This window comes from Artemia franciscana, chromosome 8, assembly GCF_032884065.1.
Source record: "Artemia franciscana chromosome 8, ASM3288406v1, whole genome shotgun sequence".
Taxonomy (NCBI): Eukaryota; Metazoa; Arthropoda; class Branchiopoda; order Anostraca; family Artemiidae; genus Artemia; species Artemia franciscana.
In genome coordinates, this window is record NC_088870.1 from 33,292,896 (window position 1) to 33,437,074 (window position 144,179).

Below are 144,179 nucleotides of genomic sequence, written 5' to 3' on the forward strand. Positions count from 1 at the left end.
TTTTTAACCGCCAGTGGTCTTCCTTCTGAAAGGGGTTGACGCAAAAAAAAGTACACACGTTCGTTCCTCTTTTTTCTACTACTTTCATTGTACAGTTAATTATCGATATATTGTTTTCAACTGGGACATGCAACATAATTTTAAATTCATATACCGTAAAATATTGAATGGGAACAAACAATAATATGTGATTTGAATTAAAAAACAAACAAAACAACCATGCAGCAGTATTAATAGCAGTAGTAGCTTGTACATATTGCTTTTTGGTCAGTCCAACGTCCCCTTCATGATGACCAGGAAATATATTTCGAATTAGTTCAACTTTCCCCTCAACATTTCCTCGGATGTTCATTTCAATATCCTCAGCCTTGGTAGTACTCGCTATAGGAGCATTGGTTTTACTGGTAGTAGTGGTGGTGGTAGTAGTAGTAGCACTGCTATTAGTAGTTGCAGCAGTAGAAGTTAGAAGTCTTTTCAGGGCTCATCATCAATTACAGGCACATCTTGTCCTCCAATTTAGTCTCACATTGAACCGACCCCTTCCATTTCCTATGTTCATCAGCAAGAGTTCATGGGTTTACTCACTTCAAAACACAGTTAGAGTCTAAGAGATAAGACTGTATTGAATCGACTAGAGCTGCAACGTATTCAAATAAGTATTCAAATGATTTGTACCGTACCGATTTGTGTTACCGTATGCAGACTGGAGAATTGAGAATCCGTGCCAGCAAAAAAAAACACAAAAGAATAAAGTCTTGGGTATAACCTGTATTGACTTCCCCCTGCAATCTTTGATTTGATTGAATTTTTCTGGTTTTTTTCCTGGAAGCTCAGGGCGAGGCTCCGATTCCATCAGGTTAACCATAATTTTTCGATGGCTGAACAGTTTCTCAAGTTTGTAGTTCAAATATTCTAACCTTTTCATTCTCCCAGCTTCAGTTTTACAGTTTATCATACCAACGTGTTTAAATATATGCAGAAGGGGGGGGGGGAAGTCACACTTTCACTGCTTTGGCAAATTACCTTGCATGTGACCAACAGCTCTAAGGATGTAAAGGTATGATCGACCCGTCATATTCTAGTATGGATTAATCAATAAAACATGAAAGAGGCTCATTTGCAAATTTAATGTGACAGGAAAGACAGGCTAGGGCTTGGACCTAATGTCGCCTGTCTTCTCCTGACAGTGTTTCCGAGTATAGCAAAGTTTTTCTCCATAGTCTCGCGTTTTACAGCAAGACAAAATTTGTCTGGAATGATTACATTCAGAGTAATAAATTTGATTTTCATCTTTTTCGGACGAACGTAGGATTAAAGAATAGAACAATAAAGTTCCTGCGCTCTTTTTACTGGGTGATCAATCCTTGTCCCGCCTGATTAAAACTCTAAGTTGAACTTCTCGACCTTTACTAGTACATATCAAAGAAAAGATAAATTTGCCTTATTAACGCTCTTATACATGGCACTTAGAATTTTGTTTTCCTTCTCCCTAGTTGGATTGTCAGAAAATCCCACAGACATGTCAGTTAAACATAAGCAGACAGCCCTTTTCAAGTAGACGGCTAATGCCACCTCAAAGTGACGAGCAGCGATTGCAACTAATCTTGAGGAATTCCGAGTTACCAATTTCACAGATTTCTTATAAAGTTAGTATTAAAAACTTGATTACTATTTACCCTTGTGTCTTGTTTTTCATTCTCCACATACCGACTCGAATCCAAAAGCTTAAGAGCCGTATCTTTTATGTTTTCAAATCTCTCTTCTATAATTTCAGTTTCTGCGGAGTGAATAGGCACAGAACACAGTGTCGCTCATAGTAGGATAGCGTGAACAGAGAACAGCGTTGAAGTAAGGATTGACTTGGCTAGTAGTGTTCAAACTGTGGTACGCGTACGGGTACGCCAAAATTTGTAGGGGGTCCACATAGGCACGTAAGCAGGAATTTTTTCGGGGGGGGGGGGCCAAAACCTTCGAAACAGCAGATATAAAGTAGCACTCTTTCTATTCAGTAATACAAAAAGCACGTACATCGGAAAATACAGATTAACTTTAATCTCTAGTATTGTAGCGGATGGGGGAAAGAAGACTGAAGCCTCAAAAGTACGTTTTAGGTTCAGGTTATGTTCATAGAGATTTAGGACCAGTGATTAATTTATTATATCCCACTGAAAGGGAAATTTTAGGGTTAACAGTGCAATATGGGTGCTGTGGGGGATAGTTCTTCTATTGCAAAAACATAGATTTTAATGAAAAATTATAGTTTCCTAATATCAAGGATAATTCTATTTTGCTGTGGAAAACAAACTCTCTTTACAAAAAAAAAAAAAAAAAAAAAAACAACAGTACCATCGCTAATTACTTCAAAGAGGGTAAAAATTTAGACAGAAAATGGGTTAATAATTGGGCAGTGACTTGACCGAATAATTGCATGCTGTAAAATCCCACTACAAATATTTCACACAAGTATCTAGATTCTTAATAAATGTCCTACTTTTGCCAGAAATCCCAAGAAACCATGGGGAAATTAAACATTTCACAAATTTCGGGGAGGGGGCGGGCCCGAAGCCTCCCCCCCACCCCCACCCCCCGAGTACGTGCCAGGGTACATGGCTGTCCAGCAAAAATAAAACAACCCTTTAACTCTAGACCTGGCAAATTTATTTATATTTTGGCCATAGTTTACTTAGTACCAGTAACTGAGAAGGAGTACCTAATTTTTTTGGGGGGGGTGGTAAAAAGGGTTACAGTTTCTAAATAAGTTTGAGAACCACTGGACTAGGCTATCAAATTAACCTTCACAGATTAAAAAAAATCAAAAGAAAATCGACGTCTTCTTTGAAAGATGTTACTAGTTTTCACAGAGGTTTGTAAGGTTTAATCGGTTTTACTAGAATTCACACCTATTTTGATAGATTTACTAAGGGGACTTGCTTTTCACTGGAGCTAGTAAAATTTTACAGGAGGTGGTAACCGTCCAAAAGTTAATGCAGTCCCTTATTGTGCCACCATATCCCACAAAGGCCTGAAAAGACTAGCGTAAATTGTTGCTTATTGAGTAAAAACGAGTAAAAATAGTGAATACACGAAAAAACTTCGGTGTACACAATCTTCTAGCAATCAATTTGGTGTTACTATTTAATAAGGCAATATATTTCATCAGTATGCAAATTTAAATCCATTCATTTCAGACGATTAACCGTTTCTACAGTTACAAAAAATAAGAAAAGAAAAGTCAAGCTTAAAAGGAACCGGAGTTAAAACAAACAAGAGTTGGGTTACTGCCCCCTTAAACTTTTCTTAAGGGTAAAGTGTGGCTTCTACTTACACATAAAAAAGAAGAAGAAAAGAACAAGTTTTATGAAAAACGTATTTACCGACACACAATATTTATGACAATGAATTTAGTTCGACTTCTTAAAAAAATACCCTTATTTTGGTTACTGTTTTCTTTCTTTTAAACCCATTCCTTTGAAATGTAAAGAATAATCAATTTTACGAACAATACTTTTAATTTAAGATATCCATCTAGTTTTCAGTAAAGTAAAAATGACCCCTTAAATTTTCAGGTTATTTGAGAGGGGAGGGGCGTACAATTATTTAGTCATTTCTCTTCATCTAAGGTTCAAATTGGTTGTTCATTTTAATTGGCTTCATTACTTCATTCACAGCAATTTCTGTTTTTCGAAGTCTGACATTTTACGTTCCCTTAATTTATATTGTCAAATGTCTTTAGGTTACTTTTCACTTTTAGTGGAAAAATTGCGTATTATTAGTTTAATCCTTAGTTCCCACATTCTTTGATTTTCTAAATAGCGGAATTCCAGATATGCATTTATTTTCCAGAAAAATGCATGAAATACTTAGAAAATCGCAAATATGAAACGGATACAGCAAAAAAGATACAGCAAAGGCAGAGCATTCTACCCCATTTAGGTTTGATATGGTTTTTGAGGGAAGATTGAGAGGATGGAGGATGATGTATATTTGATTGAGGACAAGGTTTCAAGAAAAATATATGTCTACGTATTATTAAAGTATTTCCGTGGTCAAAGGGGTGCCCTATGGCGGAAGGGCGCCATGCAAAACCGGAAATGGTATTTTTGTGGTTTGATGATTTATAGTAGCATACCTTGTTTTCATCAATTATCTTTATCTACCCCAAAAAAAAATAAAAAAAGAGAAAAAATATTGATTGAAGTTTTGAAATTAGTGTATGAGACATTAAACGTTGAAATTTTAAGTGAAAAAGATTATTATGTCACCGAGAGTAGAGGAGGTGTTTCGGGTATTCTAAATATGTTTGTATTGGTTTCTCTTAGAGGAACCCATCGATCTTAGTATACTGTCATTTCTCCGGCCAGGGCAGATTGATAAACCGATTAGGAGGGGAAACCGATTACTGACCAGTATGGCGCTGACAAGTCACGGATAGTAGCTTAGAATTGTTGTTTGTTCGTTTTAAGACGATTTACTGGCAAGAAAATACTGAGCTTAAAAGTGTCCAGCGTTTCTATGGGAAACAGCTTCCTGAATCCGAAATAATTGAGTCCAACAGGGGAATAAAACTGACCGCCTATGGCATTCCTCGAGTGAATTGAATTGCACATTAATCTGATTCATTTGCTTTTTTGCTATCCTTTGGACTACTCGATTGCTACTTTAGTTACCTTGTCAAATTCTTTGTGAACTCGCTTTCACTCTCCTGACGCTTCACTTCCAGCTGCGTAAGAAAGTCCTTAACAGGGCTTACTGCAGACACGGAGTCCAAGTTCTTCTTCTGAAAAGACAACTGAGTGGGTAAAATCAGTCCAGATGTATTACTAAGAGCGTAAATTATCACAAGAGCTTTCACGATTTCAGGGAGCTCTACCAAGAACTCGTACTAAAGAATCATGCCTTTCAATTCAGCGCTTTACACATATGCCATATAGATGTGTTTTCATTACTCTGGTTAAAACACAATTGGGCTTTGCAAAAGTACCGAAAACAGCAGCTGTTTATTTTATTACTCCGATGAACTTTATCGTACTCTAGACAGAAGGAGCTTTTGACATAAAAAGATTTGGAGCATGGTTGAAACATGGGCAAAGCAGAAACAAAGGGCATTCTTTGCTATCTTTTGAACTTCTTTTACAGCACCACGTTTTTCTGAAATCATCATAGCACATCCATCAGTGCGTTTTGCCCACAAAATATTCCAAGCCTAGACCAAGACATTGAAGAAAATCCAACATAACATTTCTAAGCGTTTCTCCTTTAATATCAAACAGTTCGTGGTAACGAACTGTAGTAAGGAGCGACCCGGCTCAATAGTAACCGAAACTCTAAAAATGGAATTTTGATACCAATCAAAAATTTGCCTCATTTTAAAAAATAGGGGAAAACACCCCCTAAAAGTCATACAATCTTAACGAAAATCACACCATCAGATTCAGCGTATCAGAAAACCTTATTGTAGAAGTTTCAAGCACCTATCTACAAAAATGTTGAATTTCGCAATTTTTTGCCAGATACGCTGCGAAATTCCAGCGTATCTGGAATTTCGTGTTTATTTTTTAAACACGTGATGCGTGTTTAACAAATAAACACGCATCACGGATGCGTGTTTATTTGTTGTTTTTTTCCAGGGGTGATCGTATCGACTGAGTGGTCCTAGAATATTGCGAGAGGGCTCATTCTAACGGAAATTAAAAGTTCTAGTGCCCTTTTTAAGTGACGAAAAAATTAGAGGGCACCCAGGCCCCCTCCCACGCTCATCTTTTCCCAAAACTCACCGGATCAAAATTCTAAGATAGCCATTTTATTCACCATAGTCGAAAAACCTAATAACTATGTCTTTAGGGAAGACTTTACTTACTCCCCCACAGTTCCCGTGGGAGGGGCTGCAAGTTACAAACTTTGACCTGTGTTTACATATAGTAATGGTTACTGGGGAGTGTACAGACGTTTTCAGGGGGATTTTTCTGCTTTACGGGGGAGAGTTGAAGAGGGGGGGCTACGTGGGAGTATATTTCCATGGATGAACTTCTTATGAGGGAAGAGAATTTCAGTTGAGGGGGCGCAGGATTTTCTAGCATTATTTGAAAAAACAATGAAAAACTAAATATGAAAAGTTTTTTCTACTGAAAGTAAGGAGCAGCATTGAATCTTAAAACGAACAAAAACTACTACGTATATTAGGGGTTTACCTCCTCGTTATACTTCACTCTGTACGCTAAAGTATTTTTAGTAATTTCAAATAATTATTCTACAGCCTTTGTGATTCAGAGGTCATTCTTAAGGAATTGTGACATTTAAGCTTTAGTGTAAAGAGCGAGGTATCGGCGAGTGTTGAACCCCCTCATATACGCAACAAAAACATACGAATATAGAAGTTCGTTACGTAAGTTAATTCGTAAGTTACGGATAATTTTTACCAATGAAAAAAGTTTGTAAAAAATTATAAGTTCTAGTTGCCTTTTTAAGTAATCAAAAAATTGGAAGGGAACTAGGCCTCCTCCCTCAATCCTTTTTTCTAAAAACTTTCCGATTAATTGCAATTAATTAATATGCAAGTTTTGTTTTAATTATTTATATGCGGAGAGTCAAGATCAAAACTTGCATTAATTCAAAAATGTCCAGAAATTAAATAAAAAAACGAGTTTTTTAATTGAAAGTAAGGAGCAACATTAAAGCTTAAAACGAACAGAAATTACTCCGTAATCTTTACGGAGTAATTCGTAAAGGCCCCGCTTCAACGCCCCGCTCTTTACGCCAATGTTTTTTACTGTTTTAAGAAGTAGAGTCAAGAGAAAGAGTCAAACTTTAGCGTAAAGAGCGGGGCGTTGAGGAGGGAAAGCCCCTTTCACATACGGAGTAATCAAACAGTTCGTGGTAACGAACTGTAGTAAGGAGCGACCCGGCTCAATAGCAACCGAAACTCTAAAAAATGGAATTTTGATACCAATAGTTACATCAAAAGAATTGAATTTTAATGCTAATTTTAAATATATAAGTTTTATCAAGATTAGTCTTACCCATCAAAAGTTACGAGCCTGAGAATATTTGCCTCATTTTAGAAAATAGGGGGAAACACCCCCTAAAAGTCATACGATCTTAACGAAAATCACACTATCAGATTCAGCGTATCAGAGAACCTTATTGTAGAAGTTTCAGGCAACTATCTACAAAAATGTGGAATTTCGCATTTTTTTGCCTGAAGACAAAGCACGGATGCGTGTTCATTTGTTTTTTTTTTTGTTTTTTTTATTATTTTCTTTCCCAGGGATGATCGTATCGACTCAGTGGTCCTAGAATGTCACGAAAGGGCTCATTCTAACGGAAATTAGAAGTTGTTGTGCCCTTTTTAAGTGACCAAAAAATTTGGAGGGCACCTAGGCCCCCTCCCACGCTAATTTCTCCCCAAAGTCAATGGATCAAAATTCTGAGATAGTGATTTTATTCACCATAGTAGAAAAACCTAATAACTATGTCTTTGGGGACGACTTACTCCCCCGCAGTCCCCGTGGGAGGGGCTGCAAGTTACAAACTTTGACCCGTGTTTACATATAGTAATGGTTACTGGTAACTGTACAGACGTTTTCAGGTTTTTTTTGGTTTGGGAGGGGGGGGGTTACGTGGGAGGATCTTTCCATGGAGGAACTTCTCATGGGGGAAGAGACTTTCAATAGAAGGGGGCGCAGGATTTTCTAGCATTATTTAAAAAAACAATGAAAAAACAAATATGAAAAGTTTTTTCCACAGAAAGTGAGAAGCGACATTAAAACTTAAAACGAACAGAAATTATTACGCATATGAGGGGTTTACCTCCTCGTAGTACCTCGCTCTTTACGCTAAAGTATTTTTAGTAATTTCAACTATTTATTCTACGGCCTTTGTGATTCAGGGGTCATTCTTAAGGAATTGGGACAAAATTTAAGCTTTAGTGTAAAGAGCGAAGTATCGACGAGGGGTGAGCCCCCTCATATACGCAATAAAAACATACGAATATAGAAGTTCGCTACGTAATTTAATTCGTAAGTTACGTATATTTTTTACTAATGAAAATTTTCGTAAAAAATTGTAAGTTATAATTACCTTTTTAAGTAATCAAAAAATTGGAGGGCAACTAGGCCTCCTTCCTCGCTCCTTTTTTCTCAAAATCTGCCGATTAAAACTATGAAAAAGCCATTTAGCCCCAAAAAATTAAAGCAATTTTCGTTTTAATTATTTATGTGCTGAGAGTTTTTTTAAATGAAAGTAAGGAGCGACATTAAAACTTAAAACGAATAGAAGTTACTCCGTATATGAAAGGGGCTTTTCCTCCTCAACGCCCCGCTCTTTACGCTAAAGTTTTTTTTACTGTTTTAAAATGTAGAGTTAAGAGAAAAAGTCAAACTTTAGCGTAAAGAGCGCGGCGTTGAGGAGGAAAAGTCCCTTTCATATACGGAGTTTCTTTCTGTTCATTTTAAGTTTTAATGTCGCTCCTTACTTTCATTTAAAAAAAATCGTTTTTTGTTTAATCTGAATCTGACTCGAAGTTTCCAATAGAGTCCAAGTAACATGTTTCATGTAAATCTAAAAAAAAAAAAAAAAACAACAACAAAATACTTACGTCTTGTGCAATTGTAATCATGACTGCAGCAGTAGCTGCAACCTAGTAGAGAGTGAATCACAACCCATAGTAACCAAAAGTTAAAAAACACGTGTTAAAAAAAAAATCACCTAGTGAAAAAAATTTCCATCAGACACTGATTCAGGAATGGTAACTAATATTTCGGCCTATTTTAAAATTAAAAGTCTAATGCGAAAAGAAATTTATGGTAATTTCAAAGAAAACTCATGGAAACCCTTGAAAACGGCGTCAAATCAAATTAAAAAGTAAACGATTGGAATCACCATGGTTGAAAACCTTGAGTTAGGGAACTACAGTTCCCTAACTGATAACTTGATAACTAACTGATAACTAACAGCGCTGATGTGTCTTCTTTTTTTCCAGGGTTAGCGGGTTGCCGGAACATCATAGAGAGGTGATCAATGGCTCAATTGAAAGCTATTTCCCATATATACGTGCTTTTCTTTTATAAATTCTACCATCTGCAAGGTGCCATATGGCACTAAAAATATAACTTTTTGTGCCATTTCTCAAGGGGTAGGGCAAAACTCATATAAAAGCCATTGCTCATATCTACGTTCTTCCTATAAATTCTGTCATCTGAAAGTGCCAAATGACACTAAAAATAGAAGTTTTGGTGGCATGTCTCAAGTGGAAAAGCTGGGGCTAGTGGCCTCTGGGAACTTATTAGAGAGATGTTTAATGGCTCAACTGAAAGATATTGCTCATATCTACGTGCTTTTTATCTATTCTACCATCCGTAAGAGCCATGTAGCACTAAAAACGGCACTTTTGGTGCTGCTTCTTAAATGGAAAAGCTCTCAAGTAAAAAACGGTACCATTGCAATAATATGATCCAAAATCCTTAGCTAAAGGTTTACAAGAATCCCTCCCATATACTTCCCCCTCCCAGGGCCTTTAGTAAGTTTCACAAATCGCCTGCTTACCAGCAGGCTACTGCAGCATCAGCAGGGCTAGCGGGTAGCCAGAACATCATAGAGATGTTTAACAGCTCATTAGAACGGAAATTAAAATTACGAGCGTCCTTTTTAAGTAGCCCAAAAGACTGAAGGGCAGCTTGACCTCCTCTCTCCCCATAAAGTCGTCAGACCAAAAATTGTAGATAGCCAATTTCTTCAACATAAATTCAAAGGCCCATAATGTGCTTTTGGTGATGATATGACCCTCCTTAGTCCCTGGGGAAAGGGCTGTTTACGGTGTCAGGCGTATCGGTATCGGGCGTATTTGTATCGCGCGTATCGGCAACGGGCGTATTGGTCTCAGTTTTTTTTTTTTTTTTCAGTTATAGTTCTGTGCCTTCTATATAATCTTTTATTAAAAGCGGGCAAAGATTAATTAAAAAAAACTAAGTTTTTCTGGGGGAAGTAAAAAGCGAAGTTGAAACTTAAAACGAACAGAAATTATTACTTCACAGCCTATCGAATATACATCGATAAAACTAGTAGAAATAAAACAGCTGGTGATATTTCCTTATGTTTTTAGGACTATAGAAAACTAGCGCTTTACTGAAAACACAGAGGCCTAGTACAAAAATAAAAATATTGATTTAAGAGTCAAAAGTCAGTATGTAGTTTCATAACAACAAATTAATCTATAACATTTTTCATAGTCTTACATGACCTGTGATATCAGTAACTTTTAGTATACAGTTAAAATTATCTTGAAGACTTACGCATTAAAATAAATATTATGTTAATTACTCTGCAAAGTCATTAAACAGCATACATTAATAATGGATTGATTTATCAGGTAACATCTTGGTCTCACTCGAAATGAAGAACAAATAAACCACATTTAATACGAACCCTTGCAGAAATCCAGTTATTTCCGTCTATATAAGGGAGAAGTTTAAGCTCGCTTCAAACTTGTCTACAAAACAATCCTAGTGTCATTTTCAGATCCAAAACGGCAGTTAATCGTTGGACTGAGCTCATTATGCATAATTGATGCCAAACTAAAAAAAAAGAAGCAACAATCCTAAAATGCTTTATTTTATACTCCTAAAGAGGTCCTTAATTGGATTGCTTTGCTGTACCGAAACTCCTGTATCGTTTTGTGTTTTAAGTAAAGCGCTAGTTTCTTATAGTCCTACAAACACAGGGAAATACCACCAGCTGGTTTACATATACTATTTTTATCGATATATGTTAGATAGGCTGTGAAGTTATAATTTTGTTCGTTTTAAGTTTCAACTTCGCTCTTTACCTCCCTCAGGATATTTTTTTTTAATTAACTGTAGCAAAGGGCAATTACTAGTTGCGACTTGTGCGACACGTGCATTATTTCATCAATAACCATGCTGTAGAACTGAGCAGAATTAGCCCGTGCAAGAATTTCCTTAGGAATTTCTTTGCCATGACATTCATTTAATTTTCTGCGTTGATTTGCTTGTGTACGTAACATTTGCACCTGAGCTTTCCTAAAGTTGTTTAAATTCATGTCACCACTATTTCCACGGTACCTTAAAAGTTACCGGTACCTTAAAAGTTTTCAAAGAGAGGGTTCTTTGTCAATGGGTCCTTCTCTGCAAATAATGCTCTCCATCTCTGTGGCCTCCAAGAGCAATGTTCTTTCGACCCAAGAAATTAATTAGATAAAAAAACAAGTGTATTCAACTGAAAGTAAGGAGCAACATTAAAACTTAAAACGAAAACGAAATAATTACGTATATGAGGGGGTTCACCCCTCGTCAATACCTCGCTCTTTACGCTAAAGTTCGAATTTCGTTCCAATTCTTTAAGAATGATCCCTAAATCACAAAGGCCATTTAATTAGAATAAATAGTTCTTTCGAAAGTATTAAAAATACTTTAGCGTAAAGAGCGAGGTATTGACGAGGGGTCGAATTCCTTCATATACGTAATAATTTCTGTTTTAAGTTTTAATGTTTCTCCTTACTTTCAGTTGAAAAAACTGAAAGTGCCCGAAGGCAAAGTTAATCGGGCTTTCAACTATGCTAAACAAAATGGCCATCTCAAAATTTTGATCGGACGATTCTAAGGAAAAAAGGGGCGTGTGAGGGGTATAGTTGCCCTCCAGTTTTTTCATCACTTAAAAAAGGGCACTAGAACTTTTAATTCCCGTTCAAATGAGCCCTCTCGTGACATTTTAGGACCACTAGGTCAATACGATCACCCCTGGAAAAATAATAATACACACGCATCTGTGATCTTTCTTCTGGCAAAATATACAAAATTCTACATTTGCAGATAGGAGCTTGAAACCTCTACAGTAGGGTTCTATGATCCGCTAAATCTGATGGTGTAATTTCCGTAAATATTCTATACTTTTAGGAGGTATTCCCCCTTTTTCGAAAGTACGGCATATTTTCTCTGGCTCGTTACTTTTGATAGGTAAGACTAAACTTGATGAAACTTAAATATTGAAAACCAGCATAAAAACCTGATTCTTTTGATGTACCTATTGATATCAAAATTCTGTTTTTTAGAGTTTCAGTCACTATTGAGCCAGGTCGCTCCTTATTTACAGTTATAACTGTTTGATTCAACCATTGGCTTGAATCAAGCTCTGTTTTCCTGCACTTATTGGCTTCGCAGTTCGTTTACTGCGTGCGGTTTGCTAGGGGATTTGGCACTGAGTACACAAATAACCCTAAACGAGACCAGGAACACTGTTAGATTGGCTAGGTTTACCCACTCTATTTCATCACTATTATCGGCAATTTCAAAAGAGTACACAAGATGATAAGGTTTAGGCCGCTTTCACACTGCCTAGTTAATTTTCTCTGTTATATGGTTATGTTACGTACGTTAGGTGTAACCTCTCACACTTAAAAAAATCATTTAAGACTAGACTAAGGTAACTTCACAAAACTATCATAATCGTCGTCAAAAATCCTCCAAACCATCATAAGCAAACTATTTCAAAAATTTTTAATGTGATATGAAAAATTTTAAATCAAAGTAATGATCAAGCATGAAAGGCATTCTAGTAAAGGTTTGCTAGTTTGTTTTCAAAACTTATTAATTACTCATACAGAAATCGCGTTTTGTTACTGCTATTGACTTTTTCGTAACGTAAACTACCGAAACCCAAAATTCTAATTAGACCTATTCTTTTCAGCACTGCCTAGGTTACAGACAAAATTTTCTCCGCGAGACAACCTAACATGTTGCAAAATCCTAAGTTATGCTAGTGTGAACCTGAAAAGTTCTACGACATAGTGTGAAAGAATCAGTACATAACTGGTGATGATATTAGGGAAGAGTAGGGGCTATTCACAGCTTAGATACCAATATACAGTTGTGAAAACTAGATTTATTTTTGGAACACAGTGCGCGGTAGCGATGCTAGTGGCGGGAGACAGAAAACTGGTATTAGTAGCAAAGCTGTGTATGCAACAAAACAAAATTGCGTTCCCGCCTATGGTGTTGTAGTGCGATCTACGCGTCGGAGCGCGGGCTTGGAGGAGGCGCCAAATACAGAGCTCTGTACCAAAAGCTTCTCATGGGCAAGATAGGAGTTTTCATAACTGTATATTGGTATCCAAGCTGCGGGGCTAATAGTAGTCCGCACAAAGACAAAGGATTGGGGTACCGTTAATAACATATTGGAGTTCTAGATGGCAGAATATATTTTAAAATCTTAAAAAAGTTGTTACAAATAGAGAAGGCTGCGTGCATAGAGCACATAAACCAACTACGTAAAACCACCAAACCGTACTGTCAAATGGGAAATATGGGAAATCCTATTTTGTGCTGCTTCAAAAATTACGAAATAGCTATAAATAGAAACTTGTATTTTATTTGATTTTCTTTATCACTAAGCTTATACGAAAAATTCTCGCATCCTACTTTGTCAAATTTATTAGCCTGTGAATGGGTCTTAAAAGCACTTCCTGTATCTTAGCAAGATAATAATAGCGCTAAAAGTACTTTCAGTTACCTTTCACTTACCAGAAACACTTATCCATATGCACTTGAAAGCATAGTTGAAAATGTATCCCTTTACCTTTGAGGTATTTTCTTGAAAGAAAGGAAACGCGGCAGGAATACAAATGGAAAAGGACAGCTTAATTTTTTAACTAACGCAGACATCAAAAATAGACAGATTATAAAGTTAAAACCCCATTTTTTCTTGTTATAAAATTCATCGCAGTGCCAACATGAATTTGAAGAACTATATTAAAGGTCTAATGTTGAAGATATGCTAGAATCATATGGCGTAGATCTAGAGGTCCCAACAAGGGGAACATGTCCACGATTAACGGTGGAATTTATTTTGCAAGGGAACATGTTCAAAAACATCGATTCATACCTTTAGTAGTTTTCTTAGCAAAAAAATTAAAGCTTTTGAATGGCAAGAATAATATAGCATGAGGAGGGGGAGTGGTGGGGTAGGATTTCAGAAACGCTTAGATGGGCCTGACCATAAAAAGTCTGGGTATAACTCTACTAGACCTTTTATCAGCATTTACAAAGGTTTTAAATAATTTGATGTGTATATTTACGATATGATGCATTAAAAAAAAAAAAAAAAAAAAAGTTGTTAAAACATGCACTGATTTGATCTCTAAAGCCGTTTTTGATTGTACAAAATACAAATTTACAACGCCACAGTCTCAAGCATCAGTCTCTACTCATCTGAAGCATGGCCGATAACCCAGACACAGCTAAGAAAAGTCGATGCCGTTCAGACTAGACACCTGCGTCGAGTCGAAAGCTTCAAATGGTATGACAAGATCTGCAATACTGAGACCTTGAAGACCTTCAAGCTGGTGAATCTCTCTACCCAAGTAGAAGCCCGCTCTCTAAGGGGGTACGTCTCCCGCTAAGTACCCCCGCAAGGATCATCTCGGACTTCAATCCTTCGGAAAATGGCTGGAAACGCCCTCAAGGAAGGCCATGCATCAGATGTGATTATGTAATAAACCAACGCCTTCTCAGCCGTAACATCAACCCAAATGACGCCCCATCCTTAGCCCTGGACAGGGCTACTTGGAGAAGACTGAAGGTGCTGTTGACCAGTTCCCTCTACGCTGGCGACCCTGCTGAGCAAAAACGTTATGTCAAGTAAGTCAAGCGTTCCCTGCCTATGAATCTTCTGTCGGCTTCCTTTCTGCCGCTAAAATCTATGGACCTTATTCTTGTTCGATGTTGCCTAGGGAATTAATTTTTCTCTTTTATTCTTTTCTTTAGCATCATCACTAATATAATAGCTTCATTGTTAAATTACTGAGGAGGGACAAATTTATGTATATGTTCTTAATCAGAGGTTTTCTTTACATAAAAACGAGCTTTCTTGTTATTAAACAGTATAAGAAAATGTCATTATACAGTGTTATTAAACTTAATATAATAACAGTAAAGAGCGAAACAATGTCTTGAGCAGAGCAAAAAAAAAACGAAATTTCCAAAAGCTACTAAAAGAAAGTAAAAGTTAAAGGAAACATATACTACGCTTACCTATACCACTATACCAATACTATACCTATATTTAACTATATACTATACTATACCAATAATGGAGTTATAAAGTGTTCCATTTTGCACACAAGTTTGAAACAAGGTTTCAGTTACTTTGTGCAGTCTCTGTTCGATTATAATGACGCAAACCACCAAAAAATATTTAACAAATTTAGATTTATCAAGGGAAATTGTCTGTATTACCACAAAACCCTACTGGGAGACGAAAATCTTCATTTTGTAATAAAAAGGAGGGGAAATTTAAAATACTAACTTCTTTAGGTTGTCGAAATGATATTTCAGGATTGTGCTGTCACAACGGGGTTGAAAAGCACAATATTCAATTCTTTTTGGTGTCAAAAATTTGTTTTCGAGTCTTGCTATGGCACTGAGGCGAATAACTTGATATCATTACTTTTTTTGGCTGTCTCTTGTTTTTTTCGGGTTACTTCTTTTTTTTACAACAGTGTTGTAAAGAACAACACTGTTTTTTTTTTTAGGGGATTTGTATCACCTAAGAAAGTAAATGTATGAGAAGTGCAAACACTATTAATTTTAATTTTGCACTTTGGCGAGCAAACGGGTGCCACTTTACTGCCTATTTTCATCTATTAAAACTCTGCATTATATTACATATCACCTGTTCTGTTCATCCTAGAACATCAAAATAAAGGCGAGACTCTTTAGAACTTTAATAAAGGTTAAAATAAGCATATACTGTAAACTAATTATATGAGTCGAAATACTCCTTCAAAGGTCACAGTATTCATTTACGAAGAATAGATCTTCAAAAAATTGTTTATAAAAGAAGGCAAATAATTTTGTGCTTATTTTTTTTATCAAGCTGTATAGATGGTCTCTGAATTCTCATTTCCTATCAGTGGAATAATAACGATTTTATTTTTCAAACATTTATTAATAAAGTGTTGATAAAAAGTGGAAGTTAAAGCAACCAGATTTAACCACAGAAACGGAATGTAACTTCAATATTAGAGAGCTGTTTAAAGGCTCACTTGAACTGAGCCCTATATCTAGTACGGTTGCAGCTATGTCTAGTAAGTTTTGTGATTGACTAAACATAATGTTCGAAATAAAAAACAAGTCTTATAAAAAAACACACGTTCATATACAATATGATAACGTCAGCTGAAACTGCGTTAGTACCAATATAAAAGGCTGAAATGTCAAGTCATCTTAATCTTTAAAGGTAGTAATTCTTAAAAACATTTATAAACATTAATGGCAAGAAAACAGCTTTACAGCAAAATGAAACATAGAATGCTAGAGAATATAAAAAAAAGGCCGCTGAAAGGAACAAAAAGGCCGCTGAAAGGAACAGTACTCGAGCAACCATAAGGATGGTTACTAAATTGTCCCTGACACATAAGAAAGTAAAAATAATAGAAAAAAAATATACTCAACAGATCATGACTATCAAGAAGCAAAAATTGACAGAGTTAAACAGTGGTTCAAGGACCACTATTATAATGATGACGGTTACTGAAACAAATATAGACAAAATAGCCTGATTTGCTTTGGTTTGTTCTCTACTGCATTCTAATGCAAAAAAGTCAAAAAATTCTTTTTCCTGTGAGTGATATACAATTGAAAAATTTCTGTTCAAACATGCATTTATGCAAGACACTATCAAATCAAGAGCTTAAAATTTAAAATGTGTCTAGAGGGTGACCCCCCCCCCAAAAAAAAAAATATACACATTAATAATTGACATGGGATTGAAAGAACAACAACTGTGACAATCAAATGTCCAGACAGAATCCCAGGACAATCAAAATCGAATTCAATATAAGTAAATTAAATCCAATCAAAAAAAGATTGTTCATTAACCTGGACCTTCTAACGCGAGAAAAACATCCAAACAGCTAAAGCGAAATCCATAAGAAAAATGACTGAGGTAAAGATGATGGTTAATAAATCTCAATCCCAGTAACACTTCGTAGACTTGCAACAACGAGCATCACAATTAATCGCAAATGAAAGTGACGCACAACGACATATCCAGTTAGAAGACAAGCAATAGCAAGAATCATAGCAAATCACAAATAAGAATGAAGCACAGCAAAATCTGCGGTTAGAAGACAAGCTACAGCAAGAATAATAAAGAAGTTGCAATTTTCAAAGGCAAGGAGCTTTGGCACAGAAACAAGCACTAATCTACAAAGATACTGTAAACTACTTAAATGGTAATTACAAATTTGGACCCTTCAACGCTACCACCTGAAAATGAACGTCAAATGTATAATATTGTGTTGAAGGAAGCATTGAACACTTTCTGAAAACTTCCATTATCACGCATCAACACTACTATTTTTATAAGTAAAATTACGTGTTAATAGCCAATTCACAATTTGAAATAAGTTATTGGATCTAAAACTAATAGGGGCGGAAATGCGAGCAGCAGTAGCAGCAATGGGAAGAATTGTGTAATTCACGCCAACTATTACTTTCATCGTTACTATATAAAACAACTCCAATGTGTTCCTGTAAACACTTCATATTTAGAACTCTATCAGTTAACACCAAGAATTAAGTTGAGTGAATTTTTAGCAATAATAAAAGATTTTACTGTAATTACGTGCCATTTTTGATCTGTTCAAGATGGCTAGTAAAAAATTACAGTCGTTTGTCCTGATGTTGATTTCTATGTTTCTGGTCTTTGACAAGCTTAGAAAGTAAACTGTATTAGTTGCTAAGGATTTTGTATCTTTTTGGCTACATGATTGGGGTTCTGGCAAGGATTTCAAGGAAAGCATTTCAGAATTTCTTAGATCCTCTGCCTGAACCCTTGGGGACCAACTGAAATCCAGAACAAATGGAATAGGTTTAATAAGGTCAAGAGTTACCCCTTCACTCATTTGTCTGCCCTCAGGATAGAAACGAAGGACATCACAACGAAGATACAACAACAACAAAAGAAACGACAAGGAAAGGAAATTGTAAATCCAAAGAATTTCTTCTCCTAAGCGAGAAAGATGGCATATCTTCCACAGAAGGATTCTCACCCGTCAATCAGTCCATATCTAAAACTTTTCAATGCAGAAAATGTTTGAGTTAGCGTAAAGTATACCTACTATATAGAATTCTACCCGCAGCAACCTCTCTCTGAAAATTTTGGTTTTCAATTTTTTTTTCCAATGAAAACTGTCTGTTGATTTGTCTTCCATGCTGATAGATTTACATATGGCTTTCAAGAAATCCACCAATGAAATGCCAACCTTTGATGAAGAACAGTCCAATAAAAATGTTATATTAACAATTTGTTTGAGCAGATAAGTGTGTACATAAATGGAACACAAATAAGCACTAGCGAACATACAATTCATGTTATACAATTCATGTTACATAAAATTCATGTTGATGAATTCAAAGTTCAATAAGAAACTGAGAGATTCAGCCATGGGATATGAATATACTACACAGAGTCTCCGCTAACACATTAAAATGCTGCAACTGTCGAATTACATTTGGTTGACAAAATAATTCATGAAATCCGTAGTACATCCAACTGAAAAATTGAGAGCCAGTGGACCAACCAACGAAAAATTACAACTGATTCACGCACCTACATTGACTCTTTTTTTTATCAATGGTAAAACCCCTTCAAAACTTACATTGGTTTTTGGAAAAAACGCCAGTACCGTATGATTATTGACTCCCAGCCCACAGAAATTTGAACTTTTTCGACTTTCCAATATCGCTTGTAAAGTGAATGGGGTCCTTCTGTACGATCTATCGTTTGATAGATCATACAAAAATCCTGCACTATTGACAATGCAATCCCTGAATCGTGATCCAGGAGCATTTGAAAATGGAATAGCGCATTCTATGCTTTTAAAAACTCGGGGTGTAATTGTATTAGAGACATCGGATACTCAAGGTATGACCATTGTACAGATGGAGACTATGCGTTTAGGGTGCCATTTTACCGGACGAGAAACATCACATTAATCTTACTCAGTCAATCTGAAACCTAGTGGGAAATAACCCGGAAAAGTAACGTTCTACTGGACGTGACACCATGGATTTCAGACAAATAATTGATGTGTTTAACATGGATCCGCATACATCCAAATACAAATCCTACTATGAAACGTTCGTTTTCACCGAGCAAAATAAAAGTGTCCCCAATGCTATTACCATAGTTAATAGTAGCACATCAAATATAAAGACTGAACATTGGTTCTGAATCTTTCAAACTAGTATGGAAAACTTCAATTCTCTTACTTCGATCTACACATTCAACAGACCCCATATTAAGACAATTATTGAAAACACAGTAAATCATGTTATTCAGAACTGGAAGAATGTAAGATTTTTCTACAATGAGCTGCGGGTTCCACGCACTATTGTACTGTTTATTCCTTAGTAAAGGCATATTTCCCTCATTTCTGAAGACCATGGTCGTCTAAAATTATTTCCCAATTAAGAATCCATCACTCTTCTCTTAATTCCATTTTGCTTACTGAAAATAATGTTGCAGATATATGTTGCACAAACTGCTAAGCAATAATTTTTGTACTTCTTAGGTGACATCTTTGCTCTTTAGTCAATCTCCCAAAATCTCTGTCTTTTAAAATTAATTTTAAACAGAGTTACTAAGATATTTTAGTCTGCATGGTAAGAGGACAAAGTGGACATGAGTGCACAAACCTCCCTCTGGCCACTTTCATAGTAGAGAGTTATTTGAGCACCTTATTCGAAACGGCATCGTGCAAGGATTTTGACGCTTATGATTGAGAAAATAAAATAAACCCTTGTTCCACATTCCCTTCCTGCCATATTTTTGCAGAAAGGCAGACATATGGCACTTTGTTTGACCCAGAATAGTATGAAAACGTTCAATTTTTGTGCTTAGAGGCACAAGGAGGGACCATTATCCTTTAAATTCTGTAATAGATAAGGTAGACAGGCTTATTTTATGAAAATCGGCTGGAAAATAAAGGGATAAGTAGCTTCTGGGCAATGAGACACAAGAATAACAATTTTCATGGGCGAATTCCCTTCTCTAACTTAAGCATGAAAGTGGTCACGTTCATTTGAAATTCACGGGAAAATAATTTGGACAAAGCGGACAAAGGGAATTAATTTCAGGTGCAGAGGGTTACACAACTGCGCAAATTGGTCTTCATTTTGTTCGTTTCCAAACGATTTTAGATTAGGAGAAAAAACATTTTAGACTACTCTTCATAAAAGCAGTTACGCAACGATTATAAGTAATAATGCAGAGCATAGTTTCGCAACTATAATTAGCGCATATGTGGCAATTGCTCTGTGATAGACAGAATCAGGTTGTTTTTACTGTCTAATACACCGGAAACCAATAATAATAGGTTATGTTTTGAGGCATGGTAACATAGCCTTAGCTTTCATAATAATATGCTTCATTTTTAGAAGTAACAGCAAATTGTGCATGGACACTTCCAGGAAAACTCCCTGGGGAGGCAAGTGCTAAGTGAAGTTTTGTTTTTACCAACATTTGAATAGGAATGTTTCTTCTTATTTTTATCCCCTTGTTTCCTTGTTTTTATGCATTTGTCAATGTATTTTTGTTTTACAGAAGAGAGGTATTGCCTCCTGGCACCTTATTGCCGCCGTTCCTGAAAGTATGGGTTAGCTTTTAAGTTGTGGGGCAACTGCAATACAACATTAACTTTTATGTACAAAAATCCTAAATCTCCTAAACTACCAAAGTATTAATGGTTCTATTTACGGCCAGCCATCTATTATGTAATTCATTAACACAAAAAACTCTGTCCATAAAACAAGTTTTTCAAAGAAAAGTAAAAAGCTCAATTAAACCCAAAATAAGCAGAAATTAAGTCAATTACTCTTCCAAGATTCAAACTACCACAAGTCACCATCAATAAATAAATGAAACCCAAAATGAACAGAAATGACCGAGTCAAACCCAAAACGAGCAAAAATTAACAAGAGTAGTGCTGACAACCCCCATGCCTTCTGAAGACCAGAACATAATTATCACTTCGCTGAAAAAAACAAAAAACAAATCACCGTGGATTGTTAGTTTAATATGCAAATACTGATATTCATCAAAGTTTCAAGAATTTTTTTATTCATTAAAGACAAAAAAGTGAAAACATTTAAAATCTGTTTTATTTCCAGTAGTTTACTTTTGTAATATTTGAATTTGACAGCCAAGTATCTGGGTTGGTTTAACGGAATAATCGTAAAAAAAAAGTTTGGAAGTATACAATCCTGGAAAGGTGTTATATATTTCACAGGATTTATAAAACATTGAAAAAAGGGGAAACGAGCTGGCCGCTTTTGTTAGAACATCTGCGCGTTCTGGCTTTTTTGCTCTTACAAAAAGAATAACAATGGATCTTTTCCAAAAAAGGGGGATAGTAGCCTGACGTGACTACCCTATCTCATTTCTTACAAGTATCCCCCATATACTCGTTTCCATATAATAAAACTTAGAAATATTATTCCAAAATAATTGTTTCTCCCCAAAAAATGAATGAATAGAATGTATCTATTGTAGTATATTAAATTTAAAGAAACTTTCCGAAAAAGACGTTTTTCAAAGAGAAGTAAAGAGCCATTTTAAAACTTGAGACGACCAGAAATAAACTCTTACAATAAATCAAAAGTAAAATACTACTACTATCAACTCACTACAGCACTAATCCGCATGAGGCCAACACAGCTACGCCCGCTCCTCCTCCATCCCAATGTATTCAAAGCCCCCTCTTTACACACTCCCAGGAAGTTCCCGTTTCCCTTAAACATTCTCTTACGACATCCTCCAATCCCAGTCGGAGATTACCTTATTTTCGTCTAGCCTTAGAGGGTTTGCCGAAAAGGACAATCTTTGGCAGTCTCTCATCCTTCATTCGCAGAAAGTGCAATAGCCATCTTATCCTTTCTCTCATTATAGCACTAGAAAGCGGGATTGAACCTCACTTTTCGTAGAACCTACAGTTTAAGATACGGTCAGTCAGTCGGGTACCCAAAACAATCCGTAGGCAATTTTTCTGGAAGACATCTAGCAAACCTTATCCATTTTTGGACCGCCAACGCTTCAGAACCATACTTGACCACTGTCATCACTGCAGCTTACAAACTTATCTTCTTATTCTTCAAACTTTCTTTCAACTGTGAAAAAAAAACACCCTGGGCCTTGATTATTCTAATTTTAACATCTTCACTTCACCCACCGTCTTTACTAATAATACTACCTGGGTAAGTGAAACGGTGTACTCGAGCGATCTTCTCGTTACCCAAAATAACCTTTTCATCTTCACTTATTCCTAGCCTTAGCGACTTAGTGTTCTGAATATGAAGTTTCAAGCTCATCTTGCACCTTGAACTCACAAAACCCTTGAACTTCGTTCATTTTTCTAACACTTTCATATAGGATGCTTAAATTATCAGCATAATCTAAGTCCAGTGGAGTTTTACTTCCCCATTTGATTCCGTGTTCTTCAATTGCCTTTGCTGTGCTCCTTAAGAAAAAGTCCATCAAAACGATCCATAAAAACGGGGATATAACGCAACCCTGCTTAACTACTAGTTTAAAGCGAAACCAGCTGTGACCTCATTTCCTACTTTCGCTTTACTGTATTTATCTGGTATACTATACAAGGATAAGACCTTTGCTAAAGCTCTTCTGTCAGCTGAATCAAACGCTTGCTCATAATCTACAAAAATGAGCACTAAATGTGATAGATGACTCAGGCACTTCTAAATTATCAAACTAAGAGTAAAAATTTGGGCGACAATTCTTCTATCCTTCCTAAAACCATACTTTTCTTCTCTTAAAACTTTATCTAGAGCAGCTCTAATTCAAAAAATTATTATCATAGTAAATAATTTCCTATCTATGGATCCTAGACTAATGCCTCAATAATTACCACACTCACTCTTTCTTATCACCTTTCTTATAGGGAATGCGTAGCTTATATTCTAGAAGGAAGAAAGCAAAGAGTATGGCTAGGTAAAATATTGTCTGACGAGTTGGTAGTAAAACGTGGTGTTCCACAAGAACCTGTACTGGGCCCCCTATTATTTCTTGTGTATATTAATGATCTGAATGGATATCTCAAACAGCTATCAACGATAGGATAGAATGGGGCCCAGGTACGAGCAGTATTTCTAAGTTTTGCTAGTGATACTCAGTTAACAATTGCTGCGAAAACATAACTTATTTGAAACAATAGCATGAAAAGCTGGATGGCGATAATCGAAAGATGGATGCCAGTGAACAAGTTGCTTGTTAGTCAGTAATTGAGTTAGAAAGTGGAAGCATAAAACGGACAATCAAGAATGCTGTATTTTTCACTTATTTATCCATATTTATTGTATTGTGCAAAAGTTTGGTCGTTGACATTCACTAGCCATTTATACCCGCTCCGTGTGTTACGGAGGCTGCAAGAGTTCTGACCAATGGTTTTTCTTGGAATTTGGTAAGAACTAGGTATATTCAATCAAAAATTCTGCCGTTTTTTGTTTGGTTAAATCCTATGTAAATTTGTTCATGTGTAAATTCTTTTCTAATTAGTTACTTGCATGTTTTTCAGACTTTTATAAGAAAAGAGAAAATGTCATGAAACTAGAAATGTTGATTTGGTTGGAACATCTGTTTCTATTACTACCAGATCTGAGTTTTCCATTGAGTACATAGGTCCTGAAGTCTGGAACAGACTTTTAGCAGACGTAAAAGGTAAGAAGACCCCTGAGGAATTCCGTGCTTCTTTTTTGTGTATTTGTTTTATCAATATTCTAGAGACAGGTCAATAGTGAGTTTATGCTTGTGTGTTGTTAAAAGAGATTTTGTGTGATAAGTTTTGTTATTGGGTGAGTGTCGGTACGTGTCGGGGATAGAAATGAGTTGTAGATTATGAGTGTGGGATTCATTCGAGTTTCCTGTTGTTTTGTGTTCTTTAGTCGTCCCAAACACGCTAATTTACGTCGGGACTTATTGTGAATGTAATACGGTAATGTTTATTTTTGTTTTCTTGGTATTACAGGGAGATTTAGATGTTCTGTTTTTCGCGGCCCATTTTGTTAATAAGAATTTTTGAAAAATACTCTTTTGGTAGGTTTTTAAAAAAGTTATTTCTGTTCATTTTTGATTGCCAAAATTTTATTACTTGTTAATAATGATATTTTTCAAACTTTTCAGGTTTTCAGTTTAAAAACTAAAATATTGGATTCTAATTTAGATTCTTAAGTTGCAGAAGGTGATTCAAGCATTGCCTGTTATTTTTTTGCAGAACAATTATTGTACAAAATTCATTCAATTTGAAATCAAGATTTTGAAGGGTCTTGAAAAAAGATTTTGTTTCAACAGTAACTCACAGATAATATAGTCAAAAGAATCCTCCTGCAATATTAGAAATGGACTTTAATCTTTCATTCGAAAGCTAGATATGGCCGAAAATGAAATGATAGAATAAAAATATGTTTGAGGCATCACTAAGCCGTTTTATTTCTTACTCTTCAAACTCTTTTATTTGTGACTTTAACCTGAGCCTTTGCTAGATGTGGTGTAGAAAAGATATAATTCTGACAACCTTGTTGCACATAGTGTGTTTTGATTGGCTTCAACATCCCCCTCAACACTCCCTGACAGTTGAAAATTAATATCCTAGTTGTTCTTGAGATATTTCACATACGTCCTTTTGACAACCTGGATGCAAATAGTATTTGTTGACTTATCTCAGCATCCCCCTCAACACTCACTGAAAAATTGACTTGATACCCTTGCCATTCCTACGACATTGTACACACCATTTCGATAGCCCAGTTATACAGTCTTTTGATTAAGCTTGACAGCCCTCTCAACATTCTCTGGAAGTTTCAACTTAATATCCATAGCAGTTCCTGATGTATTGCAGATGCGCCCTTTTGAGTACCCGGATGGATATATAATTTTTTGATTTGGTTCAGCATCCCCTGAATATTCCCTGAAACTTTCAACCTAATAACCTTAGCCAGTTGGCAACCTTAATGCACTTAAACTCTTTTTATTCAGTTCAACAGTAGTAGTAGTAGCATTATTAATAGCAGTAGCAGTTAGAGTTTCAGTTTCAATCGCAGTAGTAGTAGTAGCCCGAAGTAGTCGCACTCGTAAGTATTCACAGTCGTATAGTCGCAAGTAATCACAGTTTCAGTCGCCTGTAGCCACAGTCAGAAGCAATCACAATCAAAGATAGTCGCAATTTTAAGTAGTTGAATTCGCAGTCGCAAGTAGTCACAGTCGCAGTCTCAAGTAGCCACAGCTGTAGTTGCAAGTTGTCGCAACTGCATTCTCGATTAGTAGGGGTCACTATCTCAGAAGTAGTAGCATAGGAAGCAGTAGTAGCACTAGTAGCAGTAGTGGTACTACATGAATCAGTTTTTTCACACGACTACGTGACTTTCAATTGAAAAAACACTGACTTGCCTCTTTGGCAGTCAGCGATACCTTCGTAATCAGGATTTCAGCAAGGAACGTTATTTGTTAAAGAGCCTGGGTTCCCAGAAATTCCAGAATTATGTATCGAAAGGGCAAACATTGCTACACTAATATCAAAATGGGGTTGCACCGTCACTTCCGCAAGTTAATCTTTGACTAGAGGCCCCCTAAAAAATCTATTTTTTTACAATTGTATATTTTCAACCGGATCTTGAGCTACTGTAAAAAATTAGCAATAAAAAGAGGCTTAAACAGTCAATGAATGAATTTATCCAGAAAGCATTTGACATTGCATTCAAGTTTTAAAATACGTTTCACCGTTATTTTGGGTGTAGATTTTGGTGTATTTTATATATTCTGAAAGCTATGACATGAAAATGCACTATTATCTAATATAAACACACACCCGTCAACACTGGTAAATATTCAGGTGTACACCATCAATATGCCAAATTGTCACTGAATTTCAGCTTGCATGCAAAGTTTAAGGTCATTCGGGCGACAGCTATGTGGTTAAAATAGTCATTAAATTTTTGACAAAAATCACAGAAGTAAATTCAAAATTTAGAACTAAAATTTAAAAATTATCTGTTGTGTAAAACACGGTAGCCAAATATTTTCTGGAAGCTAAAAGTTTTATATTCATTATTAAGCAATAAAATATATAAACACCCTTTAACTTTAAGCTAGGCCTCCTTCAAGGACGTAATTATTACTTGAAACATTTTGCATCGTTTTTTTTTAAGTGCCAACGTTTTTTTCGCAATTATTCTGGCAGTGGCGTGTCGCCTGCATGTCGAAGAAGTTTTTGGCGGTACGCCAAAATTTATCAACGCACATCTATTTCTTGAACTTAGGTAAAACTATCATATCGTCGTTTGAACTGAAGGATACCTCTCAGAGGTACGACGAATATCCAGAGTTTTTTGAGTGATGCTTACGTATTGCTGAAAATAATTAACAACGTACAGGTGGGTTTCCAATAATCTAACTTCGACCGCTCGAAATGAACGGTATGTTAAGAGAAAAACTGAAAGTAGAAAAAAAAAAAACTAATTCAAGCTGAATATTCTGAAGGTCTTGACAAGGTTGTAAATATTGCGGATAAAAACAAGCTTATTCATCTTGTTTTGTACCAATATGGATCGCTTGGTTGTTACAATCAGTCCAGCCAAGATGAAACTGCTGTCGAAATGGTAGCTGGTATAGACAGTACCTTCTGTGGCCAATGACATGTGAAACATATGCTTTTCTCAAAAGACTACAAAGGAATTCGTATTATATGTGCATCTGGATTTTGGTAGAGATTGATATGACACCTGATGGTCTCATTGTTCTAATTCTGATTATTTTCATCAGCATACTACGCTCTTATTAGCTTAAGGATCTTTTTTTTTCAGCACTTGATGTCACAGGCAGATTTGGAGTTTTTGCTCCCAAGAAAGGAGTCGACAAGTCAGTTTTCAGTTGAACCACCGACGGATGATCAATTATGCTTTTCTCTTCATTTCTTTCCTGTGCTCTTTCTTCTTCGCACAGAAAACCTTTTAAACCTCTACACTCTTCTCTAATATTTGGAACATTGGGTTAGAGGATGAACATTGCATCATTTGGGGTGATGACAGTCTGAATAAAAAATTGCTTGATGTTAGTTTCAGACACATGTATCAGACCCTATTTTGAATAAAAACTCTCAATGGGTTGTCCCCTCCTCAACGCATCGCTCTTTACGCTAAAGTTTTTAATTGTTTTAAAAAGTAGTCAAACTTATTTGTTAAAAGAGTCAAACTTTAGCGTAAAGAGCGAGGGACTGCGGAGGGGACAACCCATTTCATATACGGAGTAATTTCTGTTCGTTTTAAGTTTTAATGGCGCTCCTTACTTTCAATTAAAAAAAACTAATATTTTTATTTATTTTCTGAACGTTTTTGAATTAATGCATGTTTGATTTTGGCTCTCCGCACATAAATTATTAAAATGAAACTTGCATATTAATTCTTTTTTTGGCTAAATAGCTTCCTCTTAGTTTTGATCAGACGATTTTGAGAAATAAGGGGTGGGGAAGGAGGCCTAGTTGCCCTCCAATTTTTCGGTTACTTAAAAAGGCAACTAGAACTTTTAATTTTTAACGAACTTTTTATTAGTAAAAATATACGTAAATTAAGAATCAACTTACGTAAGAAACTTTTATATTCTTATATTTTTATTATGTATATGAGGGAGTTTGTCCCCTCGTTAATACCTCACTCTTTACACTAAATCTTAAGTTTTGTCCCAATTCTGTAAGAATGACCCCTGAATCAGAAAGGCCGTAGAATAAATAGTTGAAATTACTAAAAATACTTTAGCATAAAGAGCGAGGTATTTATCTAGTCCTAAATACCTCCCTCTTTATGCTAAAGTATTTTCAGAACCCCTCATATGCGTAATAATCTCTGTTCGTTTTAAGTTTTAATGTTACTCCTTACTTTCAATTGAAAAAAAAAACTTTTTCATGTTTATTTTTTCATTGTTTTTTTTATAGTAATGCTAGAAAATCCCGCGCCCTTTTCATTGAATTTCTCTTCCCCCATGACATAATCCTCCAATGAAAGATCCTCCCACATAGCCCCCTCCCCTCAACCCCACCCCCAAACCAAAAAAAAACCTGAAAACGTCTGTACACTTCCCAATAATCATTACTGTATGTAAACACTGGTCAAAGTTTGTAACTTGCAGCCCCTCCCCCAGGGACTGTGGGGGAGTAAGTCATCCCCAAAGACATAATTATTATGGTTTCTGACTATGCGAAACAAAATGGCTATCTCAAAATTTTGATCCGTTGACTTTGGGAAAAAAATGAACGTGGGAGGGGGCCTAGGTGCCCTCCAATTTTTTTGGTCACTTAAAAAGGGCACTAGAACTTTTCATTTCCGTTAGAATGAGCCCTCTTGCGACATTCTAGGACCATTTGGTCGATCCGTCTTCTGTCAAAATATACGAAATTCCACATTTTTGTACATGGGAGCTTGAAATTTTGCTATAGGGTTCTCTGATACGCTGAATGCGATGGTGAGATTTTCGTTAAGATTCTATGACTTTTAGGGGGTGTTTCCGCCTATTTTTCAAAATAAGGCAAATTTTCTCAGGCTCGTAACTTTTGATGACTAAGACTAAATTTGATGAAACTTATATATTTAAAATTAGCATGAAAATCCGATTCTTTTGATGTATCTTTTAACATCAAAATTCCGTTTTTTAGAGTTTCGTTTACTATTGAGCCGGGTCGCTCCTTTCAACAGTTCGTTACCACGAACTGTTTGATTAGAGCCCATTTTCGGGTGTCACGAACTGATAGCGCCAGAATTAGTTTCAATAAAATTTTCTGCAAAGGGGTCCTCAAAACCAAGAAACTTATGAAGGTCATTTTCAAGTTGACGGAAGAGGCGACAGTTAAGGTCCCGTTTTTGTGTGTCCCAATCTTTTAATCTTTTGGTCTGGAATGATTAAAAACGTTCGAAGTCAAATAACTGGGATGAACAAACGTATTACGAGTCCTAGCTGATCACAAATAAAATGTTTGTTTTAGAGAAACTATTTTTTCCTGTGCTTAATGATCTAAAAAGCTAAAAGCTTAAAATTTTCACTGGGGATAGTGGTGCCAAAACTGTTAGGTGGACCAGAGACATAAATTTATGGTCCCCGCATATCCTCCTTCTTAGCAAAACACGAAACCTTCCTACCTTCACTCCCCCCCAACACCCCAAAAGATCAGTTCAGTCCTCGCAAGTCGTTTGTGAGATGCTGCAGATATATCACTTTGATAACCTGGACACTTAGTTTTTCTCAATTCACTTCTGCACATCCTCCCAAGCTAAAATTCCAGCTTCACTTGACCCCTATTAAAAATTTCAACTTTATCTCCCAAATTGTTCCTCAGATACTGCCGATATGCTAGTATGATAACCTGGATACACACATTTTCTTTCGGTCTACATTGCTACTTCACCAGGAATAGATACTAGTCCAACAGGCGCTCTTAGTGCCAAACATTCTAAGCAAATTGGAAATCAAAAACTTTAAACCCATACTTTCTGCCCCTCCCTAAGTCTAAATTTGAAGTCCAGCTGCCCCTTCCCCAAATACTCCTTGGATGTTCTTATTGATCCCTAAAACCATTTTCCAGGATACTGAAGATGTGCCGTTTTGATCAACTGGCACATAGTGTCTTTGGATCATCCTGCTAGTTTACCCGTGAGTAAACTATAAATGCTGTAAAGGCTCGTAGAGCAAAAACGGATCGGAGAAAAACATTTCTATCAAATCCCCACTGTCCTCATCCCTAAGTTTTTAAACTTTGTGCCCTCCAATACTATGAAAGTTTCAACTTGATACCCAAGGCTGTTTCTGAAATATTGAAGATGAAATACTTTGGTAACATGCTACAACATTGTTTCTTACGATTTATCTCACGGCTCAGACATGAATACATCCTTATTCCCACAGAGGCTTATAGTACAAAAAGAATTAAGATGGTTATAAAAGTTACAACCTTTTCTGATATACTACCGATTAGTATTTCGATAACCTGAAAGAACAAAATGTCTTTTGAATTGGCTCTATCATCTTCCCACATGTCTTATTCATACCTCCAGTTAACCCCCCCCCCCTCCACCTAAAACTGCCTGAAAGCTTCATCTTGAAATCGAAGCCGTTCCAAAATTATTGCCGTAACACCATGTTGATAGTCTGGCAGTGTCTTGATTTACCTCACTTCTTAATCATGAGTATGTCATAAGTCCCATAGGAGCTTACAGTGCAAAAATCGTGAACGATAAGTAATTTAAATAATTTAGAGCCATTACCTTGGGCTAGTGGCGGTAATGTGGATCCCGAAGGCATAGTTATTAGACCTATCTGGACAAAATAGCTGTCTCAAAATTTCGATCCGATATCTGGGAGCTTACGATTAGATGAAAGGAATGCAGATAGTAGAAAAGAGCACAGAAGGCAGGGTTGAACTGCCCTCTGATCACTCTAAAAAAAATTCAGAAATTTTATGTTATGAAGTAAATTCGTCTGAACATTTTGGTGCCAAAAACATTTCTGTTACTAAAATGCCGAGGTTTGGCCTTTTTTTTTAGTTGTACTGGAGCATAAGCATTCTACAAGTTTCGACTTAATACCCATAGTCGTTCCTGAGATCAATATAGATACGCTCAGATACGCCCTTTGGATAACTTGGATGGAACCCGGTGTCCTTTGATTTAGGATAGCATCCCCTTCAAAGTTTAGATAAAATTTACTGCTTACTAACAATAGCCATTCGTGAGATGTTGCAGAAAAGCCCTTTTAACAACCTGGATGTACCATACCATTTTGACAAGCAGGATGCAATAAAACTCTTGATTTAGTTCAATAGTTTAGTTGCAATAGGGGAAGTTGGTGTAGTATATACAGTCGCAATCGCAGTAGCAGCAATAATACTAGAACTGGTAGTCACGGTAGCAAGCAGTAGCAGTTACAGTCATGAGTTGTCTCACTTGTAGTCACAAGTTGTCACATTTGCAGTCACAAGTAGACAGGGTTGAGAGTAGCTGCAGTACCATTCGAGTTGCATTCGTGTCTACAGTCACAGGCTTGTCACAATCACAAGTAGTCTTAGTCACAAGTATTCGCAGTCACAAGTTGTCACAGTCGCAATTTGCCTTGGTCAAGTCATAGGTAGTCGCATTAGCGGATATAAATAATCACGGCCGCAGTCAAAAGTAGTCACAATAGCCGTCGTAAGTAGTCGCATCCATAATCAATCGCAGTCTAGGTCTCAAGTAAAGGTGGTCCAAGTCGCAAGTAGTCACAGTCACTGTCGCAAATAGTCGCAGTCGTCAATAGTCACAGTTGCAGTAGTAGTAATAGCGGTCCTGAAAGTGTAAAGTAATATCCTTAGTTGCTCTTAAGATAGTCGCACACATACCCTTTTGATAACCTGAATGCTGGTAGAGCCTTTTGATTTAGTTTAAATCTCCTCAGCATTCCGTGAAGTTTCACATTAATACCCTTAATCTTTTCTGACACACTCAGGATAAAATTTTCCCCCTCTTTCCCAATGATAAATCCTGCAAACAATTGGCACATTGCTTACTATTAACCTTTTTCCCAGGGACTGTGAAGGGCATGTCATCCCCAAAGGCATAGTTATTAGAACTTTTGATTATGTTGAATAAACTGGTTATTTCATAACATTGATCAGCGACTAGAGGGGGGGGGTCAAAAAGGACCAGGGAGGCCCATCACCCTCCAAGCACTGTTCAAATGGCCTGAGAATGACAATCTAATCCCTCAGCCTTTTCCAAAATACTGCTGATTCGTCCATTTGACAGTCAGAAAGCTCATAGTGTTCCAAACAGTCGCAATCAGAGTTGGAATTAGTCAGTTGGAAGTAGATACAGTCACAGTTGCAACCAGTCACATTTACAGCCGCAGTAGTAGTAATAGTGGCCCCGAAAGTTTCAAGTTATTACTCTTAGCCATTCCTAAGATATTGTAGATTTTCCAATACATTAAGCCTAGATACACACAGTGTCAGAACCGTTAAAGGGGGGGGGGCAACTGGGATTACTGTCCCTGGCGCAGTAGCTAGAGGGTGGCTGGGGATTGCCCACTTTAATCAAATTGTTCACTTTTATTCGGCTTTTTTATTTACATTTGAGTCGGGAGGCGGGGTGGTACAATTGATTATTCCCCAAGCACCACCAGCCATAGGAACCGCTCTGTGTCTTTTTATTAATTCAGAGTTCGTTTTAACATTCCCAAAAGTTTTACCTAGACACCTTTAGCTTTTTTAGACACGCCAACGATCGAACAATCCCCTTTTCATAATGATAAATGCTGCATGTAAAGAATAGGCAAATTGCATAGTTTACAACCTTAACCCAGAGGCTGTGGCGGGCATGGCATCCCCGGAGGCATAGTTTTTAGACCTTTTGACTATTTTGAACAAGCGTATTTTTCTTCTTCAAAATTTCGATCAGTGTAGGGGAGATGGCATCTAAATAGGGTAAGTGGGGAAGGAACTTGCTACCTTCCGGTTGATTTCTAGCATCCCTCCCCCGAGCATTTTCTGGAAGTTTCAGCTTAATACCTTAAACCATCAATGATTTTTTGCTGATACTCCTTTTTGACAACCAGTATGTAAATAGTGGTATGATTTTGTTCAATACCCCTTTCAAAATTTCCAAAAGTAATATAAAACTATTTGTTTTGATTTTATTCATAGCGTCTTGATTTTATTCAATATCCCCTTGAGGAATTCCTGAAAGTAATTACAAGTAGAAGTAGAAGTAGTCGCAGTCACACTAGTAGTCGCCCTAGAAACTTCAAGTTAATACCCTTACCCGGTCTTAAGATATTGCAAACACGCCTTTTTGATAACTCTGATGCAGAGTATTTTTTTTTATGTAGCTTAGCATTCCCCGAAATTTTATCTCAATACTCTTAGTATTTTCGGACACACCCAGGATCAAGGATTTCCCTTTTCCCAATGACAAATCATACATGTAAAAAATTGACAAATTGCAAAGTTTATATTCCTTGTTTCTGGGGCTGTGGGGACATGACATCCCAAGGGGCATAGCTATTAGACATTGCGACTATTTTGAATAAAATGCCTTTTTAATATTTCTATCGTGTTAGGGAGGGCATCTAAAAGGGCAAGAGGGGCTGCTTGTCCACCGTTCCTTCTTCCAAATCCCTCTCAAAATGCCTTAACTTAATACCCTTACCCATTCCTGAGATATTGGTGGTGAGTTCTTTTGACAACCCTCCCGCATATAGTGTGTTTTGATTTTGTTTGACGTTCTCCTCAACATCGTCTAAAAGTTTTACCTTTAAACCCTTAGTCTTTTTGGAGACTTGAGATAAAAATGCCCCAATTATAAAAATAACCAGCCTTATATATTAACAATGGGCTACTTATACAACCTACAACACTTGCCCCAGGGGCTGTGGGGGGAAGCCATTCCCGTAGGCATAGTTTTTGACTTTTCGCCTGTTTTGAACAAGGTCGCTATTCTAAAACTTTGATCAAAAGCTATAAGAAAAAAAAATCGGGAAAAAGACTAATTCGGAGTTGTGCCGATGGGGCTGCTTGCCCTCCGATCCCTCTTCAATATTCCTCGACATACCTTGGAAGTTTGAACTTAATACCCTCAGCTGTTCCTTAAATATTGCTGATAATTATTCTCTTTTGACAACCAGCAAGCACATATTGTTTTTGAATATTTTCGGCATCCCTCTCGAGATTTCCTTTCAAGTTTCACCTAATACCCCAATCCTTTTTAGATAGCCAGGACTGGGCATGCCCTCTTTTTCCAATAAAAAAACGTTATATTTTAACAGTAGATAACTTGAATAGTCCTTAGTCCGAGGGGTGTTTTGGATAATTTCAGCCCTGGCTTTAAACACCATGGCAATCTCAAAATTTTGACCGGATGTATCTGGCGAAAAAAGCCATGGGAGGGGGGCTGGTTACCCTCCGATCACTTGACTTTTATAAAGGGCATAATACCTTTCAGCTTCTAATTGAATGAGCCCCATTCCGATGTTTATACAACCACCCCATCTTCATGAAGTGCCTGTGGGAAAATAAACGTAAAAAGTTTTTAAAAACTGCCTTGTGAAAAATTGTTCTCACTCAAATCGAAAACTTATTCAGAAATAATGGTTAACACTATTTATGCTTATCCCAAGAGCAAAACAAATATACTATAACACATTTTCGGGAATTCCGAAAACAAACTGACACCATGATGTGCCTATTTCTTCTTCTTTATTTTAGCGCTACCGGGGTACTGGGGCTTGAAGCTTCAAGATCGGTGACCGTTTTTAAAATAATGCCAGGAAATCTAGCTAAGCCTCCATGGAAATACCCCTCTTCAAAGAATTAGCCTCTAGACAATTCAATCCCAGTGAAAATTTACCCCGGACAATTACCCTTAGCAACTCCGCGCGTAAATTGAGACGGAAAAGAGAAAGCAAGACATAAAAATAATTTCGTATAGGAATTGTGGCAAATTCCCCCACTGTAAAACTCTCCCCCATGGAAAATTTCACCGTCGAAAAAACTCAACAGAAAATGTGCCCCCCCTACCGGAAAATGTATGCATACTTCTCAATAATAAATACTATGCGTAAACAATGGACGAATTTTATTACTTAAGGACCTTTCCCTTGGGGCCTGGGGGTGCCATGTTATACCTAAAGGACATAGTTATTCGGCCTTTCAACTATTATGTTAAAATTAATTTAAAATTAACTATTATATCTCAAAATTCTGATCGGAAAATTTTGGGAAAAAGGGGGGGGGGTCCCCCCTTTTCTGAAAATAAGGCAATTTTTTCAGACCTGTAGTCTTTAATAGGTAACACTAAACTTAATTAAACTTAAATATTTGGAATCAGTATATTAAGTCGATCCTTTTGATATATCTGATTGGTGTTAAAATTCCGTTTTCCAGAGTTTCGGTTACTATTGAGCTGAGTCGCTCCATACTCCATTCGTTGCCCCGTCTCAAGAGCTTATTTACCTAGGTCTATCTATTGGAGATACAATATCTTCAACAAGAATGCTGTTGGTGGCTAGAACTGAAAAGAAAATCCGGGCTGTTTATGCTTCTTTAGTGCTGTCGCGAACATGACAAAAAAGCTCCTCGCGAAAATGTATAATACTGTTGTTCTTCCCCATGTTTTGTACTTAGCTCCGTTCACAATTATTCTGAATGAAAGTGATAAGAAGCAGATTAGAAAGCTATTTTTCGTTATGCGAAGTTTCTTCTGAGTGTTCCGACATGGTCTCGTAATACCGTACTGAAACAAAATTATGGAGTTCTCGATCCGATCGTACAGCTTTATAATTTATATTTAAAATCGTCGTCAAAAGAGGTTTGCCAACCTTGAAGTGGTTTACTTTTTTGAAAAGTCTATTTTATTCGTGTTTTTATTTTGTATATATTTGTTCCTATTTTTGAATATGTCTTACTTTTTTTGATGCTCCATCGCCATGCCTTTGTGTTATTGATGGGTTATAAAATACATTCATTCATTCATTCATTGAATACCCTATTTTAACAGAAACTCGACTCCTTTAGCTTTTTCGCATAAGTTAGACAAAGATCTTTTGATAAGGCTTACTGTGTATATTACTAAAACCCAAAAAGAAACAGACTAATTTTTTGACAGATCTAATTTTTCTGCTGGAAATAAAGAGCGAAGTTGAAACTTAAAACGAAAAAAATTGTTAGTTCGTTCTCTATTCAACGACCCATCTGCAAAATGGGTTCAAATAAACTGATCCGTGATTATGTCCCTATATTTGTATAATTACGAAAAACTAGTGTTTTACTGAAAACTGAGCTTTCTGGAGTTCTTTAAAGAATTAAAATTGTACACTAAAGTTTATTGTTTTCGTGGCCGATGACAGATTATTTAGGGCCTTATAAATTAGTCTTTCATTTTCTGCAGGATACTTTAGAGCTTATCTGCTTTTCTGCCCAGAACTTCGCTTTATACTTCCATCAGCTAAGCTTTGTTTTTTTATAAACTATTTTTTTTTATAATAAAAGTAGTCGGAGTAAACAGTACTGAACTCCAATCGAAAGAATTGGATTGGCGCACTGGATGCACGGAAACGAAGCCAATTGATAGTGCTCGGCTCGGCTACAATGCTAAACGCGCTGGCGTTTCCATTGTTAGCCTACTTATTTTTTTTTCGGGAGATGTTCCGAATTCGCAATCCCTCTCACGATAAAAAGATACTGAAACTATTTTCGGTAGAAAATTGGTAAATCCTGCAGAGCCATCTGCCGAAAATAGCTTGAAGAGGAAACAGTGGCGTCAATGTCCCTAAGTCGCTCAGGTAGGAGCTTCTATTACTGCACATATTTGTACTATGATTAAAACACTAAACCAGTGGCGCAATTTCGTCAAAATTCTGTGGTGGCAAAGTTGGAGCCAATTTTCCCAAATCAAGTGAAAATGACAGTAAAACTGAAAAATGAGCCGTATAGTACTATAAAGGCAAAGATATAGTAGAGAAAACTGACCTGTTTCTCTGGATACTTGAATTATACAGACTTGCCTTCATTTTGACAAGATTTTTTTGCAGGAATAGAATTTCAGCTGGGGGTGAACTTAGGTCTGGTGGAGGGCAAATTTGGGTCTGGGTGGGGCAGTTGCCCCCCTGTCCCATAACAAATTACGCCCCTGCACTAAACTTCTTTGATCTTGTTTAATGGAAGCAAAAGCGGTCGACGACTACTTTGTCCAAAAAGAAGGCTAAATCACATGTTAACAGAACTGGCATAAACACAAATTTTTATCAAGAGGTGAAAACTATTTTGAACATATATATATTTGCGTATGAATTACTTTATTTCATTGTCTTAACATAAAATCGCAACAACAGGTAACTAAAAATTTAATAACAAAATAGCTATTACTCTAATTCCCAAAACCAACGATGCATGTCCTATCTTGGTTGTCAAGTTGGTCATCTTTTAGGAAACAATTAAATATTTCTTTTTAAATACTTACCTTTAATAACTGCAAAGATGTAGTCCCACGGCTCCAATTCGTATCCTCCTTTGTGGTTAGAAACATATTGCCAATAATTACAAATAATTAACCACATATTTGATTCCAGTAAGTTGAGAAGGCACAGAAACTCGCGCATGAGTTGCACTACAACAGGCCTCTGGGTCTTATAAAACCAGAGCACCTGATGAAGTACAATTAACACCGAGTCTTTAACCAGATCCACACAGTTCACTGCAACGGACCCTAAACAGCTTAGAAAGAAAAAAAAAACTCCAAGATTACACGCTTGCACATACCTGACACTATCTCTAAATCGAGTGATCACTTAACTTAACACATGAGCCAAGGAAAATTTCATCAGAATTTAGAGAATCTGGTAGCCTTTTTTTTTCTTTTTTTACGAGACCAATTGGTAGGTATAATTCCGACCTGGTAAAAAAAATTTATATCTATCGAATGAGACACATTTTGCTTTTCTGCCATCCTAACAAACATTTATAGCAAACATATGCGAATTTGTTATTTATAGCGAATATTGTATAACAAATCGAATAGTTGTTAGTGAATCTAAAGGGCAATATTAAGAAAATGACAACGCAGCAAATCTACGCTACTAATATCAGTAAAGAAAACAATTGTTAGTTCCTTTCAAATAGGCTATAGACAGCCTAAATTCCTAGCCTTTGATAAATTTTTTTCAGCCCTGTAATTTCTTGAATTTCTCACACAATTACTGGGTTTCTAAGATTTTTGTATGTGTTAGCAAAAGGGTGAATATGGAAAAATCCTTAGATCTTTATGGAGATTAAATAGTAAAAAATCAAGTTTTTTCAACTGAAAGTAAGGAGCAACACAGCTTAAAAAACCGAAGTTATTCCGTATTTTAAGGGGCAACCCCTTCCTCAACCCTTGCTGTGTACACCAAAGCATAAAAGTTTCTTTGCAAATACTTAATATTCAAATTCACTTTGAGCATTCTTTCTTAAAGAATTCTGACAAAAAGTCGAACTTTGGCGTAAAGAGCTAGGGTTGAGGAAGGATTCACCCGCACAATATATGGAATAATTTCTTTTCATATAATTTTTAATTTTGATCCTGATTTCTTATTTAATTTTTGACCATTTTTTAAATCATGACAGGAAATCCCCTTCCCTGAAAATAAACCTGACGGAGATTTTCCACCCAATAGATAATGCTCACAAATAAGCACACATTCGTTATCTTTCTTCTGACAAAAATTGTTGTGAAACTCTTTCCAGTTTCAGTTACTATTCGGCTGAGTCTAATTTAATGAGATATTGCTTAGGGCGATACTTCATTTTAAGAATTTCACGGAATTCTAACATGCAGTAGATATGCGACAATCCGATATATTATGTATATGTAACAGATTTATTGCTTCTGAAGGTATTGTAAAAAAAACTTTCAGGTTAAATTGAAAGACGGTTTATTACCTTTTCTAGCTCCAACAATTTTGACTCTTATTTGATTAAACATATAATTTTTACCATACAAGTTATTACAAAAATTCTTTGAGACAGTCGTTAAACTGAAAAAGAACTATAGAAGTATACAAAAAATAATAGGATTCAACATTTTAGCTGTTATCAATGTTACATAACACACGGATCTTATATAACAACAATGGAATTTCTTTTACGAAGCCAAACTAGAGTTACATTCGATATGCATGTGTCAAAGTCTATTCTTCCAATATTTGCCTTTTGTTCCGAAAAATTGATTGCAAAATTGGAAAACTGTCATTTCTCCACTCTTGGAATGGCTACTTGTAACGTTATGCAAGCTCGATTCACTTAAAGAGCATAAATTTTTAAGCCTATGAAAGAAATCACCGACAAACAAGGGAAAAAATTTACCAAGTATTAAGGAGTATTTTTTTTCGTAGCCCTCGAAATACTTACATAGGTGGACAGAAAAAATCATGAAGGGAGAATACCAGAAACAAGTTTTATGTAAGGGGGGGGGGGGTGATACTCCGCAAAAGTACATTTGCAATTCAAATCACCTGAGTATTTACGTACCCAACCCGTGAATTTCTGAACAATCGATCAAGGGTGCTGGGAGAAACCCTGGACGATAAGTATTGTCGTATATTTTCCATGGTGCAAATACATGGGTCCAAAGTTTACTCGATGCAAAGGATACTCGACGACTTTGATTGTAGGAGACAAGTATCAGCCAAGTAAAAATTCCACAGTTATATACAAACAATTTGGACGTTTTGGACTTGGACAAATGAAGGTCGTTTGGTACCTTTATGACGGCTGAAAAAGGAGACATCAGCAGATAACAATTGGATCGCTACGCGCGCTACTTCAGGTACCTGACCAATATAAAACGAAGGTCTAGGTGCCAGTCGTAGCGACGAGCAGAAACCCAAAGTTGTTCAACTCCATTCACTTCTCTTTGATTCAAATTAGACACTTTCATTTCACAAGTCTAAAGTGGATACAACAGCACAGCAAAATTGGAATTATAATTTAGCTTACACGAAAAAAAAACTGCCGTAAATATTAGTAAGGCCTAGGAACTACTTTTTACAAAAAAAAAAGAAATTGAAACAAACAGAAAAAAAGAAACGACACTTTTATGTCAGTAATGTAAAATAAAAAGAAGAAATTGCGGCACCTTGCATAAACTAAACCCTGTCTTTACATATAACCAACAAGTACCTGTTGGTCCTTGTTTACGATACATCATTTGGCTATGCTTTGATTTTGTCTCATTGAAATGAAGAAAAATAATGTTTTATTCATTCGAGAACATTTAAGAAAAATATCTTATGTACAATTTCGGAAGTAAAATAGGGCTTAAGAGTCCCTGTCCCTCTTCAATGTCAAATTTCCACTGATTTCCCTTATTTGCATAGAATTCGCAATTGGTTAACTTGAACTTAACCGCATTCATCTTCACTCCCTCAATAAATTCCTGCGAACATGCTGGTTGTACTCTTCATCCCAACAGCCTCACACAAACTAGTCAAACTACAATTTACAACTGTTCCTCGTTAACTATGCCTTTTCTCCACAAAGCCATGAAAGTGTTACTAACTTCCCAAGTTATAATTTAAAAATGCATTTCATTGGCGACGAAAATGGATGGCTTCAAGTTTGACATTTTTAAGAATAATTGCTGCTATTAACAAAACTAGGTCAGATAGTAACGAAAGCTAAGGAATCAACAAATGAAAATAAGAAAATTATCATATTTTCCATATAAAATGAAAGAAGGACATTCGTATTTTTCAAACAAGTTTCCAATTTTTTCGCATCGAGTATCTTAGGGTATATGGAGAAGAGATGAATTGGTGAACAAAGACATTTTTTGAAACAAAATAAAACTTACAAATCGATAGAGAATGAACATATATTCCAAAGGTTTTCAATCACTTTTTGGGACGGGTACAAGATACAGGTTATAAGCATTTGAGAATTTCACTACTTACATAATGTTAAAAACAAATCTACTTTTAGTCCAAAGCGGTCGTTTACAGTTTCTTTAGCTAATAGCTCTGAAAATACTACTAGCCCTGTGGAAAATAAGGCGTTTAGATGCAGTTTTTGACTTCATATCGACAAGTAGACTTATCTTTGCAAAAAAATAGTTATCTCCACATTTACATATCTCAAAACTCTCATGGAACCCTGCTTAACTATGCCTAGTTGTTATTTACCTTTTCTTTTGGGCCATGTCCCTTATATGGTGTACCTGAATCTTTCTGATTTAGTTCTGAATCGATGAAAATAATATTGACTAAATTCTTTGTTAATGAGACCTAAGCAACAAGACAACACAAAAACAGGAGGGAGGGGAGCTGGGGGTTAACAACCCTCCTTCTCAGAATATCAGTATTTTCTTGGTTTCATATATTTTTAAAACAAATTGTCTTTGTTATTTGATGTTCTGAAGTTCCAAGTCAAGTTCCAAGTTCCTTTTATTACCAATATACTTCCATTTTACAAACAAAATATCCCAAAGGGCTCAATGGCCCGTTATTTGGGAAAAACGAAATATAAATAAATCTTAAGTACATCCACACTTAAAATATATTTAGATTCTACTCACAAATCCCCACCCGAGTACAACTGGTCTCCCTACCACCTACTTTAAAAAAGTACTAAAAAAAATCAATAAACAAACAAACATCAGGGAACCAACACACACCATTCAATTCCAACTAATTAATTTCTTTCTAAATAATTAATAAATATAAATGATCAATATTATAATTTATTTTAATTTCTTTTTTATTTTATTTTTTGAATAAAAATTTCTTCAACTGTTCCTTGAAGGAGCCTTGGGTATATGACCGTCAAATCTCAACAGGAATGGAATTCCAGGCACGCCTGAACTCCAATAAACTTAAGACACACGACCATGTTCAATCTCAATTCTAACTAGATACATTTCTTATCGTACAATCTACTTTTAGACATGTTGAACAACAGAAAGATACAAAACAAATCATATTAGCCTAATAAATTTACCTTAAAAAATTCCAAAGCTGATATTAATGTTCCTATGTATCAATTAACTAGGCTACCGCATTTCAATTATCAGGTCAACAATCAACTGATAACCTGGAAAATTCCCTATCACTACAAAAGACAGAAAAACATCATCACATACAAACAAGATTGATGCCTGCATGTATTACTTAGTTCCATTTGATGATTTTCAAAGTCGAATTTTCGAGTCATCCATTCACTGGATACCAGCCGTTGAATTCAGGTCCAGACAGTAAATCTTTTTTCCGCTTAGCAACCGAGTCTGACAAAATATGTACGTCCAAAGCCCGGGTTTTCACATTCGGTTTCAGAACTTGCATCATTCACAAAACTAATTCCGTTCAATCGAATTGAAACCCTTAGGTAGGTATTTTGAACAGCTGCAATACTTTAACAATTTATTGCTTCACATTAAAAAAGGGAAAGGAATTTTCAACAGCCCTGGCAAGAAAATATAAACAGAAAGAGGTCGGTCGGTCACACAATAAAATTTAAAGGGGTAATTCGTTATTTAGAATTAAAGGAATATTGCAACTTTTTCACAGCACTTTTTTAATAATCTAGAAAAAGGAATAATCTAGATTTAATAGTTTAAGGGAGGGGTATCAAATAACTGGGTCGAGGAACATTCACCATGCGGTTCGTGGTGCCATGTTAGGTATATGTAGGCTATCCAGTATTGACAATTCGATCATTACCAGCTACATGGGTAATCAGTCTTCTTCATAGGAATTTATTTCAAGAGCACAAAGACAATTTCTTTCTCATATATATATATATATATATATATATATATATATATATATATATATATATATATATATATATATATATATATATATATATATATATATATATATACCCTTCAAACTTGTTTGAAACATAGCCGTAAAAATCATTTAGTTTGCAACATGTAATGGTAGTAGAAAAACCGCCATTCCATGAAGGAGGGACAAAACTCGAACCCCACTTTCGGTGTGTAAATTATAACTTTGAACCCCAGTCTCACACCTGTAGCGTCTGACCTACCAAAATCACGTTCTGTGGGCTTACTCATCAACAGTTGAATACTAAAGACATGAGATGTGCCTTTCCCAAAATCCCAGGAATTCTAAAAACAGGCATTTAACGCAATTGCAATGGTGGCGACTTTCAAAGTCATTATTTCATCATGAATTGTATTTTGATTGCTCTTTCTTGGCCGTATTAACGGCAGTGAATTCAACGGTCGTACGTGGACCCCTTCCCTGACTAGCAATATTCTACGATGGTAATTCAAACGGAGAAAATCGATAGGTTTAAACCAAACCCAAAACAGAACAAGGGAAAAAACAGAAGAGACTAAAAACCGAGCAACGATGAACTTTCCAAGGATAATGAAATTTAAACACAAAAATACAAATATCTGATTCAACGATTGAACAACTTCTTTTTTTGAAGCAAGCGATGACGCACATGACTAGCAAACTTTCCTAGAATTCTGATTTTTTTACCAAAGAAGATTTAATAGAATCTAATAGCTGACCTAAGATAATATGGGTTAAATTTATCAATTTTAAATGTTTTAAAACTAATTAAAAACTAACAACCCCCACCATAAGAAACACTGCTACGCAGAAATAAATATAGGGTCCATTCAATAGCAACTTCAAAGTTCATATCGAATTGGAATACCATTTTTGGGGAGGAGCAAAACCGTCAAAATAACAAGAAACAGTCGAATTATAGTAGATTACTCAAATCCTAGCTTATACGTGCATTTCAGCACCTCTTGCACAGTAATAATTGGAATCGATCCACCGTTTCACTTTTTCAGGATTGTAACCACGGCCGTATCCAGGATTTTTTTCGAGGGGGAGGGGTTGCAAAAGAATTTTTTCGAGGGGAGAGGTTACAAAAAAAACTTTAAACGCATCAAAATTTTGGGTATATTCATTTCTGTTACGGTTTTTTACAAGTCGGACAAACATTTCAGGGGGGTGAAACCCCCTAATCCCCCCCATGGATACGGCCTTGATTTTACCGCATAAAGCCTTCTCTTTATTACGATTTTTCTCATTGATGCCAGCTTAACTGACCTTTTCAGGTTTTAATCTCATTTTTTTTATGTCATGTTCTTAGATGGTTCTCTGAATTGTCTAAAAATAGAAAATATACAATTTCTGAAAAAAATGGTACTTATCGGTTATATAATAGACACTATAATTTCGATCGCGAATGATGCGAGAACTACACAACAAACTGGTCAAGCAACTTCTTTATACCACACAATTAGCTTTGGTCGCAAAATAAATTGTAGCTATATTTTATTTAATTTCGTTTGTATCTTGGTTTGTTTTGGGCTATGCAAACAAATTTGTGCTATATATTTGCACATTAGGGGGTAAAGCATAGTATATATTAAATATAGCAATGGTTAGTTTACGTATTTAATATGTATTATGCTTTACCTCCACTCCACCCCCCTAATGTGCAAATATATAGCCCGAATCTGCTTTTAAACTATTATGTATTCACCATATTTTGTTTCATTTCATTAGCATTAATCGAACTTCACTTCCCGAGTGTCTATTATATAACCGATAAGTTCCAAAAAAAATTAGTTTAATGACAATTCGTCAATTTTTGACGCAAGTAAACAGCCTCTCCTACACAAATAACATTCTTGTGAATAGTAAATACATCCTCGAAAACAAGATTTCACGGAAATATTTACAGAAAAGTTTACTGATTCAGACAAGTCCTCCCTCAAACTAACAACACACCTTACAATCTAAAATGATGAATAAGTTTCATCAAAAGACAGATGGGTTCACACACCGTCGAACTATCGAACAAAAGCGCACCCTATTCTAGCTAAACTTAATCATCAATGCACAAGATGCACTATCATCAAATTACAAATAGTTCTCGATGGAGTGAGAATGTTATGTAAATTAGACCGAGAAGTGGTGGTGAAGTTGGGCTAATAAAATATTCACAAGTTTGACAATGATCTTAGGAGTCACTGAAGCATCTCAACACAAAAACTTTTCAATGGAAACAATGAAACTCTTGAAAGGAAAATTCATTTACGACATATACCACAGTTCCTCTAGAAGTTTTTTTGAACCTAGGGGGGGATAGAAACAGGATTAAAAGCAAACTTATTGAACACAGATGGCTTGGTGCATAAGGAGTCGTGGTATAAAAGTCGGGGGAACAGCCCCCCCTCTATCTAAACATGCCTGTCTTTCCCGAAAGGTTAAAATCTAGGGAATATTAAAAAGATTTTAAAAAAGAAGAACCCCATATACGCAAGGAGTAACTATATTTGTTTAAGGAAATAGAAGGTAGAAGCGAAACGGCAATTTTTTGTATAGAAGATCTGCTGGCTTAAAACCTTATGAATGTGAAGGGGCGTGCACAGGAAATATAGACCGGGCCCCAAAATAATTTTGATTTATACTTTTCAATTAAGTTCACCTGTTAGTTTTGGCAATCCCCCCGAACTTCAATTAACCCAACCTAACCTCTAACCACCCCTATATATTAAACATTTAATAAAGAATGCACATACTTCGTAGTTTTCTCACTCAAAATAAGCAAACCATAACCGATCCAGGAAGGGAAACCGGTTTCTGTTAGGGCTTGCGCAGCATATTTCTTGAGTGCATTCAGTTTGACAGACAAGTACCCTTGTCTAAATTCAAGATTGGTCTGCGAGGAGCAAGCTATCATGTCCATGAACTAGGGATCTCAACAACCATGGTTCATACAAATTTAAAACAATTGAAACAGAAACACCTTCTTGTAATATAAATAAAAGTGTCGGCAACAAGAACTAATTTTGCTATGGAAAATATTTGTTTGAAATTTATACGAACTCAGAGTTAGACAACGACAACATCTCGATAATCGTTTAAGTAATTTTTTTTTGCAGAAATAATGCAATGAAGCACCAGCACTTTTTTTTAAAAAAACTGTAGGGTTTATTTTTTGTTTCTGAACTGTCTCCTTTGATAATTAAGGATTTAGGCCTACAATGTAATACAGGAATTAGGGACTATACAATTAACCGTTTCTTTCTAAAAAAAAATATCTCGATAAAGAACCATCTTTCGCGGCTTTTGTCCATTTAAGTTTGATTTAGTGTAAGTGAGCGGATATTAAATTTCCCTGAATATTAAACCGTGACTAACAGGTAAGAAACCAGGTTACCCCACGCATTAGCGTTATGAGCCAATCGGTGACTTACAGGAACCATAACGATAAAATGCCTTCTGGCAAAGATAAAGGACCGACTAGACAAATGCCAACACGATCAGACAGGCTGGACTATGTTTCCAAATCAATTATAACTCCTAATCAATGAAAAAACCAGTTTTTATTATAATCACAATGGATGGTAATACTTTTCTTCGCAACATTTACGTAAGACAAGTAAAACTTCAAGAAATTTCAGCTGATTTAAGGCTTGCATGAAGGAGAGATTGAAGTCCAGCAAATCTGAAAAATTTTACGATCGTTTCTAAATGTTTCAAAATTGAGACTATTTTTGGCACTTTCTGTGAACAAGTAGTCTCTCCCTTGAACTAAACTCTTCGTACCTGTACGATGCGCACGCTGCCTTTCCGTGGTCGAAATCGTAAGCACTGACGCCCCTTGAATATGAGGCTAGCCTGAGACGACATAACCGCAAATGACACCGTAAATGGTGATGCCGGATATTCGAAACTTGACAAAAACTGATACTGATGACGATCGTATTGGTGCATTGATACAGAAAGGTATCGATGCTTTGGCCACAGTATTATTTTTTCCACGTTTCTGAATTTTTAAGTCGCAAGAGATACGCTCTTAGTCAAGAAGTCCATGGAAAAATAACAAGAAAATGAACTCGGTTCGAATTTCAGGGAATCCTACGGACATCCAGCATTTCGACTGAAAACGAAGTGAAAAGATCAGGCAACAATATTAAGCTGATGACGAAATGAGTGTCTTCGAGGAACTTTCCTTTAACCATATTCATTGCCTGTGTTACCGCAAGGGGCACCGACATTTGCTACTTAAGTTTGCACAACGGTATAGGAAGCTTTACATCTTCTCTTTTTCTTGAAGGGTAAAATTCTAGTTTAGTGACTTCTTGCTATCTCGGAAAGGGGTTAGGTTAGGAAAATGAAACTGTTTTTCGGGCATGGGTCTACAGGCTGAACTATGTCCCGAGAATGTATTTTGAAGTACCTACTTCCACTCCTTCTCCCTCTAGAGGGTCCTGACCTTTAAAAATATGTGTGCTGTAAAGTTAAACCTTGCGAAATAACTCTTCTGCTTGAATGAAGTACAACAGCTTCACAACTGCTCAATCCCAATTTATACGGTTTTAAAGATATGCAAATACATTTCCTAAATTTTGAAAAAAAAAAAACATTGATATGGCTCAGAATTCTACTCAAATAACGGGAATTGCATTTTCAGAACTAAAGGCAGAGAAAAAGCAACTGGTACTGGAAATTAAGTAAAATGTTGTTTTGTCAAAATTTCAATAGGTGAATTTCAGGCTACCTGTCATGTAGGCGAATTTCAGGGCCCTCTAGAGGGAGATGGAGTGGAGGTGAGTACTTTAAAATACCTCCTGGATATACTTTAGCCTGTAGACCCATGCCCGACAGTTTCATTTGCCTAACCTAACCCCTTTCCGACATAGCAAGTCACTAAACTAGAATTTTACCAAAAATGATACTGGCTTCTTTAGTTTTACCGCCTTAACTAAACGAAGCCTTTGTAAGATATGTTGTACATACAAAATAAAAACCAGCAGAATAATAAAAAAAATCATACGAAGTAATAAACGAAGTATCGGAAGTTAGTCTCGGGCTAACAAGGCGATTACTTTTGGAGCAATTACACATAATATAATTTGATATAGAGAAAAAAGTACTTCAGACAAGAAATTTTATGATCGTTAAGTACGTCTTCCCTTCCTCTCAGGCTGCAAAGAAGAGAACAATTTTATTAATTCTTTTGCATTTGAGGTAATACTAGTAATTAAAAGCTGAGTATGACAAACCTTAAAATCGGATCAACTTATCTCTTTTTAACTGTATCTGAAACCACATTTTATACTTTACATTGAAATAGCGTTGGCATGCTTAGTTCCGGGTTCATATAGAACCAAAATATATGCAACAAGGCTAAATGAAAACTAAAACGAAGAAAATAAATATCAAGAACATTATAGAATAACTACAGAAATATATCTCCAAGGGCAATACTAATGTCCAATAGGATGCTGTTAACAGCCCAAACAGGTGCCCTCACCCCCTTATTTTTTAGACCCATGCTGGGGCGCACTAATTTATTGATGTTCGGACCTAAAGACGCCCTTTTAAGCATCAGAAGTTCCATGGGAAAATCATAAAACTTTGAGTTAAGTACAAGTATGACAGTCTGTCTACGCAAAGAACTGAACTAAAAAAAACAATATTTATTGTACTGTGTATAGAGTGAAAACTTGGTATTCAGACACATGGTCTAAACAATATGTGATTGGTTCAAAGAAAAGTTTTATATCCAAGACACTTCTAATGAAGAGGTTATTGATTAGTATAAGCGTTTGTCGATAAAGATAGTTCATAAATAAGAGGAAGGATTCTCAATCGAAATAGTTGTGAAAAAAAGAAAATCCTTTTGTTGTGGACATCACGTTCTCCTGAAAAACCTTAAGAGCAACCGACTAGGGCTTGAGTAGGTATTGATACAAAAATACTTTTTTTTATGTAGCCTAATAAGATTATTTAAGTTTCTAGCCAATTTAGACTACCAGGGTAAACAATCTTTAAAAATTCTACTGTTTATTTATATTCTAGGTACTTGCATGTTATAGCGACCAGACTTTGTTCTTCTGTAATGAAACTACTTTACTGTGTCTACTCGGAGATAATCAGCTTAGACTGGGCAAAATAAACTACTTTATGGAAATATTTTAATTAGATATTTAATGTATAGAGGTGGTCAGGTTGCATTAGCAATATAATGGGTTCTGGGCAGCCTGCTTTCCATAATTCTATGCTGTATTTTCCATATTTTTTACTAAAGTATTATATTTTCATCATATTTTGGTGTATTTCATTAGGAATAACCTAACTTCACTTCTTTGGTGTGGTCGCTATAACACTTAAGTTTCTTTTCTCTATACCAAAATAGTCTTTCAGAAACAAAGCTTCTTTTTATCAAAAATCTAAATTATAATTATCTACAGAGATAAGTTAAATATACTGAACATAAGGTGACGTCATGATGGAGCTCAGTAATACGCAAGTGTATGAATCAGCCTTGAAAGTCTGGGCGTCAGGAGATTTTTCACATAGAAACAACCACGAGACATTAACAAAAACCGGTTTCAATACTAAAGAACAATCTAAAATTGACGAAAGAAAAATGAAATATTTGGCTTAATGAAAGCAAGGCGTTAAAAGAAGATTGTCCCCATGAGGGGGCTTAGGCATTAAATTGGGGTCTCAAGAAAGAGTCGCTATATAAAAGTCAAAGTTTCAAGCACGAAAATGAATTACTTCTAAATTACAGTTGTAGGTTAAAATCACCAAAGCCCCAAAGGTAAATTTTCAAATACAGCCTAGGCGACATAGCCTACCCTTAGAATCAATTTCATGAGTACAAATAGAACACCCATTTGCATCGGGAATTAACTTTACCCTTCCACCGCGTCTACCATATCTAATTATAGGCTAGGTTATGGTTTAAGTTTACTAGCCTATAGGCTAAGCAGAGTTTCCATAACTTGCTCTTTTCTTAAAATTGAACAAAATGGCTAGCTTTCGTTTGTCTAAATAACGCGAAATTCATTGCACAGACCTATACACAATTCAGGGTAGGTTTATATATTACCTCATTAGGGAGAATAAGGGGGTAAAATTCTATTTTAACTACTTTTGGCTATCCTGGAAAGGGGTTAGGTTATAAACAGGAATGGATCTACAGACTGAAAGATAGCCCAGGAAGGTGTTTTGAAGTACCTACCTCCACTCCTCCCTCTTTCTGTATAATACACATTACTGCTTGTTTCGGATTTAAAGGGTTCATTTCTGACACATATGAATGTACTTTTAGTGGCCTAGGCCTACTAGGGATGAAATTCAGGATTCTAAAAGTAGGCAAATGCTCATTTCACAGTTAGACTACCATGATATGCAGTTAATTATAATTTACAAACCAAGAATGGGTGAGAGCCGCTTAAGCTGGATATAATAAGAAGAAGCTTACCTGAAAAGGCGAAAAAAACAACTAGCCTACTTGAACACGGTTTTTCCATCAACATTATAAATTACATAAATCCAAACAGAACAGTCCACGACATAGGCTAGCCACTTCGATCCAAAAACAAAATCACAAAGGAGGATGAACACATAGGTAATGGCTAATTGATTGCCAAGATAATTTTAGCAGTCTAAGTTCACTAAGAATGACAATGTTTAGTTAGTAACTTGTACCCCTTACCGTAATCGATTACTTCGACGATTCCCTAAAACTATTCCCATAAATATTTATAGTCACAAACTTTAATCATTCCTTAGTCTACTTTCACAATCAGGATCTCCAACAAGAATAACTGATAAAAGCGGAATCTCACCGACTTGAAGTAACTTGACCGTTATCTCCGTCTGCGTCGGCGCATTCCAATAATCAGACTCATTCACCGCGCAACCAAAAATTCCGGTGCGTCAGAAAACGAACCCTGTGGGAAGGTTGTTCTTCCAATCCTAGACGTCTGGGACTAGGCCTGACAAAACTTTGCGAAGTTCTGCCGGTAGACAAAAACCAGACGGCTGTCTGGTCCAGTCTCCCCCTTTTTTCTTTACAGAGGGGGAAAACGTTGGAGAAAAATGATAAGATTTATGAGACTTCGATGAAACAAGGAAAAGTAGATTATGTGGCAATATCATTTGAAATATTCTTAGCTATGGAATGTGATAAAGTACCGACATAGGTACGAGTTTCCTTTCCTACTCCAGGAAATAATAATGGTAGAATGTCCAGGATAATTCGAAGGTTTATACTGTAGGCCAGTTTTAAAGGAAACAAAATGAATTGAGATGCATTTGCTAGCGGATTAAAATTAAAATATAGTTGTTTTTTTTTATTTCAATAGCAGCCACATTTCTTTTCTTCTCGTAAAAGTTAAAAGTTGAACCTCGGATTACGTTGCACGCTTCATTTCATTCATTTATTAAAATTAAACTAAAAAAAATATACATTTTGCATAGAAAATAAAGCGAACATAAAACTTAAAGAGCAGAAATTAGTTTATGTAAAGTGTCGAACTTAAAACAAGCAGATATTACAAAGAATCAAGAATGAAGCCTAGAAGAAACATAAATTTGAATAAACAATGAAGACAAACGTAAAACAAGCATGATCTGCCACAACTAAGTGTAATGTAATTTGGTTTTGTTTCTTTGTCATCAATTAAACGGCACAGATATCAAATCCTAAGAACTCTTGAAAAGAAATTTACCAAGAATAATTTTCTCTTCATAACAAAAATGATGACACGTTCCAAAAAGATGATCTCAAAATACACTGGTATCTGAAAAATATAAGAAACCACAGGAAAAAATCACAAAAAAACTGCGATTCAAGAAGTTTCAGCCCCAAACCCTCCCCTTGAGTTTACCTGAGACTATCCTTACTCGTTTCATTTCAATGTATTTATTAATTTAAGAAATCGAAGTTTCTCTTACGGAAGTAAAGAGCGAAGTTGAAACATAAAACAAACAAAAATTATTGCTTTGCCGGTTATGCAAGAAATATCCGTAAAACTAGCTCAAACAGATCGAAATGGGTGATAAAACCGGGAATACTCAAATAATGGTGTGGTTGTCAAACCTCATCAAAGCACATCTTAATTGGTCGTCGGTTCTGATGTCCCTAGGCCAGTCTTACCTTAAAAAGTCAAATAAAAGCACAGCTTAACTTGTTTGATCTAGAACCAGGGTTACCAGGAGACTAAAAAAAAAATTATAATGTCCAAAAGCCTAAAAACGCAACATGTCCGAAGATAAACGTAAATGTGTTTGTGCCTGTCTAGTAAGGCAGGCCAGGTGCCTTCGCTTTACTTGTGCAACAATAATACCCACATATCGTAAGACATAGGTAGACATAGATGGAGAAGGCCAGACTTTTATTTCCAAGGGGGGCTAATTCCGATATAGGTACATTTCGTCTTGTCTTCGAAGTAAGATTAGCACGGTAAAAGCAGGGGCAGTGCCAGTGATGAGGTATGGATCAGAAACGTCGGCGCTTCGAAATTTTGAGTAAAATGTGCTAGATGTTTTTCAGTAGAATAATGTAAAGATGGTATTAGGCCCTCATTTGAACAAGCAAACTGTTAGCTGCCAAAAAATCATTTCGGTCCCATTTTTTAGTCTTATAATTAAAGACAATTTATTAATATAACAAGGCCACATTTTACGAGTGAGGGATGAAATTTCGTCAAAAATCACTCTTTTGGCCAATGTTGCCAAAAAGCAGGGCACCTGTGAACGAAGTGAAAAGAGGTTGTAAGAAAAGACTTAAAGGACGTAAGAAGTACATGGAATGGAGAGAAGGCCTTATCAGAATATTGCGGAGAAGGACGGAACATAACTGTGACGACTTCAGGTGGCTTGTTGCTGAGATGAGTAGATAGGATGTATTTTAAAAACAGTAATTTCAAATATAGCAATGAAAATGCAACGTTATACAGATCGTAATGTCAGTGGTAATCCTACCCAGTCCCTAAATAGACAGAGTGAATGAGTGAAGACTTGGCACAAAGATGTCTAGCCGCTCAGCTGCATAAGATTGGAGGTGTAACTAGACATCCGGTGCTAAGGCCTCCTGAAGTCGAGAAGAAACTCTGATAGATGGGTCATAGTTGTGGCGCAACGCGCACCACAACTCCTATCGGATTGGGTACAATCTCACTAAAGTTGGGGAAGGTGTGCTAGAAGCTAGTCCGTACCATATTTAGTGCTGATCCAATAGAACCTCATCCAAATGGGTCTTCCTTGGCTTTTAAGATGTCGCCACAAAACAATCGAATATTAAAAACTAAAAGACGGGACGATTCCATGCTAAAATCCCCCTATAAGTTTCCGTGAAATAACACTTTTTCTAAAGCAAATTATCCATTTCAATTCTTACCAACTGATTTTCCAAATTCACAGAGAACCAAAAAATGACTTGTTCTAATCCTATTTCCATGAAACACCCAAAAATTTCCAGCAGTCACCTAACAAAGGTTTTTTTTTTTGAACTGGAGAACATTCTCCGGAATCTTAACACGTGTCTATGCGCCTGAAGATTGATTGTAAAAGAATCTGAACTATTGTGTCGAAGACCACAAAAATAGGTTGGACTTAAGCTATGATATTCATCTTGATTTTGTTTTTGATATTCAGTGTTTAAGAAAATTCCGAGGTTAGTGGTACCATCTTTAAAGATGGTCCCTAGCCTGGAATGACTTACCAGTTTTTAGCTATTTTGAGGTATTATTTCGCCTTTACTAGGTAGTGCCTCTTTTTTCCGTTTAGTCGGAATCAGTAGACAAGAACAATCAGATGAATTGTATCCAGTAGTAGGGTGCTTTTAAAGTGCATTTTCACTCTTCCGAAAAATTAGTTGCAATATTTGTGTTATACTAGTAAAAAATCAGTCATATAAAATGGAATACAAGGGACTGAAATATATTTTGCACTGTATGAACCGTTCAGAAGTCATTCAAAAAGTTTAATTATTCCAATCTGATATTTTAGCGTTGCTCATTTGTCCTTGTTCTGGGAACTAGACATTTCCAGCTAACCCATAATGACATAAATATATTCTAAGACCACACTGGCTATACATGACGTATTACAAAGAAGAAAAAAAAACGATTAATGAAATTAAATAAATGTAGTTGTTCTCTTTTGTTTGAGCACTTCAGACGGTTTGGCGGAGTTCCTTTTCGAAATATCTGCTTATTTTCGCTTCTTTTCTGTCCACAGGCTGACATTATCCTTGTCTTTCTCGGCTATTTAATTTCGTTATACCTTTATTATTATTTTTTTCATACCCAGAATGACTCAAAATCAAAGCCAATGACTGACTCTTTAATCGATATAGTCACATAAATACTGCCTGAAAATAAGAATTTAAACCAAAAAACAGCGAAAATATTTTGCCATCCATCGATTACTAAATATTTTTTGTTTACGTTGTTTTGACTAAGCCCAATGAGAAACACATTCCAGCAGATTCAATTACATAAGCCTATGTGACTACTACTACTACTACTAAAACTACTACTTAGTACTAGTACTTTAAATCAACTGCCAATAATGCACTATTATAGAGGACACAAATAAATATAAAATCGTCATTATGTACAAATTACTTAAAATACTTTAGAGTGCATTGATCATATCCTATACAAAAACTCCCATTTATTGTGATACAATTGTCTAAGATCTGTGATCATTTTTGAAAATGTAACTGGAAGCTTTCAGTAGCCAGGCTCTTTATGTGTCTTGTGGTTTCACGGTGCACCGACACCACGTCCTCCCTGTGCCATTCGCTTCTATGTTACCTTTCCAAGTTTCAGAAAGAAAAGGAAATCGCAAAATTTGCTGAGAAGAGTGGGTGATCTAGCGTTAGAGTCAAATTGTGAGCCTGACACTCTTAGTGCTGCATTCGATCCTTCTCACCTTTTGGTGAAACTTTCGAAATTTTATGAGGAGTATCGCAAACGCTTTCCCAAAGTCTGCACGTTCGATAAAAATCATGAACAGTGACGATTTTGCTAAATTTAGTTTATAACCGATCCTTAAGACAGCTATTCGACAACTGGGGAGCCCAAGAGACGCCAAACATTCAATATTCTATATACACAGGACGCTAACGGTCGTTGAGTCTGTTCAGTTTCTGTCAGTTTAAGGGGTAAATGCATGGTTCAAATTAAACAGCTTAATACTTGCTTCTTATAAATTAATTTTAAAAACTTTTTCCACAAAAGAAATTCTTAACAGAAAAGTAAAGAGCTAAATTAAACCAAAGACGAGCAGGAATAAAGTTAAATAATATTTCAAGCATAAAACGACAATTAATCCTTGCAACAAATAAATGAAACCTGGAACGAACAGAACTTATAATAGATTACTCAGTCAAGCCTAAAACAAGGAGGAATAACTACCATGAAGAGCAGGGCTAGTACTTTACTAGTAGTGACAGGATAAGGCTTCCAACAACACACATATCCCTTCAAATCCCGATCCCAACACTTTTTTTAACTTCTTTATGGTACAGGTGTCTGTTACATCATAGGGAATGTTTTCTAAAAGACAATTATGTTAATTACCTAATAGTTTCTTTTCAAAAAACCTTCGAGTGCCAGGACTTCCTTACTCCAGGATTACCGTAGTTGTTACGTAATAGGCTTTGGATGTTACGTGATAGAGAATGTTTTTATTAAACCCGCGAGGGCCAGAGAAAAACCTTCAGGAGCCTTCTAATGGGGAATCTTCAAGATGCCGGACCCTAGCGAGCAATTTCACCTGGCCCTTAGCAACCAATTCAACCAGGACCCTAGAAACCAATTCCAACGAGGAGGACCCTAGCAACCATTTCCAACGGGGGCCCTAAGAGTCAATTCTGGTGGGAGGGGGGCTAGCAACCAATTCCAGCAGGGCCCCTAGCATTCAATTGCAAGGGGGCCCTAGCCTCCAATTCCATCAGGGACCAGAAAGCAACCAATTACACCGAAAGAACGTTTTCCTAGATGTTTCAAGACAATTCAAGAGGTTTTTCGTCAAGAAGTTTCAAGACATTTCAAGAGAATAGGGTTTGGGGTGTTACGTAATTGGGTTTGTTAGAGTCCACTAGTCAAGTGGGGAAATTTATTCAGCCATTTTCCTACAAGACATTTTTCATGACGTTCCAAGTCATTTCAAGGCGCGCTTCTTCCTGATTCCTTTACTTATTTACCATCGTTAAGGATAACGCATTCACACGTAACTTGTTTCTTCAGGCCCCATGTGGAATCTCCGCTTATAACTGTGGAGGGCACACAGGTGGGGTATTAGGTAGTGACAATGCACACGTGGGTTACTACATAATGCTTTAAGAAGTTTTTTTCATTCAAGGTGTTTTTTTTTCTTTCAAGGCAATTTTTCTTTTCAGGATTTCATTTTCTTTCTATGCATTTTTTTTCTTTTTAAGATTCATTTTTCTTTCAATACGCTTTTCTCAGGGAACCTTTATATTACAATGATTTGAAGTCAGCATTAGGATTCGAAAGGAATTCCTCCTCAGCCAAATTGTACTATTGGACATCTGGACCAACATGTCCTTCTAGTATTCTGATTCAGCTAATGCATTCTAAATGATAACCTTTTGCACGCAAGGAGAACCCCCTGTTTGCGCATACTAAAATGAGTAAATTGATTGTATGTTTTCTATGACTGCAATAATTGACATGCAGAAAAGAAAATCGATTAGTAGAGTTTGGTTATATTTGAAGTGCACCTGCTTACTAAGTAACGCTTTAGAAAGGTATTATAAACCCAGACAAAGTGATTCCTCCCCTCTCAGCGATATGATCCTAGCATTTTGAGGCGTCCTTGTTAGAGAATTTCTAGACATGTTTTTTAAGAGAATGGTATAAACTTGCTCAAAAACACAGGAAAACACTCCTTCTTAGAGAATATTAGAAGATGTTTTCTTAGAGAATGATCTAAATTTGCTCATTTCTTCTTGATATTATTATCTCTCAATTTTCTGCCCGTGACACTCAATGGCTAGTATATGGCACCCTCTAACAGGTATTATCGCACTTATGGAATTTTTCGGGCGTTTTCCAGCAAAAACATTTGTTTACACTAGAATGGATCATTTAAATTTAATGAAAAAATCCCCATTAGCATTTGTTCTGATGATTCCTAGCAATTGGGACCAGAGTGAGACAACGTACCAGCCTCCAATGACACCCTCGAGGGGCACTTTATCACATCTAAGGCCTTTTCAACCTTTTTTTCTAACAAAAAAATAAATTTATAAACTAAAACATGACCAATGTTCTTATTTGAACAGTGGGAACCTGCCATTTCATTGTTAAATTGCGATGTTCCATACGAATTTCCAGCCTATGACGATCAATGGCTGACCCATCCCCTAATGAGCAATTCCAGCGGGGGCCTCCTAACATCCAATTCCACTGGATGCCTAGAAACCAATTCAAATAGACCCCTAGTGAGATATTCTAGCGGGGCCCTTAACACCTAATTCCAACAGGGCCCCTCTAGCAATCAATTCCAGAGGGAGGATGTTTGTTATTAGCGATAAATTTAAACCAAATTAATAGTTATTTCTGAGAGGTTTTACTGGAAAAGCTACCTTTCTTTGAGCCAAGGCTCTGTATATCTACGTCACCGTAACAATGTGCGGCTATCCCACCATAGCAACCAATTCAAGAGGGGAGGATTGCTGCTAGAGATAAATTTAAAACATGTTAAGAGTTATTTCTGAGAGGTCTTAATGAAAATGCCTCATCTATTTGACTAGATGTAAAATTTCAGACCCCCCCCCCACCGGTGAGAGACTCTTTGACACCTCCCGCCTTAATTTTAAGCTATATAACATGTTAGTCCAAGAAATTAACCTCACGGCGTCACAGTACGGATAGCGCCGGGCACTTTCAGCCACCCCTGAACATGATGGCTTTCACGACCATTCACGTCACCGTGACAATATGTGACTGCCCCCCTGACAACCCAATGATTTGTATCATCATTACTAAGACATCTTTCAGACATTTTCTTAATAAAATTTTGCTTAAAGTCCATTGATTCATGTTTTTGCAAGCCACCTCTCAATGCAATGTCTTCCACAGCAACTCATGCTGCCATGGCAATACGCAGCTGGCTCAAGGTATCCCTATGATACATATCATCATTCCTAAGAAATTTTCCAAATATATTATTGTTAAAAATCATGCCTTTAATCCAGTGGCTCGTGCTTTCCCACACGAACCCTCCATAATATACCATGTCATTTCAAGTCATCGTGCTACTTTACGACTGACCCTCTGGCACCCCATCATCATTCCTGAGATATTTCCGCTTCCCCGTCTTCTGACCCTTGGTTACATCGATTCCAGGCCTGATTCTACTGATTTCAACCCCGGTTCTACCGATTCCAAATATGGGTCCAGTTTTTCACATTCACATGGAACTTGTTGGGTGCTGACTTTTTGTTTGCAGAACTTGCTCCGTGCTGTTTTCTCTTCGCGAAACTTGTTCATTGATTTTTCACCTCGTGAAACTGATTTTGTTCATGGACAATGTTGCGTGCTTATTTTTGTTCGTGGAACTTGTTGCATGTTGATTTTTCTCTTCGTGAAAATCGTAGATTGATTTTTCTCTTCGTGAAAATTGTAGATTGATTTTTCCCTTCGTGAAAATTGTAGATTGATTTTTCTCGTTGTAAAACTGATTTTTTTTTTCATAGAACTTGTTGCGTGCTGATTTTGGTCGTGGAACTTGTTGCGTGTTGAATTTTGTCCGTGAAACTTGTAAGATGTTGGTTTTTTGTTCCTTTGTGAAAATTGTATATTGATTTTGCTTCTCGTAAAACTGAATTTGTTCATGGAGCTTGTTGGGTGCTGGTTTCGTCCGTGGAACTTATTACATGTTGATTTTTTTTCTTCATGAAACTTGTAGACTGATTTTTCTCATAGTGAAACTGATTTTGTTCATGAAACTTGTTGCGTGCTGATTTTTGTTTGTGAACTTTGTTTCGTATTGATTTTTCTCTTCGTGAAACTTGTAAATTGCTTTTTCTTCTCAAGAAACTAGTTTTGTTCGTAGAACTTCTTTGGTCCTGATTTTCGTCCGTGGAACTTTTTGCGCACTGATTTTCGTTCGTGAAACTTGTTGCATGTTGATTTTTCTCTTCCTAAAACTCGTACATTGATTTTTCTCCTCGTAAAACTGATTTTTTTCATGGAACTTGTTGCGTGCTTATTTTTGTTCGTGGGACTTGTTGCCTGCTGGTTTTTGTTCATGAAACTTGTTTAATTTTTCTCTTCGTGAATGTGTTACTTTTTAAAGATGGGAGATACATCCAATATTCTCAATATTTTCCAAAAAAAACATTTTTTACTGAAATATCCTTCAAAGAAAGGATTATTTTTAGGATAAGGCAGTAGCATTAAATCTCTCTTTCAGAGGTGGCGAACAAGACCCCCTATAGCAGACTAAAAAGAATACACAATAGTTAGAAAAAGCGGTAAGTTTTCCGAAAAATATCGATATATTTTACTTACATTAAGATCAAACGCTTGCATTTTGGGCATAGAAGGGTCAGCAACTTCACTAACATGAGGCTTGAGAGCCGAAGGGCTTGCATTATGCTCTTGCATTGGGGGCCTAGAAGGTCCAGCAGCTCCACTTTCATAGGGTGCAGGTCTTGAAGGCATGGCTAGTTCGTGCTTGCAGAGCACTGATGGGCTAGCTTTCTCCCCCTGTAATGGGGCTGGTTTTTGAGCACTATACATAATCCTCCCCCTCTTTAGGGGAGGGGGACATCGGTCCAAGTTTTCCCTAAATAGAAAAGAATTTTTTGTTTTTCATGTAGTGAAAATCTATATCTACTGTAGTCAAAAACATAAGTCGCCTCCTATCGCACCCCACCCTTTTTATATCGATGCTAGAAAACCATAGTTTTCACGCTCTCACGATGATAAAAGAAACTTTTTCGAAGAATAGTAAAGAATTCAACCCCCCCCACAGCCCATAGAGGAAGGACCATAAATAGATGTAAATAAAAACTGAGTTTTGAAATAAAACTGAAAATAGAATACAATAATCTACCTAAGTATTTTCAATTCTTCAAATAAATTTTTCGCTCTTATTCTTGCTATAATATAGTTGCAAATACTTTATAAAACATCGTTTAAATGTAAAATTTAAACTACCCCTTTCTTTATCATTGTCAGAAACCCGCCCCCTTTCCAACTCAAATTATCATGAAAGTAGTTTTCACGAGAATTAAAGAAAATCTTTAAAAATATTCCATCATTCACTCGTCTGAGATTTTAGGGCTTCAATCCCAGGCCAAGAGTTTGAAATTCAGACCACAATTGAGAATATATTGATTTACAGTTATTTCCTTAAGGTCAATCTCCTAGGTTGAAAGCTAATTCTATTAAGATAGCATTGAAATACGTACCGAGATTTCCTCCTTTCTCATTGGCTTAATTGCTCTCTTGAGGGTTGTACCAGAATATTTAAACTCTGTTGATTTAATTGAGATATTACGACCGGATTTAAAGGGAATTTAAATTTTTCACATGTCTAATTGGTAACAGCTGACCATTGGAATTTGGTTGGTTACAAGTCAGATAACAGTTTAGCATTTGAATTTTCACAATGGGCAGAAAAAAAACGAGAACAAATAAGGGACAGGAAAACCTGAGACATTGGTAAGTTCTATCTCAACGTTATAGTAGAATATATTACTTTTATTCATTTACAAGTAACATTTTCAAACAGTTCGTGGTAACAAACTGCAGTAAGGAGCTACCAGGCTCACTAGTAACCAAAACTCTAAAAACCGAAGTTTTGGTACAAACAGTTACATCAAAAGAATTGCATTTTAATGCTGATTTTAAATATATAAGTTTCATCAAGTTTAGTCTTACCGGTCAAAGGTTACGAGCCTGAGAAACTGCGCCTTATTTTAGAAAACAGGCGGAAATACCCTCTAAAAGTCACAGAATCTTAACAAAATCACACCATCAGAGTCTGCGTATCCGAGAACCCTGCTGTAGAAGTTTCAAGCCCCTATCATAAAAAAGGTGGAATTTTGTATTTTTGCCAGAAGACAGAAAACGGGTGCGTATTTTTTAGTTTTGTTGTTGTTCTTTTTTCCTCAGGGGTGATCGTATCGACCTAGGTGTCCTAGTATGTCACAAGAGGGTTCATTCTAACGTAAATTAAAAGTTCTAGTGTACTTTTTAAGTGCCCAAAAAATTGGAGGGCACCGAGGCCCCCTCCAACGCACATTTTTCTCCAAGGTCACCGGATCAAAATTTTTAGATAGCCATTCTGTTTAACTTAGTCAAAAACCTAAAAACTATGTCTTTGTGGATGACTAAATCCACCACAGTTCCCGGGGGAGGGGTGGCAACTTATAAACTTTGACCATTGTTTACACATAGTAGTTGTTAATTATGAAGTGTACAGACGTTTTCAGGGGGACTTTTTTGTGTTGGGGTTAGGGTTGGTCGGGGGGGGGGGCAGGTTACGTGGGAGAATCTTTCCATGGAACAATTTTTCATAAGGGAAGAGAATTTCCATGAAGGGGTCGCAGGACTTTCTAGCATCATTTTAAAAAAGACAATGAGATTTTTTTTTACTGGAAGTAATGATAAACATTAAAACTTAGAAACGAACATAAAATATTACTTATATAAGGGGGTTCGTCTCTTCCACAATACTTTGCTCTTTACGCTAAAGTATTTTTAGTAACTCTAACTAGTTATTCTACGGCCTTTGTGATTCAAGGGTCATTCTGAAAGATTTGGGACAAAATTCAAGCTTTAGTGTAAGAACGAGGGATTGACGAGGGGGCAAACCCCCTCATATACGTAATATAAATACACAAATATATATGTTCGTTACATAAGTTAATTCGTAAGGTACGTATGTTTGTTACTAACAAAAACGTTTGTAAAAAAAATAAAACAAATCTAGTTGTCTTTTTAAGTAACCAAAAATCGGGAGGTAACTAGGCCTCCTCTCCCATCCCCCTTTTTTAGCAAAATCGTCCGATCAAAACTATGAGAAAGCCATTTAGCTTGTAATTAACATAAAAATTGCTTCTCCAGACTAAACATCCATATGATATATGGGTAGATTATTGCAAAATATATCGTGCGAAGAATACTTTCCGGCAGAATATGCTTCAATCTTTTGACGATGCCAACTCCACGTGCAACTTTGGTGGAGATAATGCCGATATGATGCTTCTACGATAGATTAGAAGCATTATGGAAACCGAGGTACCGCAGTGATATAACTTGTAAAATAGGCTTTTCATCAAATAGAACTTTACTACTTACATCAACAGAATCACCCACTCTAAAGAATGTCAGTAAAAAATTTTCTTTACATTCACACACAGCAAACTTACACTTGTAAACATCTCTAATCTTTTGAGAGTAATACGAGCTTTTGCTATCAAATTATCTGCGGATTTTGGAAATTTTGTTAGCAATAATGTCAGTAATATATGTATCCTTTAGATAAACGCGCATCATGTTCACGTAAACTAAATAAAGTAAAGGGCCCAGCACAGACATTTTGCAATTTATAATGTTAGGTATTGTCGTATGAGTGTCTACACCAGGAAACTACTTTACCCCATGAAATACAAGGCTATCAAGCATGGACTCTTGATCATAATTATCAAGCTTTTTTTCTATTCGACCAATTTTCTCCTCCAAATTTTCAATTTGACTACCTAGTAGAGCCTGCTCAATTTTTGCAAACTTTGGATTAAACTCGAGCGTGATTGAATCATAAACCTGGCTGATTATCAGTTCAGTACCTTCTTTGTTCAATTAATTTGGGTCATTGAACTTTTCAGTAACTGAAAGTAAATGAAAGTAAGGAGCAGCATTAAAACTTAAAACGAACAGAAATTACTCCGTATATGCAAGGGGCTTTTCCTCCTCAACGCCCCGCTCTTTACGCTAAAGTTTGACTCTTCTCTTAACTCTATTTTAAAACAGTAAGAAACTTTAGCGTAAAGATCGGGGCGTTGAGGAGGAAAAACTCCTTTCATATACGGAGTAATTTCTGTTCGTTTTAAGTTTTCTTGTTGCTCCTTACTTTCATTTAAAAAAACTTGCTTTTTTTATTTAATTTCTGGACGTTTTTGAATTAATGCATGTTTTGATCTTGGCTCTCCGCACATAAATAATTAAAACGAAATTTGCATATTAATTAATTGCAATTAATCAAAAGATTTTGAGAAAAAGGAGCGAGGGATTAGGCCTAGTTGCCCTCCAAGTTTTGATTGATTAAAAAAGCAACTAGAACTTTTTTTTTACAAACGTCTTCATTGGTAAAAAATATACGTAACTTACGAATTAACTTACGTAACGAACTTCTATATTAGTATGTTTTTATTACGTATATTAGGGGGTTAAACCCTGGTCGATACCTCGCTCTTTACACTAAATCTTAGATTTTGTCCCAATTCCTTAAGAATGACCTCTGAATCACAAAGGTCGTAGAATAAATAGTTGAAATTACTAAAAATACTTGTAGCGTAAAGAGTGAGGTATAACGAGAAGGTAAACCCCTCATATGCGTAATAATTTTTGTTCGTTTAAGTTTTAATGCTGCTCCTTACTTTCAGTAGAAAAAAACTTCATATTTATTTTTTCGTTGTTTTTTCAAATAATGCTAGAAAATCCTGCGTCCTTCATTAAAATTCTCTTCCCCCATGAGAAGTTTCTCCATGGAAATATCCTCCCAAGTAACCCCTCCCCCTCAAATCTCCCCCCTAAACCAAAAAAAATCTCCCTGAAAACATCTGTACACTTCCCAGTAACCATTACTATATGCAAACACAGGTCAAAGTTTGTGACTTGCAGCCCCTCCCACGGTGACTGCGGGGGAGTGAGTCGTCCCTAAAGACATAGTCATTAGGTTTTTCGACTATGGTGAATAAAATGTCTATCTCATAATTTTGATCCGGAGACTTTTGGGAAAAAATGAGCGTGGGAGGGGGCCTAGGTGCCCTCCAATTTTTTTGTTCACTTAAAAAGGGCACTAGAACTTTTAATTTCCGTTGGAATGAGCCTTTTTGCGACATTCTAGGACCACTCAGTCGATAAGATCACCCCAGAGAAAAAAAAACAAATAAACACGCATCCGTGATCTGTCTTCTGGCAAAAAAAAATGCGAAATTCCACATATTTGTAGATAGGAGCTTGAAACTTCTACAATAAGGTAACGGGAACAATAAGGTAACAATAAGGTTCTACGTTAAGATTCTATGACTTTTACGGGGTGTTTTCCCCTATTTTCTAAAATGAGGCAAATTTTCTCAGGCTCATAACTTTCGATGAGTAATTGGTCTTGATGAAACTTATATATTTAAAATCAACAATAAAATGCGATTCTTTTGATGTAACTATTGGTATCAAAATTCCATGTTATAGAGTTTTGGTTGCTATTGAGCCGGGTCGCTTCTTACTACAGTTCGTTACCACGAACTGTTTGATTGGTTATATTTTCCAGCAGATGACTTTTTATTTTCTCCAGCTGGGCTTCAGTTGTAGCTAATTGTTCGTAAATCGGGGCGATACTTGAAGACACTGAGTTAGACCATAATTTTTCTCTTGCTTTCAGGGCTTAAAAGGTCTTAGAAAAAGTTTCGTAAATTTATGTGGTATTAACAAGTTTTTGTGGCACTTTGTGCTTACGAAGTGACATATAGTGACCATAAATTCTGTCGGTCTGTCTGTCTGTCTTTCCCTGTTTTACTAGTTTAGGCACTTCCAGATAAGCTAGGACGATGAGATTTGGCAGGCGTATCAGGAACCAGACTAGATTAAATTAGAAATAGTCGTTTCCCCAATTTGATCATCTGGGGGAGTGGGGAGGAGGTTAATTCGAAAAAAAAGACCGGGATGAAACTTGGTGGTAAAAATGAGCACAAATCCTAGATACGTGATTGACATATTCGGAACGGGTCCGCTCTCTTTGGAGAAGTTGGGGGGAGGGTTAATTCTGAAAAATGAGAAAAATCAGTACCAGACAAGATTAAATTAGAAATATTCATTTATCCGATTCGACCGTCAGTGGGGGGGCGGGAGTGGAGTGACGGTTAATTCGTAAAAATGAGATGTTTTTAAGTTACGAAGGAGTGATCGAATCTTAATGAAATCTCATATTTAGAAGGATCTTGCAACTCAGATCTTTCATTTTAGATATGGCTCAATCCAGTTTCATTTGGGAGAGTTGTGTGGGGGGGGGGGGTATCAGAAATCTTGGAAAACGCTCAGAGTGGAGAGGTCAGGATGAAATTTGGTGGCAAGAATAAGCACACATCCAAGATACGTGACTGACATAACTGGACCGGATCCGCACTCTTTGGGAGAGTTGGGGGGGGGGGGGGGTAATTCGGAAAAATTAAAAATGAGGTATTTGTAATTTATGGACGGGTAATCAGATCTTAATGAAACTTGATATTTAGAAGGATCTTGTGCTTCAGCACTCTTATTACAAATCCCAACCAGATCCGGTGAGAGTAGGCGGAGGTGGAGGGGGAAACCGAAAATCTTGGAAAATGATTAGATTGAAGAGATCGGGATGAAACTTGGTGGGTAGAATAAGCAAATATCGCAGATATGTGATTGACGTAACCGGACTGGATTCGCTCTCTTTGGGGGAGTTGGGGGAGGGAGGGTTAACTCTGAAAAATTAGAAAAAATGAGGTATTTTTAACTTAGGAAAGAGTCATCAGATATCAATAAAATTTAATGTTTGGAAGGATATCGTGTCTCATGGCTCTTATTTTAAATTCCGACCGGATCTGGTGACATTGGCGGGAAGATGGGAGGTGAAACCTAAAATCATGGAAAACGCTTAGAGTGGGGGGATCGGAATGAAACTTGGTGGTAAAAATAATCTTAAGTCTTAGATATGAGATTGACGTAACTGGAATCTGCTCTCTTTAGGGGAGTTGGGAGGAGGAGGGTTAATTCTGAAAAATTAAAAAAATATGGTATTTTCAACTTACGAAGGAGAGATTGGATCTTATTGAAATTTGATATTTGGAAGGATATCATGTCTCGGAGCTCTTATTTTAAATCTTGACCGGATCCGGTGAAGAGAAAGTTGGAGGGAGACCTAAAATCTTGGAAAACGCTTGGAGTATAGGGGTCGGGATGACACTTGGTGGTAAAAATAAGTACAAGTCCTAGAAACGGGATTGACGTAGCCGGAACGGATCTGCTCTCTTTGGGGGAGTTGGGGGGGGGGGGGGTAATTCTAAAAAATTAGACAAAATTAAGTATTTTAACTTATGAAAGAGTGATCGTACCTTAATGAAATTTCATATTTAGAAGGATCTCGAAACCCAGATCTCTCATTTTAAATCCCTACCAGATCCAGTGTCATTTGGGGGGGGGGCAGGAAATATTGGAAAACGCTTAAAGCGGAGAGATTAGGATGAAACTTGGTGGAAAGAATAAGCACAAGTCCAAGATAGGTGACTGACATAACCGGCTCGGATCCGCTCTCTTTGGTGGAGTTGGGGGGAGAGAGGGGTAATTCGGTAAAATTAGAAAAAATGAGGTATTTGTAACTTGCGAACGGGTGTTCAGATCTTAATGAAGTTTGATATCTAGAAGGATCTTGTGCTTTAAAACTATCATTTTAAATCCCCACCAGATCCGATGACATTGAAGGGAGCTGGAGGGGGAAACTGGAATTCTTGGAAAACGTTAAAATCGAGGTATCTTACGAATGGGTGATCGGATCTTAATGAAACTTAATATGCAGAAGAATCTTATGTTTCAGATAATCCATTTTCAATTAGAATTGGATGCAAGGACATAGAGGGCTGGAGGGAAAAACAGAAACCTTGGAAACTGGAAATCTTGGAAAACGCTTAGAGTGGAGAGATCGAGATGAAACTTGATGGGAAGAATAAGCACAAGCTATAGATACGAGATTGACATTATTGGCACGGATCCGTTCTCTTTGGGGGAGCTGGAAGTTGTTAATTTGGGAAAACCAGAAAAATTGAGGTGTTTTTAACTTAAGAATGGGTGACCGGATCTTAATAAAATTTGATAATTAGGAGAAACTCATGTCTCAGAGCTCTTCTTTCCAATCCCGACCAGATCTGTTGACATTGGGGGGGGGTTGGAGGGGGAAACTGGAAATCTTGGAAAACGCTTATAAACGCAGTAGATACGTAATTGACGTAACCGGACTGGATCCGCTTTCTTTGGGGGAGTTAGGTGGTGTGGTTCAGCGCTTTGGTGAGTTTAGTGCTTCTGGACGTGCTAGGACGATGAAAATTGTTAGGCATGTCAGGGAGCTGCACTAATTGACTCGTTACAGTTGTTTTCCCCGATTTGACCATCTGGGGGGCTGAAGGGAAAGGAAAAATTAGAAAAATTGAGGTATTTTTAACTTACGAGTGGGTGATCGGATCTTAATGAATTTTGATATGTAGAAGGACCTCGTGACTCAGAGCTCTTATTTTAAATCTCGACCGGCATTAAGCTTCTGATTTTCCTTTTAAAGCAATCTATTGATTCTTAGAATGTTACTACAGGTCATATCATATGAGCTCTTGGCTCCTCTTGACCTCGTCACAAGTGCGATATGAGCTCTTAGCTCTTGTTTTTGACGAATAGTATATAAATATAAGTAGTTTCAAAAATTTATTAAATACCCCTAGGGGTTTCCTTCCTCCCTTACTTGTATTTATGACCCCAGGGCAAGGGTGCCAAATGTTTATTATGTACCTTCACGAATATATTACTTTAAATGACATTAATTTAGTAGTATATGCATTACTCCGTAAAGCAAAGTATATGATTACCCCGGTTCCAAACCGGGGTAATCAATCATTTATGAACGAGCCTATAAATCGTCAACTGTATGAGATGATGGGGGAAAAAACTAAAATATTCTAAGATACGGTACTATTAGTAATGAAATGAGATCCCGTGGAACTAAAATTGACGAATATCCTACAACTTTAGATTTTAAAAAAAAATAATGTTCGTATATTTTATAGGCCTACAATCGGCGTTTCTTTACTTTTAAGAGCCAATAATGTTTAAAATAATGTGTTTTAAAGAATAACGTTCTTTTTAAAAATGATATTCATACATTTTATAGGCCTACAATCGATGTTTCTTTACTTTTAAAGGCCAATAATGTTTAAAATAATGTGTTTTTAAGAATAATATTCTTTTTTAAAATAATGTTCATACATTTTATAAGCCTACAATCAGTGTTTCTTTACTTTTAAAGGCCAATAATGTTTAAAATAATGTGTCTTTAAGGTTATTGTTCTTTTTAAAAATAACGTTCATACATTTTATAGGCGTACAATCGGTGTTTCTTTACTTTTAAAGGCCAATAATGATTAAAATAATGTGTTTTTAAAAATAATTTTCTTTTTAAAAATAATGTTCATGCATTTTATAGGTCTGCAATCGGTGTTTCTTTACTTTTTAAGGCCAATAATGTTAAAATGATGTGATTTTAAGAATAATTTTCTTTTTAAAAATAAGGTTCATACATTTTATAGGTCTACAATCGGTGTTTCTTTACTTTTAAAGACCAATAATATTTAAAATGATGTGTCTTTAAGGTTATTGTTCTTTTTAAAAATAACGTTCATACATTTTATAGGCGTACAATCGGTGTTTCTTTACTTTTAAAGGCCAATAATGATTAAAATAATGTGTTTTTAAGAATAATTTTCTTTTTAAAAATAATGTTCATGCATTTTATAGGTCTGCAATCGGTGTTTCTTTACTTTTTAAGGCCAATAATGTTAAAATGATGTGATTTTAAGAATAATTTTCTTTTTAAAAATAAGGTTCATACATTCTATAGGTCTACAATCGGTGTTTCTTTACTTTTAAAGACCAATAATATTTAAAATGATGTGTTTTTAAGAATAATGTTCTTCTTTAAAAAAAATGTTCATACATTATATAGGCCTACAATCGGTGTTTCTTTACTTTTAAAGGCCAATAATGTTATCTGCTTTGTAACAGCTTTGTAACCTAAAAAATGCCAATTCGTATGAAGTATTAAATATGATATTGCCTCAAGGTGTTGTTGCCAATTATACATGTTTTCAACTTCCTTTAAATCTGGTCGCAATGCTAAGGAGATGTCAACATTCTTAATGATATTCTGGCAAACCCCTCAAAGAGTGGTTAAGCCAATGAGAAAGGAGGAAATCTTGAATACTAAGAATTATTGCTAAAAATCATTCCACATAACTACAAACTTGAGAATCTTTGGGATGATTTATCGGCATAAGATCTACAAAACGACCTAAAAATCAAGGCTGTATGATTAGTACAACCCTTTTAAATAGTAAAGGAAGAATATCTTAAATGGCAAATTTTAAAGGAAACTGATGATAACAAAAAAAAAAATTCACGGCCAAAAATTTTGAAATCTCGTGGCAAATCGAGAGGCTACTTTACAATTCTCTACGTCTTCTAAAATTTATTTTATTACTACTCTTAAAAATTAGAGGTGTCCCCACTAATTAATTTTTTATGAGGCTCTAAAGAAAAAAAATGCAAATTTGTTCGGCCTATTCATGTTAAAGCTTTCAATGAAGCCACAGGAATTTTTTCATCAAAGAATCTGCTCGTGTCTGTTGTTAATACGCATTTCACTGCTATAGGAAAATAGCATTGGCTTCAAACCTCGGAGATTGACCTTAAAGAGTTATAAAATAGGTTTGGTACGTACCTCAAAAACCTTCTCAGGGTATACGTTACCCAGCAGATTCGTCTCATTTTCCTAACTCCTTTTTCAGAGAGTGAAAATTAGTTAAACTAGAATTGCATGAGAAATATGCTAGACGGAGAAGCTACAAAATCAGTAAACTTGAGGATTGCAATTAGGGTGTTTAACGGTATGTATGGTACGTGTTCTAAGGCAATTGTTTGCGATCTGTCTGAATACATTAATTTAGCAGACAGCGGGATGCCTCCCCTCCTGTATAATAGCAGCTGTTCGGTAGAAAATAGGGCTTTACAACATTAAGGGTTTAACCCAGCTTATGCATTTGCTTTAAAGCGGTTCAAAAGCGTTTTAATGAATATTGCAAAAAATAAGTTTATTCCACCATTGTTAGAATCGTGCAATAGCAGGAGGGACGGGTTTTTAGATATTTATCTAATATAGAGAATTATAGCAGGTCAAAGCTGGTGAGGGGAGTACAAAAAAGAGAGGCTTGCCTGTAGATACCTTTGAGACTTATCTGTTTTTCAAAATTTGATGTGACACGTTCAAGATATTATGTAAGATTAATGAAATTTCTATTCTAATACCTGTTTTATTACCCCCCCCCCCGGGACAATGGAGTTACTCGGTACCCCGTTAGAAGAGTAGCAAATGATGTTTCTGTTTTCCAGGAAATAATGGGAATCCTTCTAGGGGGAGAATTTTCCATGTGCAGGGAAGTTTGTGGGGATGAACTTACAAGGGTAAATTTTATATGTGAAAGTTACATTGAGAGAATTTTCCAGAAATGTGCAAAATTTTACAGAAATGTGCAAAACTTTTCCTATTTTATCTTTACCGATTCAATTTTTCATCTGGAAATGTTCTGATTGAATTGTTATGACCCTCGACAGTACCTGGAGTAAAGGCTAAGGCTATACATTATAGATTTTGCCTACTGTTTAAATATATTTTTATATATATATATATATATATATATATATATATATATATATATATATATATATATATATATATATATATATATATATATATACAAACTTGAATCAAAATGTGAGAATTAGAACTAATAGTGTTTTTTTTTACTTTTTAAAAACAGCCCTAGCATCCTTACTTCAACGAAGATAAAAAATTCCCTATTGTTTCTACTTTGGGTTTGTTTTATATATCTTCACTTCCCATTTCTCTCTCCCGCTACATTTTTTTATAATGTAACTAGCTGTTGGGGTGGCGCTTCGCGCCACCCCAACACCTAGTTGGTGGGGGCGCTTCGCGCCCCCCCCAAGCCCCCCCGCGCGCGTAAGTCGTTACGCGCCATAATAGTTACGCGCCATTGTAGTTGTGTCCCTATGTCCCACCTGTGAATATAGATATATATATATATATATATGGTTTTAACTACGTAAAACTTGCGAATATACAACATTCTTTGCTGTCCCATTGTCTTTGCATATAAATAGATTGTCAGGTTATCCCCCTGTTTCCCCCGGTGTCCCCGTTGTAGTTGTGTCCCTGTGTCCCGGTCGTCATTTATATTCCCTGTGTCCCGGGTCCCGGTCATCATTTGTATCCCGGTGTCCCGGTCTGTATATACATTCGTTTTTTAGTTTTGTTTTTCTCCTTTATTTTTTTCCTTTTTTTTTCTTTTTTAGCTTATTTAGATTTTTAGATTTTTTAGTTTTTTTTATTAGTTTTTAGTTTTTATTTCTTTTTAGTTTTTTTGTCCCGGTCGTCATTTATATCCCCCTGTTTCCCCCGGTGTCCCCGTTGTAGTTGTGTCCCTGTGTCCCGGTCGTTATTTATATTCCCTGTGTCCCGGTCGTCATTTGTATCCCGGTGTACCGGTCTGTATATACATTCGTTTTTTAGTTTTGTTTTTCTCCTTTATTTTTTTCCTTTTTTTTTCTTTTTTAGTTTATTTAGATTTTTAGATTTTTTAGTTTTTTTATTAGTTTTTAGTTTTTTTTTCTTTTTAGTTTTTTTGTAGTTTTTACCTTCTTTTTAGTTTTGTTAATTTTTTTTTTTACTTGTGTCCTGGTCGTCATTTATACTCCCTGTGTCCCGGTGCTTTGTTGATTGCTAATCGAACATTCCTTTTGTCCTGGTCGCTTTCTCTTTGAGTGTCGTCATTTATTTTTTTCTTTTTTAGTTCTTTTAGTTTTTACCTTTTTTAGTTTTTTTTTAGTTTTTAGTTTTTTTAGTTTTTTACCTTTTTTTAGTTTTTTTAGTTTTTTAGCTTTTTTATTTTTTTTATTAGTTTTTAGTTTTTTTGTAGTTTTTGCCTTTTTTTTTAGTTTTTTGTCCTGGTCGCTTTCTCTTTGAGTGTCGTCATTTATTAGTTTTTTCCTTTTTTTTTTTTAGTTTTTTATTGGTTTTTACCTTTATTTTAGCTTATTTTTCAGTTTTTTCCTTTTTTTTAGTTTTTTTTTATTTTTTATTTTTTTTAGTTTTTTACCTTTTTTTAGTTTTTTTAGTTTTTTTAGTTTTTTAGCTTTTTTACTTTTTTTATTAGTTTTTAGTTTTTTTTTGTAGTTTTTGCCTTTTTTTAGTTTTTTCAGTTTTTTTTTTAGTTTTTTATTGGTTTTTACCTTTATAGTTTTTTTAGTTTTTTAGCTTTTTTATTTTTTTTATTAGTTTTTAGTTTTTTTTGTAGTTTTTGCCTTTTTTTAGTTTTTTCAGTTTTGACGTCACCTAATCCAGTTTTTTCAGGTGACGTCACCTGACACATCCATCCACACATCCATCCACACATCCACAGACAGACAACTTATTTTTATATATATAGATAAGTTCTACCAGTCACTTTCCCCCCACTCTTTACGTGCATGGCTATCCACGTATGTACGATGTTGTTCCAGGAGGAGGGACTCTCTCTCCCAGAAAAAAAGTACCAGGAAATAGGCAAACTATATGGATAATGTAAGAAATAGCGGGACAAACATTGACATTTCTAATGACTCCGATTTTTTTGGCGAGCAAAAAAAACATAAAGCCGGTAACTTCCCTTGCTGCCGCGAAGAAAGAAAAAATGACAAAATAGACTTTGAGCTCCAATCCATGACGCTTAGATTTTCTTCCTTTTCCTTCCCACAGGGTACAGTTGCCCGTGGCTGGGAAGCAACTGGAAGAAGTCCAGAAGTGCTATAAATCGATTACGTACAAGACTCAGCCCTAAAGCGTATTAAATAAAAAAGAAGATTCAACTGAAATTAAGGAGCAACGTTAAAACTTAAGCCGAACATAAATTATTACATATATGAGGGGGATCACCCTCTCCTCAATACCTCGCTCTTTGCACTAAAGTTTCATTTTTATGGCACTTGGTATTAACCAAGTAACATGTAGCGATTGCAAATTCTGTCGTTCTGTCTGTCCCGGTTTTGCTACTTTAGGCACTTCAAGGTAAGCTAGGACGATGAATTTGGCAGGCGCATCAGGGATCGGACCACATTAAACTAGAAATAGTCTTTTTCCCGATTTGACCAGATGGGGCGGGAGTGGGGGCCCGTTAATTCGGAAAAAATAGAAAAAATAGAGTATTTTTAACTTACGAACAGGAGATTGAATTTTATTAAAATTTTATGTTTAGAAGGATATCATGTCTCAGAGCTCTTATTTTAAATCTCGACCAGATCCGATGACATTGGGGGGAGGTTGGAGGGGGAACCTAAAATCTTGGAAAACGCTTAAAGTGGAGGGATCGGAATGAAACTTGGAGGGAAAAATAAGGAGAAGTCCTAGATACGTTATTGACATAGCCTGAACGGATCTGCTCTGTTTTGGGGAGTTGGGGGGGGGGTTGATTCTGAAAAATTAGAAAAAATTAGGTAAATTTAACTTACGAAGGAGTGATCGGATCTTAATGAAACTTGAAGTTTGGAAGAATATCGTGTCTCAGAGCTCTTATTTTAGATCCCGACCGGATCCGGGGACATTAGGGGGAATTATGGGGGGACCTAAAATCTTTGAAAATGCTTGGAGTGGAGGGATCGGGATGAAACCTGGGGGGAATAAGCACAAGTCCTAAATACGTGATTGACGTAACCGGGATCCGCTCTCTTTGGGGGAGTTAGGAGGTGGGTTCAGTGCTTTGGCGAGTTCGGTGCTTCTAGACGTTCTAGGACGATGAAAATTGGTAGGCGTGTCAGGGAGCTGCACAAATTGACTTGATAAAGTTGTTTTCCCCGATTTGACCATCTGGGGGGCTGAAGGAAGAGGAAAAATTTGAAAAATTGAGGTATTTTTAACTTACAAGTGGGTGATCGGATCTTAATAAATTTTGATATTTAGAAGGACCTCGTGACTCAGAGCTCTTATTTTAAATCCCGACCGGTATTAAGCCTCTGACTTTCCTTTTAAAGCAATCAATTCTTAGAATTTTGCTAGAGCTCTTGGCTCTTAGCTCTTCCGACCTCGTCACAAGTGCCATATGAGCTCTTAGCTCTTGTTTATTTTAGCTATGTAAGAATGACTCCTAAATTAAGAAAGGCTGTTTAATTAGAATAATAAGCTCTTTTAAAAGTTCTAAGAAAAACTTTAGAGTAAAGAGCGAGGTATTGAAGAGAGGGCAGCCCCTCATATACGTAATAATGTCTGTTCGTTTTAAGATGCTCCTTTTAGTTGAAAAAACTTGTTTTTATTTAATTTCTGATCGATGCTGGAAAATTCGGCTGCCCTCCATGGGAAATTCCCTCCCCCACGAAAAGTTCCTCTGTGAAAAGTCTTTCTCATTTAACCACCCCCCCTCCACCATCAAACCTCCCTGAAAAATGTTTGTATACTTCCCAATAACCAATACTATAAGCAAACAACGGGCAAATTTCATAGCTTACAGCCCTTCCCCCGGCAACTGTGGGGGTCGAGTGATCCTCAAAAACAGTTGTTAGATTTTTCGCCTACGCTGTAAAAATGGCCATCTTAAAATTTTGATCGAGTGACTTCGGGGAAAAATGAGCGTTGGAGGGGGGCTAGTTCCCCACCAATATTTTTGGTCTCTCAAAAGGCCACTAGAACGTTTGATTACCGATCCAATGAGCCTTCTTCCGATCTTCTACGATTACTGGTTCGATACGATCACCCCTAGGGAAAAAACAAAAAAATAAACATGCCTCCGTGATATTTCTTCCGGAAAAAAAATACGAAATTCCACATTTTTGTACATGGGTACTTGAAACCTCTACGTCAGGGTTCTCTGTTATGCTGAATCTGATGGTGATATTTTCGTTAAGACCACGCGATGTTTTGGGCGTGTTTCCTTCATTTTTTCCAAAAATTGGACATATTTTCTTAGGCTCGTAACTTTTGATGGGTAAAATTAAATTGGACGAATTTTACATATTTTGAATAAGCATCAAAATTTGATTGTTTGATGTATCTATTGTCATCAAGACCCTGTTTCTTAGAGTTTCGGCTGCTATTGAGCCGCATCGTTCCTTACTTACAGTTTGTTACCATGAACTGTTTGAAACAAATCAATAAGTTTGGCCCCAAAATTTTCACCTCATATAATTTTTCTCCGAAAGCCTACTTTTAGTTACTCTACCGGTATTCTCGTCCCCCTTGGAGACTAAAGCCCTCTGTCGACGGGGACCCTGCGCTCAGCCCCTTGTAAAAAGATCCACTATTTTCAGAATTTCTTGATTATCATGTTTATTCACTTCAATGAAGCCAAATGCTATGATACAACCTAACAACTTCCTCATATTTGAAGTAAATCCACAAACGAGTTCACAATAGCTTCCAGAAGAGAAAGTCAGCATAGCAACAGTCAACAACGTCTGTTGGATGCAGTAAAAACACAACGGAAACATCCAGTCTCGCCGTTAACAGTTGCAAATTCTTTTGGTTTAAAAACCGGAAACTTGCTCTATATTATTTACTTGACAAGCAGTTCTTTATCCTTGTGATGTGGTTTTTCTTTTTATTTAGCTCAAAGGGATTCACGAAATAAAATGTGGATTCAGATCATGCATTGTAAATTTACTTGTGCAAAAGGATCTGTGTTTTTTCCCTTACGTAAATTGCATGATCTGTTCAAGGTTTCAATTTCAGGTCTATGTTTAATGTACAGAGGTAAAATTTGGCCAAGGTGCAACAACCCCAGTTGACATATTTATGGATGAAAAGATTTTGTAATACAAATATATATTTGGAAAATACACCTCTCCGCCAATCTACTCCTATTTGTGGTAATATCTGTTCGTTTAAAAGGTAAATTTTCTGATTAATCCACGAATCAGATATCTTTAAAATCAGAATTTCATCTTGAATCCAAATATAACATTCATTTGCATCGGAAATGGACTTTAGCCCCATACCCTTAATTTGCAAATATATACTCTGAGTTGTAACCTGTATAACTACACTGAATTCTCCGTAAGTCATTCTTTTCTTCAAATTAATTAAACAGTTCGTCTTAATAATGGGAAATTCATTGCATAAAGACAATTCAGGGTATAAATTTGCCCATTGTGTGTGTGTGTGGAGATGGTATAAATTAATTTCTGACGCGAATAAATGTTATATTTGGATTCCGGATAAAATTGTGATTTCAAAGGTATATATATGTTACGGCAAAAGACCGAAATCTGGTAAATGTCAACATTCACCGGTGAATATCCGAAATTTGTTTTTCTTCGCTTTGATTGAATTAGCCTCGTCAGTCTTATCCAAGGTTTGATAGTAAAAGTTAGGTTAGGTCACATTAAACTTGGTTACAAATGTCAGAAACTGGTTAAAACTTAACTCAATCTAACCTGTCACCATCAAACCGTGCATAAAACTGAAAAAGTTGACTAAATCCATGGAGAATCATTCAGTGTTTGTCGAGCTAATGATTAAGCTCCGCATTCATTGGCCAATGTCGACATTCTCCAATTTCGGTCTTTCATAGTAACATATATAGCCTATTTCTTAGCTATATCATTAGTGAGTTAATTGGAAAGTTTTACGTTTTAAACTTGACTTGGTCATTCAGTTTAATATCCGTTGATTTTAGGATTTATTTATTCACCGATTGCAGTACTTGTTATCATTGTTTGACGTGATTGTTCATTTTAATTTCTGTTTGATTCCGGTTTCTTTATTCATTCATAACAATTGCTCTCTGTTTTAAGTTTGAATTAATGACTTTCGTTTCTGGTCCTCGTAGGTTTTAATGTGTCTCGGCTTTTTTTTTGAAAAAAACTGCTTTCTGTTGTGTAAAATGTTTTTTTTAATAAGTTCACAATAAATATAAAAGAATAAACGGTAAATATATTCATATCGTTACTTTAGATTACCAGAGATTGTTTTTTTTTGAGGTCGCAAGCAATTTTTGGGATGAGGATTAGCTCAGAAACATCAAAATACCCTTCATGCTTTTAAAACTAAATAATGTGTTATTAACTATTTTTGGGACTTACAAAAACCATACGCGAGCCCCTTTAAATATGGTTGGAATTAAATTTCAAAAACGTGCTCCAGATCTATTTAAATATTGATTTTCTTCTTGTTGTTTGATTCTTCAAAATTTTTAGAAAATGGGCTAAAAACAACAGTAATATACAAGTTTATGATAGCAAAGCTAAAGATTAGGATAACTTGCAAAGTGGGTTTAAAAGAAGATAAGAGGTAAAATTGCCTTTCCACGATCTGCTTCAAATCAAACTAAATCACGAAGAGAACATATAGCGCTTTACTGTTTTACAATCCGTTCCAGTAAGACGATAAACACTTGTAGCCTATTTGATTCAAACTGCGAAGAACAAAGGAATTGTTTTTTTGACTATTATTATCACTCTGAACGGCTGAACTGTCTAGATTGGGCTCCGATCTGTTCTTTTTTAATTTTAATTTTTATTTTAATAGCAATGTTTACGATTCATCCCTTTCTTGATAACATGCTGTCAATGTTGACAATTAGAAAATTAACGGCTGTAAGTTAGCCCAAATCATGACAAAAAAGACTTCTCCAGATACAACATGACTTTGTGAAACACGATTTGATCGACCACCTATAACTTTTCCTTTGTAAAAATGATTGTAATCCTCAAAATGGCCTATTGACGCATAAGCACAACGTTTTTTTTCAGGGGATACAAATTCAAAAACGCAAAAAAAAATGTCAATCTATACAGACAACGCAAGAGAAATCATAGAAATATTAATCTTTTATGGAGAGGGATAACAGGCCTAAAAACTTTCACTTTGTACAAAGGTCCGTCTGCAGCTACTATCTTGGGGAATCTAATAGGTTCAAACTCTAAGGACACGATGGCTACAACCTCTCAGAGCCCACTATAGCAATGTCTTAAAAATTTTAATATAAAGCCGCGTCAAGTACACCTATGCAAATTTAAATATTTTAAAATGCTATGCGATATAAAACCTGGCATGCCTTAGCGTAAATTGTCCGTAATTTAGCGTGAATAGTTCCTTAGCGTAAAAGATTTTGAACCTTGTAGGGTTAAAATTTTACTCCACGTCCTCGTAATTTTTACTATGGGCCTTCTAATGTCGCAGCGGTAAAATAAATAAAACAATAAGGAGACATAACTATTATCTAAATTAGACATCCTTGTCCCCTGGGAGGGGGGTGGGGTATTATTATTCATCCTGGATTCATCGTAGTTGATTTTATGTCAAAATCGAATAAATTTTTCAAAGAGTGATACATGTTATTCGATACTAACTTGTTATAGCGACCACACAAAAGAAGTGAAGTTAAGTTAATCATAATGAAATATACCAAAATATGATGAAAATATAATACTTTAGTGACAAAATTATGCAAACTAATATGGAAAGCAGGCTGCCCAGAATGCCTTATATTAAGTACCTAAACTAAACCCCCTCCCCTTTATATTAAATATTTAATTAAAACATGTTTATATAGATACCGTTTATCTCACTCAGACTAAGCTGATATCTCCGAGCAGACACAGAAAACCGGTTTCTTTACAGATGAAGAGCAGAGTGGTGGCTATCAAACACTTCGTGGTAGCGAACTGTAGTAAGGAGCGACCCGGCTCAATAGTAACCGAAACTCTAAAAAACGTTTTTTTTTATAACAATAACTACATCACAAGAATTGTATTTTGATGCTGATTTCAAATATATAAGTTTTGTTAAGTTTAGAATTACCCATCAAAAGTCACGAGCCTGAGAAAATTTACCTTATTTTAGAAAATAGGGGAAAGCACCCCTTAAAAGTCATAGGATCTTACTGAAAATCACACCATCAGATTCAGCGTATCGGAAAACCCTATAGCAGAAGTTTCAAGCTCCTATCTACAAAAATGTGGAATTTTGCTTTTTTTTGCCACAAGGCAGATCACGGGTGCGTGTTTATTTGTGTTTTTTTTTATTTTTGTTTGTCTTTTTTTCCCCCAGGGATGATCGTATAGGTGCCCCGTGGGAGGGGGCACCTAGGCTCCCTCCCACGCTCATCTTTTTCCCAAAGTCACCGGATCAAAATTCCAAGATAGCCATTCTATTCAACATAGCCGAAAAACCTAATAACTATTTCTTTGGCGACGACTTACTCCCCCACAGTCCCCGTGGGATGGGCTGCAAGTTACAAATTTGACCAGAGTTTACATATAGTAATGGTTATTGGGAAGCGTACATACGCTTTCAGGGGGATTTTTTTGGTTGAGGGGAGGGGGTTTCCATGGAGGAACTTGTCATGGGGGAAAATTCCATAAAGGGGGCGCAGGATTTTTTTTTAGCATTTTTCTTTAAAGAACAATGAAAAACAGAATATGAAAAAGTTTTTTCAACTGGAAGTAAGGAGCAGCATTAAAACTTAAAATGAACAGAAATTATTACGCATATGAGGAGTTCACCTCCTCCTAATACCTCGCTCTTTACGCTAAAGTAATTTATTAATTTCAACTATTTATTCTACAGCCTTAGTGTAAGCTTTAGTGTAAAGAGCGAGGTATTGACGAGGGATTATCACCCTCATATACGTAATAAGAACATACGAACATAGAAGCTCGTTACGTAAGTTAATTTGTAAGTTACGTATATTTTTGCTCATAAAAACTTTCGTAAAAAATTATAAGTTCTAGTAGCCTTTTTAAATAACCAAAAAAACTGGAGGGTAACTAGGCCTACTCCCTGCTGCTTTTTCCTCAAACTCGTCCGATCAAAACTACGAGGTAACCATTTAGCCATAAAAATAAATTAATATGCAAATTTTGTTTTAATTATTCATGTGCGGAGAGCCAAAATCAAAACATGCATTAATTCAAAAACGTTCAGAAATTAAATATAAAAAAAACAAGTTTTTTTTAAACTGAAAGTAAGGAGCGATATTAAAGAGCGGGGCGTTGAGGAGGGAACAGTCCCTTTCATATACGGAGTAATTTCTGTTCGTTTTAAGTTTTAATATCGCTCCTTACTTTCAGTTAAAAAAACTTGTATTTTCATTTAATAGCTATAACACGTGAGCATCATATATAATTTTGCCAATAACGATTTTGAAAGCGACGCTTCTAAATAATTCTTGTCCTCAAGCAAAATTGACATTTTGTATTTTGACATTTTGTCAAAAAAATGACATTTTTCTGAGCTCCTCGTTTCCATTTCAAGTTGTCTTTTCCGGTCTTTTTAAAGATCTCTTTTTACCTTCCATTTTGTTCGTAACTGTAATTTGATCCAGACAAACGTAGGACTGTAGGAGAGTTGAATATTTAACAAAATTTCATAGAAAATAATTTCCTTAGCAATTAGTTCGTAGCACAGCAATATTCCAAAAGGTCAATGAATTCTTGCATAACATTAGCCCCACCCGCCAACTTACCCTGATTCAATTAATTATGAATCAGACAAACATCCAGACGGACTGAAAGGACTGCCGTCGGGGATCCGAATGAATGGTATCAACATGTTTTTGCCGTTAGATTTTTCTTCTAAACATTGCAAATGGGCAGGCAAAGACCTGTCTGATTCTTTCAAGGCGTATAAAAAAGCTTGCCACGTTTTCTTGCATGTGTAATGAAAAAAAAAAGATATATTAAAACAGAAGTTTCTGCTCACGGTGATGAGATAGTTAATGGTAGTCAAAACGTTAATTTTTACAATTTGTCAATATGGCATTCATAAAAGCGCATTAAGGGTTCAAGTGTTCGGAATGTAAAATTTTGATGCGCCTTTAAAGTCCTTTTATAAGAGGAGAGACAGAATGCTCAGACGTTTCTTTGATTGGGAGTAGCCACACAGGCTCAAATTTATTTTGGGGAAGGGTGTCAAATTTGGTAGGGATTGCGCGAGTTTATTTCAAATTTAGACATTTTAGGTGGTGCCAGGCCCAAAGACTCCTCCTTGCTCCCTGCTTACGCGACTGGGGGGAGAAAATCATTATTTTTACTTTTTCTAATCAGAAAACTGTCCAGATCACACATTCTGTTAGAAAAGGAATGTAAAAAAAAAAAAAAACAGAATCAATGAACAACTAAGACAGACAATAATTCTTTGGCATTCGGCAAGATGGAGAACCTAGATATCTACAAGAAAAACTATAAGAGCAAGAACAGTGTTCAAATAACAAGTAAGGGTTCTAAGTGAGAGACATAAGGAAATTGGGTTACAACCGGTATCTAAATCATGCACAGGAAGAGTCTAACGCAGCCTAGAATAGTCGTTGGATAGTGTAAATGTGATTTATAAAAACTTAAGGATTAATGTAGTACAACAGCTGGTGTAGTTTTATAAAATATCACATAGCACATTTCTTCTGTTTCGTAATTATACATAAATATAATAAACACGTCATAAATTGGCGAAGAAATTGTTTTGGATGACAAACTGTTTGCAAAGTTCAGTGCTGGGTCCAAGCCACCGCTGTCTTCCAACTGCGCAGCGACCAAAGACATCGCATTTGATTCTACGTAACCATTATTTTTAATCGCCAAGATTTTTTTTCTCGAAACAAAGAAAACGTTAACCTTCTTTGTTGCAATCTCTTCCTACGACATTCTGAGAACTGAGCAGGAAACATATATTCAATTTTGCTTGTAGGCTATTTGGATTACTAGTCAATTTTGAATTCCATGTCAAAATTTTTCCTAGCAGCTCCAGGAAATCAGCGTGATTTGCTTTGGATTTTAGATGTTTAACCAGTATTGTTTTTACCAGATTATTACCCTGCGTTTGCAAACGCAGGACATGTGTAGTTGGAGTTATTAGAAACTAGTAGCAAAGCATGTCAGAACACTGGCATAAAAGCGAAATAAATCTTTGCGTATGTCCTTTAATGAAAATTGACAAAAATCATTTCGTCCCCCCCCCCAATCACAAAGTTCAATTCGGTATATAATTAGCCTTTGAACAACAAAAAATTATTTTTTACACACAGATGCTAAGCTAAGACGCACAGGATTTTGTTGGTATTTTCAAACAAAATTTTGTCTAAAAACCTTATGGATTTTGTGAGACTTTTGGTTAAAACAAACTTTACAGGATTTCTTGAAACATTTTAACGTTCAAGATCGGGTCAAAATTCTTAAAGGATTTGATCAGAATGCTAAGCGTTTGAACTAAGTATAAGTTACGAAACTCAATGCAGCGTAAACCTAAACTGAAAGCTAGTTGCTTTAGAAGAGGGCTCTCCAACTAGAAATGCACGCAAACCTAATATGAAACCTAGTATGAAGTTCAGCCGATAGTAACACTAATTCAAGGGAGGGGTCCCAAGGATCTTTACGAGGCATGTCATATGCACTAAAAACGTAGGTTTCCAGCTTGACTATCTGGAATTTGCAATTTTTCCCCTAAAAAATCGTATAACATGTGTCAGATTGAAAAAGCTGACCCTCTACCAGGCATGTGCACCTGAAATGTAGGTGGACGGATTTACAAACACAAAAACTGGCACACTGAATAAAAAAAAATATAGGAAATTATCAAGAAAGTCTTGAGATTTCAGGACGAGGGCTGGCCAGAAGCTCTCCCCGTCCCTAGCTCCCTGGTGCTTCACACACAAAAGTCATGCTTATATCGTCATGTTTAACCTAACGATTCTCTAAAACAAGACCTATACAAGAAGGCGATGATCATGCTTTTGCAATTTGCTATCGAGATGCTGCCAACTCATTATCACCTGGTGTGTATTTCAGAACGCCAATTGTTCCACCGCACACGGCATACTCCACACCAAGCGTAAGTACAGCTCTGCCAGGAGGGGCCATACATGTTACACCCCACGTGGCGCACAAATCTCGAAAGCGCATCTCCAGGCTATATTGCAAATATGCTCCCAAAGAAATGAATTATAAGCTATAGAATATTAATTAAAATTCCACAATTTTGGAACTTCTAATACGTGTCTTTCTTTTTCTGAGATACAACATGATAATGTACAGAAATGAAGTTTTGTGTCGAGAAAATAAAAAAAAGGAAGCTTCGGCATTACAATTATTTCTATATTTTTAATGTGTATAACTATTCACGTGAAAAATGCAAAATACGTATTATTTCCATTTTTGCATTTTTCATGTGTACCACTTTTCATGAAAAAGATAAATTCTACCCAAATGCAGTTTGAAGTTGCAAAGTTGCATTGCAAATGATCGCAAATCAAACAGTTCGTGGTAACGAACTGTAGTAAGGAGCGACCCGGCTCAATAGTAACCAAAAACTCTAAAAAATTGAATTTTGATATCAATAGCTACATCAAAAGAATTGCATTTTAATGCTGATTTTAAATATATAAGTTTCATCAAGTTTAGTCTTACCCATCAAAAGTTACGAGCCTGAGAAAATTTGCCTTATTTAGGAAAATAGGGGGAAACACCCCCTAAAAGTCGTAGGATCTTAACGAAAATGACACCATCAGATTCAGCGTATCAGAGAACCCTACTGTAGAAGTTTCAAGCTCCTATCTACAAAAATGTGGAGTTTATATTTTTTGCCAGAAGACAAATCACGGGTGCGTGTTTATTTGTTTGTTGTTTTTTTTTTCCAGGGGTCATCGTATCGACCAAGTGGTCCTAGAATGTCGCAAGAGGGCTCATTCTAACGGAAATGAAAAGTTCTACTGCCCTTTTTAAGTGACAAAAAAAACTGGAGGGCATGTAGGCCCCCTCCCACGCTCATTTTTTCCCAAAGTCGACGGATCAAAATTTTGAGATAGCCATTTTGTTCAGCATAATCAAAAACCAGAATAACTATGTCTTTGGGGATGACTTACTCCCCCACAATCCCTGGGGGAAGGGCTGCAAGTTACAAACTTTGACCAGTGTTTACATATAGTAATGGTTATTAGGAAGTGTACAGACGTTTTCAGGGGGATTTTATTTTGTTTGGGGATGGGGCTGAGGAGAGCGGGCTATGTTGGAGGATCTTTCCTTGGAGGAATCTGTCATGGGGGAAGAAAAATTCAATGAAAAGGGCGCAGGATTCTCTAGCATTACTATAAGAAAACAATGAAAAATAAACATGAAAACGTTTTTTAAAATGAAAGGAAGAAGTAGTATTGAAACTTAAAACGAACAGAGATTATTACGCATATGAGGGGTTCTAAAAATACTTTAGCATAAAGAGCGAGGTATTTAGGAGGAGATAAATACCTTGTTCTTTACGCTAAAGTATTTTTAGTAATTTCAAATTCTACGGCCTTTCTGATTCAGGGGTCATTCTTAAAGAATTGGGACAAAACTTACGATTTAGTGTAAAGAGCGAGGTATTAACGAGGGTACAAACCCCCTCGTATACATAATAAAAATATAAGGTTATGAAAGTTTGTTACGTAAGTTAATTCTTAAGTTACGTATATTTTTTACTAATAAAAACGTTCGTTAAAAATTAAAAGTTCTAGTTGCCTTTTTAAGTAACCGAAAAATTGGAGGGCAACTAGGCCTCCTTCTCCACCCCTTATTTCTCAAAATCGTCTGATCAAAACTAAGAGAAAGCCATTTAGCCAAAAAAAGAATTAATATACAAATTTCAATTTAATAATTTATGTGCGGAGAGCCAAAACCAAACATGCATTAATTCAAAAACGTTCAGAAATTAAATAATAATTTTCTTAGCTGAAAGTAAGGAGCGTCATTAAAACTTAAAACGAACAGAAATTACTCCGTATATGAAATGGGTTGTCCCCTCCGCAATCCCTCGCTCTTTACACTAAAGTTTGACTCTTTTCCACAATTTTACTTTTTAAAACAATTAAAAGCTTTAGCGCAAAGAGCGAGGGATTGCGGAGGGGACAACCCATTTTATATACGGAGTAATTTCTGTTCTTTTTAAGTTTTAATGTCGCTCCTTACTTTCAGCTAAAAAAATTAGTTTTTATTTAATTTTCTGTATATAGAACAACGATAAATCCGCAGTCATCACGAAGTGACACGGCAGGGTCAATAACCATACATCGTAGCCTATATCAAAAACTCAAAACCTGCTGTTTTGCTGAAAATTTGTTTTCATTTTGGACGACTGGACTGTAATTGATAATACATGACAGATTTTATTTTCCACAACACCATTGGAAGTTCTGGGCATTTAGTAACATGCTAAACAAACATAAACTAATCATTTAAACAACATAAGCTTGATCAGAATTAAAAATCCTCTTTAGATTTTTTTTCTTTGCCAAAATTTTTCTTAAGGATTTTCAAATTCTTTTACAATAAAATCTGACAACAGAAGAATATAGCTAGACTGCAAAGCTATTATCTCTAAATGGATGACGAACGGGTCCAAAAGGTTAGAGCGGTCTCTTATTTGCACTTTTTCTATGGAAGTTTGCTTATAGTAACAACGGAAAATGAGCTCCTGTTTAATTTTTACTAGAAATAGAGCACTGCATTTCGTTTTAACTTGTAGAATTGTTGCAACAAGTCAGAAATACAAACAAAAGCTGGCAATTCCAAGGCCGTATCCAGGGGGGGTTACCGGGTTCACCCCCCTCAAAATTTTTCCGACCCGTAAAAAAAGTAGTAGAAATGCGCTAAAACTGAATTTCAATATGTTTGTTAGATATTTCTTTTTTGTAAATCCCCTGAACGAAAGTACCCCCACCAGAAAAATTCCTGGATACACCCTTGCTCGTAACTGCCATATCAAAAGGTCAAAGATGCTATCCCTAAGAAGTTTTGATACAAATTTTTGTCAATTCTTTTTTCATTACTTGAGAAACATTCCAAGCAAAGGAGCTAAGAATAGCTTATGAACAAAAAGAATGCAGGAGGGTTAGCATCAGGCACGTATGCAAGTAGGGTGAAAGGGCTTTGGCTCTTCTTTAAATTACATTCTCGGCAGAGGCACCATTTGGGCCAAATCTTGGGGTGGGCATGGGGAATTCGACAGAACTTGAGACTTTATTATGAATCTAACCTACTTTCAAAGTTTACACTGATTAATAGCAAATAGCGTAATTACCCCAAGGGTCGTCAGGTAATTACGCTCTTTGGCTAATAGGCCTGCAGTTAGTTCAAATCATTTGAACAGAATGGATTATGTTGGACATAATGGATAATTATGGCCGGAAAAGGGCCCTTTATGGTGGAAGCTTGGGCCCCCTGACCCACCCCCCAAATGGCGCCTCTGTTCTCGGTACTTGGCTGGGCTTCTTCTTGAATTAAAGATCATTCTACAGACTTTATATAGCTAAAAGACTTACATTTAAAATTACTCAATAAGAAAATTGAACTTTCCATAGAACAACTTTCGAGAAGTCGAACATCAGTTTGAAAAAAAAATCAATTTGAAAACAAAATAAGACATTTTTAAGTTATATTATATTTTAGAAAATTACTTATTAAGTAATTTTAGAGCTTTAACATTAAATGCCACTTCTCGAGAAAGAAAATTCTGGAATTAAAGTCAATTGATTTTGGACAGTCGCGTGGTTTAAGCTGACCAAATTGTACATTCCTTTTTATCTTGAAGACGATGTTGACCTTTATGTCATCAGCATTTGTGTGTTTTTACTTTTGCGTCATGTTGTTGGCCTTCTAAATCGGAAAATATATCCGACGAGCGTCACTTCCGCAAATTTGTTGATACAATCATCTAATGGGAATGCTCAAAAATTTATGATCGGTAAGGAGACATTGTCTTAGTCATAACTTGGTTTACATTCAGTGCTTCCACGAAATCAAATTCTAATTTTTACCGACACTTGACGTAATTGTCTTGGTGAATAATCATCATTTTTGAAAAACTGATGTCAGCAATGGATTTAGTCAATAATGGCGTCACAAGATATTGACAAGACCCTTTAAGAGTTTCAATGAATGTGGTTCTCCAAAATCTTGTAGGAATTAGGTTAAGCTGTCAAATCGTTGTCATATATAAGACGGAGATGCGGACATTCCAACATGAATTAATTTTAGAGACGGAAAGCAGATTTGTCAAAAAAAAAAAAACGTCTGGCCTCTATGAAAAGTACGGTGGACTTATTAAAAATCCAAGAGCACTATAAGCACCTGTGGGACTGATAATCTTTTTATAGTAAATTAGCAAGGTAAATAAAAAGACTTTGTGCTGCCAAGCTATCAAAATGCCGTGTCTGTTCGAGAACAGCTTGGGATATAAGTTGAAACTTTCAGGAAAAGTTAATTGGGGGAAGCAAGTGGACCTTAAGTTTGACTTGAGGGAGGGGATAGAGCCAAATCAAAAGACACTATGTCCATATATGTCGTCGAAATATCATATATCCCATTTCTTTACAACGACCTGTGAAATGAAGTAGGAACTTTCATATAATCTGGGGAAAGGTTGGTGGAGGAGTGGACCAAGAGGACTTCAAATTTTGTGCTGATGGAGAGAGAGGGGTTTAATATTGAAATACTCAGTCTACTGTAGTTACTTAAGTTAGTTAATTGTACTCTGACTTTTCCAATTTTTGTCAAGTCGTATGAGAGGAAAAAAAATGTAATCAGAGTTTGTCAAAGAATCAGTTGTATAACGCATATCAAAACCTATGTAAATCGGATTATAGATGGCAAGAAATAAAAGCCCCGGATGGCTCTACCTCTTAATCTTTCTTCAATTCCAGAGCCTGCCGCAACTCCACTCATGGAGGGGCGGGAATCCTCTGTGGGTCGAGCTTACTCCTTGAAGGGAAGCCCACCTCAAAGAGACCAGCTAGAGTCTATTTGAAAGGTCGCCTGTTTGATGTCTCAGTCATCATTGTTTGTGCCCCAGTCAGAAATTCACACGAAAACGATGCTGAAGATTTCTATCAAACATCGACTTGATCCCGAAAAAATTTCAAGGCTGGACCTTGCCGTCATTGCAGGTGATTTTAATGCCAGAATCCACCCAAAGCATCGGGAGTCGAGTCTGCTATAAGCCACTTTGCTTTTCAAAGACAGGCGTAACGGAGGGGCTAGACTCCAGCTGTTTGATATGTTTAACGACTTTGTCGTCACCTATACCCTTATGAAGCATAAGTCAAGCCACAGATTCACCTGGCACTCGACGGGTAGAAAGGTAAAAAGCAAGATTGACTACAGTTTAAAAACTTGGCGCTAGAGACCAATGGTAACTAATAGCCAAATACTTTGTCCACAACTCAATGTATCCCGTCTAAGTGACCCCAAGAAGCGGCAGTTTTACGTTGTCAAATTACTCTACCGCTTTAGAGTTTTTTAAACCGAATCAGATGTCACAAACCGCTTCGGCGACACTGATTAGCCTGCAGTGTGCAACTGTATCCACGATGCTACTGAGACTAAGGTAAACACAGGCTTCTGTAAGCGTCAACCAAAGAGATTGATCTCTGACAACACGATTCTCATCACTGAGCGCAAGCAACGAATCGCAGAATGTAGATCCAACGAGCTGAAGCGCAGGTAAACAGAATACCATAAGTCTGCTAAAGACGACCAAAACAACTATCGACGAACGTTCACCAAAGATATGGGAGTAGCGGATCTAGATTGCATACTTAAAATCCATATCGTCGAAGCCCACCAGTACCTCTGGCCAGGACAAAAACATAACTCAGCTCTCAACTAAGTCAGATACAACAGGACGTTGAAAGCAACACTTCGAAAATCTGCTTAATAAAGTGCCCCTTGCAGCTCCGAGTCGACAGCCACAATCTGAGCCGATGAGACCTGGCACGTCAAACTCCACCCCTACCTAAGAAAGCCTCCTTGTTAATCCGCCATCCCTGGTCGAGATTCAACAAGTGGTAAAGAAATTGAGATTCCACAAAGCTCCAGCTCTGGACTCAATTCCTGCTGAGCTTCTCAGATACGGCGGCCAAAAATTCATTGGAAGTCTCCGTAGACTTATCTGTCCTAGCCTTCAGGAAAGGGGATAACACTAAATACAGCAATTACAGAAAAATATCACTTATATGCATTGCCATCAAAGGCTTCGTTAGTATTCTGCTAAATGATCTAGAGATAGCCAATTCATAAGAACGACTCAGGCAGGATTCCAATGTGGAATTGGGATTCCTATTTATTGACTATTAAATACAATTTATTGACTAAATCGTTTTCCTTCGACTCCACCTTACTCAAGGGAACATGGAAAGTTATGACTGAAGACTCGAGAAACCAATTAAATTGATTTCGGCTTACTACCTCAATACCAGAGCTCAAGTCTGAGTCAATAGAGAACTATCGTTACTTTTTTTTTGTCGAACACAGTGCCAGAGAAAGATATACCTTTCTCATTGACTGGATCTTAAGAAGGGCAATGGAAAGCTTCCGTGGTGTTGAGGCCAAGCCAGATTTCTCTGCAGCTGACTTGGATTTTGCCAACGATACCGGTTTTCTACCTGAAACACGCTAAGAGGCTCAGTCCATACTGACAGTACTAGGTGGTGTCAACTGAATTTGAAGATTGGCTCGTTTAAAACTAAAGTGCTGATGACGTATGCTTCTATCAGCTCCATCATGCTTGACATCTCTCACATAAAAGAAATGAGGGAATTCATATACCTTGCATCTTTTAACCCTTCTGGTCGTTGCTCATCTTAAATTCGTGTAACGATAGCGTCTACCACCAGAGTATTTGCTAAGTTCAGCACAGGCATCTGGAGACAACACAGGAGACAAAGGAAAGTCCTACTTAAGACAAAAATAAGGATATACAATCCCAGGTCTTAGATCTTAGTCCCAGATCTTATGTGGGACTAAACAAGTGCCATGAAAGCAAGTCTCATGGGCCGTGGGCAGTGAAAATTGTCTGAAAAAAAAAAAACATAGTAATTGGTGTCAAGGGTCAAGCAAGCAGCGCGGAACTGCAGGACTTTGTACCAAATGAAACTCAATATATGTACGGTGATCAAACAAAGACGGATCCAAAGCCGCTAAGTGAGTTTCGCTACCCAAGCTATGGAAGACGGGGGGGGGGGGGGTTGGTGACTAAGTGTCATCAAAGCTGATCTGGAACCAGGTGATTTAGTTGAACCAAACCACTCAGAACGAAGCGATAATCTTTGCACGTCACATTGACAAAGCTGTTGGACACCAAGAGAGAGCTAACCGTGTCCTGCTTCAGGTTCAAATAAGCACTAATAAAAAGTACTTAATTCCCTGGGATACACCCTCTCTAAGTAAGAGGGATCCCTAATCAGCATCGCCACGAATACCTCATTTTCCGTTCTGCTATTGGTCTGCCCATCGGCCTACAATCCACAAACTAGTCAGACTTCCTGGTAGGGCTTCAAGACGATTCAGAAAGAACTTGCTTGCTCCTCGCTCACCTGAAAAACTTACAAAGGGGGTCCCAGCAGCAAAAGTCAGGCCAAATCATTGCCGGGAATAAACGTCTTGCCACTAAAAAAAAAAAAAAAACAGAAGCACTGGGTCCGTCGAAACCATTCCAGCCACTGGCAGATAACAAAGCTAACCAGCAGTACTCACCATGAGCAACATCAATAACTAACATGGCCCGAAGACAACCGAGGCTGCACTCAGCAAACACGTTGGCTGTTATCCGTGGCCAAGATCCTGGAGAGAGCTCGAACTTCGACTTCCTCTATTCTAAGCCTTTGGAGGACTTCGCACAATATTTTATTTTTTTCTTCAGAGTTCTTTTCAGATTTCACTGCGGTACTTGTCTTCTATTGGTCTCACATTCGTATTTACCAGTTGATAAAGTTTAACAGCTGATTAGTGCCTCTTGCTCAAGCAACACGACTCTAGACAGACCTCGGGATACAGCGCTCTCATCCGTCCTACGGACCTGAAACCCTCAGTAGACAACCGGGTCACATTCACGAGGACTTAAGACTGGACAAACGATGGTCATACGAGGCTTTCGGACACTGCATGTGTCAATATTGGCCCCCAAAGGATTCAATTGGCCCTTAATGATGGGCTTTTCTCTCTTCGATCACGGCTAAAAAAGGAATCTTTGGTAGATTCTTATCCTCCGCTGACTAATATGACTCAGTCAATCAGGTCATATCAAAATGAGCTGAGGTAGGGCGGAGGAAGGAGAGGTTAAATAATTGACAGGTTCGTTTATTTTGGAACCAATCACCAAGTCCTGTACCTCTACCTTGTAGTGCCAACAAGCTCCTACATATATATATATATATATATATATATATATATATATATATATATATATATATATATATATATATATATATATATATATATATATATATATATATATATATATATATATATATATATATATATATATATATATATTGCAACGATGAATTTTTTTGGCCCCCACAATAGATCCCGTCATCTGAACAAGTTCAAGATATGAAAATAGGAAAATTAAAAAAAGACACGGTCGGATAAACGTTCGAAACCCCATGGAATACACTCTGAAACCCCTGCTATGAACCTATTTGAAAAGCCCGGGCACCGTGTAGAGAAAGCCTGGAAACCAACGGCCTGGTTATTGTTACGAAATTCATCAAGTTTCCACAAAAAAAAAATCTTGAAAATCTTGATGATAGGGTAAATACAGCTTTTCCAAATTCTTGGCAAAAAAAATTACTAGCCCTTGAATTATTAGCCAAAGATAATTAAATGGTGTTTTAATTTTAAGCTTTACACGACAACAATTTTAAGGTTTCTATTTTCTTTCAACCTGCTTCCAGACTTCATAGAACAGTTATTGATCTAACGAAACCCGGAGAGCTTCTAATTTTCTACAGTCTGCGGCTCTAGGAAAATATCGCCCCAGAAACTGGGGAAAATTTCCTCGAAGAATCAATATATAAACACATAGCAACAGCAAAAGTACTCGAAAAGCTTCTCATACTTACGTAATTTCAGCAAAATCCTCGTTTCTTTTTTGGCAAAGCTTAATGAAACGTTAGCCAGTCTGTGGCTATCAAGTTGTAATATCTGTATTCCAAAGAATAATCAAAACTTGAAAGCACATCAGATATTGCAAAAGAAAATAACAAACATCAAGCAAAGACACAGTTTATGTGTCATAATTCATGTTTTTTCTAACATAGAGTGACAGGTTTTGAGAATACTTCATTAGAATTTTCATATGACCGATGAACCCTTAATGGAAAAAGAGAGCAGAGGAGAGTTTGGGCTCAGAGAGCTCAAGATGTACCCCGACCCCCCGGGACGCAGAGACCCCCACAAAACAAGAAAAAAATATTCATGCGCATATTCCTCATGGCGAATGACTTAGAGTCCTTCAGTTAAGTTTGAAGCAGGGGCACAAGTGGAAACTGATTTTGTTGTTGTTGCGGTTGTTCATTTTCGGGAAGGGGGTGAGATTTAGAAAAAGGGAAAAGCAGTGAATTCTGGGGAAAATTATAGAATTTTGCGTTTTCAGCCTCGAGCCCCATAACCCAAGGCACACACGTGGGGGGGGTCTTCGGTCCTTGACTTATCCGCCCTGGATAATTAGAAGTTTAGACAGATAGATAGATAAGTGTATTTCAAAAGCCCTGACGCCATACACACACAAAATTTATGCAAAACAAGGAATTCACTAACAAAACACACTTCAAAGCATACTAAAAACGGAATATAAAGCAAAAACTAAAAATACCTAAGATATAGCCAAAATGACTTAAATTCGCATAACTTTTCCTCATTTCTATGCATTTATCTCTGTACATACCGATTCAAGTTATTGTCATTGGGTTACATCATTAAAGGATGTCGGAAGCTGTAAATCTATCCCATGTAAATATTTCCCCCTAAAACCAGCACATCGAACACTCTCGGAGAAAATGGCCCAAAAATTGATCATCCCCCTTAATGATTTTGTTATAAATCCCTATATGCTTCACAGAAATATCCTTCTTTTTTCGTTTTTTTTTCAAATTTGAGAAAAAAAGAACACTCGTCGCATATAAGCTTCTTACGGCAAACCCTTATTATTTCCAACCATTTATCACGGTTACTTTTTTCGCTTTGATTGTCTTTTTTTTTATCAGAATTTTTTTTTATCTTAATCAGAAAATTATGCCACAGGACATTGGCATACGTAGAACAGACATATTGTACAGCTATTTCATGTCGGCATATAAGTCCTAAGGCCAGGCATACATGCAGGGAAAATATATAACCACCCCCCCCCCCCAACAAAAAAATTTATCATGATTCCTACTATTGAACACAATGTTTCTCATGACTGTAATATATTTTCCCAGTTTTAATAAAACCATCCCATCAGCAGCCCAATTAAAAACCATCCCCTATTCAAAATACGTAGCGAACCGCGGTCTATAGTATCCGAAAGTTTAAAACACTTCTTGAAAAAAATACCTTGTGACCAAAACCAGAATGCCTTTTGAACACATTCAGGAATGGTAGTTATTTTTTGGGAGCCCCTCAATATAGGTGGCAGATTGAAGTCAAAACGCGCCACTGGAATTATCATGGTCGCAAACTTGGTGATTACAGTTATCCACCTTGAACAACAACAAAAAAACTTCTGCAGGGGTAGCATCGATGCATCTCTTTCTTTTCCTTTTTTCCCCGTAGATGTTCGTTTATCGAACTAGTGGCTGCGGAATGTTAGGAGGGCTCGTTTAAACGGATATTGCAGTATCTAGCGCCATTTAAGTGACAAAAGAAATCATGCCACAGCCAAGTGACTTTTCCTGCCATTTTACACAACAAAACGTCAATTTTCCCCCAAAGAGGGTCAAATTGCAAGTAAATACTGGTTCTAAGATATCCAATCAGTTTTTAATAGCCTAAGATTTTTAACTGAAAGTTTTGATTCCCCCTCTTGAGAAAACGACTATCAAACAGTTCGTGATAACGAACTGTAGTAAGGAGCGACCCGGCTCAATAGTAACTGAGAAAATTTGTCCTATTTTAGAAAATAGGGGAAATCCCCTAAAAGTTTTAGAATCTTAACAAAGATCACACCATCAGATTCAGCGTATCAGAGAACCCTACTGTCCAAGTTCCAAACTCCTATCTACAAAAATGTGGAATTTTGTATTTTTTGCCAGAAGACAAATCACGGATGCGTGTTTATTTGTTTGTTTGTTTGTTTTTTGTTTTTTTTCCCAGGGGAGATCATATCGACTCAGTGGTTCTAGAATTTGTCATAGAACTTTTCATAGAAATGGAAAGTTCTAGTGCCCTTTTTAAGTGACCAAAAAAATTGGAGGGCAACTAGGCCCCCTCCCACGCTCACCTTTTTCCCAAAGTCACCGCATCAGAATTCTGAGATAGCCATTTTATTCAACATAGTCGAAAAATCTTATTACTATGTCTTTGGGGACGACTTACTCCCCCGCAGTCCCCGTGGGAGGGGCTGCAAGCTACAAATTTTGACCAGTGTTTGTATATAGTAATGGTTATTGGGAAGTGTACAGACGTTTTCAGGGGAAATTTTTTGGTTGGAAGGGGGGTTGAGAAAAGGGGGTTATGTGGGGGAAACTTTCCATGGAGGAATTTGTTATGGAGGAAGAAGATTTCCATAAAGGGGGCGCAGCATTTTCTAGCATTATTTAAAAAAACAATGAAAAAATAAATATGAAAAAGTTTTTTCAACTGGAAGTAAAGAGTAGCATTAAAACTTAAAACGAACAGAAAATATTACGCATATAAGGGGTTCACCTCCTCCTAATACCTCACTCTTTAAGCTAAAGTATTTTTAGTAATTTCAACTATTTGTTCTACGGCCTTTGTGATTCAGGGGACAAAATTTAAGCTTTAGTGTAAAAAGGGAGGTATTGACGAGTGGGCGAACCCTGTCATATACGTAATAAAAACATACGAATATAGAAGTTTGTTACGTAAGCTAATTCGTAAGTTACGCATATCTTTTACTAATGAAAACGTTCGTAAAAAAATTAAAAGTTCTAGTTACCTTTTTAAGTACCCAAAAAACTGGAGGGCAACTGGGCATCCTCCCCCTCCTTTTTTCTCAAAATCATTTGATCAAAACCATGGGAAAGCTATTTAGCCAAATAAACAAATATCCAAATTTCACTTTAATTATTCATCTGCGGAGAGCCGAAATAAAAACATGGATTAGCCAAAAAACGTTCAGAAATTAAAAAAAAAATCAAGTTTTTTAACTGAAAGTAAGGAGCGACATTAAAACTTAAAACGAACAGAAATTACCCCGTATATCAAAGGGGCTGTTCCCTCTTCAACGCCTTGCTCTTTACGCTAAAGTTTTAACTGTTTTAAAAAGTAAAGTTAAGATAAAGAGTCAAACTTTCTCAAATTGCAGCTACTGCAAGATCGCAGAAAATGTTTAATGGCTCATTTGAAAGCTACTGCCTCTATCTAAGAGTCTCTCATGAGTTCATCTCAATAACTCTGCCGTTAGGTGCAAAACTACTACTGCTAATACTACCAACAACTAAAAACTTACTGCCAAGCTGCCTGAGATCATTACCACTACGCACGTTCCTCCTCCATCCAAATCTATTCAAAGCATCCCAAGAATTTCTCACTTCCCTTAAGACTTGCGTTATGACGCCCTCCCACCCCATTCGGGGTCTACTATCCACATTCGGGGACGAAGTGTGTAGTTGCAAACCATGAAACTGGATGATTTCTATTCCTTTTTGAATCAGAATGCTTGACAAGTTTGAAAATAAGGACATCATATTTAAAAAGGCAGTGAATTATCAGAAAAATGATCATATAGAAGAGACAGAGCTGTGATTGAAAAAAAAAACTCAAACAGGAATCGAACGTTTGACATCATGACTTGAAGCTTAGCGCTCTACTAACTAAACCACGGTTCTGTTAAACTAAGTTAATCCATTAATGTTTTTAGGACCATAATTGCGTAACTCACTAAGGGGGCTTGAAGAAGGAGTATACGGGAGGTGTTCTTGTAAACGTGCAATTAAGGGTTTTGGACCATAGGCTAATTATTACAATGATACCTTTTTACATTAAGAGGCTTTACACCATATATACATATGCACACACACACACACACACATATACATAAATATATATATATATATATATATATATATATATATATATATATATATATATATATATATATATATATATATATATATATATATATATTTAGAGTGGCGAAACCCTATATAGGCCAGTATATTCTCCTGATGAGCCCTTATGTTGGGTGTTGCCTCTGAATTATTTGTCTATATTATTTTTTCTATTGTTTTGGTAAATGACGACTTATACTTATTGACGACATGACTGCCTGTCCATGGATTATTCTTTATGGTTGATTGTGTGTGGCTATGCTTTTTGACCTATGTGATTGTATGGATGAGTAGGGTTAAGGCCTCATTCAAGTGCTGGTCTATATTAATCACTAATTTAGGAAAACAGTCTTCCTTTTCTCCTTCTTTCTCTCTTTTTTTTCTTTTTTTTTGTGTTTGTGCTGTTGCATTGGTGGTTTCTCTTTTCATGATATATATATATATATATATATATATATATATATATATATATATATATATATATATATATATATATATATATAATAGAAAAGAAACATATTCACCGGCTTAGGCCTCCACTCACTTTGCTCGCGACAATCGGCAGCTCAGAACTTCGTTCCTTGCATGTTTACTGTCATGACGTTACATTTCAGGTTTTTTCACATTTTTACAGTTCAGTATTATTCTAACTGTTCAAATTATTTTACGAAAATTTTTTCTCATTTCTAGCTTTAAGAGATTTAGTTGAAAATCACTGGAAGGACAGACGGATCAATAAAAAGCACACCAGTGATTCTCTAATATGCATAAATATGTTCAAACTTTTTTGTCAAATCTAGAAATTCACTCTCTAATAACGCCTTTTGAATCACTTCAGCCGATTGCTTTCAATACTCAGAATGACCCTTTCAACTCAAGCAAGACAAACCAGATAAGAATTTATAATATTAAACTAAAATCAAACTCAAAGACATTGTTGATTGAATCGAAGGAATTTCGATGCCATGCGAAAAGCATCCCAATCCCGCGACTTGATCACCTTTTACGATCTTAAGTATCATATTGTCCTTTCAATGACCAAACATCACAACGACTATTAAAGAAATCTAGATAACCACCATCATGAAGAAGAAGGATTATCAGAGTTTTGGAAGGAATTTATAAATTCCAACTTCAGTTGCCAGGTCATCTCTACCATAACAAGGCTGCATCATTGGCAAATAGATGGATTATGCGTGGGGTAAAAACGTGTTTCAGAAGTATCATTTCCTTAATTAAAGATTTTAACAAAGCCAAACAGTTCCAGAGGGTGAAGCTGCATAGACCTATAGCAATTTCGTTTTCCAGGGTACTCCAAAAGCCAGTGATCAACGATAATTATATATTGTCATTTCCTTCTTCCTAAAATAGTAGATAACAACAAGCATAGTCCCTTCTATATGTATAATAACCAAATAACTTTTTAGTACTTTCTGTAGCTATAGTGCTAAAAATTGAGCGAAATGTGTAGTTAACCTGTATTTTGAACGAAAATTGACAATATCCAGAATACAGCTTGAGATAGCCATTCCTCCCCCCAAAAAAACTTAAAGGTATTCGGATTAAATTCATATAGTGACCCCCCCACCTCCAACTAGGTAGTGACATCTTACAACTCAATGAAAACTTTTTCAATAACAGACATCTCAATAAAAAAAATCTTTCAATAACAGGGTGGTCTGAAATCTCATATTTCTAACGTCTGCTTGACCTTACACTTCCTAGTTCTTCCATGTGAGACTGCTTGAATAAAAGGATTAATTATTAATTACGTCAAATTCAAACGCATCTAAGAAACAGCATTCGAGTGCAAATATCTGTTTTGAACCCGGAGCGCATTAGATTTGTAGTCGTTTGCTCGAAGTTCCTGGGCATTTTCTAAGCGACCATTTTCTCCATGTTGTCTTTGATAGGTTCACCTCCCAGGAATATTCAGTAAATGCTTAGGCTCCTCAGGGCAGCATCCTGGGATTCACGTTTTTCACGATATATCAAGGATATAGGGGATAATCTAGTAAACACCCTACGCCACACCATTTTGCTGATGAAATGGTCTGGTTACTCAATGATTAATTTTCCAGCATAGACAAAAAGGATATAAAAAAATCTAATGGAACGTATTAAAGAAAGACTGAGCATCTTTGAAGCTGGAGTTGAAAAGCATTTCCAAGATACCCCCTTTCGTGTCTTTTGCTGTGCACAATTTCTATTCAGACGTATTGCACATATTTTTCCCGCAGCCGATCTTATATTTAAGCGGGTAAAAAAAGGACGTACTGTATTACCATTCGGAAACAGCCAAACATTTCTGGGATATCTTGTTTTACTTCCTGGAGTTTCTGCAAAACCTCAGCAGCGCCATCAGGTCATCTTCATTGCTTGAAGTTACTCCCTGAAAAGAGAAGTACAAACCATTATACGTTGTTTTTTTTTTTATAAACTGGCTTATCAACTACCAACGCTATGTTTAGTCTGATATTCTTGTTTTCGATAAATTACAAAAAAAACCTTATTACAAAAAGCCTTTGATCATCAGCTTCAGAAATCATTACTTTTTGAGATTATCGGTGTTTCTTAACCAACTGGGCCGTGAGAACACGGTGAAGACAGAAACTGAAATCTGAAGGAGTTGTCAGAAAAAAAACTACCTAATTGATCCAAATAAATTGTGCAATATTCATACTGATCAGAAGCTTTAATTTGTTCTGACTGATCCCTAAGTAGGATATATACATTTTAAACTGAGACACCAAATGACATAATATTTCACATGTTGCTTAGAAAGAGCTTTGAACTAATAAGGAAAACACAGTAGTGTAGCGAGGAATTCTGACAACCAACGTAGAAGTCAAACTAGCTGCTATGATCAGTATATAAGCTGGTCGTCCGTTCTCTAGAACGGAGTTTGATGTTAAGATGAAAGTAAATAATTTCTGAGACCACACTGGGAATCATGGCAAAACAAAACGAAAAATCGCGAAGAAGAGCGAGTCAGGACAACAACAGCCAGTGAAAGCAGTTTTCCCTGACTGTTGTTGTCCTCGTTCTCTCTTCTTCACGATTTGTTGTTTTGTTTTGTTAAGAAGGACAAAAGAAAAATACTAAGTACAAGATACGTATTATGCATTACTTATTAAGTGATTGCTAAACAAGGCATTAACGGGTATGAGACTATCAGAAGTACAAACAATCTTGATATTAACAAAAAAAAAACGGGGGTGCTTAAACGTTCTCAATTTCCTTTCAGTTCCATCATGATAATTTCTGAAAAAAAGGCGAGTAAAACCAATCTCAGTTTTAAGCCACCTCTTGCCTTTCATTTGCGCTTAATCAGTCATAAAAGCAGGTGGGATGCTATGATTTTTTCGTATTTTACTAGAACTCTCAGATAATTTAGCTTTTTTTTAATAATTTACTTTTTTGATGAATTTGTATCCTTTTTCTTCAAATATCACATAACTGCCACTACCTTTCGTCAGTTCTTTAAATACTGGACTCAAAAATAAGAGATACCACTTTCTGCTCAGCTTTTCTAATTTGGATTTGTTCAAAAATTGCCACAACAAAAATTACCTCATGCAATGGACTGTCACATGTAGTTTGTGACGGCAGATAGACAAAACCAAAGGAAAAAAAGAAAAAAAGATGAAAATATTAAGGAAAAAAATGAGAGAAAATGTTACTACTGCTAATATAAACTCGTTACAGAGTCATATGAGACTAAAACACGACGCAAAAACTCATCCTTCATCCCACCTTATTTAAAGCTTCAATTTTGGCAGTACCACATGAAATGCCTAATTTTTAGGTGGGCATATGTCCAGGCTAACTCAGTCGTTCCATCAGGTCGGATATTGGCATGCCCAAAGTGAAAGTGTATCTCAACACATTTCGAAAGTGAGTTAGAAAACCAGAAAGATTTGCCGAGTAGACTTAATACTTTTGATTGCAATTTGCTGAAGTATATCTGCTTCACAGAGAGGAGGGTGGACAAGCAATGAACGGGAAAATACTTCTGTAAATAAAGCTAAAAGACTACTCAATATAATTTTATGTACTATACAAGGGCGTTTCCAAGATTATTGTTCGGGGCAGGGTATTTTTCGGGGGCGGGATGGGGGGTATACGCACAAACAAAAATAAAAATCGTATCAAAAGTTTTACCTAAAGAAATTTTAGGTATGTTTTTGTTTAAAAAAGTTGTATTTTTGTTACGTTTTTGTGTCTTGGACAAAAATTTAGGGGAGGGGGGTGTCAAACCCAGTAGCCCTCTGGATATGGCTTTCTTACTACATACCGAAATGAACAAACATCGTTCAACTGTATTACGTAATTTAACAGATTTATTGGGCAGTTTTTGAACAAATAACTGCTCCCGTTAAAAGATTAAAAGTCTTACTTTCACACTCCAGTAAAATTATGAAAATGTTAGATATTTTCTTTCCTTTTAGGCTCAACCAAGTACAGAATGGGCTAAAATCACTTCGGCTACAGAAGATTACCTTCTTACGCCTTGTCACCAGGCTTAACCTCAAAGATTATTCTCGACGAATTTCTCAAAAGAGCGTCTAGCATATCCTCCAATTTCTCTCCATCCCGACCAAGCCAATTTCTAGGATCTCTCACATAGTTTCCAAAAAAATTATTTGAACGAGTCAATTCTCCAATCCCTGTGGTAGGAAAATGTCTGGCTAGACTGTTAGAAAAAACTTAGACATAGGAAAATAAAAGGGTAGAAAATGAAAGACAACAGTAATGAATCCTGTGGTTTATTTCTAAGCGACGATGGAATTTAATCTTTGTCGATCTTTACTGTTTGATCATGACTAAGTAATCTGCACTCTGTTCGATAATGACTAAATATTTTCTCTCAAAGCTACCAAGGATGCAGCTGTTCCCAATCATTACAGGAAATAAATTCTCAATCTTTATAATGCTCTAAAATTCCATGAAATACTTATAAATAGACGAATGAATAAATCAAGGCGAATCTTCATCTTGTGACAGTTAGATACCACATATTAGATTTTGAGGTTAGAACTCAAACTGGGAAGAAAAGACCGCATAGGGTGGACAACTATATGTATATAGCTTCAAGCATATGGGAATAATTCATATTTATTAGATATATTGGTTAGCTATGCCTGGTAATGTACCTACACTAATTTTCACTTGCATTTGAAACATTTAGCAGATACTTCGGGATAGTAGATAAGAAAAGTCACATAATAACATAGTCTGAACAGTTCCCTAAAATAGGTTTCAAATTACATGGACAATAGCTGAACTTGTTGAGAAGACACTTTCAGTGTCAATTCTGTCGAAAGGCCGGAAAGCATATTTAAAACAGTAATATTGTTTCTACACGAAAAAAGAAGTTGATGCCTTGTCCATAAGTCGCTTATGGCAGCAACAAAGCAAAAATGCAAAAATTATGATCTGATTTATTTTCAGAGCCTGATAATATTCAAAGATTAAAAGGTTTAGGTACCTGTGTATTATACGTCACTCACTCACGTTTACGCTGAGTAAAACTCGAGAACAAACCGGTTTTTTTGTTAGTTTCTTTCAGCTTAGCGTAAGACAAGACAGAGACAAGTGACAGAGTAGATGGGAAATATATAACTCGGGCTATATATTTGCACATTAGGTGGGGGATGGGGATAAAGTATTTGGACAATTTGAAGTTAGAAAACAATTCTTACTTTATAATTTGCAGAATAATTGTACCTAACACATTTTGCATGAATACCCGCTATACTTTACCCCCATTCCCCTAATGTGCAAATATATAACCCAAATTTGTTGTAAAGCAACAAAGAAACTAACGAAGAAACCGGTTTGTTTTCCAGTTTTACGCATCGTAAACTTGAGTGAGTGGCGTATAATACACAAATGCTGAGGTTTAATTTAAAGGTTTGACACCTGAAATTGAAAATATGAAGTAAACATTTCTTTTAATTCGTTGATGAATTTTTCATAGGATTTGATTTGAGAGGCTCCACTAGCCAGATTATTGGAAAGAGCTTTTTTTTTCTTCAAATGAATAACTGACGACAAAGTTATCTGAATTCCTGGCAACGAAATGGCTGTTGTGAAGACTACTTTAGACAAAAAAAGAAGGTCAGCTGACATGTTTTCCCTCGCCTATAAAATCTTTTTTTTTCTTTGCTCGGCAATAAAGTAATGTGTTTTTTCTAAATATTGTTACGTCTCCCTTTCTTCTTTGCAAAAATGCTCAGAGCACTGTTTTTTTCTTATTTTTAGAAGATGAAGTTTTTTTTTAGCGCTAAAACGTGTATGCTGTGTCATACATGGACAAGCCAGGGATTTCAACAACACTACCAATGAGTACGGGAAAAGGAAAGCTGAAAGAGAGAGAGACAGAAAAAAAAAACACACACAATCAAGTGTTAACAAGAAAGTCACAAAGTTAATTATTTTAAAGTCATATATCATTATATAACATTTTTAGTTTGCTTACGAGAGCTCCAAGGTAAAAGAACCAGTTTTACCAAAATGACACACTAGACACGTCTGTTTACATTGTTTCCAACTATTCTATGCTCTGCGGACCATATTTTGCAATTACACAGAATTAAGATTATTTCGAATTTTTAAGTAGATTATCCTGATAGTGTTGTACTGTCAGTTTGATTGTGTTGCGGAGCAAAGCTATCATTTATTTCGTCTTTTTACGTCTTTTACGGTAAGTGATAGACACTTGAAACTTTCTTTCTGGTATGGGGATGGTGAAGATGAGTTCCTCTAAAGCTAGCACAATTTCTGATAATTTTAAAGAAAAAATTAAAACTTTTATTTGTAGCCTAATCAATAGTATAAACAAGCAGCAAAACAAAACCTTTCTAATTCCAGAGGTAAACAACTTAGAGATCATTATCTTCCAGTTCTGACATCGAAAATCCTGTGTCTCATAAGGGCTTCGCGGGAATTAGTCGGAAAAAGTTAACCGAGAAATTCCAAAACGGGTTTTGTTATCAAGTTTCTGATTTTTATGGAATTTTTTTTTTAGAATTTTCTATTCATATTGAGCTTAGGCCTAGAAGTAGCCAAACGCAGTCCGACTTATGGCTCGCAGGAAAGGAGAGGGGTTTCTGGAATCACTTGCGCATCAATCGGAGAGGGTAGTCATATCTCAACCAAACTTGATTCGCTGGGGCCAATTTCCCCTGATCCTGGTTTTGCTTTTCGGAGATCAAGGAGTTCTGAGTTTTATTCGCCAGTAAATACATTTTGGAATCGCAATACCCTTATTCACGCTCAAAAGGCTCCATGGCCAGGGATACAAGGGGAGAAATCTAACCTCTATGGAGAGGAGGAGTGTACCTAAATTATATTTAAGGATATCTATAAAGATATTAGAGGATCTTCACCAAACTTAGAAATAACAGTAGATGACCTAGTTAAATCTTTTGACGGGCCGGATCGGCTCAACCTCTGTGACAGAAAAGGAAGTTAGGAGATATAAATAGTAACATAGGTATATGCATCAGAAGGGTATAAGGAATATCAATTAAATTTGGCAGGAAATAAGAATAGGGCTCACAGTTGTGTCTTTTATGATGTGCACCTAGTTTCTATCGACCTTTATTAAACTACCAAACTTTCCTTTCTTATTAGTTTCCCATGCTGTTTAGATACTACTTGGGCGTGCCTATAGACTATGAGTGACTCTCAGAGCATTTAGATGCGGCTTGCAGTTTCAAATGCTTATACTAATACTTTATTATTATTTTTTTTTTCATTTACGATTATCTCCCTCTTTGAAGCGCTTTTTTGCTTAATGTTAAGCAAAGAAAATAATGCATAAATGCTATCATGATCCTCAACTTGCATGAATTATAATAAATAAAGTAAAGAGCAAAGATGAAACTTGAAAAAAAAATCTTGCAGTGCTGTGTATGCAAAATATATCTAGAGAATTCGTTGAAATAAACATACTCTAAATATTTCTTTAGATTTGTGGCACCCTGAAAAAATAACACTTTACTGAAAACACAAAACCGACGTAACAAAACACGATTGGAGGAGCTTATAAGGCTCCCAGTAGACCCTTATAGGCATAGATTTGTAAATTTAATATGCAATTTTAATTCTCTCAAAATTTCTAGTAAGATCAGTTTTCAGCAAAGCACTAGTTTTTCAGTGCTTCCTCCCAATCGACATGCCTATTTGATTGTACAAGGAAGGTTTTATTTTCGCCTCCAATAAATAACAAAAATTATGTTGATATCAATCTCCAATTTCTAGTTCTTTCAGTACTGTAGCCGAGAAAAGGAGATATGAACCATTTTGGAAAAAAAAGGATGCCTCGGCATCTCGAAAACCAGCATGTGTTTTACTGTCTTATGTCTTGAAAACCAGCGGAAGTCAATACAGTCCATTTCAACAGGACAAGTTATAGATCTCAGATAGACAAAAATGTTAAATACAAAGATAAAATAATCTGACAATCATCTTTTGTCGAATATTGGAATCAATGCCATCGCGTTGATTTCACTGCAAAAAAAAGAAGAGCTAAGAGCTCATTTGGCACTTGTGATGAGGCAAGAAGAGCTAAGAGCCAAGAAATCATATGGTATGAGCTCTAGAAAAATTCTATGAATCAATAGATTGATTTAAAAGGAAAATAAGAGGCTTAATGCCGGTCAGAATTGAAAATAAGAGCTCTGAGTCACGATGTCCTTCTAAATATCAAAATTCATTGAGATCCGATCACCCACTCGTATGTTATAAATACCTAATTTTTTCTAATTTTTCCTATCCCTTTAGCCCCCCAGATGGTCGAATCTGGGAAAGCGACTTTATCAAGTCTATTTGTGCAGCTCCCTGACACGCCTACCAATTTTCATCGCCCTAGCACGTCCAGAAGCACCAAACTCGCCAAATCATTGAACCCCTCCCCCCAAATCCCCCAAAGAGAGCGAATCTAGTACGGTTCCGACAATCACGTATCAAGGACATTTGCTTATTCTATCCACCAATTCTATCCACCGTATTCACTAATGAATACGTTTGTAAGAAATTCAAAGTTATAGTTGCCTTTTTAAGAACCCGAAAATTGGAGGGCAGCTGGGCATCCTCCCCCTTCTTTTTTCTCAAAATCATTTAATCAAAACCATGGGAAAGCCATTTAGCCAAATAAATAAGTATGCAAATTTCGCTTTAATTATTCATCTGCGGAGAGCCGAAATCAAAACATGGATTAACTAAAAAACGTTCAGAAATTAAATTTAAAAAAATAATTTTTTTTAAACTGAAAGTAAGGAGCGACATTAAAACTCAAAACGAGCAGAAATTACCCCGTATATGAAAGGGGCTGTTCCCTCTTCAACGCCCTGCTCTTTACGCTAAAGTTTTTACTGTTTTAAAAAGTAGAGTTGAGAGAAAGAGTCAAACTTTAGCGTAAAAAGCGGGGCGTTGAAGAGGGGACAGCCTTTTTCATATACGGGGTAATTTCTGCTCGTTTTAAGTTTTAGTGTCGCTCCTTACATTCAGTTAAAAAAAACTTGTTTTTTTTTAATTTAATTTAAAAAGGAGCGATGAGTGAAACTAAAAATTAAAATGCACACAAATTACCTAAGGTAAAGGGGCTATGGTAGGCTGGAATCCCCACAAATTTTCCTTCCTATCTTGCCTGGTTCTTGGCTGAAGCGACATAAACATGAGAAAATCATTGCCAGTTTTAAACTGTTTGTGTTAAATCCCGCTCTTTGCCTGGAAATATTTCTGTGCGGTTTGCTTAGAAGATCGAAGTTTTTTCATCTGCTCGTACTAGTTAGAAACATCTGAACACGAGAAGTGTCGGATGATTTTCCTCCAATCCCACAGAGGACATCCGACCTAAGCCAGAGATTCGGGAGATCGGTATCGAAGCTACGCGGACCATTGGTCTGCACGCAAACTAACTAAGCTTGAATACTAAATAACAGAATCGTTTATTCGAATAAACCTTTGGTTATTCGCATAAACTTCGGATGGGGCGCATTCAATTGGGACTCGGAAGTTCTAGTTCAGCTTTTGACAGTCAAAAGAGATTGGAGAACAACTAGTCCCTCCACACCCTTTTCCCCCAAATACATACAATAAAAATTTTGAGATATGAGCCATTTTGCTAAAAATAGTTCAAAGTTCAGATAACAGAAACTTTGGTGTCAACACAACCCCTCAGGGCCCGAGGGCAGGCATTATAAGTTATGCCCTGGGGAATATATGGTTCTTATGAAAGGGATGCTCGTATAAACTTCAGAGAAGGCTCATTTGATTGGAAACTGAAGTTATAGTTCACTTTTTAAGAGTCAAAAGAGATGGGAGGGCAACTAATCCTCAACGCCCTTTTCCCCCCAAACCCACCCGCTACTTTGAGATAGCCATTTTTTTTAAATAGTTCGAAAATTCGATAACAAAACTCCGGTGTCGACACAATACCCCAGGGCCCAAGACAGGGATTGTAAGTTATATCATGGGGGCATATATGGATCTCATGAAAAAGATGCTCGTATAAACTTTAGAGAGGACTCATTTGACTGGATATTGGGATTTCTAGTTCACTTTTTAAGAGTCAAAAGAGATCCGAAGGGAACTAGCACCTCCCACACCCTTTTCACCAAAGGCATCTGATAAAAATTTTGAGATAGCCATTTTGTTAAAAATAGTCCAAAGGTCAGATAAGAGAAATGCCTCCAGATCCCTCCCCCATGGGTCCCAGGGGCAGGCATTGTAAGTTATGCTTTGGAGGCATATATGGTTCTTATGGAAGGGATACTTGTGTAAACTTCATAGAGGGCTCATTGGATTGGAAATTGAAAATTCTAGTTCACATTTTAAGAGTAAAAAAGAACGGAGTGCAACTAGCCCCCCCCCTCACGCGTTATTTTCCTCTCACCCATCCGATAAAAAATGTGAGATAGACATTTTCTTAAAAATAGTTTAAAGGTCAGATAAGAAAAACTTATGTGTCAACACAGCCTCCCAGGGCCAGTGGGCAGGCGTTATAATTTATGTCCTGGGAGTATATATGGTTTTTATGGAAGGGATGTTCGTAAAACTTCGAACAAGGCTAATTTGGTTGAAAATTGAAAGTTCTAGTTCACTTTTTAAGAGTCAAATGAGATGAGAGGGCAGCTAGCCCTCCTTCTCCACGCCCTATTTTTCTCAAGCCCATTCGATAAGAACTTTGAAATAGCAGGTTTTTTAAATATAGTTCAAAGATAGTGTAACGAAAACTCAAGGCTGGGGGGTAGGCGTTGTAAGTTATGCCCTAGGGGCATATATGGTTCTTATAGAAGGGATGCTCGTATAAGCTTCAGAGAAGGCTCATGCAATTTCAAATTGATAGTTCTAGTTCAGATTTTAAGAGTCAAAAGAGATCGGAGGGCAAATAGCCTCTCCACGTCCCTTTTTCCCAAAATACATCCGATAACAATTTTGAGATAGCCATTTTGTTCAAAATAGTCCAAAATTCAAATTGCAATAAATTAGGGGTTGAGAAGTCCTCCACAGCACCTGGGACAAGAATTGTATCTTATGTAAGTTGTAAGCTCTTAAGAATTGAAAGTGATCAAAAAGTAACAAGCCCTCTCCGCGTGTCTTTTTTCTCCAAATGCATCTTATCAAAATTTTGAAATAGGCATTTTGTTCAAAACAGTCCAAAATTCATTTTGCTACAAATTAGGAGTTGAGAAATTTTCCCTAGCCCCCGAGGCGAAGATTGTAACTTATGTAAGTTGCCCACTATTAAAATAAAAGGTTCCATGGAAGGGGTTGTCGTATTAACTTTGGAGGGGACTCATTCGATCGGGAATTACTTCTAGCTCTTTTTTAAGAGTCAAAAGTGACCGATGACCAATAGCCCACACACCACATTCTCAAAGGGCATACGATCAAAATTTGGAGATATCCATTTTGTATAAAATAGTTCAAAGGTCAAATAACTATGCTTCTAGGGTTACCCCCCCCAGCCCCGTGAAAATGGCTCTTTTTTACGGAACTTAATTATTGTTACTTTGATACTTTGTTTCCTTTGATACTTCTATTTAGTGATTTACGTGGTAACTTCGATTTACGGTGCAAGGGCTGTAAGTTGTGAAAGTTGCTTATTGTTACTTTGATACTTATTTTACCTTGATACCTTGTTAACTTTGATCCTTTCTTTACTTTGATACTTTGGTCCTTTGATATTGTTATTGTGATACTAATTTTGATACTTCGATAAAAGTTCGATGTTGAAAAAAAGTCTTATTTTGAAACAAGGAGTTTTCTACAAACTGGAAACTTTTTGCAAAAACGAATAAATATTAATTAAAAAAACTTTCCGAAAGTTTTTTTCTCTAATTATTTCCAAAAGAATTGGGGTGTACTTCTAATGAATGGTGTCTTCACTACAAAAAAAGATTATGGCTACTGCCCGTTTCCCTAACGGTAAAAGTAGCATTCTCTTACTTAAATAACCAATTCTCTTACTTAGAATTATCACTCTCTTACTTAAGTGGGTAGAAAGTTCTGTAAAATTATTTTAACTTTTTCTGATTATAATAATTGGGAGAAAACAATTGAAACACAAGGGAAAATTGGATCAAGGATCGGTTGTTAGACTGCTGTCGTTTTCAGGGAATGGGGGTTATGTACTTCTACTGAATGGCATCTTCACTACAACCACAGGTATGGTTACTACCCATTTCTCTAACAGTAAAAGTATAAGGTCTACTGCGTATTTGGCGCTTTACTAAAAGGAATCATATTACAAAAATTGGCTTTTGTTCTTATTACAACATCAAAAATAAAATGAAAATTGCAGTGAAGCCAGACTAGGGTTTACCAGTGGGCCAACTAGGCCCTGCGGCTTTCACTACTCCCGAATTTTTTTAAAAACAGAGTGGCATGAACGCTTAAACGCTTAACAGTCTGGGTTTTGCCTCCTTTTTTCTGCGTCATTGACACTTTACTGAAATAGAATTATATTACAAATAGTTTCTTTTGTACTTATTACAACATTGAAAATAAACATAAAAATTACAGTAAAATTTACTTTTGAACTGATGAACTTTCAGCAATTAATATCATTATACATCCAAAATATAGTTTAATTTTATTAGTTCTTTGCAAGACTATTCAAGACAAATGCAGCTTCACTACAAACAAGAGTTTGGATACTGCCCCCTTCCCTTACTGTAAAAGTATAAACCCTACTACGCCATTGGTGCTTCACTGAAAACGAATTATATTACAAATATTTTCTTTTCCAGTTATTGCAGCATTAAAAATGAAAATAAAATTACATTACATTAAAATCCTGAACTGATGATCTTTCAACAATTAACAGCATCATATATCAAACATTCAATTTGATTTTATTTGCGCTCTTCAAGACTGTTCAAGACATATATAGTTTTCAGTAAGGCGCCAATGAGACAATAGTTTTAGACTTTTACAGTGAAAGAAGGAGGCAAAATCCAATCCCTTCTTTGCCGAGATTTTGTTCATTTCAAGCTGGATTTGCATATTCAATTTAAGTTTCACTCATTTTAAGATTTATTTACTCATTTATATTAGTAACTATTGTTTGTGTGTTTGCTATGATTGTTTATTTAATTTCTGTTCGTTTTGGGTTTCATTTATGTCTCAATAGAAAAACATTTTTGTTCGTTTTAAGCTTGATTTGCATATTTAACTTAAGCTTTACTCGTTTTGAGATTTTTTTATTCATTTACATTAGTACCTGTTGTATGTTTTTTTGCTGTGATGGTTTATTTAATTTCTGTTCGTTTTGGATTTCATTTATTCTTTAATTGTAATTTCTGGTTGTTCTGATTTGGAGTTGTAGTAGGTTTCTATCTCTTTTGATCTTAAGTTTAATATGGCCTTTACTTTTCTTTAGAAAACTTTCTTTTTCAGAAAGTTTTTTGAAGATTAATTTTGTAAAAAGACAGCTTGAAAAAAGACTATTCTGACATCACTTGAAGTCAAACAGCTCAACCAAAAAGTCTTGCTTTACTCAAAGGGATGCCTAAGAAAAGAAAAAATATTGGCTGGTTCTTTCATGAGCAGGACAGGCAGCGAAAAAGAAGGAACTGGATTTTCTTAATTCAGATTGCAAAGGAGCTCAAATTCAAAATCAAGGCCGTATCCAGGGAGGTTAGGGTCGTTTGAACCCACCCCCCTCCGAAGTGTTTGTCTGAATCGCAAAAATGTAACAAAAATGAATAAAACGAAAAAATTTTTGATACGGTTTTTAACGCTTCTTTTGTAAACCTCATTAAAAAAAAATCATCGGTACGGCCCTGTTCAAGGTATAAGTATTTTAGACATATCAAGTCTAATTAAATCAAGCTTTTAATCTTTTTCTCTGTTTCTGAAAATATTAGTCAGTGCCACTGTTGCGCCGCCATTTGCCACGAATCAACAAATTGTGACGCTTACTGACCTTGGGATTTTTTTAAAAATAAATGTTTACTCGAAAAGATGCACAAATATACACCTAGAAACTTTCGATTCAATTAGATTCTTTGAAATCTTTCGGTACTATTTAAAAACATGAACTTTCTCTTGGCTTCAAACTTATCCATTTTTTAAGAAACTAGCTTTGTCCACAGAGACATCGCCCATTGTCATGATAAAATTTGTGGTTGTTAAAGTTTTTGAATTCAAAATTCGTTTTTGAGCTAAGGGCACTTGTATGAAATCCCCCTACCGCTCAAGTTGAAATGAGCGGTAATAAGATTAAATATTTTGTTCATTCATTTAAGCAGTGCAGAACCGGTTTTTTGTTAGTTTCTTTCAGCTTAGCATGAGACAAGACAAAGAGAAGTGACAGAATAAATGGAAAATATATAGTTTTGGCTAGATATTTGCACATTAGTAAAGTATTTGGACAGTGTGAAGTTAGAAAGCAATTCTTAATACATAATATGCAGAATAATTGTACCTAACACATTGTACATGCAGACCCACTACACTTTACCCCATCCCCCTGATTTGCAAATATATAGCCCAAATTTGATTCTTAAGTATCATTTTTTATCACACTTATGTTATTTTATATTATTCATATTATATATTTCATTAAGATTGAGCGTCAGAAAAACATATTAGAAGAATATTAGGTAGGGGCAGGGCCGTATAAAGGATTTCTTTTTCGGGGGGCATACAAAAAAAAACTCAAAAATACATAAAAAAAACTTGTTTATATACATTTGTGTTACGTTTTCACGAGTCAGAAAAATATTTTGAGGAGAAGGATTCAAACCCCCCAATCCCCCCTGGACACGGTCTTGGGTAGAGGGTATTCCATACAAGTACCAAATTAAGTCTTTCGTGAATTTCTAATACAACCCGTTGAATATACGATCCCTCAGAGCAAAAAAAAAGACAATTCAGCTGTTATCCCTGGTAAAATTCAATTTTCGATAGTTTTTGGGTTTGGGGCTGAAAACCCGTTAAAAGAGGTCCAAATATGATGAATTGGTACTTACATGTTGTATACACACTCGAGAACTTGCATCGCGAACACGAGACAATACTCGGTTTTCATGGTGTTTATACCAGACAGTTAGCTTCAGCTCGGTGGGAAATTACATTATAGCTATATTTTAATTAAATATTTAGTTGGTATTTTGGCTAGGTTAGTTTATCTATTTAATATAATGCACTCTAGGCGATCCCCCTTCCATAATTCTTTGTTGTAGTTTTCATTTTTGTTTACCAAAGTATTGTATTTTCATCATATTTTGTTTTATTTCATTAGCATTCACCAAACTTCGTTTCACGAGTGTGTATTATGTAGCACACAAGTACCTTAAATGTCAAAAGTTTATTCTCATATATGACCTATTTTCAACTGTAATCTCTTTAGGCCGTTTGCCGAAGCCATGATTTTAGTGTTTATATAAACAGAATAAAATCCTCATCTATATAGATTGAGTATTTGAATCAAGTCAGGCCCACTGATGCATTAAAAAAAAGTCCTTGCAAGGGTTGAGCTTGACACCTCTGTGCTAAACATGCTCAAAATGCAATCATTACCAGGGAAACTAAATATAAACGTCCAGGTCACTTTCAGTTCTTTTTAAAATTTAAGTTTCGTAACATAACACCTTTTGCATTACAATAGCGGTTACAAAAGCAATGACCTTAAATTTGGAAAAAGTTTTTTCACGCTTTTACCGGCTGAAACTCACTTTCGAGCAATCATCTAACGAATTTCACTCACATCTATCAAGTCTTATTTATCTATACAACATCTGTCATAACCGGTTTACAGAAATCCCGTCATGTGGACGTTTATCATTATAAAACAACGGATCTGAATGGGAAAAGACAGGAAAACCTCCCGGAAAAGGACACACGTGTGGAGATAAGAGTTACAAACCTTTGTAGATTTTGTCCAAAGACCCTTTGTGTAACTAACTACCTTATGGATGTATTATGGGATGACCGACGGAAACGACTAAGGGATAACAAGATCCAAAACATCAAATCGAAACACCTGAAGTGGGTCTGGAGACAAACCACAAACTATTGACACAATGAATATTCAGCCAAAGTAGTTCAAATCGGTGGCCGGCGTTGCCCCCCCCGGAAAATATCCCCTCGAAAAATACCTCCGAAAAATAAGGTTTTCCCAATTTGAGAATTTTATGAGTTTTTTTCGTAGAAAAAACTTCCAGAACCGCTAAAATCGTACCTTACACAGGCAAGTCTCAAAACTAATGCCGGTCTGAAGGCTGGGAAAGACAATTTTAAAGATAATTTTAAGTATTATACAACACGACATGGGAACATAAGAAAATTTTATTGCTGAGTTTAGCAATTTGGTTGCCAAGTCAGGCGAATTCTTGATTTGGTTTAAGTTCGTATTTTTATATTTCATCGAGCAATTGCAATTAATGTCAGGAAAGCAAGTAAGGGGCCTCCCCCAAGCCACTCAGCGTGTCCCCAGGTGGCAATAGGGGAACACGTACCTCCATAAGTGGCACGGACCAAGGTGGGACCCTTATCCCCGGGGATCCATAATAGAAACTGGGGTGCCCTCACCCGGGGCCATAAATATAGGTGGAGGAGGAAGGAAGCCCTTCAAATGTAAACTAAAGAGGGCCCACTGGCGTATACATACGTCCCATGAGTTACAAACCTTCTCCCAGTAATGGGTTAGATTGTATGGTGACGCAGAACACCATCGTGGGGGATCTTCTATAGGAGGATAACTTTGGAAACTACAGTGATGACAGTGGTCAAATATGGCTCTGAAGCATGGACACTCCGAAAAGCAGATGAAAATTTACTAGATGTTTTCCAGAGAAATTGCCTACGGATTGTTCTGGGTACCCGGCTGACTGACCGTATTTCAAACAGTAGGTTGTACGAAAAGTGTGGTTCAATCCCGCTTTCTGGGGCTATAATGAAAGAAAGGTTGAGATGGCTAGGCCACGTTCTACGGATGAAGGATGACAGATTACCGAAGATTGTCCTTTTTGGCCAACCGTCTGGGGCTACACGGAAAGCAGGTCGTCCTTGTCTGGGTTGGGAGGATGTCATAAATAAGGATTTAAAGGAAATGGGAACTTCCTGGGAGGGTGTAAAGAGGGAGGCTTTAAATAGATTAGGTTGGAGGAGGAGCGTGCGTAGCTGTGTTGGCCTCAGGCGGCTTGGTGCTGCAGTGAGTTATTAGTAGTAGTAGTAGTAGGATAACTGCAGCAGGGCGTAAGATCTAGATCTATGGGCGAAAGCCTCTGCAAAGGGCTGTCTCGACCCTTTAGGGGTACCTGCAAGACTGGGGACCTTGTGCTCTACTCTATTCGCACTTGAGGGGTGGTGTCCCTCGAGGAAATTATAGCCTAGTAAACGACACTGGATTCGCATGGGATTCTGATTAATGGATAATTCTTCTGGGCTTCATCTGCTTTGACGGGCGTTTTTGGGCTGAAAAACCTCTTCCTAGACAAGTTATCTTCTACGGGTTGCTTCCCTGTAGTAGCATAACATTTGTAGGCATGAATAAAAAATGAGTCAGGGGTAATAGGCTTGGGACTGTCTGTGCAGGTTCCCGACTTTTGTTGATGGAAGAGCATCGCCAAGTGCTGAAAACCATGTTGTGACCAAGATGGGTAAAGGATTGCACAAAGCATCCATTCATATCCTGTTGACATTTTGACTGAAGAATTCAGAAGATTCGAGTTCAGCTTATTAGGAGTTTCAGAAAATGATATCCCAGGGCAAGGAAGCATGAAATTAGGAGACATAGAAATTGTTTACTCAGGCAAAAGAACGGGGTAAATAGACAGGGAGCAGAACGGTATTAATAATAGAATACTAATTGCTCATTTTATGAATAAAAAGTACAGGGTATCAGTTGTAGTAGTATATGCCCCTGTAGAACCGATTGACGGAGATACTACTGACTCAGATGCATTTCACTTACAGTTATAGGACCGAATAGACAGGGTCTAAGGTAGAAATGGTGTTTTTATTAGGAAATTTCAACGTCCAGGTCGGTAGAAATAGCGAAAGATGGTATCCTAGCCTAAGTAAATTTGGTGTTCGAAAAGAAGCCAGTAATGGCTACAGAATTTCGGAATTTTGTAGTTATAACAATCTAGTTATAACCAATACGGTTTTTGGTCATAAAATGGCCCATAAGTTGACATGATATTCACGTGATGGTAAGACAGCAAACCTTATTGATTATTTTATAAACCGAAGACTGGCAGGATCAATGCTAGATACTATGGTTTAAAGGAGTGCTGTTATTCATGTTAAAAGAAAAGATCACTGTCTAGTAGTGTCTAGTGTTAATTTAAAGCTGAAATTCCGAAAGGGTAACTACCTTCCGGGAAGTTATTATGCTGGTAGACTCCAGGATGAGAATTTGAGAGAAACTTTCCAGGAACAGTTGAATACAAAACTTGAGAGTTTAAAATTTGACAATGTGGAAGATGGTTGGAATAATTTTAGAAAAATAATTTGTAAGGTTGCTGATGGTGTCTTAGGGAAGAAAGTTGAGACTGCAGCTAGGAATATTAGTGAAAAGACATTATGTTTAATAGAGAGGAAAAGGGGTTTGTACAGGAATTATCAGAGTGATAGATCATATGAAAATAAAAGGAATGTAAACAAAGTAGAGAAAGCATTAAAGTATGAACTAAGGGGTGTGAAGTGGAGACCATGGATAGAATTGCCGATGATCTGGAAGATGCAGCTAGACGGCATAATAGTAAAATAAGAGGGATAGTCGATTCGGACTTTTCCCAGTTAAAGACAGAAGGGGGTCACAATTACTGATAAGGAAAGAGTTAAAAAGAGATGGGCGGAACATTTTGAGAATGTACTAAACCGAAATACAGAAAAAGATATACAGGAAAAGATATACAGGAAAACAAGAAAAGATATAAAGGAAATACAGGAAAAGATATAGAAGGAAATTGTGATACCTTGGATGCGAAGGAATAATCGTTTGGCGAGGGAGAATTACCGACAGTACTAAAAGGATCAAAAAATAATAAGGCTCCAGATACTGATAGCGTGGTAAATGAGTTTTAAATATGGTGGCCCTGGGGTTAGAAGTAAGTTACTGAAGACTATGAATATGATTTTGGAAAAGGGGGAAGTACCTAACGATTTTAGTAAAACCTTAATTAAGCCAATATTTAAGAAAGGTGATAAGATTGAGTGTCGTAATTATTGATGCATTAGTCTAGTCTCTGTAGGTAGCAAATTACTTGTTAAAATAATACTTTTTAGACTGAGAGATGCCGTAGACAAAGTTTTAAGAGAAGAACAGTGCGGTTTCAAAAAAGGTAGAGGATGTGTCGACCAAATTTTCACTCTTAAGTTAATAGTTGAGAAGTGACTTAGTAGTTAAACACCTTTGGCCCTCAGTTTTATACATTATGAGCAAACGTTCGATTCTGTTGATGGAAGAGCTTTAGCAAAGGTCTTATCCTTGAACGGTATACCAGACAATTACATTAAAGTGATCAGTCCTATGTACGAGAATAAAATCGCCGCAGTTAAGGTAGGAAATGAGGTTATTAGCTAGTTTTGTATTAAATCACGAGTTAAGCAGAATTGTGTTCTATCCCCCTTTATATGGATCGTTTTGATTGACGTTGTCTTAAGCAGCACAGGAAAGGCAATGGGAGAACACGGAATCAAATGGAGAGGAAAAATTCACCTGGACTTAGATTATGCTGGTGTTTTAAGCAACCTAGATGAAAGTGCGAGCACAATAAACGAACATTTAGAGGTTTTTCAAATTCAGGGTGCTAGCATAGGTTTGAAAATTAATGTAAAGAAGTTCAAGTCACTAAGGCTAGGAATAAGTGAAGATGAAAAGGTGACGTTGGGTAATAAAAAGATTGATCAGGTGGACAGCTTCACTAACCTTGGTAGTATTACTAGTAAAGACGGTAGGAGCAGTGAAAATGTTAAAAGTAGAATAGCCAAGGCTCAGGGTGTTTTTTCACAGTTAAAAAAAGTTTGGAAGAATAGGAAGATCAGTCTGCAAACCGAGATTAGAATATTGGAAGGTACAGTGATGACAGTGGTCGAACATGGCTCTGAGGGTATGGGCGCTCCGAAAAGCTTATGAAAATTTACTAGGTGTTTTCCAGAGAAATTGCCTAAGGATTATTTTGGGCACCCAATCACGACCAATCACAGGGGATGCCACCAGGTCATCTGGCTCAGGCATTTTATCAATACATTAATTCAAAAGGCTACTATTTAACAAGTAAAATGTAAGTGATTAGCCCAAGCCATCCTCATTTCCGAAAATTGTTGGTTACACATGCCCAAGAAACAGCACTATCAAATAAGGACAGGCAACTGATTCTGGCTATATTTCATTGATTCCAAATCTTGTCCCCGAGTTTTTCCACCAGCTACAATTTTAACGCCATGTGCTTTTTTTGTCGTCAAATATGTCGTTTTAGACTGAAAAAGGTTAATTTTGGCCCTATTGGAACATTAAACACCATATTCAAAAACATTTAGAGATTTATCTCAGTGCCGAAAATTTTTTTCGTTTTATTTTATTTTTCTCTGAAATTCCCGAGGGGAATTTCACTTTCAGAAATCACGTACACCAGGTGGAACGTGCCAAGCGTGGTGGAAGGGTGCCAAATGTGGCAAAAACCGTGAAGCACAACATGGCGCTCTGAGATCGGGTGATGTAAAGTGGGCACCCCTCAGAAGCGCCAAAATTCCTCGAAAAAAACTTCATTATTATGCAAAAATTGAAGGTGCTAAAAAAACGAATTCCTGTTTGAACTTGAAATAAAATTTTAATAAAATAAAATTCCGAAAAACCTTAAACGTTGATTCTTAAAGTCAACAACAGCCAAAATTTGCAAAATAAGAGCAACTCAAAATATTGTACACAAACTAAAAGTGATATAAAGATTGGCTATTTTTACGACCATATGGTTAAATTGCAAGAGCGAAATATAATTTTCAGAGTTAGCAAAATTAAATATTATTTAAACCTTATAAAATTCCCTTGAGGAAATCGCATGAAATTATTCTCGTGGGTTTTGAACGCATATCTAGACAAAAGTTTGGCAAATTTCTATTTTTGAAAGTTTTCCTCTGTTATCCTTCAATTTCTTACTTGTCCGAGGATGAATACAAATTCCAAGCCATTATTTCAGGCGTACCATTGCAAAACATCCGATCTACCAGGAGTGGGTAGGGTAGAATCGCGAAATGCATATTTGCGGGAGGTGTTGAAGAGAAAGTCGTTTCCTTTCTAAACTTATTATTTTGTAACAATAAAACAGACAAAAAGGAACAAAAAAATTAAAAGAAGATGCAAAAAGTAAAATGTCAACTGAGGTTAAATTCTCTGCGCTTAATCTCTGCGTTAAAATAAACCTTCATAAATATAAAACTTTTATGTTTTTTTTCTATAATACTCAAGAAGGAATGTCCTGATATATAAGTCCGCGATAGGAGAAGGCTTTGGTCAAACTCTGCGCTTCGGGCCTCCGGGTCCCCCATCCCCCCTGCTGAGTTTTCCCACTATTGTAAGCAGATTTACGCGAGTCAGTTTCAATTTCCTAAAATTATCCTTATTATGTTTAAAACAATAACTTGATTCCCCAATTAGTTATCTTTTCATCTTTTTCAAATAATTTCAAACATGTAATTTAGTACAAGGCTCAAACAAAAGAAATAAAAAAAAATTGAAATTGCAAATGTGAGTAATTAACAAAATCATCTGAAAACACCTAATTACGAGATCACCACAGGAAAGGGGTGGGATGTTTATAAAAAAGAAAACACCATAGAAAAAAATGATTACCGGTCCCCAACTAAAGATAATTACTCACTGGTAATCTAAGCTTTTAAAATTACTGCAAATAAAATGAATTTATTTGCATAACTGATATAAAGCAAACCTATTTTCAAATATTTTCGGCTTAAAAAATGACAGCCACTATAGTTAAAATTAATTAAGCAGGCCTCAGCTTCCTTCACAGCAAAGCGAATATTGAAAAAGGCCGTACAATATACCAGGCGTCCACTGATTTCACTGACATGACCGATCAATACAGCAGCGCTTGTAACCAAATTTGATACATCTTGATCAGGGGCGGATCTAGAGCAAAATCTCGGGGGAGGCCCATTGAGACAAGGGCGCCAATGAGTAATACCTTTGGGGAGGGGTTATGTGACAAAGGTACCAATAATTGACCAAATTGGCAAATTAATTCTAAAAAACAAAAAACAAAGGAAAGAGTACACAAGAAAAATCTTGGGGGTGGAGTCCCCCCACTCCCAGTCCTGGATCAGCATGTGAACTTGCTCAAAACGTACTTTTCTGCTGGGAATACGTTAATTTTCGACGATCAATTGTTATTTATCAAATTTATCTACCAAACCTCCATATTTAATTTTCTGGATGACTATATTAAAAAAAAAACCTTCAGATCAACATTTAAAAAATCTAACTAAAAAAGAAAGCATAGGATTTTCACTTTTCATGTTACCAAGTGATTGAATAAATATGCAGACGGATGTCGCGACGATGCCAGGTGGGAAAAAGAAAATGAATGCTCTTAGCCCAGACAGAGATAGATCGATTCCCCTCGCTATTTGCTATACGCTAGTCAACAGAGAAAAAGTAATGGGAACAATGAAGGGAACTGCCTGCACTTAAAGTAGAATAATACTTAAAAATTTATGTTACAAATCAAGTAGTTAACATAGTTATGGACAATATAAAAATAGCAGATGGACATTTTAAGCATTAGAAAACCTGCAAGTCGTAGTATCATGGATAAAACATTTTCTTTTCATGGTTGCAGCGATAGCTGCAACCTACTAAAGAGCGAACTACAACCCATGGTAACCAAAAGTTAAAAAAGCTTAAAGAAAAAAATTACCTAGTAAAAAGAAAATTCATCTGACACTGATTCAGGAATGGTAGCTACTATTTTGGTGAGCCCTAGAAGTGAAAGTTCATTGCGAAAAGAAATTCATGGTGATTTCGGGAAAAAACCTGAAACCCCTCGAAAATGGCGTCAGATCGACAAGGAAAGTGTACGATTGGAATCAGCAGGGTCAAAAACCTCTTGAAGGGAAATTAAAGCCCCCTCCTTGGACAACAAGGAAAATCACTTTTTGCGTGGTAACACTGATATGTCTCCTTCTTTTTTCTTTTTTTTTAGCAGGGCTAGAGGGTGACCAAAGCATCTTAGAGATGTGCAATAGCTCATTCAAGCGGAAATTATATTTTCTAGTGCTCTTTTTAAGAGACCAAAAAGAGTGGAGGGCAACTAGCCCCCCTAAAGGCCCCCTCCGCCAAAGTCATCAAATCAAAACTCCGAGATCGCCCTTTTTTTCAACATAGTTCAAAGTTCCAGTATCTATGGTATTAATGATGATATGAACCTCCATAGTCCCTGGGGAAAGGGACGTCCGCTGAATCAGTATCGGATGTATCGATATCACGCGTATCGGTATGGAAGTATTAGTATCGCCTGTATTGTTAGACAGGTATTTAGAAGCTCATATAAAAGCTATTGCTCATATATACGTCCTTCTTATAAATTCCACGATCAGCAAGTTCCAAATGGCATAAACAAAGGCACCTTTGGTGCCTTGTCTCAAGTGGAAAAGCTGGGTTATTGGGCTACCAGAACTTTTAGAGTGACGTTAATGACTCATTTGAAAGCTATTGCTCATATCTACGTTATTTTGATCATTTCTACCATCCGTATGTGTGATATAGGACCAAAAACAGGGGCGTAATTTTGTCAAAATCCTGGGGGAGGGGGCAAAGATGGACCAAACTTTCCCAGATCAAGTGAAAATGTCAGTGAAAAATGAAAAATAAGTCTTATAGTACCATGAATGGAAAGAATTACTAAAGATAACTGAGCCGTTTCTTTGAATTATGCAGGTTTATCTTAATTTCGAAAAGATTTTTGAAGAAACAAAATTTCAGCTGGGGGAATGGGGTCTGGGGGCAGGGCAGTTGCCCCACTGCCCCATAGAAAAATACACCCTCACTTATAACAACACTTTTGGTGTTACTACTTAAGTAGAAAAGCTTGGAAGCATAAAGCGATATTATCATTGTAATAATTATGTTCCGAAACCCTTAAGGTTTGCAAGAACAACTCCCGTATGTTCCTCCTCCAAGCCCCCTTAATAAGCTACACAATTAAGGTACAAAAATCAATATATCAAATAAGATTATTAGAGGCGCGGTTCGATTAGTAGAGCGTTTGACTTCAACTTGGGTACTGTTAGTCAGAGCGTCTTGGGTTCGATCCCTAATTCTTTTTTTTTAATCACGGTTCTTCTATATGAATATATGGCCCTTCTATATGATCATTTTCACATAATTTCACTGTTTTTATACATGTGGTGCAATTTTTAAAAGCATGCCTCGGGGCGGTATTTTATCAAGCATTTTGAGTCAAAAGAGAATGGAGGTCATTTAGTTCATGGTTTGCAACGACATTCTTAAAAGATCACTAAATCCATACCCCAGCGTATGGCGTGATTTTGTCAAAATCCTTTGGGGGGGGGGTGAAAGCTGAAGCCAATTTTCCCAAATCAAGTGAAAATGACAGAAAAAACTGAGAAAACGAGCCATACAGTAATAAAAAAGCTAAAGATGTACTAAAGAAAACTGACGTGTTTCAGTGGATGCTTGAATTATGCAAGCTTATCTTAGTTCTGAAACAAAATTGATATTTTTGATATATATAAATATATATATATATATATATATATATATATATATATATATATATATATATATATATATATATATATATATATATATATATATATATATATATATATATATATATATATATATATATATATATATCCTAGCTGTTGGGGTGGCGCTTTGCGCCACCCTAAACCTAGTTGGTGGGGGCGTTTATGCGCCCCCCAGACCCCCCGGAGGCGTAAGTCGTTACGCGCCATATTAGTTATGCGCCATTGTAGTTGTGTCCCTGTGTCCCACTTGTGAATATAGATAGACATATATATGTGTTTTTAACTACGTAAAACTTGCGAATATACAACATTCTTCGCTGTCCCATTGTCTGTGCATATAAATAGATTGTCAGGTTTACCGACTCTTGAACATTGAACGGGAAAAACAATCCGTATTCAGATCTATCCCTCATTATTCTAATGATTGCCCTTGAGCTTTGTTGATGGTGATTGCTAATCGAGCATTCCCTGTGTCCCCGTCGTTACGCGCCATATTAGTTACGCGCCATTGTAGTTGTGTCCCTGTGTCCCACCTGTGAATATATATATATATATATATATATATATATATATATATATATATATATATATATATATATATATATATATTTATATGTTTTTAACTACGTAAAACTTGCGAATATACAACATTCTTCGCTGTCCCATTGTCTGTGCATATAAATAGATTGTCAGGTTTACCGACTCTTGAACATGCAACATATAATGGTCCATGGGAAAACAATCCGTATTCAGATCTATACCTCATGATTCTAATGATTGCCCTTGAGCTTTGTTGATTTTGATTGTTAATCGACCATTCCCTGTGTCGCCGTCGTCATTTATATATCCCCTGTGCCCCCCGGCGTCCCCGTTGTAGTTGTGTCCCTGTGTCCCGGTCATCATTTATATTCCCTGTGTCCCGGTCGTCAGTTGTGTCCCGGTGTCTCAGTCTGTAATTTCTCTTTGAGTGTCCCGGTCGTCATTTATATTTCCTGTGTCCCGGTCGTCATTTGTGTCCCGGTGTCCCGGTCTGCAGTGTCATCTTAGAGTGACGTCATGTACAAAGCCTTATATACTTATAATGACGTCATATGCAAACCCACAAACAAACAAACATGCATACAAACAACTTATTTTTATATATATAGATGTAGTTTCTTTTTTAGTTTTTCTTTTTTTAGTTTTGCAGTTTTTTAGTTTTTTTTAGTTTTTTACCCTTTTTATTTTTTTCCTTTTTTTAAGTTTTTTTCTTTTTTTTAGCTTTTTTGGCGCCATATTAGTTACGCGCCATTGTAGTTGTGTTCCTGTGTCCCGCCTGTGAATATAGATAGATATATATATGTTTTTAACGACGTAAAACTTGCGAATATACAACATTCTTCGCTGTCCTATTGTCTGCGCTCATAAATAGATTGTCAGGTTTACCGACTCTTGAACATGCAACATATAATTGTCCATGGGAAAAACAACCCGTATTCAGATCTATACCTCATTATTCTAATGATTGCCCTTGAGCTTTGTTGATGGTGATTGCTAATCGAACATTCCCTGTGTCCCCGTCGTCATTTATATATCCCCCTGTTTCCCCCGGCGTCCCCTTTGTAGTCGTGTCCCTGTGTCCCGGTCGTCATTTATATTCCCTGTGTCCCGGTCGTCATTTGTGTCCTGGTGTCCCGGTCGTCATTTGTGTCCCGGTGTCCCGGTCTGTAATTTCGTCAGTCGACAAACATGACGTCAGTCGACAAACAACTTCATGACGGAATAATGTTCAATCCTTATAATAACGTCAGTCGACACACAAACATGACGTCAATCAACAGACAAACAAACAAGTATATATATATATATATATATATATATATATATATATATATATATATATATATATATATATATATATATATATATATATATATATATATATCAACGAGAACTCGGTCCAGGGAGGCTTGTGGGAGCAAAAGTTAGCCGTGAGGAGGGTCCCGTTCCCAGGCCGGTGGATAAGCCAATAACTAGAACTTCCTTTCTAGTGAGTTTGGGACCAAGTGGGTACTTTAAACTTTCTTCTATTCAAAGCGTTAAACTTTAAAGTTATTAAATTTTCTATTAAAAAAAACAAGTTTTTTTTATCTGCAAGTAAGGAGCGACATTAAAACTTAAAAAGAACAGAAATTATTCCGTATATGAAAGAGGTTGTCACCTCCGCAACGCTTCGCTCTTTACACTAAAGTAGTTTAGCTCTTTGTAACAACTCTACTTTTGAAACAATAAAAAAAGGGATGGGAGAGGAGGCCTAGTTTCGCTCCAATTTTTTTTTACTTAAAATGCAACTAATTTTTTTCATTTTTGTACAAACTTTTTCGTTAGTAATAAACATACGCACCTTACAAATTAACTTACGTAACGAACTTATATATTTGTGTATTTTTATAACGTATATGAGGGGGTTTTCCCCCTTGTCAATACCTCACTCTTTACACTAAAGCTTGAATTTTATCCCAAATCTTTAAGAATAAATAAATAGAATAAATAGTTGAAATTACTAAAAATACTTTATCGTAAAGAGCAAGATATTGTGGAGGAGACGAACCCCCTTATATAAGTAATATTTTATGTTTATTTTGACTTTTAATGCTACTCATTACTTCCTGGAGAAAAAAATGTTTTATTTATTTTCTCATTAATTTTTTTTAATAATGCTAGAAAATCCTGCGCCCCCTTCATGGAGATTCTCTTCACTCATGAAAAATTACTCCATGGAAAGATCCTCCCATGTAACCCCCACCCCAACGCGAAAAAGTCCCCCTGAAAACGTCTTTACACTTCATAATAAACATAACTCTATGTAAACAATGGTCAAAGTTTGTAACTTGCAGCCCCTCTCCCTCTGACTCTGGGGGATTAAGCCGTCCCCAAAGACATAGTTATTAGGTTTTGACTAAGTTTAATAGAATGGCTATCTCAAAATTTTGATCTGGTGACTTTGGGGGAATAATGTGCGTGGGAGGGGGGCTAGGTGCCCTCAAATTTTTTGGTCATTTAAAAAGAGCCCTAGAACTTTTAATTTCCGTTAGAATGAGTCCTCTCGCGACATTCTGGGACCAATGGGTCGAAACGATCACCCATGGGAAAAAAAGCAAATAAACACGTATCCGTGATTTATCTTCTGGCAAAAAATACAAAATTCCGCATTTTTGAAGATAGGAGCTTGAAACTTCTACGGTAGGGTTTTCTGATACGCTGAATCTGATGGTGTGATTTTTGTTAAGATTCTGTGAATTTTAGGGTGTGTTTTCCCCTATTTTCTAAAATGAGGCAAATTTTCTCAGGCTCGTAGCTTTTGACGGGTAAAACTAAACTTGATGAGACTTAAATATTTAAAATCAGCAATAAAATGTGATTCTTTTAATGTAACTATTGGTATCAAAGTTCCGTCTTTTAGAGTTTCGGTTACTATTGAGCAAGGTCGCTCCTTACTACAGGTCATTACCACGATCTGTTTGACAATTTCTTTTTAACTGATCATTTTAATATGGGCTGTTGCACAATGCCTGTGGATTTCCTCGCGATAGCTTATACCTACTAATTCAAATTTCTACAGTTTAGAGTCTTAAGTTGATTTCTACCTTTGCTTCTGCAGTCTACGTTTGTTTTTTTTTTTGTTTTTTTTTTTTCACCTGATTTCCTACAGTCGACGTGTGATCTAAATTTGACAGTTTACAACCAAAATTTAACATGTTGAATTCGATAATCTAAAATTGATTCTCAAGAGTGACTCCATTTGATGCTAGTGATTTAATTGCAACCAAGCAACAATTGGAATTGAGAAGGACAGTTGCCTGTCGTAAGCTGATTAACACGGGTAAACAACCCAGTATTTTTTATTAGGCCCTAATTGTTGGGGGTGACATTTATTACCCAAAATCTAGCGTCTGTAATTGAAGAACGTGTTTTAAGCCAATATTTAAATTATTACAGTAATTGTTTTACAAATTTTAATCCCACTATGTCAGTTATTATTCCCGTGCTTGATCCTTCGGAAACTGGATATAACAAAAAAGTTGCTTTTTATTTTGTTAAACAGTGGAGGATAAATGGGATATTCCACCTCTTTTTTTTATTCAAATGATCCAAATTTTGATCAAGATGAACTTTGTGATTACCTTCAAAAGATAAAGACATGGGTCCCAACAAACCCTTCAACTCCCCTCAGCACCACCTCAATTAATCCTCCGATAGAACAGCCTCAACAGTCCCAAGTAATAAGATCTTTAATCGGCCCCTTCTAAGTAATAACGCCGCTCACAAAGCCAGAAAGTGGAAAAATAATTGGGTTTGTTTCACAGTTACAAAAATTTCGGTTGTTTGTAAATTGGTCTGATTCAAGAGCTTTACAGACAGCAGCACTTTGGCCCATGGTTTGTTTCGCCGTTTTTGAAGATCTTGATCCCTAAATTACAAATTTGTCTAGTTTAAAACGTGGATTGCATGTAGCGTATGCCCCAGGCAAGACACTAGGAAAAATGGTTGAAGAGTTTGTAGGCGCGGTTCAATTAAGAATAAAACGGCATATCTGTTCTATAGAAGAATATATAAAATTAGAGAGGTCATGTAGGGCGTTTTTAGAAGCCAGTGATAACGGCTTAACCCTTGGAAAACTTGCTCTGACTTGACTTTTCCCACAACTATTCCCTTTTCAATTCAAACTTAACCTTGACTTGACTTTTCAAGTCAAGTTGATTTTTTAATTGAAAAGGAGATAGTTAAGGGAAAAGTCAAGTCATGGCCCAATTGTAGAAAAAAAAGCCAAGACAGATTGTCCAATTAAATGGGCATCAAGTCAAGGTTAATTTTACCCCTTTGATTGGTGTCGTTACTGTCTTCCACTTATGCTACACCTCCCATTCAAGGAAAGGATCAGACCGTCCTACAAACGGTATTTGTTAAGAGCACAGCGCAGACATTTCGTGTTTAGATGATGCGTGCGGGGTTACAAAACATTATAAACAAATTGAACAGATAGTGGGGGAAGGAGAGACGTCTTCTTCTTCCGACGAATATCTTCCTGCTCTGACGAGGGTGAATATTTGATTCAATTATGAAAGTGTTCGTGGAAGTGTTCGAGGTTGGGTAAGTTATGATAGTAGGCTTAGTACTGATAGATATTCTGATGCGGAAGAAAAGAGTGTCTCACTTGTGGGGGGAGACACAGCGTCATGGAATGCTATCAAAAACGCTGATCATGTGGGAAAACAGGTTACCCAGCGTTTAGTTGTTTTAGTATGGGTAGGCAGTATGAAAAAAGGGGATACACGCTATCAAAATGTACCGTGTCATTTTTGTAAAGAACATAAACATGTTTGAGCCCAGTGGGAAAGAGCAAATGCTCGTAGAAGTGCTACTCCGGGAAACGAGTAGACTGACCGAAACTGGGGGAAATGGTTGGTAGTAAAATAATAACCCAAAATATTCTTACTCCTAAGTTCAATTTAAACCAATAGAGCAAATAACGTTAGATTCCAGTGATATTTTAACTAGCAATAGCAAACAGTCCAATCACAGTCTGGAGAGACGCCAAGAAGAGTTTTATGCTATCTTGGATTACCTGTCGAGTTAAATGATAACATTCAGCTCCCAATACTCCATAAGATCAAGCTTGGTGACATAGAATGTTCGCCATTTTAGATTCAGGTTGTCATAGGTCAATAATTAGTGAAAGACTGTTTAACCGAATCCCCCCTAAATTTCGACAGAATTGTATGCCAACGTTAGCTCGTATTCGGCCACTTGAATCCGAGTCACTGCCGGTTACCGGTAAAGTGAGCTGCCGCTTTGCGTTTCCGACAAGAACCGACAGAAGCGTTTAGATTGGGAGTTTTTATTTTTCCTAATTTAGATTGTGAGGTAATTTTCGTTTGGGATAGTTTGTATGCTCTGGATTTACCATATGCAATGCAAGATGTCCTACAAAAGCTCTCAAACGCTACAAAAGCTCTGCGCTTTGAAGGCTGATGTCATCAGACATGGACGAAGTGAATTTTATGGCCCCGTTTTACTAATTGGAAAAGCAAAAAATTGCCTATGCCTCTTATCAAAAATGCTCTTCAGAAATTGAGCTCGAAAAATCAATACTCCATTTTGGACATGAAGCATGCGTATTATAATGTCGAACAACATGAAGATTCACAAAAATATGTTTCATTTAACTCACCAGATGAAAAAATATAGACTTTTACGAAGTGTTGACAAGATGCAAATATCTCCCCTCGAGCTTTCTGTCCGTGGGCTAGCATTCTATTTGATACCGAAACTTTCGGAAATATTGTGACATTATATATCGATGATATTCGTGTTGCGAATAAGGGGTGACGATAATGAACATTTGGCAGACCTTGAAAAAGTGCTTGAAAGGCTTTTGTAAAATAGCGTTAAATAGGGAACGAAATAGGTTCCAATTCTTCACAGAGCGTCTGGAACTATTAGGACATGAAGTAACTCCAGTTGGCATTGCACCGCTCAAGAACAAACTGGACGCAATAAAAGCCATTCAACCTCCCAGAGAGACAGCCTATTTCCTATCTTGATTTAAAGTTGCTGCTACCGCGACTGGACGACATCGACGGTTACGAAGAGTTTGCAACTAGCCAAGTCCAACAGCTTTTCTACCTTCATAGTGTTTGTCGCAAGGAAAGGGAAAAATCAAGACAAGTTCAGGCCAAAAAATATAATAAACGCAACACAAAAATTCCAAGCTTGAAAGAGGGAGACATTACCTATGCAAAGGATATGACATGTAAAGAGTTAAAATTATAATTTCGTGGTCCATATATGGAGTAATACACCCAAACCAAGTTTTCCTGTTGCAGGAATTAGACAGAAATGGTACCAGAAGAATTGTAAGCATCAGACTTAAGAAAACAGTCAAATCCCTCCGTATTCCTTACGAAAATCCGGAATACTGTAAGTATGTAAGCAATGTAAGAAGAGTCGCTAAAGAATCGGAAAGTACTGTAAATAATGTCATGCATTTAGGTCAGCGTTTAAAAGAAATTTCTTTGCGTATAGATGTACCAGCAGTTCAGCGACACATTTTAAGGACTATAGGCAACTCAAGCGCTGCCTGCTTAGAGTCAAGAAGCCGAAATGGTGAATTGATAGTCCAGGAGTCCGATTCCACCAATCCATTATTTGTGTATGTAAACACAGGGTATAGTCACTTTGACATGATAATGAAATTTTAGTGCATTTTAGTGTTTCTTTTTTGTAAACAATATCGGGCTTCTGCAGTAGAAAAATAAATAGAGAATTTTTTTTTTGCAGGCTTCACGGCTCCATCAAAGATGATGATTTGCCACTAGTCCTGGTAATTACCTCATTTTCCAACACTGAGGTGTTTGTTATACCTTCTCTTGAACGTGCCAAGGGAATGATTTTCCGGGCTTATCTCTACCGAAAATCTATTCCATGTGGCAACCAATCACCGGGCAAAACTCTTTTTCAGATATTCTTGGCGGGGAGTACCCTGCTCAAGGTTGTCCTAATGAGTTGTTCTTCGGCGAGTTGATCGCATGGGCTTTGCTCTATCAGGAAGGACCTTCGATAGCTCCTCTGATGGAGAGTTATAAATTTTACTTGTAGAAAACCGACATGGACGTCAGGTCGAGGTATTCCAGGATCAACTGCTGGGTTTGAGCTTTCGTGTTGTCAGAGGTTACTGCACGAACTACACTATTTTGAATTTGTTGCGAGAGGAGCGATGTGGCTTTTAGGTGAACTAGCGAAGGGAGTACATGCATATTCCATAACAGGTCTGACGCACCAAATGAAAAGTGGCAGAATAGACTCATAAGGCAGCAAACTTTTGTATCTTAGGATAACTCCTAACTTCTTGGAGCAAGAGGATCTATTTTTATCGAGATGCTCCGTCCATGAGAGATCCAAAGAGATATTAACTCCAAGTAAGGGCAGTGTATCAACATGCGTTATTGCCTCTCCTTTGAAGACGAAAGTCAGGATGATCCCTCTTATTACGTGCCTTAGAAGTTAGGAGCTCTTTTGTTTTTGATGCATTAAAACTTAAAAGCCATGAATATGCCCACGCCTCAATTTTCTCCAGGTCAGCCTGAAGCTCCTTGTGGGGTTCGCTGGGATCTTCGTCTTTCGTAATTGATGTTTTTGTTTTCGTGTCATCAGCAAAGTGGTGAGGTCTCTTCACAAGGTTGTCCCCGAGGTCGTTTATGAACACCAAGAAAAGAGTTGGCTCAAGAATACTTCCTTGGGGTGCTCCTGATAAGACTGGGTGTTCTTATGATATGAAGCTGTCGAGGACAACTTGCAATTATCGTTGACGAAGAAAGTCAGCAAGCACCTCAAATAGACGACCATCATTTCCATAGGCTTTTAGTTTACAAATAGGTCCTTTGTGTCATACACGATCAAAGGCTTGTGCGATGTCAAAGGTGAGAAGGTGAATATCGTGCCGCTGAAAAAAGGAGCTCAACCCATTCTTGATACTGTCCAATCAGACAGTCTAATGTAGACCGTTTTCTGCGAAAACCGCATTGCGTGTCGGCCATCAACATTTGATTCAAGGCATTGGTAAAGGGTCTTGTTAACGACGCTTTCATAAACTTTCACTACACTGGACAGTAGACTTATTGAACGATACGATCCTACACTAGTAAGATCGGACTCTGCCTTTGGAACAGAGACTACATGCGCAGTTTTCCAGGCTTTCAGGAATGATTCCACTACAAAGAATTTTCTATACAGAGAAGTGAGAGGACCAGCAAGTTCAGGGGCATATCTTTTAGGGATGAGATTGGGAATCGTGTCAGGTCCTGCAGCTTTGGTGACATCCAGCTTGCTTAGTGTTCTGAGTACCTCACCAATAGTTATGTTGACACTAGTGATTTTTGCATCGATTCATGGTGGAAAGGGGGGAGGGGAGACTCCATCTTCATCAAGTTGGGAGACCTTTGAAAAGGCTTGTGCCTGAGTATCTGCCTTTTCCTGGCCTCACTGGATTATCGTCCCTTCAAGATGAAGCAAGATAATTGATGTTGATTTAGATGACGGTAGAGCTTCTTTGACTACCCTTCACCACCGCTTTGCAGGGGCACTTTTCAGTTTGTCTTCAAACTTGTGGTTGTAACCGACTCTAGTTTAACGTGAAGCTTTAACAGGCTCGTTTGGAGCCCTAATAAAAACAGCCCGGTCATCGTCGGATTCAGTCGAAAGTCATTCCTTGTGAGCCTTTTTTCTGGCCCTGGTTGCCTTCCTACAACCAGCAGAGACTTCTACTGTTTTTTTGGTGGGACGAATTGCTCAATGGCCTCTGTAATTGCTTTTTCATGAAGTGCCGCTGCTTCATCTGGGGCTTCTCTTAAAAATTTACTCCACGGCTTTGCCGATACAATGTTCCGCAGACCATCCCAGTCTCTGGGGTGATACTGCCTGATGAATCGCTCGTGTTTTACAGGTGGAGCCATTTTGAGATTTCCACAAGCTATAACTACCACGTGGTCGCTGGAAAAAGGATAGCTTTCAACATTAAAGGAATCTGATTATCCATGAAGACCAATATAAGTGTCAAATTCAACAAGCTGTTCTAGGCCACAAGTAAGACTCAGGTCTAGCAGAGCCACGCCTTCCGCATCAGTCATTTTGCTTCACAAGTTCCAAGCAATCTTCCAGATGACCGGTGATTTTCATCTTTGGTGGGTTATACTCTGTGCCAATAACGAAAAATTTATTTGGTAAGTTTACTTTCTCCCAAAGGACCTTCTTATCGCTAGTATGAAAAAAGGAATACACGGTATGAAAACGCACAGTGTTATTTTTGTAAAGAGCATGAACATGTTTGAGCCCAATGGGAGAGAACGAATGCTCGTAGAAGTGCTACTCCGGGAAACGAGTACACCGACCAAAACTTGGGGAAATGGTTGGTCTTAAGTTGATTTCTACCTTTGCTTCTCCAGTCTACGTTTGGTTTGTTTTTTGTTTTTTTTTGTCTCGGAATCGAAAGGGCCAAAAAAGGGATGTTATTTTTAAAGTACACAGCAACACGACCTCCACCAAAAGTTGAGCTTCTTGGGATTTTGTGAGCCAGCCTTAGCAGAGTGTAACCAGGAATGTTGATCTCACTATCAATGACGCTAAAATTCAGGTTGGTCTCGGATACACACATGACAGAAGAGGAGACCTCATTCATCATATGCTCCAGGTGATCCAACTTGGACAGGAGACCACGTACATTGCAGTGGGTAACAGTAAACGTGTCCGTAAGAATTGTCTTGGGGCACGCATTTGGTCATTTACTGGAAAGAAGTCCGATCCGAGGCAGTTCTTTCCGTTTGAAAACTTAATAAATACCAGATGAATAGGTAGTTGGTCCAAAAAGCAGACAAAAGAACTCTTAAGGCAGACATCGGCTCATCAGATGTGGAGTGGTTATAAGGACCTTATACTCAACCTAGGCAAGGGTGGTGGTAACCCCAACAGGAGTAGGAGTCACCACCTTGCGGTACCAACCACCCTCAAGCTCTGCGGGCAGGGATGCCAATCCCCGAGTGGTTTGATGAAGCATACCACAGCATAGCCAACATGGAGAGGTCATTGTCCAAATCTGGATCTTCCGCCCCATTTTGCAGTTATCCTCCTGGAGAGGATCTTCCCATGATGGTATCCTACATTACCATACAATTTAACCCATTGCTGGAAGAAGGTTTGCAACTAACGTGACCTGTCCACTCGCCGGTGGCCCCTGCTCAGTGTGCATTAGCGGGACCTTCTTCCTCCTCCATTGTATTTATGGCCCCTGAGCAAGGGTACCCCAGTTTCAATTTATGAAACCCCAGGGGCTAAGTGCCCCTTGGTCAGCCGCTTCCTTAATGGGAGGTACCCTATATATTATTGGTACGCTCCCCTATTCGCCACCTTGGAAAGCGTTGAGTGGCCTGGAGAGGGCCCCTACTAAGAAGGTGACTCTGGTCACCTTAATTGAATAATTTGGGAAAGGTATGGAATGCTTTCAATTTAAATAAAGTTTGACATTTTAATAATAAGGGGAGAAGTCAAATTTGGGAAATTTAACTTAAAATCGGGGAGAGAGTCTATAAAGTATTTGAGATACAAATTCGAGAAGTCTTTTCGGGTCTCATGTTAACAGTTTGTTATATATATATATTTCAATCAAAACTCGGTACAGGGGGTTTTGTGGGAACGAAAGTTAGTCGCGAGAAGGTTTTCGTTCCCAGGGTGGTTGGTCAGCTTATAATTAGAACTTCCGTTCTAGTGAGTTTGGGGCCAAGTGGATACTTTTAAATTCAGTCCATCTCTCACCTTTGTCTCAGTTGTATGTTTTTCTGCTACCTTATCTTTACTGTATGTGAATTCTTGTGCTATTAAATGAAGACCACATACCAACGTTAATGCTATTGACTATCTTTGAAATCTTACGTAAACCGTTACATCAGCCAATGTAAAAGACATATAAACCAAGAGGTTTACAAAACGGTGGTCTGGGAGAAGTATTCACCCACTCTGTCCATAGGAAATTACACTCCTGACCCCAACCCCTTGCCACTTAGTGGTTGGAGAAAATGTAGTCATATGGTTCTGCAACCACTCAAAGTTGTATATTAAAATAAGGACTATTTATTGTTATTCTTACTTATTCAAATCATTTACTTGACAATTCCACCGTAATATTCTCTCCATACGTAAGATTGTGCATCCAAAGAGGAAGAAAGAAAAATGAAAATAGTTGTGTAGGAGAATTCAGGTCTTCCAAAAATTTTTCAAATGGAAACAAACATGGTTTATAATACTTTTTATCGTACCTATACAAGAAATGATCTTTTTTTTGAAATTTTGATTCATTCGTAATCAATGAATGGCTTTTCTATTTAGGGACAGGTCAAATAGCTCCCTAAGCCTGAAGGCACATTTCTGTTGAGCTAGCAAAATTATCCACAAGCATGTCGAAATGCAAGCCTGTCCTCTTGGTTAACCTTTTGTGTCGAAGCTTCTCGCCTGGAGTTACATTCATAAGTGCTACTAAATTTAATTTTTTTAAACAAAGAATTAAATGTATATTTCCTCTTAAAAAAATTCAAAAAAGAACCGAAATTGTTTTTCCCTAGATTGGAGATGATTAGAAATTATATAAAAAAATGTGTTTTGAACTGAAACTAAAGAGCAACATTAAAACTTAAAATGAACAGAAATTAATTTGTAAAATAAAAAGATCATGGCAGTGTTGTTTCTAAGCAAAATTTGTATCAAGACCGAGCTAAAATTATTAAAAAAAACAACAAAGTTTTTCTATGGGAAGTAAAGAGCAAAGCCGAAACCTAAAACTAACAAAAATTATTATTTCACAGCCTATCTAACATATGTCAATAAAACTAGTGCAAGTAAATCAAATGGTGATATTTCCCTATATTTGCAGGATTAAAGAAAACTAGTGCTTTACTGAAAACACAAAACAATATAAGAGTTTTGGTACGGTAAAAGTAAACCATTTAAGGACACTTTTAACAGCATAAAAGTCAATCATTTCTAGATTGCTGCTTTATTTATTTATTATTTTTTTAATTTGACATCGCTTCTGCACAATGAGCTCAGTTCAATAACTGACTGTCGTTTTGGCTCTGAAAAGGACATTTCATGATTATTTTGTAGACAAGTTCGAAGTGAAAGAATCTTATTAGTATTGAGACTACAGACTCGCTTTAAAATTTGTATCACAACTTGAAATGTTACCTGATAAATCAATCCAGATATTACCTGGTAAATCAATCCATTATTTTTTATGCTGTTTAATGACTTTAAATTTATTATTTTGATGCCTGAGTAGTGATAGCAGTGATTGTATAGTGATAGACTCCTGTAAGACTATGATTAGTCTTACATTATTATATTACATTACTATGATTAGCGTTATAGATTAGTTTGTTGTGGCAAGACTACGTATTTACTTTTGACTCCTATAGATTATCAATAATTTTTTTTATACTTGGCTTCGGTGTTTTCAGTAAAGTGGTAGCTTTCTTAATCCTGCAAACATAGGGAAATATCACCAGTTGATTTATTTGCACTAGTTTTATTGATATATATTAGATAGGCTGTGAAGTAATAATTTTTGTTCGTTTGAAGTTTCAACTTCGCTCTTTACTTCCCTCAGAGAAACTTTTTTTTTATTTTTTTTTTTTTTAAAGGGGCTATGGACTGGACACACTGAACATAACCCGATTCTAGCATTTTAATAGCAAACATTTATGGATCTTGTACATCCTTTTTTATTTGCTTATGAGCCCTCACCCAACAAGGAGTGTACCTGGTAAAATCAACCCCAACCCCCACCCTTCCCCAGGCTTGGACCTACCGATACTGCTCGTGATTTCAATAAAACTGAAAACAATTTTTTAAGATCTTACATACACATTTACCGTTTCTCTTCAAATGCAAGTAAACTAGCCTATATGAAAATACATATTTTTGAAATCTATTTTTTATTTTATAATTTTGTGTTAACATTTCGAGTTAATAACAGGGATTTCAAACACCAGAAGTTATGAAAAATTCAAAGGAATTTGAAAAAAATAGCTATCAAAGAATTCAAGTTGATGACGATCTATTGTTTTAATATGTTCATATATTATTCCCAGTAAAATATCATTTAGCTCATAAGGTATACCTACAACTATAAGAGGATTTGAAATAGGAACAGAAAAAAATAGCCCAAAATTCTTAGCCTTGGACTTCCAGACGACTTTTTCTTCCGTCCAATTGACTAGGCTTGATTCTCAGCCAGCAAGACAGGAATGTTAATTATAAGCAATGTCCTTCTTTATTTTGCCGGTTTTTTTTTTGTTTTTTTTTTGTCTGAGGTGATTCGTCACTACTATTATTCTCATATGATTCCTTTGAGATTTTAAAATAAATATTAATTCATATCTCACAAGATACTTGATAAAAGCACTAATTAATGTAAATAGTACCAATTAGTTAAATAATGATTACCAATTAATGATCACGGGAAAAAGTCATGACCTGGCTTTAGGATTGCAGGTCGAAAGGAGTAATGATTTAAATTACAATTTAGTTTTGGAGTCGATCCATAGTAATCATTGGGGAGGGGAGATCACTTTACTAAATGAAAAGAAAAACAACAGAACTAGTGTAACAATGCATTAGAAGATTTAAATTTTGTAAAATAAGTTTTAATCCTGCCCTATGTTATCCTTATTTTCTAAACCTTTTGTTTAACGTACCTTTTGCTAACCTGTTATTTTGACGAATTTCCAAAACTTTTCCCAATATTACAAACAAAGCGATTGCAATTATTAATGTCTATTTAAACTTATGAACAAATGCCCCCTCCCAAAAAAAAAAAAACAACTGTAAGATTGATAAGGCAAAATAGGACTATGGTGCTGGTATATTCAAGGCATAGACGCCGGCAAGATTTTAATTAAGAGGGAGAATGCAAATTTGAAGAAATGCACACAAGCTAAATGATAATTAACATAGAAAATGTAAAGCAATCATAGAAACAATTGTAGAATATTCGAAATATTAAAGGCACGTGGAATCAAGGGCCCCCACCATTTCTGCGTTTCTGATTCAATCGGACGATTCCAAATCCTAGAGTCTTAGCATTTTCGACTTCGGCTCTTTTAACTTCGGAAGTTAAAATTAACCACGACTCCCGCCCCTAAAATTTTAGTTCTATGTGACGTGAAAAATCTCGAGGTGGCGTTGAAATTCCAAAAACTTTAGGTATGAAAGTTTGAAGAGCGGCTGAAGTTTATTTATCTTCATCGACTCCAATCTTGAATTCTCAGATTCTGACGCCTCCGATGTCTTTGTCTCCAAACGACTCCACCTCCTTTATCAGTAAACTAGGACATACTCCGAATCCACTGTATTGTCAGATCAGTGAGTTTTGTGTGCATACTTTCTTTCCTTTTTTTTCCAAGGCTAGACAAAGTAACCTAGGACGGAAATCAAGTAATCCTTGGCTTCAGTCTTCTCTCGGCCTGAATTTCTAGGTTTCAGTCATCACCCCACTGCTTAGACAATAATTTACGTGCATCCGCATTCTAGGAATATATAAAAAAAATTTCTAGCAGTTTTTTTTTGCAGAAGATCCTAAATGCCTATTAAAACAAGAACTTTCGAATTTCATCGAAACTTCGGTGACAAGTTTAAGCTTTAGATCCACATTTGTTTAGACTTGAAAACTTGTTATCCTGAGGTATTTTATTCGAATCTATGTTTGCCTTGTCACTTGACAACATTTTTCTCAAAGTTTGTTTTAAATAATTTTATCAGAACTTCTTCCAAAAATCTTAAAGATTTTTTTTTTCACAAATCGAAAATTATATACAAACAACAACAAAAACCTTCATCCAAGATATAAATCAATGGATCCTTGGAAGTTTTTGAAGATGATCAGATTATCAATGTGCTTAATTCTACAAGAACTAAAACACAAAGCCCTGGGGATAAGGGCCCCTTCCCCAGCACAAATCAGAAACTTTGGAGTATGGATTTAAAGATGATATAGCTGCTAAAAGACACGCAAAACTGCTTTTCACACTGGATCATCAGAGTCAAAATCCTGGGTATTTACGTCAACTTATGTATACCTTTATAGTTTCTTTTTTTAATGTAGCCTATAATTCAAATATGAAATTGAACATTCATAGTTTCATTGTGACTCAAAAAGCCGGTTTTCTTTCTCATTTGATATTATATCTAGAGTTCTAAAATGAAATTATTCACAATTCAAAATACAATATATAGATTTCAGATAGTACAGATTAGGGAAGCGAAGTCTATTACTACCGACACCAGATAGTGCCCGGAAGGGAGTGTTATTAACGGCTTTGTTTACCAAGATTTAAATGGAAATGGTTCCCATTTTATAATTCTTACACTTTTTCTTAACATATTCTTGTTTCCCAAAGGGAAAACCTCAAGGGGTCTTGGCCCCCTGCTGGGGTCAGGGTAATCCGTGCCCCACACCATCCTCGGCTGGGTCCATCTGGTAAAGGAGGCAAGCTCCAAAAAAATTGTTTGAGTTTTAGTTTAACATTTTTGAAAAATCCATTGCATTGAAAAGAAAACAAAACAATGCAAGAACAAATTATACAGTTTACACTCCCTTTTCTTCAAATCCCTATTCAACTCAAACTGATGTTATCTGGAACTACCCTTGGACTAAAGCAATATGTAATTAGGATTATTACTAAAGTATCACTTTTAAGTTAACAAAGGCGTCCACCTTAAAAACTGGGCATGAAAAAATGAGTGTCTGGCTCAAACAGGTAACATCTGAAATAGAGAGGTCAACAGAGAGTGGTTGAAGGAGTGTTCATACCTTCTAGGCAACATGGAATTATTGATTAGTTTATAATGATTATAGTGACCGAGTTACACGAACCCGGAAGATATTTCAAATCCAGCCAGCTGGAAACTCGAGACACTTCATCAATTGATAGTTTCCGGTCTGGGCTTACATTTGCCTCTGCAAAATTAAGAGATTTACAGGATTGTCTGGAATTTTCCAAGTCTCTATTTTATGGATCCGTCTGGCGTTTCCCCACAGTGCCTACCGGGCAAGTTGCAGACTTTTCAAGAGAATTGGTGCATCCCGTATTATAAATCTTGGGGAAGGATATTCTTTGTTGCCAAGGGAAGGGCGTCTTTATTGACTTATCGTCGAGGATCCAAATGTATTTTGTTTAATACTAGGGTGGTTGTTTCGTGGCAATTCAGTATCTGTATTTTGAATCAGCAAGGGAATTTTAATGGTCTTCGGCCGTTGATAAAAAATGATAAATATTTCCAACATTTTATGGATTTTTTGAGTTTAGAAGCAGATTATGTTCTCTTAGCCCTTCTCCAAATGATATCCCTTCAAGGTCTTCTAATTCAAGACACCAAAAGAGTTGGGCCAGGGGAAAATAGCCCCTTCAACCAGGATAGAGGAAGACAATAAAAAGCTTCACTTGAAACCTAGGCATTTGCGCAATCGTCCCTATTTGTCCTCATATCTATTTAAAGCCCTGTCCTTCCCACTTTAATGAAAATATTACTACATAATAGCATATGCAGTAAGTATTTTAATTTACTACCATGACACTTCTTCAATGGGAAATACCTTGCCCCCCGCCCGCCCCGGCAAAATTTACTTGTGGTTTCTTTATAGAAGGGTCAAGGAGGAATTAGAAAAGAGATGTTTAAGAAACTTTCATCGTATTATAATTTCTTTTACCGTACTTAGTTGCTTGCACCTGGAAAAGCTTCATTTGATAGTATTCTTTGGAAATATGACGAGAACATCATGGTTGCAGTGGTACCTGCAACCTAGTAAAGAGAGAACCACAGCCCATAGTAACCAAAAGTTTCAAAACGCGTTTTGAAAAAAAAAACTATCGAAAGCAATGGCATCTGACACTGACCCAGGAATGGTAGCTATTATTTCTGCTCGTCTTAAAAGTAAAAGTTTATTGCGAAATGAAATTCATAGTGATTTCGAAAAAACATCAAACGCCTCAAAAATGGCGTCACATCAAAATGAAAAATGTGTCATTGGAATCAGCATGGTCGAAAATCCAAGACAGGGAAATTACAGTCCCTCTCCTTGAACAACAAGGAAAATCACATTTTTGCATGGGTAGCACTGATCTGTCTCTCATTTTTTGTTTCTTTTTTAACCGGCCTAGCGGGCTACTAAGACATCATAGAGCAATGCTTAATGGCTTATTCAAAAGCCATTTCTCATGTATACGTGCTTTTTCTAAATGACACCATCTGCTAGTACTATGACACTATGACTATGACCCTAAAATGACACTTTTTGTTCCACTTCTCAAGGGATGGCACTAGCAGGCTACCAGAACATCGCAGACAGATCTTTTATAGCTCATATAAAAAAGTACTGCTCATATTTACGTTCTTAATACAAATTCCACGATCAAAAAGTTCCAAATGGCACTAAAAACGGCAGTTTGGTACCGTGCCTCAAGTGGAAAAGCTGGGGCTATTGGACTAGCACAACTTATAAGAGTGATGTTTAATGGTTCGTTTAAATCTATTGCTCATATATAAGCGTTTTTTTTTTTTTTTTTTTTTCAATTTTACCATTCGTAAGTGCGATGTAGCAATGAAAACAACACTTTTAATGCCACTTCTCGAGTGGAAGGGCTCTGAAGTACAAAACAGGTACTATTGTAATAGTTATGTTCCAGAAACCTTATCTGGAGGTTTACAAGAGCCCCTCCCATACCATCCCCCTCCCAGTCCCCTGTAAAATTTATAAGTCGTCCGCTCATCAGTATGCTACTGAAACGTTAGCATGCTACCACAGCATCGTAGAGTGATGTTTAATGGCTCAATTAAAAACTATCGCCTATATTGAATAGGTTTTTAAAAATTCTACCATCTATTCGATTTCACAGATTTCAGCGTTTACTAGTTTCTGGGGAGAATTTGCAATGAACTCTTTGTCACGGTTGGAGAATTACCTGCAACCTGGTAAAGAGCAAACCACAGCCCATAGTAACTAAAGGTTAAAAAAAAAATGTTAAAACGTGTTTTTTTTCTTTTTTCCAGGCATAGCGGGTCACTAGACCATCATACAGAGAGACTTAAGAGCTCATTCAAAAGCTATTTCTTGAAAATAGCTTTATATAATTATATAAATAATATAAAAATAGGTTTATATAATTTCCATCGTTTGCAACGAAAAAGGGCACTTTTTATGCCGTTTCTCGAGGGGTGGGGCTAGCAGGCTACCTGAACATCTTAGATAGACTTTCGATAGGTCATATACAAATACTGCTCGTATCTACGTTATTCATTTAAATTCCACCATCTGCAAGTTTCAAATGGCACTAAAAGCGACACCTTTGGTGCCATGTCTCAAGTGGAAAAGCTGGGTCTAGTGGGCTATCAGAACTTTTTAGAGTGATGTTTAATGGCTCATTTGAAAAGTTTTGCTCATTTCTAAGAGCTTTTTATCAGTTCTACCATTCATAAGAGACATATATCTTTGAAAACAACACTTTTGGTGCCACTTCTTAAGTGGAAAATCTTTGAAGCATGAAAAGGTATCATTGTAATAAATATGGTACAAAACCCTTAACTGTAGGTTTGCAAGAACACCTCCAACAAACTCCTCTTCCAGGCTCCCTTAATAAGCTACGCAATTAAAGTCCTACAAACACCAATATATTATAGTACATTATTAGAGCAGTGGTTCTGTTACTACAGCGCTGAACTTTAAATTGGATTATCAAGCGTTCAATTCCAGCTTGGATTTGTTTTTTAATCATGGTTTGTCTCATCTTATAATTAATTTTCAGATAATCCACTATTTTTGCAAACGTGGAGCACTCATTTTTAAAGCATATCCGGGAAGGCTCATTTTAAACCTATTACTCATATTTACGTGTTTTTTTTTTTTTTTTTATCAATTTTACCATTCAAAAGTGCCATATAGCACTAAAAACGGCAGTTTTGGTACCACTTCTTAAACGGAAGAGCTTGGAAGCATAAAACGGTACCATTGTAATAATTTCTGTCCAAAGCCCTTAACAGGGGTCTTATAAGAACCCCTCACATATATTCCCCCTCCAGACCCTCTCAGCAAGTTTCATAAATTGCCTACTCATCTTAAAAGTAAAAGATTATTGCGAAAACAAATTAACTAAAACTAAAAACTTTTCTACTAAAAATCTACCAAAAATTTAGCTTGAACGATTGACAGTTTTGAATTGAACCTTCAATTTCACTCTGCAATGAAGCCTGTGTGCTAGTTCTAATGGCGGTAATTGAGGGGAAAGGGACGTCCTTGCCCCCTTAGTTTTTCGCTCCTGCCTAGATCGTGCATTTTGTGGCCATGTACTATCAAGTCCAATTTATCAAAAGCGATTAGGTATAAATATAAGCTTTTGAATGAGCCCTTAAACAGCTTTCTTTTTGACAGCAGACTTCCAGTTTCTGCTATTCAGTAGATGATTGATAAAGCCCTGTGTTCATTATGGAATTTTCAGGCGAAGTCGGCCGAGTAAAAACAGCTTTTTGCTCATCGAAAAACAAACGTTCCTGAAAAACATGTATTTTTTGTGAAGTATGGAAAGTTTTTTGTAGCTGTCAAGGTTGTTTGCGGTATTTTCTAGAGGTGTCTTATCTCCCCTAGATCGGATAACTACTAACAACTGGCCAAACCGCCTGAGACCGACAGAGCCGCCGCAACAAGCCGCTAACACACGCTCCTCCTTCATCACAATCTGTTCAAAGCCTCCCTCTTTACACCATCCTAGGAAGTTCCCATTTCCTTTAAATCTTTCTTTATGACATCCGCCTACCCCAGACGAGGACGACCTGCATTCCACTTAACGCTAGACGGTTGATCGAAAAGGACAATCTTCGGCAATCTGTCATCCTTCATTAAAAATAAGTTTAACTGAAACCAAGGATTGACATTAAAACTTAAAACGAACGTACATTATTCCGTATAAATAAAACAGATTATGACAGCTTTGTTTTTACATTAAATTTTAACGAAAAACGAACAAAGATTAATTTAAAGACAAAGCTTTTCCAAGGGAAGTAAAGAGCGAAATTGAACCTTAAAACGGACCAATTATTATTTCACAGCCTATCTAATATATATCAATAAAAATAGTACAAATAAACCAACTGATTATGTCTCCCTATACTTTTAGGATTATAGAAAACTAAAGCTTTACTGAAAACACAAAATAATATAGGAGTTTTGGTACAATAAAGCAGACAAATTAAGAACTCTTTTTAAAAATAAAAATATTATCAATCCCTTTTAGGATCAGTCCCTTTTAAGATTAAATAAAAAATAACTAATTTTTTTAGCTGAAAGTAAGGAGCGACATTAAAACTTAAAACGAACAGAAATTACTCCGTATATAAAATGGGTTGTCCCTTCCGCAATCCCTCGCTCTTTACGCTAAAGCTTTTAATTGTTTTAAAAAGTAGAATTGTGGCAAAGAGTCAAACTTTAGCGTAAAGAGCGAGGGATTGCGGAGGGGACAACCCATTTTATATACGGAGTAATTTCTGTTCGTTTTAAGTTTTAATGTCGCTCCTTACTTTCAGCTAAAAAAATTATTATTTAATTTCTGAACGTTTTTGAATTAATGCATGTTTGGTTTTGGCTCTCCGCACATAAATTATTAAAATGAAATTTGTATATTAATTCTTTTTTTTCTTTTTATTCTTTTTAAGAATAAAAATATTATCAATCCCTTTTAGGATCAGTCCCTTTTAAGATAAAGCAACAATGCACTTTAGGATCGTTCCTTTATTTATTTATTTTTTACGTTTATTTTGGCGTCACTTCTGCACTATGGCTCAGTTCAATGACAAGCTCTCGTTTTGGTTTCTTAAAAGGACATGCCATTATTAGTTTGCGCACAAGTTCAAAAGTAGGAATATAGACTAGCTTTAGAATTTGTATCATAGCTAGAAATTCACTGTTGTATAGAGCAAAATAATCAGATTTCCATAGTTCATATTATGTCTTATTTGATCTTCATTTCAGGTTATACTAAAGTATATTTCTTACAATTTAAGACTGTATATTAATCACTATTGGTAGTATAGCTGCCAAGACCAAACAGTCTAATATTTCTGTATGCTGTTCAATTACTTCGCAGTTATTTAAAAAGAAAAACAAAATTATCCTTTTGTTTTTAAGATAATTTTAATTGTATACTGAAAGTTACTGATGTCACAACTGGTTTAAGACTATGAAAAGCTTTATAGATTCGTTTCATTGTTGTCAGGCTACATACTCACTTTTAACTTCCAAATCAATAATCCTGTTTTTTTATGCCTGAATTTTGTATTTTCAGTAAAGCACTAGTTTTCTATAATTCTAAAAGCATACGGAGGCATAATTAGTCCGTTTATTTGTACTAGTTTTATTGCCCGTGCGTATCCTGTTTGCAGTCATGATATTCATGATCTGTGTGAACTTGAAGCCGCGTATAATGATACCCTACATTCTCCAAATGGACTATCTCGTTATGACGGTACTATTGGCTTTTTATCAGAGACTTCAATTAGGATGGGGACAATTCCTGTCCTCCTCTAGATTTAGAAAATTCCAATTTTTCGTAATTTTCGTAAAAAGCCTAATTTGACCTTGCCTCATATTTTGAAAAATCTCTTTTCAGTATTTTCATTAAAGAAAACAAAACATTCCCCCAAATTTTCGAGAATTGGCACCCCAGTGTTGTATACAGATTTTTGCTTGCTAAAGTCGAAGCAGCTTTATCCAGTTAATATTTCTCTGCGTCAGCATTTTCTGTGGACAAATAATGAGCCAGTTGTACTTCCATTTTACGTCTCTCATTTCCTATGTTGCAAAATTTGTATGAGCCTTCTGAGGTTATGCTATTTGTGCTACCACTGCTCGAACGGATTAAAATATCGAACTGATATATTGGCCAAGCAAGACGAGACGAGGTTAGACAAGGAAGGAGAGGAAATCCTTAAATATTAGAATTTAAATTTTGCCTGTAATACACCAAAATAGCCAAAATGACAATCCAGGGGAGGGGGATGCAAATATTGACTTCTGAGGACTTAAACAGCATTCACATATTCTACATATGATTGTATGATAAAAATATTGTAATTTTACTGTCACGATTATTAATAACGAAAGAGAATTTCGAGAATCCCCTAGTTATGCCTATAGTATAAGAGGTTGCACAATTTCCACGTAAGCCCACTTAGCAGTTTGCTTCCATTTGCATTCCCCCGCATCCAAGCATGCATCAGTTTTGTGTTTGTACCTCCATACATCTTGTATACAAGAAGCAACTTAGTGAGCAACTATTCGTAAGCTTTTATAAAATTTGATTGAACTTTTTCAAACGTTTTTCAGGGCCTGCTTTCCTCTTTGGAAAATACAAATCTTTAATCAAACAGTTCGTGGTAACGAACTGCAGTAAGGAGCGACCCGGCTCAATAGTAACCAAATCTCTAAAAAATGGAAATTTGATGCCAATAGTTACATCAAAAGAATCGCATTTTATTGCTGATTTTAAATATATAAGTTTCATCAAGTTTAGTCTTACCCATCAAAAGTTACGAGCCTGAGAAAATTTGCCTCATTTTAGAAAATAGGGGAATATACCCCCTAAAAGTCATACGATCTTAACGAAAATCACACCATCAGATTCAGCGTAACAGAGAACCTTCTAGCAAAAGTTTCAAGCCCCTATCTACAAAAATGTTGAATTTCGCATTTTCTGCCAGAAGACGAATCACGAATGCGTGTTTATTTGTTTTTTTGTTTGTTTGTTTTTTTTTCCAGGGGTGATCGTATCGACTCAGCGGTCCTAGAATGTCGCAACAGGGCTCATTCTAACGGAAATGTAAA

The 144,179-nt window shown here is 36.4% G+C and overlaps 2 long non-coding RNA genes across 4 annotated transcripts; both read left to right on the plus strand.

Moving 5' to 3' along the window:
* The first annotated feature begins 1,777 nt into the window (after positions 1-1,777).
* Positions 1,778-35,874, plus strand: LOC136030322 (uncharacterized). 2 transcript variants are annotated; one of them, XR_010618246.1, is made up of 3 exons: positions 1,778-1,848; positions 23,603-23,745; positions 34,976-35,874. It is a non-coding gene; the product is annotated as an uncharacterized LOC136030322 (long non-coding RNA). The 2 variants fall into 2 exon arrangements; XR_010618247.1 differs by lacking the exon at positions 34,976-35,874 and adding an exon at positions 26,883-27,122.
* A 17,111-nt stretch (positions 35,875-52,985) lies between these two features.
* On the plus strand, positions 52,986-101,675 carry LOC136030321 (uncharacterized). 2 transcript variants are annotated; one of them, XR_010618245.1, is made up of 3 exons: positions 52,986-53,109; positions 75,187-75,345; positions 101,457-101,675. It is a non-coding gene; the product is annotated as an uncharacterized LOC136030321 (long non-coding RNA). The 2 variants fall into 2 exon arrangements; XR_010618244.1 differs by lacking the exon at positions 101,457-101,675 and adding an exon at positions 96,164-96,459.
* Positions 101,676-144,179: the final 42,504 nt, after the last annotated feature.